The 121896-nt window shown below is 44.4% G+C and overlaps 1 protein-coding gene across 4 annotated transcripts; it reads right to left on the bottom strand.

Annotated features, from left to right (window-relative positions):
- Positions 1 to 2281: 2281 nt before the first annotated feature.
- On the bottom strand, positions 2282 to 80796 carry PELI1 (pellino E3 ubiquitin protein ligase 1). Of its 4 annotated transcripts, none has more exons than XM_083495250.1 (7): positions 80721 to 80796; positions 20222 to 20366; positions 18306 to 18435; positions 9696 to 9797; positions 6755 to 6952; positions 6450 to 6638; positions 2282 to 3778 (listed from the first exon to the last, which is right to left on the bottom strand). In XM_083495250.1, exons 2-7 carry the CDS (start codon positions 20290 to 20292, stop codon positions 3212 to 3214), a joined length of 1257 nt encoding a protein of 418 aa, XP_083351376.1. In that variant the 5' UTR covers positions 20293 to 20366; positions 80721 to 80796; the 3' UTR covers positions 2282 to 3211. The 4 variants fall into 4 exon arrangements, with proteins under 4 accessions (XP_083351376.1, XP_083351375.1, XP_083351374.1 ...); XM_083495249.1 differs by lacking the exon at positions 80721 to 80796 and adding an exon at positions 60515 to 60968; XM_083495248.1 differs by lacking the exon at positions 80721 to 80796 and adding an exon at positions 60637 to 60958.
- Positions 80797 to 121896: the final 41100 nt, after the last annotated feature.

Genomic DNA, 121896 nt, shown 5'->3' with positions numbered 1-121896 from the left:
GCCCTTTCCATATGAGCCCTTTCCAAACGCTTAGACTTTCAACTGACCCCAGTCTCTAAATCAGTGTTTCCTAAACTTGGGTTTCCAGCTGTTTTTGGACTACAATTCCCATAATCTCTGACCACTGGTCCTACTAACTAGGGATAATTGGAGTTGTGGTCCAAAAACAGCTGGAGATCCAAGTTTAGGAAACACTGATTTGGATAGTATTTAATCACAAATGAAGACGTACCAGTGTGGAACATGACTCTGCTTGGTTGTGTAGACTTCTCTGAAGGATTCTGCCTGCTTTTTAAAGGCTGTTTTTCTTCTAAAAACATTTCAATATGCATGTTTCATTGTTTTGATGGCAAATCGCATTAACTATAAAAGGAGAAGCAGGGTGCATGATTTCACACTTTGTGGTGCAAGATATATTCATTTCATCAATAGCTCAACCCCTGAATTGCTGTATCATCCAGATCCACCTGTGGCAAATATCATATATTTGAGCTACATTCAGCCAGGATTGTTATTAAGTTATCTGGTTGCCATTGGTAACTAGAATGTGTGCCCAGCTGTTAGGCACTGTATTTTTCGTTCTATAGGATGCACCCGACCATAGGACGCACCTAGTTTTAGAGGGGGAGAAGAAGAAAAAAAATCTCACCCTCTCTGCAAAGCGCCCCTTCAGCAAAGCGGGAGGAGAAACGGAGCCCCTTCCATTTCCCCTGAATTTTTGGAGGGGGAAAAGTGCGTCTTATAGAGAGAAAAATACGGTAAGTCAGAGCTCATCATTCACAGCACACCCCCTAGCCCTTTAGTTGGTAAAAAATCTAGTACTAACTGGACTTATAAGAATAGAGAAGAATGGAGTGGCTGGGAAACCCAGCCAGATGAGTGGGTTTAAATAAATTATTATTATTATTATTATTATTATTATTATTATTATTATTATTATTCCTGTTTTATTTTGCAAAGAGCTCTCCGCGGGCATCATTTTTGCCTTGATTACTCAGCCAGTTTAAGCCAATTTAGTGGTACTGCATTCTTGGAAGGTGCATTTGCTGCAGAGCCCTTAGGAGAAAACAACTGGGAAACTGCTTTTGCATTAGATTTATTAGACGATTTTGCAAGGCTGCTTATAGGTAGGCTCTACGAAGGGGAGTCAAGGGTAAAAAGGATTCTATGCAACTGTAGCCATGATTTTTCTCTGTGTCCCTTTGTGTTCCTTGAAAGTTAAACCATGGTGGGAAAATAAGTTCCCACATTTATTTATTGCTTTGGTTTGAATGTAATTCCAGTGCAGCTGTTTTTTACTCATTTTCTGAAGTCACAGAAATGTTTGAAAAAAACAGAAGTGGATTTTGACTTGTATTCACTGCAACTCTAAGTAAGTGCCCTGGTAGTGAAAGGGTTGACTCTTGCTCAGTGGCACTTTCCTCCCTGAAGGGAAGCTTGCTTGCTTAGTGCTGCATTGGATACAAGCCTAAAAGCTTATGTAGGCCAGCTCCTATTGGCTTGTTTTTGGGAAGGCTGGGGACTCTTGTGAACCTTCTGGCAAGGCTACTCACATGGTTTCTAGCCACATCTTAAATACTTTGAATGCAAATATATTGCAATGCAGAAATCTTATGTGTTATTCAGATAGGCCTTTGCTATTTGAATTCGTTTTACCAACCAGTACAGTGGTGCCTCGGGTTAAGAACTTAATTCGTTATGGAGGTCCGTTCCTAACCTGGAACTGTTCTTAACCTGAGGTACCACTTTAGCTAATGGGGCCTCCCGTTGCCGCGCGATTTCTGTTCTCATCCTGTAGCAAAGATCTTAACCCGAGGTACTACTTCTGGGTTAGCGGAGTCTGTAACCTGAAGCAACTGTAACCCGAGGTACCACTGTATTTATTGATACTGTAATTGTGTATGATGTATACTACCTTGCTATATTTTTGTGAATGTGTGGTTTATAAATATTGAAATACATGCATGCATACATACATACATATGCACAGAGATGAATTTGTATTGGAACATGGGAATAATCATCCCAGGTTATATTTTTCTTCCCATAAAATGCTGTAATACAGACACCTCAAGTAATTTCCATTTTAGGGAGGGAAAATGAATTGACTATGGCCTTTTGCAATGGTACAGTATGTATGAACATGTACAAAAATACATCTCCATGGTATCCTAATGTGCTCCAGTATCCGTTCCTAATCTAATGTACAGAGCCTGCCTAACTCACTTCCTGGCTCTCTTTTGTTTCTCCCAGTAGAGGAAGAAAACTGAACACCTTGTAAACCTTGGTGTTTTCTTTTTTATTTAAATAAGCATAAACCCTTCAGTGCTGCAAATGCAAAAAACAAGGCAACAAAAAACAAACCAAATACATAATATATAACATGGAGGGAGAAAAGAACTTCATTGAGGGCAAATTGCATATTCCAAGTATCAGGTAAATGTTATGTGACCAGTTCATTTTGTTACAGTTCTACCAGACAGAGAAAGAGAAAGAAAAAACAAGGATTTTCTCAAGTAATCCAACATGTAGTTAAGCACTTCAAAAAGCACATCAATTTAATTTGCTTTAGTTATGTTTTAAAACCTGCTGCTTTTCTACCAACTCAATATTGATTTAGTCTTTTACAAAATAAAGAAAGCTCATCTATCATCTTCCCATCTCCTACCCTTTCCTGATCCAGAACTAATCTACACATCCAGTCAATGGATGCAACACACAACTACCATGCTAATCTATCCAAGTCACCTAGGATAAGTTTTCATAGCAAAGATAAATAGAAAAAGGAGTTACTATACATGTTGCTCTATCTTACATGTTTGTATCCAAGCTGTAAACTCATATCCTTTTGAACTGATCACTTTCACCCCTCAATTATATACTTTTTAAAAAGACAAATTTTAGATATTAAAGGCATGTTATTCAAATCATTTACATTGAAGGCAAAGAATGTTATCTTTTCCATCTCAAAAATGATGGGCTAGGAACTACCTTCAGTCTGCTCCAGCTATCCACCACCAATCTTTCCTACATAACCAGCCTCATCCATTATCTACAGAGGAATTCACCACTTAAATAATAAGTATTCTTCATCTCAAAGTAAACTGTCAAAGCCCAGAGAATGAAATATAGTTGAATTTAAGACGGCAGTTCATTTGAAATTAGAATCTTTTAGCTTATGTATTTAAATGCAGTTCTCAGATAACACGAGTTAGTCAAGCGGTCCTTGGAAAATAAGTCTGATGTAGCCTTGTTCACCAGAAAGCTGATGTGCGCAGAACGGACAGGCTGCATGGAAAGTGTGGGTACCATGAGGAAGAGGTATTTGGGACCAATAGGCAGTTGTCTTTTCTGAGCACACATGTCCACATGGGCTGAATGCGTGAGTTGGAGGACCGGCATCCACATAAAATCCAGCTTCACATCCAAGCCAGAGCGGCACATAAGGGCCAACAGATCGACACATGGGGCATTCCCGGTCCTTCCCATCTCTCTCTTCTTTGTTCCCCCAGTTGTGGTAGCCATGGACGTGGCCACAGTTCAGGTAAACCCAGGGTTGCTTTTCATCTACAACGTCTTTCCTCTTCATACTAGGAAAGGCTAGTGTGTTAAAGCCCACAGGGCACTGAGGTCTAGCGGCATTTATTTCCTGTCTTAGAGCTTCCAAGTGCTTCACGGTGGGAGTGCGCGAAAGGCCTTCTGCAGTGCGCCACAGTAATGTTGCTCCACAGAGGTCAATCAACGAACCATCCTGAAGTTGGTTTGTTTCATTTTCAACCTGGAAGAGAACACAAATACAAATTTCACAAACGATGACTTAATACTTAATGACTTACTTAATATTTAAGGCTGAGGCATTTAATTTAAAACAGGCATAGGCAAACTTGGCCCTCCAGATGTTTTGGACTACAGTGGTACCTCAGGTTACAGACACTTCAGGTTACAGACACTTCAGGTTACAGACTCCGCTAACCCAGAAATAGTACCTCAGGTTAAGAACTTTAGGATGAGAACAGAAATCGCGCGGTGGTGGTGCAGCAGCAGCAGCGGGAAGCCCCATTAGCTAAAGTGGTGCCTCGGGTTAAGAACAGTTTCAGGTTAAGAACGGACCTCCAGAAGGAATTAAGTTCTTAACCCGAGGTACCACTGTACAACTCCCACCACCCCTAGCTAACGGGACCTGTGGTCAGGGATAATGGGAGTTGTAGTCCCAAAACATCTGGAGGGCCAAGTTTGCCTATGCCTCATTTAAAAAATAAAAAGGTAAGGAGACCAGAACACTGTAGCCACATCAGATAACTAGAAACACTGTTCCTTTGAACGGCTTTATAACCATCATTTTGCCAATGATGGCCAACTCAAATTACCAACTATTAACAATTGTTTAGTATCTGAGCCTGAAATAAAGTCACAGGGCTGGCCCCTATTCTAGATTAAAGTTCTTTTTGCCAAGATGATACACAAGAAGGGCTTTGAACTCCTGAAACACACAGTATAAACACTGGCTTTAACTAAGCACAGAAATAAAAGACTGGAGTTAGGAAAATGGAGTTTGTTCTATAACTGGCTACTTGAAGCAACTTCATAACAGAAGAAATAAAAAAATTCCTTCCAGTAGCACCTTAAAGACCAACTAAGTTAGTTCTTGGTATGAGCTTTTGTGTGCATGCACACTTCTTCAGATACACTGAAACAGAAGTTGCCAGATCCTTCTATATAGTGAGAAGGTGGGGAGGGGTATTACTCAGAAGGGTGGTGGGACTGGGAGATTGGCAGATAGCTGAGGTGAGCCTGTTGACGACTCTTAACGACTGCAATAGGTCTTACAGGAAAGGTCAAGGGGTGAGAAGGTGAAAAATGGCTTAGTCATGTATAATGAGATAAGAATCCAATGTCTTTGTTCAAACCAGGTCTCTCCATGGTTTTAAGTTTGGTAATGAGTTGCAATTCAGCAGCTTCTCTTTCCAGTCTATTTCTGAAATTCCTTTGTAGTAAAACAGCCACTTTGAGATCTTGTATAGAATGTCCTGGGAGATTGAAGTGTTCTCCTACTGGTTTCTCTGTTTTGTGATTCTTGATGTCAGATTTATGTCCGTTTATTCTTTGGCGTAAGGTTTGGCCTGTTTGTCCAATATAGAGCGCTGAAGGACACTGTTGGCATTTGATGGCATACACAATGTTAGACGATGAGCAATTAAATAGTCCCGAGATGGTATGTGTGATGTTGTTGGGGCCAGTAATGGTGTTGTCCGGGTGTATGTGGCAGCAAAGTTGGCATCTGGGTTTATTGCAGGCTCTGGTGCCAGTGTCCGTGTTAAGTCTGGTTGTAGTATTATTGTGGGTTAGGAGTTGTTTAAGATTGGGTGGCTGTCTGTAGGCAATGAAAGGTCTTCCTCCCAGAGCTTGAGAAAGAGAACTGTCATTGTCCAGGAGAGGTTGTAGGTCTCTGATGATGCCTTGCCTTTTCCTGGAAGCCCTATTGCAGTCGTTAAGAGTCGTCAACAGGCTCATCTCAGCTATCTGCCAATCTCCCAGTTCCACCACCCTTCTGAGTAATACCCCTCCCCACCTTCTCACTATATAGAAGGATCTGGCAACTTCTGTTTCAGTGTATCTGAAGAAGTGTGCATGCACACGAAAGCTCATACCAAGAACTAACTTAGTTGGTTTTTAAGGTGCTACTGGAAGGATTTTTTTTATTTTGACTATGGCAGACCAACACGGCTACCTACCTATAACAGAAGAAACAGTTTTGGTTTCAACAGTTCTTTATTGCAGAACAGCCCACAACTGTTTTGTTTTAAAACTGCATCTTGATTTTATGGATTTTAAAACTGCATCTTGATGGCTAAAACTGGTGGGCCTGCTCCGTTCTGTCAACGTTTCCACTGGGGCCTCTCTGGCCTCACCAAAAATGCCCCACCCCGGCCTGGAATTCTACGATGTTTCAGGCAACCGAGTCTAGTCACAATTTATAATTTCCCACAGTGCTTCCAGTATAGCATGAAGCATTTCTCTGTGGTGTTACTGGAAATTTAAAATGCATGATCACTGGCAATATATTTCTTATGAAAGATAACAGGTACCAATCTAGGTTTCTGCTTGCATTATATAGGATTGTATAAAGTTCCAAGCAGCAGGTACTGAAAAAGGAACTATATTCCAAATTTGAAAGATGGGAGGGAGAATGGGAGGGGGCCGACACTTGGAAAACAAGACAGTAATTACAAGAGTGTTTGCAAAGAATATCTTTTGTACCTCACCTTTCGTTTCACACAGAAAAGCAATAAATACAAGGTGCTCATACTAACATAGATCCTCATCCTGCAAATATCTAGTAGCGGATTAGATGCTCGTGGAAATAGGGCAATCTACTCCAAATGTAGCATGACACCTTCATGGACGCTCCTTACAGCTGTCTGGCAAACTTGCCATTTTCTCAGACTTACCATTTTCCCCCTCTGCTGAGCAGATCTTGTTTCCCGAAGACTGAACACATTCCCACAGACAGATATCTCCCTCCATACTCCGGGCTTGGAGTCTTCAGTGAATCCATTGCGCGGATGCATAACAAGAACACCATTTGTGGTTAACCCGTCCATTTGCCCATCCAAAGTCTTCCACTTGGCAGCTTTCTCCTAGGGGGAAAACATCAAGAAGACAGCTTTCATTCATTGGTTCTTTGCAGATCAGTTGAAAAGCACGCTAATATGTTAAAACCTGCATTGAGAAGCAGAAGGAAGCAACCCCTTACCCCTAGAAAGATGTTTTTGGAGGAGTCAAAGCCAGCGGCATATATTCTTGCTGTGAAAGGAGGATTTCGTTCACATATGATTCTGCAAGCAAACCTTGAGATAGTGCTCTGAACAGACTGAGTCTCTGAATTGCTCTGGCTTCCAGGAACAGTATCTGTCACTACGAAGTCTATAGGGCTCTCTGTTGATCGTCCAATCTGACAAAAACAAAATGGATAATAGATTTAGATACAAAGCACTCTAGTGAAAGTCAACAATTAATATTTCATCCCTGCCCTAGCTAAGTCTCAAGCATGCTACCCTGTCTCAATCATTTGACTTTTAGTGCTTTAGTACTGTAAGGCAGACTCAAAGAACAGCCCCTTGGGATCTTTGGAGCAATGGGAAATAATACTATCCATCTATTCCTTGAAGAAAGCATGCAGAAATTCCCAATGCAGGCATTCTAATATGGCTGAGAACTACTGCCAAAAACTGTAGGGGAGGTGCCCCCTGAAAAGAGTTCCACTTCAGCAGAAGAACTGACCTAAGACTGATATCTTGCATCAAAGTTATAGAACAGTAGTATGTATTCTCAAGTTCAAGATTTATTTTTTTTGTACTGGGTTGTGAATCCAAAGCTACATTCCAGCAGCAGTTCTTCAATTAATGCCCTTGCTGTGGTGAATCAGAGAGCACGTGTATTGTTCAGTCTGAGACCCTGGACACATCCCCGCCACGTGGTTGGGGAAATGGTAGCCTGAAATTAGGAATGTTCTTTCCACATGCATATGGTCAGAACACAGATAAGCTACTCAGTTCAACATGAACACAGATAGCCTCGCACCTTTTTTAATGGCTGAAAACAATGGGTTGCCAGCTGCTCTTGGCTGCAATCCAAGAATCCCCTATTAGGTAAAGCAAGCAACACTTTTCAGGTTTTATCAAAAGCTTCTCCAAAACCAAAACATTAATGCCCCTTAATGGGGGGGGGGGGGAATTGCAAGGAAGTAGCACCGAAGATTCTCCCCCAGCATAGCTGTTGAGTAGTTACTGAAATGGGTCCAAACGGGTTTTAATGTATCTATGTGGGCTTTATTGTTTTGTTTTGTTGGTTGGTTTGCTTGTTTGTAAGTCACTCTGGGTTGCCTTGGGCAATGAACAGGTTTAATAAATAAATAAAAATAAATTGTTTGAGCAGCTATTGGAACCAGCACATCTTAAATGTTGTGTTTTTTACCAACCCTCGGTCAAAGTGACAGCCTCATTTCTGTCAAACCCACCCTCATTTCGAAAGCACCAAAGATGGCACTTTTATTTGCCCTGTTTTGAAGTGATCAAGAGCCAACAGGTTCTGCATGTTGGTCCACACCCAAAGGATCACAGGCAAAGTGTTTTGACACCCTCAGCCCATCATGCCAAACAGCAACTGCAGACCTCTCCTGCTACTGTGATAACCTTTGGCCACTCACCTGGACTGTGTTCCTGGGCCAATTTATGCTATCTAAAGTATCAACATAGGGACAAAAGGAGCTCCTTTAGACTGAGTAAAAGCATTGGTCCACTTAGCTCAGTACTGTCTACACTGGGTGGCAGCGACTCTCCAGTTTCAGACAAATTTGAGACCTTCTGCAAGCCACTGAGAGGAAGCGCTTCAAGCAGCAATGCTTTTTACAAGGCTGCTGCTTTGTTTCAGGCTATGATATGTTGGAAGGCTTTCCAAAAGATTAAAGTTCCTACAGATAAAAATGGATTATGATGGGGTGAAGGCTGGACTAGAATTCATTGGTGAGCTCATTTTCTATCTGATTTTCTTGTAGGGGGTCATTTGAGGCATGCAACTGCCACTTGCAGGCTGAACTGGTAAATTCCACGGGGGAAGCTTTACCACTTTGATTCTTCAGACTGTTTATGGTGTGTTTCTTTTGTGTTCCCTGCTTGACATAAAAAATTCTCACCAGGATCAGGTATGTGGCTTGCCAGTGTATTTCATGAGAATGCATTGACAGCAGCTACTTAATTTTGTGGTCCTGTGACAGGCCAGGGCCTTCTCCGGACACCTCACAGCTCAGCTTTCCTCAACATGGTGTCTTTCAGATGTTTTGGACTACGGCTTCCATCATCCCAGATTATTGGCACACAACATCTGGAGGGCACCAGCTTGGGGAAATCTGGCACATTGGATAGAGGCTATTACCTATGAAGATTCATACCACAATAGGACAGTTTGAACCAACACAGTACTTTTTCCCCTCTCCCTGCCACAGCTATTTTTCTTGGATCTGAATTTAAAAGTGCCTGTAGTCCACATTATAACTTACAAAATCTGCAATATAAAAGTCCTAGGAAGGTAAGACAGAAGAGTAGTATATTTTGGGTGCCATTCTAGTAATAGAATATTAATAGAACTTTGAGCAAAAATCATTAAGTTTAATCCAGATCAGAAATCAGGGGAAAAAATCAAATCTGAAGAGCATTCTCTCTTTAGAAATAGTTCACTGTACCCAGCAAGACAGCTTTTCATTAACGTGTAGTGATTGTTTTCAGCTGAGACAAACTTCAAAATTTGCTTGTGAAGAAAGTTCCTTTATAGAAGGGGGGTGGAGGGTGATACACAAGAAAGGAAGAGAAAGATCAAATTACATGGCCCTAAAAAATGTTTACTCTGGCAGTCTGCGGAAAAGAAGAGAACAAAGCCCTGATCCCCTGGCTCCTTACAGGGACTTCCTTCCCATCTCCATTAGCCAAGAAACCCCCAAAGGTCTTTTCTAGTTTTACTTTTCTCAGGGTTGTTGAGTTGCTGATGTTATTAGCGTTAATGGCCCGGGCAAGCAAAATAAAAAACCTTATTTTTTCATCTTGCTGCAGCTGTAGCTGCTTCTTTCAACACGAGAACAAGTTCTGATGGCAACAGCAGTGTTAATCCCAGGGTGATCTGTAACTCAAGCATACTTTATATACCTGAAACATGTCTGTGTTGCTGTCATGTGTATATTCAACCACCACTGTTTGAACTCGAGATAAGGTGTAGGATATACTGTGCTGGTCCTTGTTGCTTATTGCCTGTGGAAAAGAAAAAGTGTATTTTTGATTATGATAAACCAGACAGATAAAATAGATTAGCAAGAGCAATTCTTCATCCTAACAAAGCACACTCCTGCTAGAATAAGGCTGGTTTTAAGGTAGAATTTTGAATGGTTAATAGTTAACATTTTAAATGTCTATTGTTTTAATACTGTGTGAACTACATAGAGGACTTTGTTGATAGGGCAATCAAAAAAACTCACACAGTTATGATTTTCAAAGTCTCACTATTTCAGATAAGTGTTTTACAGGTCACGTAATGAAACTGCAGTACTCCATCTCAACTTCCTAATGACCTAGGTTAGGAGAGAAGTACTTCAGTATATGATTTCAGCCTAACCAATATGATCATTTAACTTCCACTATTACTGCTAAAAGGTACATGGGTGGCGCTGTGGTCTAAACCACTGAGCCTCTTGGGCTTGCTGATCAGAAAGTCGCGGTTCGAATCCCCGTGACGGGGTGAGCTCCCATTGCTCTGTCCCAGCTCCTGCCAACCTAGCAGTTCGAAAGCACGTCAAAGTGCAAATAGATAATAGATATCGCTCCGGCAGGAAGGTAAACGTCGTTTCTGTGTGCTGCTCTGGCTCTCCAGAAACGGCTTAGTCATGCTGGCCACATGACCCGGAAGCTGGCTGCGACAAATGCCGGCTCCCTTGGCCTACAGAGCGAGATGAGCGCACAACCCCAGAGTAGTCTGCGACTGGACCTAATGGTCAGAGGTACCTTTACCTTTTTATTACTGCTATAACCTTCTGATATCTCAAGTTCTCAATATTTGGCCAAGAGCTCTGACATTAAATAATAAATAGTAATGTCACGACTTTCTTAATACATGCTAACTGCATACTTCTCTTTTAATTTCATGCTTATTACCAGCATTTTATCTCACTTACTCACACACATGCAGCCTGCCATGGCAGTGATTCTGCAATATCACCTGACCAATGATACGTCTCAGCATGACCATGACTCTTCTTCCTTTTGTCTGTAATGGAGGCAGCTGATATTTTGGAGCAACCATGGGAAGATGGCCCATACTGTATTCATTTGAACCAGGGCTGGAGAAGCAGAGGCCCCACAGATGTTGTGGGATTCCAATTCCTATCAGCTCCAGCCAGCACAGCCAAAGGTCAGGGGCTACAGGAGTTGTAGTCCATCAAGAGCTGGAGCCAAAATTTCCCACCTCTAATGCAAGCCTACTTTCATCGCTCCCCACACCTTTTGCCATTGCTGCTGCCATCCAGGAAGACTATGACACACCCCTCTCCTTACACCATGTATCAGAGAAGTGGGCTGGGCTCATGCTACATTAAATTGCTGTGCATGGCAGCATTCTGCTCCAGCACAGCCAAGCAAAACAAGCAGGAGGTTTGCTTTTACACTATAAGGGGTGGAAACACTCTGCTAACCTCAGAGAATTCATCTGCTTCAATGACAGTTAAATCATTATTGTTACTGATTGCTGTTATACTGATCATTGTGGCAGCAGCCTTCAGTCTCTTGATTATTTTTAGGCACTGTATTTTTAAAAATACTTTGATGCAATTTACCTGTTAATATCGCATGTGTTTTTGTGAGCTGCTTTGCATTTTCTCTTTTTAGTGAAAAAGCCAACATGTTAATAAATATTTTAAATAAATGAATGAAGGCAAGGGCTATTGGTGGAGAAAGTCCGCATGTACACTCCTCTGCACTATGCTTAACCTTTACTTTGGTTTTCTTGTAATCTTTGAAAACCAACCATTCAAAGAAAGGGTACAAATAGACAGTTCAAACAATGCAGTGCTTTAAAGTCACCTTAGCTCCACCATTCTGAGTATGTTAAGCACATTTCTTGGTTACTTTCTTAAAACAGAAATGAGCACAACCCTAAGTTAACTGAAGATGACACACAGATGAGAGTTCAGACGTACTCAACATCACATGCTATACCTCAACGTAGGTTTCAAGGAAGGAAACTAAGGCGCAAAATGAACACTCGAGCCCTTCAAGATCCCATTAAGCAGGATTGCTTCCCAACGATTCTTAAGGACCACCTGCTTTCAGAGTTCCCTATAACATCGAGGAACACTGGACCAAGCTAAAAACATCCTTTACTTCAGCCTGTGAACAAACTATTGGATACCAAACCAAGAAACACCAGGACTGGTTTGATGAGAAGGCCAGTGAGATTGAACACATTATTCACAAGAAAAGGAAGAGCTTTCAGATCTGGCAGAGAGATAGAAACTGTGCCACTAAGAAAAAAAACCTATGCCAATGCTGAGGCTGAGGTTCAAAGAAGAACCAGAGAACTAAAGAACACCTGGTGAATAAAAAAAAGCTCAAGAAATCCAGCACTTAGCCAGCACTCATGGTGCACAGAGTTTCTTTAAAGCCACAAAGACCATCTATGGGCCAATAAATCATGGCACATGTCCCCTATGCTCAGCAGATGATACCACACTTCTAAAAGATAAAAAAGCTATTGCACTGCTCTGGAAAGAACATTACCAACATCTCCTTAACTACAACTCCCCCGTAGCTGCTGAGGTCTTCCCATAAATTCCGCAAAAACATATTAGAGATGAGCTTGCAGTATCTCCAAATCTGGGAGAGTTGTGTACAGCTATTAAGCAAATGAGAAACAACAACGCCAGCAGACCTGATGGGATACCTGCCAAAGTCTTCAAATTTTACATATCACTTGGGAAGAAAGGCAAACTAATGCCAGTGCACTGAAAAAAGCAAAGATCACCAGTGTTGAAGCAATGATTCTTCAACATCAACTTCATTGGACTGGTCATATTGTTCGGATGCCTGATTATTGTCTCCCAAAGCAACTACTCTATTCCAATCTTAAAAATGGAAAGCGAAATACCGGTGGACAACAAAAGTGGTTTAAAGACTCTCTCAAGGCAAATCTTAAAAAAATGTAGTATAAACACAGACAACTGGGAAACACTGGCCTGCGAGTGCTCCAGTTGGAGAACAACCTTTACCAAAGGTGTCATGGACTTTGAAGACGCTCAAACTCAGGACAAAAGGGAGAAACATGCTAAGAGGAAGGCATGTTTGGCAAATCCTCACTGTGATCAACTCCCACCCAGAAACCTACGTCTCCACTGTGGAAGGGCGTGTGGATCCAGAATTGGCCTCTACAGTCACTTACGGACTCACTGTTAAGACCATGTTCATGACAATCTCACTCAGTTACCAGTGATAGAATAAGAAGAAAAAAGAGAGAATATAAGACCGTGAAATCTAACCATCCTGAAGGCCTTGTTCTTGATAGTTTCATAACCTGCTACCCCCTGATGTTGTTGGAGTCCCCCTTCCAGCAGTCACAGGCAACATGGTCAATAGTTAGGGATGATGGGAGTTGTAGCCTAGCCCCTCCACCCAAAAAAGGAGAGCGGCAGGTTCTGCATTCTCTGTTTTAATGAGTGCTGGTGAAGTACTGCAAGGTAAGTTCATTTTGAGCAACTATGGAATGAAATGCTGCTATACTCCCTGCACAAAACCCACCCACCTCCCCTAGCACAGCTTTGGAACACGAAGAACAGAGAAAACAGATTCATAAGAGTGCTCTACACATATTGCCTTTATTTTATTTCTAGACATTCCAGCTCTTTCTGGAGATGCTGTGGAGATACTTCCAGCACAGAGATATAAAGCATACATTCAGAAGCCAGCATTAGCAGCCTCCTGTTGAGTTCACTGAAAGCCTGAACTCAAAGAGATGCTAATTAGGTGCAGGTGTGTCACTTCACCACTATGAATTACAAACCTTTTTTTTAACTACATGACTGATCTATCCAACAAAACAGACCCAACTGGTCCCACTTACTGCTTCACAACAGATCACATGTTGCTATGGAACAAGCATATTAGTCATGCCTACTGTTAGCCATATGCTGGCCTAGACACCCTGAGTGATTAAGATCCTAAGGATGATTAAGTGTCACAAAGGATGAGACACAAATGGTGATGGCTGACTGAGCTTCCTCCCCCATCCTTCCAGCTATTGCCACTGGGGACATGGGGGAGAAAAGTGGGGTTTATCAAAACAGGCCTTTTTACTTAAATACCCTGTGGTGATTAGTAAGTCACTTGGACAAAATGGGAGACGCTAGAAAACAAAAGGAAATAGAAATTTATTCAATGCAGGTTGGAATAAATTAGCAAAGCACATTAAGCATGCTATTTGACAGCCTGGAATTGGTGAATATGATGGTAACTTGTTTTGCAAGATAATGCCTGGTTGTCTGTAACTGATCAGACACAGACCACTGTGAGATCTTCAAACTAGGGAGCATGAAAGACCCTTCCTCCTTCAAGGACTACATGTACAAAGCAATTCTGACTCTTCCCAGTTCATCTTTCACTCTGTATCTTAGTGAGCTCCTGCCATTTCAGCAGTCAGATCACAGTCAGCTTTCTAAGGAGAATACCAGCACTGTCTGTATCAGGGGTGGGTGGCCCTTTAGGTATTGCAAAACTCTGACTCCCATCAGACTTAACCAAGATTGGGGGGGATGGGAGTGGGAAGTCCCACAGTTTCCTCACTCCTGGTCTATATGCAAAGGAGCCACACTTGCTAAAAGGACCATCAAAGCTCCCTCACTCATGGAGGTTAGTAGGAGTGTCTGAGCAGTAGGGCTGGGTGATATATCATCCCTAACCAGTTTGAAGTTCACATTGTGATAATTGTTTCATAATATTTGAGCTGGCAATATATCGCAAATCACAATGTGTGTAAGGGCTAGGTGATATCTGGTTTTCAACATTGTGATAACTAACCAGCTAAACACCGCAACGTTATCAGCAGCTAAACCTCACAATATCACCTACTAAATATTGCAATCCAACACAATGTCTGAATTAAGGATGGAACCATACAGGGGCGAATAGGACAATGTCCTGGCAACTGCTACTACTTAAGGGTCCAAAATGGATAAGCAACAATATTATCAATCATCACTCAGTTTCATCAGCAGGCAAGCAAAAATGCATCCCAATAGGACTTTTGGTTTTGGGCTTGGCTACCAAATGGTGGTATTCAGGATAATCCAAAGTACGGCAATGAATCATAGTGAATACAAATAATCTGGGACTGCCAGACTGCCAGCAGGCCTGCTAGGAGGCAGAAGCAGCAGTGGCAGAAACAGTCTGCCGTGACCGCGGTACGTGTCAGCAGTAGCAGTGACAACCTGCAAGGCCTCGCGGTGGTGGCACAATCAGTGGTGGCGAGTCCTCGTGGAGGCGCCGGGAGGGGGCAGCAGTAGCAGTGGCATCCTGGAAGGCCTCGCAGCGGAGGAACAAGCAGTGGAGACTTGTGAGGCCTCACAGCGGCGCCGGGACCTGGCGGCAATAGCGGTGGCAGCCTGCTAGGCCTCGCGGCGGTGATAGAGACGGCAATGGTAATGGCAGCCTGCAAGGCCTCATGCAACACAAGTAGTGGGGCTTGCAAGGCCTCGCCATGATGGCAAGAAGTGGCAGCGGTCTGCAAGTCCTCCTGGGGCAGAGGGAGGTGGTGGCAGAAGCTGTGGCAGCCTCCCTTAGCAAGGCCTTGCAGGCCACCCCTGCTTCTGCTACTGTCTCCTGCCGCCTTCGGAGGCCTTGCAGGCCGCTACTACTGCCATCGCCATGGCAAGGCCTTGTAGGCCGTTGCCACTTTTGCCACAAGGCCTTGCAGGCCACCACTACTGCCGACACCACGACAAGGCCTCCCAGGCCGCAGCTTCTGCTGCCGACACCCACTGCCACAGCAAAGCTTCGCAGGCTGCTGATTATTGTACCACTGCTGCCAGGCTGCCACTGCTTCTCCCCCTCCCCCCCTGTCATGGTTGATTCTGCCACCACCAGGCTGCTGCCGCAAAGCAGACCTGCTGGCAGTCCGACAGGTGCAGATGATTTGTATTCTCTATGAGCACCGTACTTTGGAGTGTCCTGAACGCCCCATTTGGTAGCCAAGCCCCAAACCAAAAATCTCATTTAGATGCGTTTGTTGGCTTGCCCGCTGATGAAAGTGACTAGGAGGTGATTGATAATATCATCATTTATCCATTTTAGACTCTTTAGTAGCAGCAGTTGCCAGGACATTTGTCCTGTTTGCCTCTGCGTAGCTCCTTCTTATTTCAGATATTGTGATATATCGGTATATTTCCATGGTTAGCCAGTGATATATTGCAATATTGAAAACCAGTTATCGTCCAGCCCTACTGAGAAGGGTATTTTCTTTAGTGGTCCTCCTCTGGGTGCTCCCCTCCATCTAACTGTACTGCTCGTTTCAGCACCTCATTTCTGGAATGCTCTCCTGGCACCAATACAGTGGGAGTCTGCTAGACAAAGATGACGGTGACAACTACTACTACTACTTCTTTATTAGTACCCCTCCTATCTGACTGGGTTGCCCCAGCCACTCTGGGTGGCTTCCAGCATACTGTATATTAAAACATAGTAAAACATTAAACCTAAAAAGCTTGCCTATACAGGGCTGCCTTCAGATGTCTCCTAAAAGATATATGATTACTCGTCTCCTTGACATCTGATGGGAGGGCATTCCACAGGGAGGGCACCACTACCAAGAAGGTCCTCCATCTCGTTCCCTGTAGCTTTACTTCTCGCAGTGTGGGAACCGCCAGAAGGCCCTCCATGCCGGGTCTCAGTGTCCAGGCTGAAAGATGGGGGTGGAGATGCTCCTTCAGGTATACTGGGCCAAGGCCATTTAGGGCTTTAAAGGTCAGCACCAACAATCTGAATTGTGCTCAGAAACATACTGGGAGCCAGTGAAGATCCTTTAGGGCTGCTCCCAGTCACCAGTCTAGCTGTTGCATTGTGGATTAGTTTAACTTTCCAAGTCACCTTCAAAGCCCCACATAGAGTGCATCGCCACTCTGGTGAGGCAGTGCACAGGCAGGTAGGGTCTCACCTGTGTACCAGACGGAGCTGGTAAACAGCTGCCCTGGACACAGAATTAACCTGTGACTCCATGGACAGCTGTGAGTCCAGAATGACTCCCTGAAACAATATTTCTGTCTTGTTGGTATTCAACCTCAATCCGTTGGTGGCCATCACTACCCTTTGTGGAAATGAATTCCAGAGGTTAATTAATGTGCTGTGAAGGACATTCCTTTCCCTGATTCTTCCAGCTTTACTGGATGGCCCCAAGTTGCAGCATCTAAACAGAGAAAGATTCTCCCTATCCATTCTCTCCAAACCATGCATAATTTTATACACCTCCATCATATTTTCCCATCTTATTCACCTTTTTTCTAAACTAAAAAGCTTTCTTCACATGCAAATTGCTCCAATCTCTTGATCATTTTGGTTGTCCTTTTCTGCACTTGTGAGATCTTTTTTCAGGCTTGCTGACCAGAAATGAACACAGCGGTCCAAGTCGCAACAAATATTGATATAATGACATTTTGGTACTGGTACTTTTATTTCCTAGCCCTTTTCTTATTATCCCTAACACAGAATTTGCTTTTTCCACAGGTGCTGCTGTATGAGCTATAGTCTGATTAATTAATTAAATAAATAAATCATATTTCCCACTGGCTGATTATAAAAAGTCATATGCATTACAACATTTATTTTGTGGTGGTTAGCTGAGCTGCTTTCGCACCACAGTCCAACGGGGTGGGGGTGGGGGCTGCCCAGACAGGAGGGCCTAGGAAAACATGAGCAGCCAGGGAAGGGGAACTACAAGGGGCACAGAAGAGGGAGGGGAAGAGTTCCAGGGGTGGTTACAAGAATTCAAAATTCAGAAATTAAAAACGGTTAAAACAAACTACAGGCACAGAAACAGGGTGGGTCCTGAAAAAAACACATCTCAAGTGCCAAAGGCCAGAGACTGACCAAGCAAGCAAATAAACTACCTGCTAATATTGCCTTATCCTAACCTCAGTACCAGTTTAAACACTGACAGAACCCCTTCAAAATAGGTGCATTGTTGCATTTCCCATACAGTACCCACCACAAGTGTTACATGAATGGGGGAAATAGTGAGCAGAGTTGCTTGAGAAAATGTTTACTCTTAAGAGTGAACGTTTTCAAGAGGCAGAGGTTAAAGCTTTGGATTTTGGCCAGCTTCAGATTCAAATCTCTCCAGGAGTTTCAGACAGGAGCGTTTTCCCAGCACTGCCTGGAGATGCCAAGCATTGAACCCGGGACCTCTACCTCTGAAGCTCACGAGGTGGATCTTAGGACACTCCTGCTCTCAGCCCAACCAACTTTGGCAGGGTGGTTGCAAGGACCGAGTCCAGGATTCACATACATGGACACTTCCATGACTTCAGTGGAGAAGGACAGGATGCAAGTGTAAATAATATTATTGAAAATGTCTTCATTTCCATGAGCAAGATTAGCTTTTTCAGAAGAACTGGCTTTGCATTGGAATATTTCAGTGAACTTAATTATCAGAATTTGCTGCAAGTGCCGCTGCCATATAACGAAACAAGTGCTGGCCTTTGGAGACGAAAGCTCATTAGTCAAGCTTACCTTTGCTGCCTGAGGCGTACAGGCAATGTGCACAGTGCTAGGTTTCACCCCATTTGCTTTGGCTCTTTTAAATAAAGCAAATCTGCTTTTTCTTCTTCCTCGATCTCCATTTGGCAGAGAGCCATTGTACCTGTGGAAAAAGGGTGAATGAAGACATTACAGAGGGTAGTTGTGGATGGGTTGCCTCTGAAATAATTTGGACATGTTATCACAAACCTGTGGAATTAAAGATCTTTTTTTAAAAAAGTGTAGTTTTTTTTATTATAAAAAAGTTGTGCATCACTCAAGTAGATCTATGCCTTTATGGCTGAAATGAACTGATGTGGGCAAACAAACTGAAGCTTAATCCTGACATGGTGGTCACAGTCAGTAGAACTGACTCAGGTCTTGGGGTTTAACCTGTGTTGGAAGCGGCTACACTCCCCTTGAAAATGCAGGTGTGTAGTATGGGGGATTTTTCTGTATGTGGCCTTGACCCTGGTTGCCCAGGTGTTTGCCGAGGCCAGAAATGCCCTTGCCCAGTGAGACTTGGGCACCAACTGTGCGCGTTCCTGGAGATGCAGAGCTGGCCATGGCACTAGCTGCATTACATCTGGATTACTGCAATGTTCTATACATGGAGCTGCCTTTGAAGAGTCCATGGCCAAGTTGTTAAAATTGAGCATGTGCTTTTCAAACCTAAACAGTTGCAGTAGCTTCCAATTTTTTTCCAGGAACAATTCAAAGTGCCGGTGATTCCCTTTAAAATCCTTAATGGTTTAAGACTGGGATATCTGAAGGACCTCCTTCTCTCCTGTATAACATGATCACCATCAAAGGCCCTTGCAGTATACCTGGTTAGGACTAAAAAGAGGGGCTCCCCCCTCCCTGTGGCTGAAATTCCCTCCCAAGAAAGAACACCTTATCGTCTCTTTAATGGCATTCTGAAAGCTAGTAAAAACCTTCCTTTTTAAGAAGGCATTCGGTTTGTAACTGATTGTTTGCCAAATGAATGGGCAGTGGAAGCAGGGCTGGTGGAGATATCTTGGCTACTTAGAATCATAGAAAGGTAGAGTTGGAAGGGGTCACGAGGGTCATCTAGTCCAGCCCCCTGCAATGCAGGAATCCTTTGCCCAACATGGGGCTCGAACCCACGACCCGGAGATTAAGAGTCTCCTGCTCAACCCAAAATAAAAGCCTTTGTATATTTGGAATAATTTTTACTGCTGCTGTATTACTGATATTTGGCTGTTTAGTGCTATTTACCTACTGTTGCTTTAGTGCTTTAATTATTTTGTAACTGATTTTTAAATTGTTAATTTATAGTATGATTTTTTTTTTGTTACGACTACTTGTGCATTTGAATGATAGGGGTGCAAATGATTTAAATATATACATATAAAACACCCCTAGAGATAGTATTACAAGTCCACTGAGGTCCTTCTAAAAATCATTGCAGAAATGTAAAATTTATGTGAAACTGTCAACTCAGATACACTGAAGGGTAGCCTATAAGAACAGGTGCTTTCTCTTGCTAACAGGCCTGTTACTTATAGCCTAATGTACCATAAAGCAAATAGCTTCATAATAAATGACACAATACAGCCAACATTAAGCCCTATTGATTTCAGTGAGAAGCTTACATATATGTTAAATCTCTCCTGCTGGAACTGATGGAGCTTAGAAATGTTTAGTGGTGGTTGGATCATGTCCAAAGTCATGAACAACAGTAAGACCAGGAGGGCATATCCTACTAACCATGTCGTCCAACATTAGTATGATGGCTTTAGCTTGAAGTCAGGGTGCAAGAAGAAAATGGCAGTGGAAATAATCTTCACAGGTCCAGATTGCATTGCATATAGTGACAAGCAAAACTGCTTTTCTTCACAGAGTTAAATACATATTCACTGGGTCTCATTTTAATAAGAAATACTTACCCCAATACAATCAGTTCACCATATTTCACTGGTGCTTTTGACGGATGGTTTTCTTGATCAGGCGAAAACATGAGCCTAGTTAGTTCCTTTATCTCAAAGTCCACTTCTCTGATCAAGAACCTTGGCAAACCTTTTTCATTATTTCCTGAGGAGAGTGGAGAAGTTAAGACATAAATTGGAGTGGCTTAGGAGAAATTAGTTTCACCTATCAGTTTTGCCAAGCACTGCAAACTGACCAACAGTATATTGTTCACCTTCCAGGCCTACTTCATTCATTACAGGAGCTATAGGGTGACCTTTTTTCTTTGCTCAGCTTTTCTCTGTGGGTTGAAAACTAACTAGAGTCATGTACGGTGGTACCTCTGGTTGCGAACAAGATCCGTTCCGGAGGCCCGTTCGCAACGTGAAAAGCCCACAACCTGAAGCGCTGTATCTGTGCAGATACGCGGCATGATTTGGTGCTTGTGCACATGTGTGAAGCGCGATTTAGCACTACTGCACATGTGCGAGCGTCGAAACCCGGAAGTAACTTTCCGGTACTTCTGGGTCACTGCAGGACGCAACCTGAAGAAACGTAACATGAGTATGACTGTATTACAAAAAGAAATGACAACAACTAGCTTTCTTTCATCTGCTGTTGAGCCCACTTGTGCAAAAAGGATCCTGTATATTGCCCAAGCCTCCCATTCACAGGTTGCCTTAGATATCATTAATAATGATGACATTTGCCACACTTACAGAGAGACAGTGTGCTGTAGTGGTTACTGTGCTTTGCTAAGAATTGAGAGACTGGGGTTCAAATTCCGATTCAGATATTAAATTTACTGGGTGACCTTAGTCCTGCCACCATCTCTTAGCCTATCATACCCTAACCACATGGGGTTGTTGTGAGGATCAAATGGGGAGGTGGAAAACCATGAATGCCACTTTGAGCTCACTGCAGGAAAAGTGGGACAGAAATATAATTATAAATAAATGCTGTTAAGATACATGCTGGAGTAATCTTAACAACAGTGTCAGTAACATGATAGATAGATAGATAGATGATAGATAGATAGATAGATAGATAGATAGATAGACAGACAGACAGACAGACAGACAGACAGACAGATAGCTAGATGATAGATGGATAAAGGGGCATTCCCCCTCAGTCTTTTACGGCTACAGATCTCATCAGCCCCAGCCAGTATGGCTAGGTAGTCCACAAAGTAAAACCTACACCCACACCCACAATGTTTTAATCATAAGCATATTTATTCAGAAGTAGGTAACAGATTTATAACCAAAAATGGATATTGTATACACAATCACACTCTGCTATTCTATATTCAGCCTGGAATCACGGGCCTATGAGCCACATTACTCTCTCAGTTCCTCCCTATTCAAACCTGGGTGGAATCTGAATTGCCTTGGAGAGTTGGGGGCTCTAGAACTTTCCAGTCCAAAAGGCAGAAATGCCAAAAGACAGAAAAAACAGTGTGCCAAAATGAGAGAATGGATCTTGAAGCAGCAGCTGGGGAAGGGGAGTGGAGAGTTCCTTGAGACTCATTTTAGGCCTATTGTACTGGCAGCTGCTGAGGCTTTCCCCTGCCTGTGACCACTGATTCGTGCTTCTTTTTCTTCACCCCACCCCAAGTCAGGACAAGCAGCAATGGCTGAGAATACACTTGCCAAAACGCTCTGGCAGCTTTGGTGAATGGGTGTGTGGAATGTGGGCAAGGCAGTATGTGGACATCTGCGCCCCCTTAGCCCCTTGTGACAATGCCTACAGACTGCAAATATCAGGGTGAAAACAAGTTTTAAGTGGAAACCACAATATTCTGCTGACTTCTACAGGCAGCCACATCTGAAACGCAAGTTGGGTATGATAAAGGAAACTAGCTTGGAAGATGAAATGATATTTACATTATTATGTAGTCTAAGGGGCTTAAAGAAAATAATTACTTGAGGACCACTCTCACAATTAATGTTTAGAGATGCATTTTTAGCTATAGCCTCCTGCTTCTGAATGGTGCTAAAGGAATAGAAAGTAGAAGGTTCAGTTTTGAATTGAGTGCACATGTTACATTTGAAGCACAGAGGTGGAAAATACAGAAACCTATTTAAGAGCCACTTGTCAGAATAATCTCCATCTTACATAAAGTGATACAGGAAATGCACTTAACGTATAGAACTGGTACAGATCTAATGCTCCCTGATCACTAATAACCAATCAGTAAATGGGAACAAGGCATTGCATTCTTCCTCTTAACCATGATTTTTTGTGGTGGGGTGGGAACGAACAAATTATTCTACAGCCAGGATTTAGGAGTATCTTTATCATAGTTAGCACAGGTCGTGTGAGGAAGAGGGAAGGCACAAGAAAGATATGATCACCCAGCCACTCCTGTGGCATGCTAATGTTGAGTTTTATGTCTGCACTGCATAACATTTGGGGAGTGTTATTTCTGCGCTGGAGAGAGAACAATGCTTCTTTCAAAGGCTGCATTCAGATGTGGGATTTATTGCATTAGTATTACTGGATAGAATGCTAGTGCTTCTGTTCTGATTTCTAATGCTCCTTTTACACTATGGTGTATGTTGTGTTATGGGATGGTGGCTTTTTGGTCCATATACCACCATCTCACACTAAATTTTGAACAGAAGGAAAGAACTGCATGCTGGGATACTACCCCAAACTTTATCATGTGAAATTACAATCATTTGAAATCCAGTGATTTGACAGGGTTGAACTGGATTTTTTTCTGGAAGCAATTGACAGAGAAATAAGTGCTAAACTTCTGCTAGATTCTACAAGTGGCTTGTAGGTTATTTGATAGGTCACATAAAGCATGAAAAATAACAAGTATTAATCAATCAATCAATCAATCAATCAATCAATCAATCTCCTTTACTGGCATAGAAAGAGTGTGTTGTATATATGGATCAGAACACAATATGGGTAATAAAACATAGTAAGAGGTACGTTAGGATAAAACCGTCCGGACGTCGTGAGATACAAAAGTGGCTCTTAGGATCTATGGTGACAGAATTTCATGGCATCACTCAAAAATCTTGCCTCTTCCTTATGATGGTGTCAAGAGATGCTCCGGATGTGTGCTCTGAGTGCTCTGAATTCTTTCCCAAACCAGAGAGCAGCAAAGGGCTCCCTGGATTGTTTCTGCATCTTGAATTGTTGTTTTGAAAACTCATTTAGAGATCTTATTAGGATTTCAAATGTTTCAATAGCTTCTTGGGGGTTTACTGAGTTAATTATAGAAGCTCTGTATTCCAACATGGTCTCACTTTAGAACTGTTGGAGAAGTTTGTAAGGTGAGTCTGTGGTCCAAGGGCTCCTAAGCGCAACATCTTTGCTTGCATCAGGGAACAGAGGCAGAGGCACAAGCGTGGGACAGTCAAATTTGGTGGCCAAGGTCAAGGATGAATAATCGCTAGTGGTGTGGTCGCTCACGGCAAAGTTCATGGCTCAAGCTGAGTCACTTCCATTGACAGGGGGGTCCTGACGGGGGCACATGGGAAAGGGGGAGTTGATAGTTAAGATCACAGAGAGGCGACCACTCTCGATGTGGTCTACCACCTGAGCTGTTTCAAACTGACTTATCAGTGCTGAGGACCCTAAGATGTAGTCGAACACACTATTTCCTCGCCAGGAAACAAACGTGAACTCCCCTGGCAGGTCACCTGGTAATGAACCATTCAGGATCACCCTGTCAAAACACACACACACACACACACACACACACACACACACAACTTGGCAAGGCAAACTTCAGCATCATTTATAGGAATGTCTTTGGAATGTTGCAGGCCAGAGAGGAGCTCAGGCAGGGGGTCCTGGGTGTCAAAGCCCCGCTCTCTCGCAAGCTTGAAATTGTCATTAACCTCCCTTGTGTGGTAATTAGCAGATCAATGGTGGGGAATTTGGCCTCCAGTTTTTCCAAAATTAAAACGTAAGTATCAGGAAGATGGAATAAAGAACTGTCTGAATGCAGCCAAATAAATCTCAAACCACTGGCCAAGCAACTTCTTTTCTGAGGAAAAAGCTACACCTTGCCAACACACAGTCTCCCCTCCACACCCTTCAACAGGGTGCCTCCCATGCACCAAAGTTTGTGGATAAGTCTTTCCATATTGAGTTATCCTGATAGTGGTTATTCTTGAAGCACTTCAATGGCCACCTTAGTTATAACAACCATAGTTGTCCTAGGGGAGTTCAAAGTCACATTTTCAATTTTACAACTTTCCTAACAGGTTGTTTGGGCTAAGTGACTTGCCCAAGGTAAGCCCAGGGAGCTTCACAACTAAGCCAGGATTTGAATCTTGGCTTCCCAAATCCAAAACTCTAACACTCTTAACCATTGCTTTATGCTGTTTTAAAACTAGTAAAGTCAGCCATTTTTACTAGATGCAACAAAAGGAGGGGGTAGGAGGAAGATACAGCGTTGAAAAACCCAGTTTCTGGGAAGCTGCATTCCCTTCCCCCTTTCCTGCCTGATACAAAGCTATAGCTCTTCAAAACGGAATGTAAGGAGGTACACATTTGTAAAATAGTTATAAGTATATGCATGCAACTTTCTTGCACTAATCCTGAGCATGCACTTATTGTGCATGACAAATGTAGAGGATATTATTTAGTGAATTGGTTATCTTGTTTACTGGTGCTTTGGCTCCTTAAAAAGCTATTAAATGGTTTTAGAACATGTTTTGCTACTGGGCTTAACTCCACTCACATAATTCTATTTGACTGCATAAGAACTAAGCATGCAACATGCAAGGGTTTCACTTTGATAAGAGAGGTTGGCTTATGGAACTACACAACACTGGACACTATTAATTCCATTTCTTGAAAGTTTTAACTTTCAAAATTGTGCCAAGCATTTCTACTTCTTTGATTATCTGGTTCACATAACACTGCCCTGGAAAGTCCTTCTTCTTTTAAACTTTCTCTCCTCTTGTCCCCCCTCTCCTCTAACACACACACACACACACACACACACCCCCCTTTTGTTTAGAAGCATCCTGCATGTTCTCACCTCAGAAGCCTTTGTATGCATAGCTTTAAAGTTACATCCTCAATTCACCCAGTGCAGGCAAGGTTCAAAAAGATAGCAGCAGTAGGTGGAAGTGGAAGTATAACTTTGACACCAGTAGCACAAATTCACCCTCTCTTCCCTTTGGAAGCATACTAATTTGAAATCTTTAGAACCTAAAGAGTCTCCCATGGCCCACTTTTGTCAGCCAAAAACAATATGCCAAGGGGAAATTCAATCACATATCTATTTAAAGGAATTCCTAATTCCTAATGGACAACACTGAGTTTCCACGCTGTTGTTTTTTAAAAGTTGATAATTCAGTACCATTCTGCTGCTTAATTCAGAATCTGGCAGACTCTGAGCACACACATATGAGGGGGCAAGAAAAGAATGCAAAGCCTAGCATAGCAACAAGGCAGCCTGGAAGACTTGGCAGCTCCTTTGCAAGTGTGCTTGTTCTTCATTACAATTGTCAGCCTACACCACTTGGCCAAGCTCCCGAAGCAACAAGCAATGCACTGGGACTGAGGTTTCGCACTGCAATGGAAACAGGTGCTGGGGAACAACCCTCCCCCAAAACCTATGCAAAGGGCTGCCATAGCCAGTTCGTTACATTAAGGGTTGTTCCTGCTAAATCTGTTCAACCTTATTTGGGGAAATTCATGGACCTGAGAGAAATCTGTAACATCCAGGCTAACTGATCCAAGTGGTTACTCTATCACAATGGCCTACATGATCTGTTTATTAGCACATGGCCACCACTGCAGAGCATACAGGAATGCTGAGGTAGATGGAGCAAGAGGTTAACTCAAATAGAACTGCTGCACTTGTATTTAAAAATCAGTACCACGCTGATAACTCTGGTGAAGCAGGTTTCCTTTCTCTCTCATAGTGTCTGCAAAGTGCCACCTCATAAAACAGTTTCAAAAGTAGGGAATGGCCTGACAAATGGAGGGAATCTCTCTCTCGATGGAGCCTACATTAGGTCCATGCACTGAACAAAGTTTGCCCGACAATGTGTGCGCATGTCAAACCACTCACCAGGGATTCAAACACCAGCATGCAACTTTAGCCTGGTTTATATAGATTAACTTGCATTAGCTTATTCCACTGATACAAAAGAGGCACCTAAACAACATAAAGGGGCCCAGAAGCAAGTTGGAACCCTATCTTATCTTGCCCATCCTGGTCTGACATTGATTTGTCTTTTGCCATTGCTCCATGATCACTGCAGATGGTGACAGCAGTCACGATACTAAAAGACGCCTGCTCCTTGGGAGACAGGCAATGGCAAACCTAGACAGCATCTTAAAAAGCAGAGACATCATCTTGCCAACAAAGGTCCGTATAGTTAAAGCCATGGTTCTCCCAGTAGTGATGTATGGAAGTGAGAGCTGGACCATAAAGAAGGCTGATCGCCAAAGAATTGATGCTTTTGAATTCTGGTGCTGGAGGAGACTCTTGAGAGTCCCATGGACTACGAGATCAAACGTATCCATTCTTAAGGAAATCAGCCCTGAGTGCTCACTGGAAGGACAGATCGTGAAGCTGAGACTCCAATACTTTGGCCACCTCATGAGAAGAGAAGACTCCCTGGAAAAGACCCTGATGCTGGGAAAGATGGAGGGCACAAGGAGAAGGGGACGACAGAGGACAAGATGGTTGGACAGTGTTCTCGAAGCTACAAACATGAGTCTGACCCAACTGCGGGAGGCAGTGGAAGACAGGAGTGCCTGGCGTGCTCTGGTCCAGGGGGTCACGAAGAGTCGGACACGACTAAACGACTAAACAACAACAATTGCAAAGGAGGAAAGGAAGAAATGGAGCACACGTGTGAGCGAGTGCTACTGATTCCTCCTTTGCAGAGTTTGCAGCTTGAATCTCCCGACATAAATAGATGCCCCATGACTGACAGGTGGGCAGTCCCACTCCCCTGTCAAAGTGGCCTATGGAGGATTGGCCAGATCCTATTATTCACCCCTGCTTTAGAGGTTGAGGCCAAACACAAAACCTATATAAAGTCTATTAACCCGGGAACATTTTGCTGTTATGCAAAAGCAACAGATGATCCTACTCTGAGGAAATCACAACACCATCCTACGTATTATCTGTGATGTTCTCAGCTTCCCACACACAATCTCACAGAATTACATGTATCTTTTTGCACAAGGTGGCTATTTTAAAGTCTGCAGTGTGCTATTGCCATATACCTTTAACTGTGAGTGTGCCTCTGTGGCACTTCTACCTACATAGTTCCTTGCCGGGGGGGGGGGGGGGAGGTGCAGTTGGGCACAAATTTGCAGTTGGGTGGGAAGGAAGTGCAGATGGATCAACTGGGGTGGGGGAGAATGAGACACATTAGGTGTATGTGTTAAATGACAGGCAATGTCAGGGACAGTATGGACACAAATTACACAATGGCTGAATGTGCTCCATTTACATACTTAAACTGCCCAAACTATATTAACACACCTTATTTGGGGCTAGGGCCACCTCCACCCTCAGGCAGGGCATGCTTTGTCACCCATGCTAACACATTGCAATGGATGCAAAATTTCTGTTTCCACGGGCAATTGGGCCCTGCTTTTACTTTTGAGCACAACCCTTGCAGATTGTGCTGCAGCTGCTATAAATTGAGAGAAGGGAAAACCTTGCAGGCAATGAAGATTGGGCCTGTCTTGTGGTATTTTCCTAAATAGAGAGAACAAACACTGAATCTCAGTGTAAGAATTTAGCAACACCAGGGATGAAGATTGTAGCTTTTGGAGATTCTTTGCTGGCTAGGACAAGCACAAACCAGAGTCTGCGTTTGGCACAGCACAGGGATGTTTTCAATCGGGGGGGGGGTAGTTATCCTGCTTTCTATTCCTTTTTTTAAAGCCATGCGTATGCCCTAAAACCACAAACAACCAAACAATAATAATACCACATGGCACCAGGAGATGTTCTCCTTCCTCTGTGAGCTAACAGTAGTCAGTACTAAAAGTCTGTACTACAAGCGCTACTGACTGCAGTGTAAAACGAAGCATCTTAAGCAACCAGCCAAGTTGAGCTCAACAGGTAAACTTGGTGAAAACTGGAGAAGTCCAGTGCTTGAGAGGTACCAATTTTGGCCACACAATTCTCATCAGGCAGCAGGAATAGATATCAGGATGGGATGATCCAATGGACCTTCCACCATTGTGTCACTGAGTTAAGATTTACACCATTGCAAAGCCGTTGGATTGTTCTGTTAGTTACAGTATTGTAGATAAGAACTACTGGTTCCTATGGAGAAACCACCACTGACACAGACTGTAAGCAGGGAGCAAAACATGCGTTGTGTTCATTTGATTTGGGGGGAGGGCGTGTCTCACAGGGAATTTTGCAGCTGGAAAACCTGATTTCAAAACACCATGGCTCCTTGGCGGCCAGCCTGCCATCAGGGCATGAAGGCAGCAGCCTTCCTCTGCTTCATGGCCCCAGAGTCTGAACATCTGATTTAGCAAATCCCTGGCAAACTGGCATGGAAAAACATTCCTTTCTATCCCTTCCCTCAACATTTTGACATTACTTTCCAACTTACTCACTGAAAATACATACAGAATTGTCTGTAATCTAGAGACCAAAAGTGCAACTGAGATAGACATAAGTTATTAGAAGTATGTTTTGTTCCAATTAGTTTTATACATGATATGTCTACTTTTCAGAACTGTTGTACTTTCATTTTAATTCTTGTTCTAACCTCTCTTATTTCCACTATTGTTTATTGTTACTGTTATTAAAATCCCAATAAAGTACTTTTCAAGCGGCAGTTCGCTTTTAGCTCCATAAAGGTAACAGCCTGTTTCAACACTCCCCTTTTCCTGTCCCTCTCAAACACACAGTTACCCTGGGCAACCTTTGTGACATCTCACTCCCCAGGCCGAATGACCCTTCTGTGGCCCATCAGCACCATTTTGTAGTGCTAGCAGGTCTGCTCTTCCCTCAGCCAGCCAAGCTGGATTGCATAACTCAGCCCAGGAATTCATTTGCAGCTTGCATTCTCCCTTCATACCACAAATAACAAAAATCACAGCATTTATTAATTTCTATGTTTGTCATGTCTATAACACTATTTAAAACCACTATAACAGAGGCTCAGATTAGGAAAGTTTCACACAAGTCCAAATGGATGCCAGTGTGGCTAAATAGCCGTGTGAATGAAGCAATAAAAGAAGTCGTCCTGTGAAACAGGGGGAAATTGAAAAAGGATAATAAACTGGAGGGGGGGGGGTGTAAGTTGGATAATAATATGACCAAGTCAGGAATTTTAGGAGCATATCACTGAAGGTGAGGAATCAGTGAATATTCCTTTAAATATATGAAAAGCAGGAAATCAGTCAAGGAGGCAGGATTTTTAGAACGTAAAAGTCTGAATGAAGTATTGAAGGAGAACAGGGAGATGGCAGAGAAGCTAAATGAATCCCTTCCCTCAGCCTTCACTGTGGAAGTGTTTGGAATAGTTTGTGAACTATTTTTGGAAGCCGAATGTCTGGCGGGGCTTCCGCGGCTTCCAATTGGCTGCAGAAACTTCCTGCCGCCAATCAGAAGCTGTGCTTTAGTTTCTGAACGTTTTGGAAGTCGAACGGATTTCCAGAACGGTTTCTGTTCGACTTCCAAGGTACAACTGTACATGCATAGGCCAGTGTTTCCCAACCACTGTTCCGCGGCACACTAGTGTGCCACGAGATGTTGCCTGGTGTGCCGCGGGAAAAATTAAAAAATTCGAAAGATTTTTTTTTTTTAAAGTCAAATTTTCGATTGGGGCGCCGTCACTAGATGACCCCTGGGGTTCCCTCCCTCCCTCCCGCTCTGCGCCTCCCTCCTCCTCCACCAGCCAGTGTGGTGTAGTGGTTAAGAGCGGTAGTCACGTAATCTGGGAAACCGGGTTCGCGTCTCCGCTCCTCCACATGCAGCTGCTGGGTGACCTTGGGCCAGTCACACTTCTGTGAAGTCTCTCAGCCCCACTAACCTCACAGAGTGTTTGTTGTGGGGGAGGAAGGGAAAGGAGAATGTTAGCCGCTTTGAGACTCCTGAAGGGGAGTGAAAGGCGGGATATCAAATCCAAACTCTTCTTCTTCTTCTTCTTCCTCCGGGGAGGCCCTTCCTGGCTCTCGGCCAAGGCTTGGCGGCTGCCACTCACTCACTCGCTCGCCCACCCATCCCTCCATCCCTGCACCCGGCCTCTCCCCCTCCATCCCCGGCGCAGGGGCTGCCGGGATCCGTAGTCCCCTCGCCCTTGGGCTCCGCGCCCACGCGGGGTGCGCAAACTACGTTTCCCAGTGTGGCCTGGCGGGCTGGGCGTTTTGTTTGAAGCGCTCTTCTCCCGGCCATGGAATGAGCGCAGCGGCGGCAGCCGGGCGGGCAGGGGCTCTTCCGCGCAGACCCCGTGCAGCTTGCCTGCGCCCCCGCGGAGATCGGGCGGCAGGATGGAGCCCGGGGATCCCCGTGGAGGCGGAGCGGCAGAGGCGGAGGCTGCCCCCCAGGTAGGGCTGCGTCGGGGGTTTTTTATTTTTGCAATGCTGCATCCGCGCCGGAGGGGACGCATCGGACCGCGGGGAGACCCCTTGGCGGGTGTGCAAGGCAATGCATGCGTGCAGGCGTTGCATGGAGTGCAGTGCAATGCAATGGCAACGCGGCGCCCTGCATGCATGCATGCAACTTCCACCGGCGCTCCGGACTTGGCAGGTGAGGGGGGTCCCCAGTGGGCGGCAGAGAGAGCCGGGAGGGCGAAGGGGAGCTGGGGGGGAGCAGCGCTGCTCCCCGAGCCGAGCCCGGGGGGAAACTTCGGCGTCGTTGCGCTGGGTGTTGGAAGCGGAGGCTGGCGGGGGCCCCTCACCTGCAAAACCTGGTCGCCTCTCATATATTTCGTGCATTGCATTCATCGCCCGCTTTCTCCTCCAAGGAGCTCCCGGGGGCGCGCGTGGTTCTCCCCGTGTTATCCTCGCAACAACAGCCCTGCGAGGTGGGTCAGGCGAGTGGCCCAAGGGAGCACCCAGGGATTGTCCTGGCCAGGTGGGGTGATTTGAACCCTGCTCTCTGCCCGGTCTTCGTCCTCATTTAGCCCCCACATGTACATGACTGTGCATGACTGAGGTTTTCCCCCCTCGTCTTGGCTATGGTGTGAGTCTGTGCTGTTAATTAATGGGGTTCTGCCTTCGGAGAAGATGAGCCAGCCCTCAAGGAGGTGATTATGTAATTTGCTAGCAATTCATGTCCCTCCCGGCGTGACGCTGCGCGCTGACGTCACGGGGCTGTAATGGTGGTGTGCCTCGAGATTTTTTTCATGAAACAAGTGTGCCTTTGCCCAAAAAAGGTTGGGAAACACTGGCATAGGCTATACTAAACATCAATAGGGATGAGACTTGTTACACTGAAACTCCTGAGTCCCCAGTTTGAAGTTGGCACGTGCTGGTCACTAGCCACATGCACCGCTACCATACTTCAATGAACTTCCACTTAGAAAATGTCAGAAAAAGCTCTGTGTGTGCAGATATAGGCATGGAAAGCAAAAGGAACCCTCGCTGGCATGTATATCTCTATATGTACAATGAGTTTTTAACAGTGTTGTGTAGCGGTTAGAGTGCTGGACTAGGACCAGAGATACCACATTCAAATCCCCCTTCAGCCATTAAACTCATTGGGTGACCAACCACAATCTCTCAGGCTAACCTACCTCGCAGGGGCTGTTGTGAGGATAAATTAAGGAGTGCAAGAACCTTGAGCTCGTTGGAGAAAAAAGTAGGATATAAATGCAAAACATTTTATTTCTGGGATCGTGGTGCTAGTGTGTATATATGGGGGTGTATGCATACCCTTTTAAAGAAGGTTAAAACATTCATGGAAGATGGGTTTATCAGTAGCTATGGACACGGGTGGCGCTGTGGTCTAAACCACTGAGCCTAGGGTTTGCCAATCGGAAGGTCGGCAGTTCGAATCCCCTGGACTCAACTGTCAGGGCTCCTTTACCTTTATGGAGCTAAATGGCATTTCCGTGTGCTGCTCTGGTTTGCCAGAAGTGGCCACATGACCCGGAAGCTGTACGCCAGCTCCCTCGGCCAAGATGAGCGCCGCAACCCCAGAGTCATCCACAACTGGACGTAACGGTCAGGGGTCCCTTGACCTTTACCTTTTGAATGAAATTCATTTGAAATTCATTTGAATGAAAAGTGCCATAGAAATATAATAAACCCAATCAACCAGATCACTTCCCTAACTGTACCACAGGAATAAGTTATATTTCAACAGAATATGATATGACTACATAGTGCTAAAACAATTAAAAAAAAACCAACAACTTACATCCTGCCCAATTTTCAAAAGAAAGTCATGGCAGCTAACAAACCCAAACATGGTGCACTATTAACATATATTACAACCCCCACAGCCAAAAGCTAGATTTTAAAATCTGCCAGATTTTTATTCTGCCTTCTCTCTATACATGTGCAAATATGATTGTGGTTCTTGTGCTCCTGTCACCTAATTACCTGAAATTAGCCTTACAAATGAGGTATAACATTTATGGCAGTGACACAAGGGTTTCTGAGATGATTGTTAGCAGGGTTGATGACTGAAAATGACTCAATTGTTATTGCAACCCCCTCTAAGTAAAATCACTCAAAGCTCCAGTTCCAAAGAGTGTAGCCATCCCTGGTTAACATCTTAGAGACACACACACACACACACACACACACACACACACACTGCTATCCTGCCTCTGCTGTTAAAACCAAGCAAGCAATTTTATACTCCTCTGCCATTCTTCCTCAGTTTTTCCTATCCACTTATCTTGGCGCCTCCCCTTCTCTCAAACTCCACCCCCACAAAATACTGCCTATTTCAAAGGTAGGCATTCACTATCCTAGGTTTTTGAAATGCTATAAGGATTCAGTGGCAAAGTCATCAATTCTGTCGAGAAAGGGAAGTTACCAGAAACTGGGATAGAATATGAGACTCTTAATCTCAGGTTTGTGAGTCTGAGCCCCACGTTGGGCAAAAGATTCCTGCATTGCATTGCAGAGGGTTGGACTAGATGACCCTTGTGGTCCCTTCCAACTCTACAATTCTATGATTCTAAATAAGAGGCGGGTGCTTCAAATGCTGAGTACAAGGCTTGATCTGGAATGTAAGCTTCAAAGAGAGAAAAGAACCTGGTGTAATATCTGAATTACATCTCACGGGTTCTGCAACATGATGGTTCTCAATTTGCTTTGTTTCCCTGTGATCAATGTTTATTCATTTTTAAATTCCTTTGAAATAACCAGCCTAGACAAAGAACTGCAATATACTTCCCAATTCACCAGTAACAGCAGATCCTCTTACAAACATATTAAGAGCACCCTTTTCTAAAGTAATCAATTTTTAAAACATGCTTTCCCCCAAAAGCTACTGAATACTAACAAGCTTACAGTATGCAATCATTTCATTAGAAAATTGCTTCCCCCTGCTAGAAATCTCACTCATACATGAGAAATGAGATAGAAATCACGAAACCTAAATCCACTTAGAATCCATGGCCCAATTTTATTGATTTTGATGGGATTTACTTTTCAGAACATGCCAGGATTGTGTAGCCAACCACATACAAAACATTTTATTCTGGTAAAGACAAGAAAGGGGGGGGGGACACACACACATTAAACAGGTATCTGTTGTCAGGTCACCTTTTAGCTAATCTTACAATATATGTTTAAGCTATCCTTTGTGCATTCAAAAAAAAAAATCTTCCGGAGACAGAAACAAGATATTACAACAAAGAGACTTGGACTGAAACACTTACCAGCGAGCCTCGCTGTTCTTTGTGCTGTTTGCCCAGCCTCCTCCACACAGAGAGACATTCACAATATGCTGGCAGAAACAAGAGAGAGAAAGCCAACCTCTTCAAATTAAAGAGGGGAAAGGAAGAGAAGTGTGAATTCCACACAATCCACAGGTACACGGGCGGGCGGCTGGCTCCCAAGCTAGAGTGCGCCCGCCTGGCTCTCCCTGTTCTTTTACTCTGGTCACTGGAGTTATACACACCACTTGCAAAGGAGGCTGGGCCCAAGCTACGCAAAAGAGGTAAGCACTTGGCAGAAGCCCAATCCTATTGGCTGGAGGCAGAGCTAGCATCTTGCTTACCTTCCCAAAATGAATCTAGAAACTCCAAAAGGAAGAAAAGGAAGTGGAGGGAGGGTGTGGAATACACTCTTCTCCACCCGGAAAAGACATACTGAATTCCCAACAGCTTGTCAGGTTTGGAGGGAGGGAGACAGAGAGACTGTTCTATTTCCTCGTCAGCCTGTGTTACATAACTGTACCAATATATGGTACACTATGGGGCTTTTTTAAAATTAGCATTTACTAGACCAACTAGCTTCCTTCACCTCCCACATCATCGGTGACTTTCTCATGCAGGAGGTATTAGAACAGCAGCAGTTAGAAACGCCTCGAGCACAGGCAGTTTTGAAACAGAGCTACAACACAACTTCCAGCAAACAGGCACACGCTGTGGCCACCCACTTTTAGAGAGAAACACCTGACGTGAGGGTGCCACCCCTAAAGGCAATGTTTCTGAATACCTGTTGCAAGTGCTGTGCAGGTTTTCCCATGGGCATCTGGGTGGCCAATGTGAGAACAAGACACTGACTAGAAGGGCCATTGGCGGATCCAGCTGCCTCTCCTTACGCTTTATGTTCTTAGGGCAGGGATGGTCAGTACTGTATATGCAGACACACCACTCTCCAGTGTGAAGGTGAGCCCAGATTGGGGGGGGGGGAGGAAGTGTGCCTTTTTCCAGGGCCCTTCTGTGTTTCTCAGTTGTGCCCCTTGGTATCAAACCAGGAACACATTGAGCCAATCACTTTCAGAATTAGGAAGCCATCTCCAAGGATACTTGAAGTTGAAACTGCTTTCAGAGATTGGTAGTATGACATTTGGGCTACATCTTGCCCTATATCCAGATGCCCAGTTCTCAAAAATATGCAAGGCCTACATTTTAAGGTTTACGTATTTAAGACAAAATCATCACTTGGAACCAAGTTAGGAATCAGTGCTGACCTTGAAGCAAGTGCTCTATTTTGACCTAAGCAGCTTCTGTTTCACACAAGATTCACAAGACACCAGAGAAAAAGCACCGGTGAATTAGGCACACGGTAACCAAGGTAACAGCAAAATGTGGACTTGCTATAATCTGATTTGTCAAGGTCTGTCCCCCCCCCACAAAAAGTGGAGAAAAAAGCTACTAGAATCACAGAATTGTAGAGTTGGAAGGGATCCCAAGGGTCATCTAGTCCAACCCCCTGAAATGCAGGAATCTCAACATATGATAAACCAATACTGACCAGGAACCTTTCAGAGACTTCTGATGAAAACTCTGCTATCACCAGGTAGGAAGACGACAAAAAACTGATAAAAACTTCCATAGATCTGCTCTCAACTGCCGTCACCACCACAAACCCCTATATTTATAAAACAAATAGGAGTTTTACAACCATGACTCATGTTCACAAAAGGAAAGTTACCTGCAGCTTCAAATAGGCATACAACCCTACTCTCCATAGGACTTTGCCACATCATTCTTGGCTTGTTCCATCTTATCAGCATTTAATTTTCATGTGTTTGACAGAACAAAGAAATGCAGCCAAGTCTGACACCACCTTGAATGGTCTTGCACCAATGCACTAGACATGCTTGGAGCAGAGTAAACTTTCAAAGGTGTTCCTGTAAGTAAAATCACTCTAACACTCACATCAGTTATTTTTGCTTGAACTTCCAAATCAAATACATTCCAAAAGACTACAGACAATGACCGATTAACGCGCATCTGAATGACGTACGATTGTACATGCATGCAGCGCTGAACCCAAGTCACCCGAAAGAATCACTAAAAGGGGAGCCCTAACTGGGGTGGGGCTCCACTGACGTGTGCAGGGGCCAGGAACAGAACCCCCACACGAAACGGACACTGACTGTAGTAAGTTTCTAGTTCTCTTGCAAGCACCACATTCATTATACCCTGAGTGCTAGACTTGGGTGTCCGTGAGTGACTGTCTCCATATGAGACTTGTTTTTGGGGGGAGGGGGCAGCTTACAGAATTAAGTCTTAAAAGTTAAGGGCAGCAAGTTTTAGGTAAGCCTAAATTGTATTTTATTAGTCTTCATATATCCTTGCTGCTAATCCATAAAGCCCCATTCCTCTATTTGCTCTAATATTGCACCATTTGCAAGTAAGATAGCAAGCAGCCGCCAAAATGAAGTTTATGATTCTGATGATGCCGACTACCACCTGTGCCTGATAAATAAAATTTGTCTGATTAGAATACAAATTTCCATGATTTATGAAGTTTATTGTAAACAGCAATTTGATGTGACAAAATTTGGGCTTTTGGCTCCAGTTTCTGGGTTCTGGCTCACTAGTATATAAAACGTTTTTGCAGCCACTCACTATTCCATATTGTACTTTCATGTTTAAGATACTTGTGCATTATGAATACACTGCTCCAACCAGGATGTGTAGCCTGCAGCCCTCTGGACTACAACTTCCATCATCCCACGTGATTGACCATGCTGGCAGGGGCTGATGGGTGCTGGGAGCCCAAGAGCACCTGGAGAGCCACAGAGGAAGGTTTCATGTGGCGCTATCCGACTGCAGAGGTTAATGTCATGCAGTGAATGGCGTATTATGCAATGTGTGTGTTTTCTGTGATAGTCTTCTGAAACTTACATTCAAAAGCAATTTAGTTCTCTGTCAGGCTGAATCAGTGAGGTTTTTCAAAGGGACAATCTTGGTCCTGGCACCAGAAAATTGCCAGAGACCACCACACGTGACTGAGGCTTGCCAAATAAATGAATAAAGGAAGGTTTGGAACCAAACGTTTCACCTAGAGTCCTAGAACTGCAAAATGGCTGGAATAAATCAAAACAACTTGATCAGCACCAATGGCTGCCTTGTAAAACAGTGAGGAACCGAAAGAGCACATCTGGTAGGTATGTTTTTGTATTGCAACACTATTCTAATATGCTAACAAGTGTGGTGGCTGCTGGTTTGGTCCTCCGCAGTAGCGAGTAGGCCTGGGCAACATATCCATATATCACCCAGGACCAGCATTAGGGGCAGACTGTGACGACTGCTTCAATCAATGGTATATCGCTGGTGAAACCACCGCCTCCTGAGTCCCTCTGCTCCCAGGGCCCAGTGCACTGAGGGAAAAACAAGCAGCAGCCAACCCTGGAGGCAGAGGGACTCAGAAGCAGTGGAGGTTTCACCAGCAATATACTGTTGAGTGAAACTGCCATCGCCGTCTGCCCTCATACTGCTACAGAGGGAGAAACAAGCTGGATCGGCAAGGTGCAATACAGCTTGTTCCTCTCCCTGCTTCAACAAGGACCTCCCTGTCCCCAGTCCCTCCAGCTCACCAGTGGGACATGGGGCTCGCTCAGCCAGGGGGCAAGAAGGCTCCAAGAAGCCCTCCTACCCCCAGCTGAGCCTCACCAGTCCCACCTGCCTTGGGATGGGTGGGGGGAGGTGTGAATGGGCTGCTTCTTCCATCTCGGGGAAGGAAAGGCAGCCTGCTCGCTCCCCCACCCCAGATGAGGCAAGCTTATGAAGAGAGTGTTCGCATACCTGCCTCATCTGCTGCTGCTTTGACTTGGGCTCCTTTCCGACATTGTGATATACCACCATATTGTGGTGTTTAGTTGGTGGTACATTACGATGTTGGAAAGCAGTTATCGCCCAGCCCTGAGAAGAGCAACATTGAGACCAAGGAGCCCAGAGTGGCTGAAGCAACCTAGTTAGATGGACTGCAATGGAGGAATCTCAGCTAAAGCATTCATGACAGACAGCTATCCAACCTCTGCTTAAAAGGAAGGAAGGAGAGTCCACAACCTCCTGAGGGAGTCTTACTGTCAGAAAGCTTTTCCTGATGCACAAATAATAACATTCTTATTCTTATTCTTCATCATCATCATCATCATCATCATCTACAGCAGAAAGGTAGGTAGTCTTTAATACATGGTGTCCTTACCCTGGAATTGTTAACTGAAAGACAGCCTTCCAAAAGAAAAATGAAATCCATTTGAATATACAAATATTTCAAAACAAACCAATACTATTTTAACTCTCCGCCAAAGCTTTTCTACAACGGTACCTTGGTCCTTGAACGGCTTTGGAACCCAAACACCACAAACCCAGAAGTAAGTGTTCTGGTTTGCAAACTTTTTTCAGAAGCCAAACATGCTCCTGTTTGAGTGCCACACTCACACTGAGTGTTTTTAGTGCCACTTGCCACTTGTAAACGTCAGGGCAAGGTAAGAACAGCCCCTCCCCCCCCCGCTTGCGCCAACCGAGAATTCAAAGCTTCCCCTCGTCACCCTTTCGGCCACCCTCTGCCCTGCTTGCCGCGTTCAGTCAGGGCGAGGGAAAGGCTGCCCGGCGGTGTCGTGTCCCAGGCCAGCCCCGGCACTGAGTGAGGGAAGGCCAGGCTGGTCAGCAAGCATGCAGGCAAGGGATGTCGCTATCTCCCCCCAATGCTGCGTCCCTCCACCACCGCCACTGTAGCAGCAACCACCCCCGGCAACTCCTGCTGCCTCTGCCCCCCTCCGGTTCCGGATGTCACCTGCGGCTGCCGCTCCAGGTCCCGGTGATGGCAAGTGGCTCGGCCTCAGCCGTGACTGCTGCCACTTCCCCTCACAGGGCATGGGATGGCACAGGCAGGATGTAGGCGCTGCCGCTGCAGTACGAGTTCTTCACCGAGGAGAACGTGCCCAAGTGGCAGGGGCTGTTCATGCCAGCCCTGAAGAAGGTGAAGAAGGGCGCTGGGTGGGTGAGGGATCCAGAAGGGCTGGCTTGAGTGGGGGGAGAGCTGCTTGGGGGGGGTGGAGAACTTTTGCTTCCCTTTCCTCCCCCCTTTAAACTCTCCCCTCCCACGTCCAGTTAGCCACCTCCTTCCACACACGCACCCCGCATGCACTCCTCATCCCTCCAATGACAATGGGTAGATCACTGCCAGGTTTTGATACCGGGTAGATTGCAGTTTATTGCTTTCATTTTATGGATCAATGCTCTCGTTAGATAGTAAACTTCACGTTAAATTGCTGTTTTGGGGGTTGTTTTTAAAAGTCTTGAATGGATTAATCCATTTTGCATTACTTTCTATGGGAAAGTGTACCTTGGTTTTGGAACGCTTTGGTTTTGAAACAGACTTCCGGAACGGATTAAGTTTGAGAACCAAGGTACCACTGTATTCCTCAAGCATTTTTTGTAACGAGAGGTGGAAATTTAGATATCCATTAAGAATGCCAAAGTATCCAGGAATCTGACAAGAGGATCTTTCATGCACTGGCTATCTTCTTTCTTATTCTCTTCTAAAACCCTCAGTGCAAATCTGTTTCATTTGCTAGGAAGTTATGTTACAGGGTGTCCAGCAGAGAAGCTTAAAAACCTCCTTAAACCTATCATCTATGACCTAGCTAACTACAAAAACAGGCTGCTATGTTGCCTTCTCTGCTAACATCCTCTGCAATGCTGACCCACTGCTCAACAAGCCTAACCAGCATTACTTGAAAACAAATTATATGATCTGCAATACATAGTCAGGTACCAGTTCAGCAAGCTTCACTGTGCTATTCGTCTAATATGGAATGTCAACTTTGATCCCAGTTCTTATATTCCAATGGAGGCCACAGGTAACTAGGCATCTGCCTCTTGAGCTCCTATCAGTCCCTGATATGACACTTGTCTGGCTCCCTAGGATTTTACCTGCTGGGAATTTGATCCAGTAGGACCACCATTTTAAAACATCAGGGTTGAACTAAGCATGTAGTCCAGGTTAGGAGTGTAAATTAACAATTAACAATTTAATTTCATTACTAATAATTCAGTTTACAGTGGTACCTTGGTTTACGAACTTAATCCATTCCAGAAGCCCATTCTTAAACCAAAGCGTTCTTAAACCAAGGCGTGCTTTCCCATAGCAGCAGGGGAGTAAATTTACAAATAGAACACACTCAACAAGAAGCGAAACATGTTCTTATTCCAAGGCAAAGTTCACAAACCAAAACACCTACTTCTGGGTTTGCAGTGCTCTTAATCCAAGTTGTTCATAAACTAAGCTGTTCTTAAACCAAGGTACCACTGTATATCCCACCCTTTCTCCTAAAGGAGTCCAGGGCTACAAATGTATCAATAATACAATTTTTTCTACAAAGTATTCTAGAAACAGTTAAAAACACTCTAAGCTAGTGATCTCAAGGTTTATAGGCAAAGACAGGAAAAATCTACTTGTTTCTTTTATAGCTTTAACCTAACAAATATGAGATGTTAACACTATTTGGCTGTAAAAGGGTCAGTACAAAAGCAGCAAATTTATTCTTAAATGATAGCACACAAATTTTGCACCTCCAAGTGACCAAACCACAAGTTCATATTTTCAAGATCACTTGAGTTGGGACTAAAAGCAAAGAGAATAAGGACGCTAAAGAGTGTCCTGAGACCTCTGGGTATAGGGTGGTATATAAAATCAATCAAATAATCATAATCATAAGTATGCCTAGTTCTGTCTAAGCTTCCTACAATGGCCAGCGCCAGACTATTTTCACATTTGACCTTATGAGAGATTCTAAGAAACAACCTGCAACCACTTGCAGTGTAAATGATCCAATCAGCCCCCACAATTCTTACTCCACCATGCTTTCATCACCTACTCCTCCTTCAGCAACTGCCCAGGAGGCAAGGCCTACACACCACCTGCTTCAAGACTGCGCAGAAGCACCCAACTCTCACCCATTCCTGATGCCTGGTGAAAGGTCTGGGCCTCAGCTTCCCATCTCTGCTACTTGCACAACATATGAAATGGGATGGAGAATGGTGACAACTTCAAAAACTAAACGTACTCTCTAGAACTCTTATGCCAACACGTAATCTAGCGACTGGCCATAGAAATGACAAACTCTGGTTAGCTGAAAATGGAGACTCTTCTAATCTCCTCCTACCTGACCACATCACAGGAAAAAAGGAAAGGGGGAATGTAGGAGTCAGAGGCTCGTTCACACACCGCTAAACTATGGTTTAGTGTTACATCCAAACACAGCCACTGGGCAAGATTATACCAAGGCACAACAGGGAGTCTTAAATATTTAAGTAGAACTGTTATAAGTGAGTTGATATTGTCTCATTTTCTACAATAGTAATTCAGTCTGACAGAACCCTTACTAAGTGCTTCTCAGTTTTAATTGTACTTGTGATTTTCTCCTCCTTTGCAAATTTAGAATCTTTGGAACAGAGTGGTAAGAGAGGGTTAGATTACTGCCTCTGAAGACGGTTCAGAAACTTCAGCTAGTGCAGAATTCAGCGGCCAGGTTGCTCACTGGAGCCAGGCGGTTTGAGTATATTACACCGTCTGGCTCCGGTGTGGTCTGACTGCATTGGCTACCAATTAGTTTCCAGGCCCCATTCAAAGTGTTGGTTTTGACCTATATAGCCTTAAACAGCTCAGGACTGCAATACCTCAAGGACTTTCCATATGAACCTACCAGGACCCTGAGATCATCTTCTGAGGCCCTTCTTTGTGTGCCTCCTCCTCCTCGAGAGGTCCAGAGGGTGGCAACATAAGAACGAGCCTTTTCTGCAATGGCTCCCCATCTGAGGAATGCTCTGCCAGGGAAGTTCACCTGGCACCTTCATTATACACCTTTAGGCACCAGGCAAAAACATCCCTTTTTAATCAGGCCTTTGGTTGATTTGATTGACATCCTATGCCCTTTTAAAATGTGTTGGGGGGGTTATTGGGTTGCTGTTTTTATTTTGACTATTTTATGGTTTTATATTCTGATGTGATTCTGTGAACCGCCCTGAGACCTGCAGGTATATAAATTCAAGAAATAATAATAATAACAACAACCAGCAAATATCAATGGCCATGAATATGCAGAGGGCATTCATGCTGAAACGCATGCTAAGTAGCAAAGTCATAGACACCAATTCACTGTACTGTCAACATTCCACAAGGTCCACCAGCATGTTCTTGAGAGTTCTCCCAGCAACCATGAACATTAGAAATTTACTTTCAAAGAAGTAGTTTAGATTCTCTTGATATTGAATTACAGAGGCAATATACTGAGCTCCTTGGTACAAACCCAGTATCATTAAATTTCTAGGTTTCTTAAATACTGTATTTTTTGCTCTATAAGACTCACTTTTTCCCTCCTAAAAAGTAAGGGGAAATGTGTGTGCGTCTTATGGAGCGAATGCAGGCTGCGCAGCTATCCCAGAAGCCAGAACAGCAAGAGGGACTGCTGCTTTCACTGTGCAGCGATCCCTCTTGCTGTTCTGGCTTCTGGGATTCAGAATATTTTTTTTCTTGTTTTCCTCCTCCAAAAACTAGGTGCGTCTTGTGGTCTGGTGCGTCTTATAGAGCGAAAAATACAGTGCATTACAATACTATACCCCTATTCTGATGTTCATGTTATTCAGATGTATGCAAACATACGAGGGAGAGCAGAGGCAAGTACTAGCCAGGCTCCCCACCCTGGCACTCAACTTTCCACAGATCTCTTGTACTTCATGAGTTAACATGCGACACAGGGATCGTCCTCTACTCCATGGAGGTTCTCCACACTATTTAGGACAATGACTGTAACTAAAATGGTCTGAACAGGGTAAAAATGTCTGTATATTTTTGAGGTACATTTGCTTGCATTTCTTATTGGAGGCATAAGGTGAAGGTATTTGAACCTCTGTATAACTGAAGACTACAGTATTTCTGGAAGAGAGGAGAAATTGAGAGCAAGATATGACTTCCATGCCTCATTACAGTTACAAAATAGAGAGTGAGTTTCCTGCATGCAGGTACTGGTAGCCTAACAACAGCCATAATAATGGATTTCTAGTCTGCATTCTGAAGTGACACAAACATCACGATATATCACCAGCTAAATATCACAATATGTATATCTATGACGGCAGCAGCACCTGTACCTCCCCGTGGCAGGCGAGGGTGCGCCATGCTTCCCCACAGCAGCCAAGGCCCTTGAGGCTCCCTGCAGCAGTGGAGGGCCTTAAGGAGTAGTAGATTTAAAAAATATATTAAATAAACCTGAAGCGTATGTAATCCGAAGTACCACTGTAGACATGCATTTGCTTGAGCTGCTTACAAAAATAAAAACCACTTCCCATCATTCTCACATGGTACTCAACCTCCCATTTCAGCATGAGGCAGCCAGCTAAATCTTCTCCCATTCACCCCCCCCCGAAGGGCTGCCCCCCAAAGCCCTCATGCCACCAATCTCTCCGTTTTTATCAAAGGGAGGGCAAGCAAGAAGATAGTCTCCTTTAAATGTTTTTTTAAAACCTTCCTTTTTGATAAGGAGGAAAACTATTTAGGGGGAACCAACAAATAAACTCCAAAATGAAAATAAAAGCATAGGTCCAATACACCTAATTGCAAACCATATTGTGCAATTAAGGATTTCCAGGTTCTAGTAGCCAAGGAACCAGCAGCCAATAACCAGTACACAGCAGATTTCATTGAATTAGGCTGGGATATGCAGCAAGTTTGCCCAAATGCTTTCTACATCTCAAGCCCAGATTTTGAAAAATAATAATATTAGCTTTTATTAATACAAACCCCTTTTCTAGCTTTTATTGAAATTATACTGAAAGATGAACAAAGTACAGTATACACAGTGTTCTGAAATGGGCACAGAAACTTATTCCAATATGTGTTCCATGTTAGCACTACTGTCTATGCCAAGATTTGTTAAACACACATTTCAGGGGGGGGAAGTCGTCATAGAATGCCACACATTTTAGCTACCAAGGCCTGAAATACTGAGAACCATTTATTGGAAATATTGCTTAAAACAAACAAGAGACAAAATACTTCCAAAACAGTTTATTCTCTAAAACCACATCCAGCTTTCTGTCAGTCAGAGCTCACACTTTCATGAAAGCCATGAAAATCCTGAAAGTTTCAGATTTTGGAAGTAGATTTATTAGAATATTACAAGGCAGTCCTGAGATGACATATGTAATTAACACAGCGACATAAGACTTTATTTACACAGAATGAGATGGGAATGATGTGGCAAAATAGCCCGTACCACCACAGATGAGGCCTCCCAATTTTGAATACCACAAAAAAGCATGCAAGCAGAAAACTGGCATATCAAGAGTTGAGTCTGCTCTTCCCCTGCCCTGCTATTTCTTATGTGCAAGGAAATTTTATTTTATTTATTAAATTTCTATACCGCCCTTCACCAAAAGATCTCAAGGTGCTTCCTTGACATGCACAGCCAGCTTAGTCACCCCACTCCTCAGCTGGGAGGATGAGTCATCTTCTATGGTTCCCAGTTTTTTCCACTTTCCATTTGAATGCATTAAAAGACTAATCTTCCATCTGCATTCTGAAGTGACACAAACCCATTTTACCACCTCAACCTGCAACAAGCTTAGTCCTACTACATCCATCAGTCAACATGTTTCAAGTGATTTCTTTGCTGATTGTTGGAAGAGGCAGGAGCATAGCCAATGTCTCCCAATCACTTATGCAGATAAAACAAAAACGTAAAGAAAAGTAATTGGCATGCAGTCGCAGTTGAGGGAGAGCACGCAAGCCAGATTGGAAGTCACTGTGAACTGTGGCTGGACAAACCAGGAAGTGTTCTATTAAGCCAAGTGCACAAGGAGAGCAGGGGTGGGAGGCAGCTGCACAAGTACAACTCATCTCAGATCTTCCAGACCATGGGGTAGTTGTATTTTTTGGACACCTTAACCACCACCTTGAAGGGGAAATTTTGTCCTAAAAGGTAATATGGGGAAACCCAGCCAGATGGGCGGGGTATAAATAATAAATTATTGTTATTGTTGTTGTTGTTGTTGTTGTTGTTGTTGTTGTTGTTGTTAAAGCAAACAAACAGAAGTAACATGTTCCTGATTCTCCAAACCATGGATCAGGAGAGTAAGCATGTTGCATGGTTACATCTGAACTGACTCCTTGTGCTTCCAGGAGGCAAATAACCAGATACTAAGCAGGTTACAGTTGTAACCAACATTATATTTTTTTCTATATTTTCTATATTTACAGATGTACCTCTCCAGGATCTGAAAAAAGCCCTCAGATGTTTAATGGGCAAAGAAACCCAATGCATAAATCGTCATACCTGAAAGAAACACGCACAAAATATACTCAGTCTTGAAACAAAAACTGTCCTCCAAAGTTGTGGCAGGAATAGTCATTGATCTCCAGACTTTTGAAGGTTTCAATAGTCTTCAATAAAACAATGCAATAAGCAGAACTACCTGTTTAATTTTGTCATGTTGCTATGACTCAGGACAACTAGATACTCTGAATGATGTTTCACCACAGAGAAGGCAAGGCAGGTGCAGCCTTACTCATTTTCAGCCTACTTACCGTAGTCCCGAAAGCTTTTAGCAGCAATGTTATACTACCAATTAGTCTGTAATGAAAAAAATTAAGGCTAAAATCTAAAACAGCCTGGTGCTCTTCAGGAATTTTGGACTGCAATCCACATTATTCCCAGCCAGCATAGCCAATGGTCAGGGCTGAGGGGAGTTAAAGTCCAAAACATCTTGAATGCAACAGGATGGGGAAAGCTGTCCTAAAGCTTTTAAGCAAATAAAAAAAGACAAGTTAATTGGTAACTTAATGCAATACAGTGGTACCTCGGGTTAAGAACTTAATTTGTTCTGGAGGTCCGTTCTTAACCTGAAACTGTTCTTAACCCGAGGTACCATTTTAGCTAATGGGGCCTCCTGCTGCTGCCGCGTGATTTCTGTTCTCATCCTGAAGCAAAGTTCTTAACTCAGGTACTATTTCTGGGTTAGAGGAGTCTGTAACCTGAAGCGGATGTAACCCGAGGTACCACTGTAGTGTCTATTAGCAGAACAAAAAACCCATGTCCAATCCCTGTTCTACTCTCCATAAATTTTAGAGTTAATACAGTGGTACCTCAGGTTACAAACACCTTGGGTTACTTCGGAGCAATTAGCCCAGATGTCCTTTCTGGTATGATTCACATGGTGAAAGAGTAATGGTTTTTGGTAACCCTCTCTAGGTGAGGGTGTGTGACTTAGTTGAGTCTGACAGGACTGTTTACTCTATAGTCTTAACCAGTTCATGCATTTACTAGAGCTAAGCATGCTGATTATAGGAGGCTAATATTTATCTCACACTTTTGATGAATTAAAAGAGATAATGTGTGTGGTGAGGTTCAAAGACTATTTTATTGGATCATGCTGGAAGCTTGTGCTAGGGGAAGGATACTTTTTTTAAAAAAAGAACCCTCTCCACAAAAATCTTCTAAAACCATGATTATGAATAAATTTTGGAAATGCATCCATTCCTCATAATAAGTGCATTTTGACAGAATAATGATGAGCAGCTGCCTTGGCTCCAAACGTAGAGCAGGTTCTACAGAACCTTTTAACATCTTTTCAAAACATTAAGACCTTTCTTTTTAGAACAACCTTTGGGGCGGCAGAGTTAAGTTTACACTCAAGTTGCTTTTCTCCACTACCAACTTATAATCATACATACCTGAAGTTAGAACTGGGCCTTCACTTATATTACATCTGACCTGCTATTCTCTTTCCTAGTTTGGAGAGCTTCCTTGGTTTGAAACCTTACAAATAAACAACTCTCTGCAAACTTGGTTATCTCATCACAAGATCACTTGAATAAAGAAGCACCACATCTTAAAACAAGAGGCAGGTACAATCTTGACTGCAGTCCACAGTTCAACTGCTGGGAGGTTTCCAGTGGCTGCACTTTGCCCCAGAGCCTGAGGTTCCCTACTCCATTTTACAACTACCACAGCCATTACAATAGCCATTCTACTACCATCCCAACACTCCCCTCACCTGATGCAGACCCTGGTTGCTGCTATCCACAACAAAGCTGTTTCCTAGTTCTGCTGGATCCCTCAGTGGCTTTTGATACCATTGACCATGGTATCCTTCTGGACCATCTGATTCCGCTCCTTCCTGAACTGTGTCCAGAAAATGGTGTTGGGAGGTGATTGTTCAGACCCTTGAGCGCTCACTTGTGGGGTGCCTCAGAGCTGTCCTCTCCCCCATGCTTTTCAACATCGTTATGAACCCGCTGGGAGAGATTGGGTTGGGTGTTCATCAATATGTAGATGATACCCAGCTCTACCTCTCTTTTAAATCAGAACTAGTGAAGGCAGTGAATGTCCTGTGTGAGTGTCTGGAGGTGGTTGGAAGATGGATTGAGGTTGAATCCTGACAAAAAGTATTGTTTTGGGGGGATGGGGGCGAGTGGGTGTGGGGTACTCCCTGGTCCTGAATGGGGTAACTGTGCCTCTGAAGGACCATGTGTGCAGCCTGGGAGTCATTTTGGACTCACAGCTGTCCATGGAAGTGCAGGTCAATTCTGTGTCCAGAGCAGCTGTCTACCAGCTGCACCTGGTATGCTGGCTGAGACCCTACCTGCCTGCGGACTGTCTTGCCAGAGTGGTGCATGCTCTAGTTATCTCCCGCTTGGACTACTGCAATGCACTCTACATGGGGCTACCTTTGAAAGTGACTTTCAGCTTCAGAGTTCATCTACAAAATGGTACTATTCTCTGTGACAAGGTCTTTGCCCAGCTCCCAGATGAAAGTTTAGGGTTTGAAGTCAGAATCCCTAACTTGCAGGCACTCAAATGAGGATTTCTTTATAACTAGGTCATCCCAGTGGCTTATAGGGTACAGGCTGGCTCTGCCATCACCACTTGAGGATGTCAGTTGGTGACCAGCTTCCGTATTTTTTGCACCATAACACTCACTTTTTTCCTCCTAAAAAGTAAGGGGAAATGTCTGTGCGTGTTATGGAGGGAAGGCCTACGGGTGGCATGCCTACAGATTTTCCTCCTCTAAAAACTACGTACGTGTTATGGTCGGGTGCGTGTTATAGAGCGAAAAATACAGTAGATTATGGAGCATGAGAGATCACGGAAGCCTGAAGTCCACCCACATCCAAGTTTAACAATACATATTTTCCAGTCACTTATCTCCTCCACCTCTTTACAATCTAGTAATATGGCTAGGTTCAGATGCATTTTAAAATGTGTATTAGTAGTTTTATACTTAGCAATCTTGCAAGCACTTCAAAAAGTCTTGGTGCCACTGTGTGGCAACTGAATAAATCTGCCGCCTCTGCGTCCCCACCCGAACCCTGAGTAAGCAGCAGCTGGCCCCATGAAGTGCTGTTTCTCCAGCTGCGACACGAGTCAGAGAAAGCCTTGCATGGAAAGCAAGCACAACCCCTCTGCTCCCATGCCTTGGCTAGGCCAGCTGTGCACTTTGCACGTGCTCTGCCCTGGTGGAAGCACAAGCACCACCTTCCAGGAAGCAGCCAGCCGCAGCCCAGCCTGGGAACCTAGAGGCGGGCACCATGCCAGCCTGACACACTGGTGGGGCAGCTAACGGATCCTGCAGGAAGTGCTGCTACTGCTGCAAAGCCCGGGGCGTTTGCACTGGAGGAGAGGTTAAGCATTGCTGCTGCTGCTGCTGCTGCTGCTGCTGCTGCTGCTGCTGTTGACGCATCCTCTCAAACAGGCAGAAGGGAAGTGACAGGTCCCACCAGCTAGTTAACCCCTGCACGCCTGGTCTGTGTCTTGGCACCTCTTGGCAAGTTTTATTTCTGATGACGGTTGTACAAAATTTGATTTGGTCATATTAGTCCACTCTCAATGCCATTCAACAGAGAAATCATTTCATTTTGCAGAACTGAATGGAGAATGTTGAATAACCATAATTAGAAATAATGCAGCTACTGTTAATTTCACAGTTAAAACATGTAATTAGTTATCTATATGCTATTTTTGCCAGCACTGTGTATGCTGCACTAGAAAAATATATATATATTTCAGTGCATAGCAAATAATGTACGTAGCTTTTAAAATCAAGCTTCTAATCTAGTTTCTCATCTTCTTTTATGTGTGTGTGTTTAAAAAATGGATTGTGAATATATATTGGTAATGGATTGTGAAACCCCTAAGAAAGTGGGAGGGCGCTTAGTAGGAATTGTAGTGAGCCACGGTTATATTGTCTGTAACTCCTTGCTCCTGCCTGTGACTACCAAAGCAGTTTCAAATTCAGTTTTTCTTGGCAAAGAGCATGGATCACTATGCCATAGAAATATATATATGGCCTTGGGTATACGGTTGTCAAGAAAAATTTGCATAGGTCACCTTTTGAGGCATAGCTTGTTCATGGTTAATTACACAGCAGGAAAACACAATACAATAACATTGGTATTAACAATCAGTGTGATACTGGTCTGCCTTACTGGATTACTGAAGTGTGTGTGCTTTGAAGCCTCAAAGTATATGTTAAGGAGAGACAATATGCTAAGGAGTTTAACAATAGGAGCAGAGTGCTGCATCTATGTAGAAATGAAAGTGGTAATGCTCTAGAGAGCTACTACTTATGGGTCTTATTATAAAATGGATAATTTTTTACTTTAACATAATGTTACAACTGCTATGTTATAGTACTACCATACCGATGATAAAAGTAGATGTAATCAGCAGAATAGATATCAAAAGTAAGGTGAGAGAATGTTCCCTAAAAAATTAATTACATTACTAAATAAGAAAAAAGTCAATTCAGTGCCACAATTTTAGATATTCAAACGTAATTCACTACTGAGTCTTATACATCCTACAACCTCAGTTATTTTCTTTTTTGAACCAGACCAAAATAGTAAGAATGGAATGGATAAATTTCAACAGAACAAAAGATTATTAAACAATATATTCATATTGCCAGAAAAAATTTCATTTCTTTTATAATCCAGGCCAAACCAGAAGGAATGTGTAAAATTTTACAGAACAAAAAAAAATTAAATGAAATTTATATGTTTTGCAAGGAAAATTTGCATTTCAGCATTCTCTGGCAATACAGACACCATTTGTCTTTGAAGAACATTGCCAGCCATTCTGAACACACTTTCAGATGGCACACTTGTTCCTCAGATAGCCCAAAACTTAGCTGCAAGCACCTTCAACATTGGGAAGGATGCCTCATGTCTCTTCCACCATATCAAAGGGCATTTTTCAGTGTTCACTGTTGGCATATAGACACATAATCTTTTAGCTTTTTTTCTGCTTTTAATCCATCATCTGCCAGTGCCAGGTCCTTCCTCCACTTTTTTTTTTTTAAAAAAGCCAAAACTTTTTTTTTGTGGTGGAGCATGGTGAGTATTTGGCTCTGCAGAAGCAGCTCACAGACTTCCATGCAGCCTGTCATCATCTTGGGGCATCCTGTCCGACAGCCTCAGGAGCCTCCAAGAAATGCAGGCGTTCGGAGCGTTGGGTCACACAGAGGCTACAAATATGAGCTATCAAAGGGGGAAGAGGAGAACTGAGAGGAGTTCTAGGGTAGGGAGTGGGGCTGGAGGAGAAAATGGGGGGCATAACGAGGGGGGAGACACAGATGCCAATAGGGGGGGGATAGAAGAGGTTCAAACAGCAGAGCAGGGTGCTTTTCTTCTTTTACTCTGATGCAACTTGCAAGCCAACAAGCCTCTCAGGAGTATTTACCTCCTGCTTGGACTGAGGAGCTTCATATGCTAGGTTCATTAAGAAACCTGTGGGCTGCTTCTGCCCCCCAAGAAAAGCGCACACAACAAACACAGGGAGTCCCCCTCTTCTATTCTGAAGCAACTTGCAAGTCAAGCATGGGGGGGGGGAGTTCCCTCTTACTTGGCAAGAGAGCAAGAGAAGTTCCTTGGAAGCTCAGAAGGGAAACAGTTCACACACACACACACACAGAGAGAGAGAGAGAGAGAGAGAGAGAGAGAGAAGCAGCACAATCCCACAGAAGGCATGATGTTTGCTCAGCTTTTAACTAGTTCTCAAAGGCGATTTTTGCAGCAGCATAACCAAAAGAGGTTGTGATAACTGAAAGAGGCTGCAGTTCTTTGTGTAGCGATGGCAGGGAAGAGCTGACTGAGGCGGAGTTAGCAAGGGCTAACTTTTTGAATACCACACACACAATTTGAAATATATAGCAGGGTCATTTTTTAAAAAGTTATGGTTTGATTTAAAATGTGCTATCAGACAATACAGTATATCGATTTATAGCACAGCCCTAGACATATTAAGTTATTCCCTTCCCAGTTTACCCACTTGTGTGAAGGCAGGAGCAGAGCAGAAGGGCTTGAGCTGTGTGACCATAGAACTTACTAAACCTAAGTTTAGCATTACATGCAAACATAGCCTTACTGGCTACCTGAAACAAATAAAACTATAGGCTAGCCAAAAGTTTCACAGAACTAATTGTCTCAGCTTTTTAAACTGCCTGGGGAATAATTGCATCATGATGTTAAGATATTAATAACAAACAAACCTGACAAGTTTAATCAGAGCCTCTTAATTGTGATTTACACCATGAAGTAGCTCAATCCAAAGACACTCCTCTGAATGAAGGCGGCTATTTATTATTATTTCCATGCACCAGTATTGACTGGTGAAGCCTAAAATCCTCCATGAAAAGCAAGAATCAAAGGGAATTTAATAAAACTAGATGCAGAGTACAAAACTGAACAAAATCTGGTTTGGGAGCTTTCAGTACATGCAATACTCTAAATCAGGCACAAGTCCTGCAGAACACGAAGTACTTGCAGGCAGAGTCTGCCAAGAGCCAGGAATATAGCAGCTATGGCTTTGAGGAACAAAAGCAGAACTTGCTAATCATTTCCACTTGCTAATCATTCCCCCCCCCCACCGCCCTTTTAAAATACCCATCAAGGTGATCTCTGAAGGAAATATTAGAGTTAACTGGCAAAGCATGACTAAACGCTGCACATGGCTTGGCAGAGGACCAATATCTGCCATTTTAAATAGTAGCACAGGTTATGAAAAGCTGCTAAACCCCATCATGTAAGTTGCCTCATAGAAACAATATACTGTACAATGCCATTCAGCTGGCTTACTCAGGCAGCTGCCACATGAACTGTGCTACAGAGATCAGTGAGCTGAAACACCGCAAGAGCCAAAAGATTTAAAATGATTTAATAAGTACAACTCATCAAACTGACTCATAATTGAATGAATTATTATTTACGTGCTTCTCGTGATCTACATTTGTTTATACACAGCACCTTGTGAACACTGTAATGCACATGACCAAACCATGCTGCCGCCCTATAAAGTAGCGACAATCTTAATTTCTGATATACAGGCACAGTGCAGTTCGCCTCTGGTTAGGCAATCTGATACGCTAGCAAAAGAATGCACTTATTTCTCCCTATACAGATTCAAGGGGATCTGGTCTATGAAGAAGTCACAAAACTATGGACAAATGAAATTTTCACTTTAACAAGATAGGAAAATAAAATGCAAAGGTTTAGACTGCACGAAAACTAAAATAAATAGAAGTCAACAGCACACATAAGACGGCTAATTTTATGCTTGTTCCCCAAGTTTACTAGACAAGCTTTAAGCTATTTCCTTTTATCTCCTGGAATCAAACAAGTAACCACGGAAACTCTAACTACTAACTACATTTGTTTTTTTCTCATTCTGCAGAGGAAAACCTGCATGTACACAACAGCCAAAAAAGAGGGTGGAGCAAAGTTTACAGCAGATGGTGGGAAACTGAGGAACTGACATATTTTTAGAATTAGCAACATATCCCTGGTGGTACATTACAGAAGTGGAATGAGCTATGACTTTCTCTGAAAGGAATATATTTACATTATAGAAAGGCTACATATGTAATGAATTTCAGATTTTTTTGCTAATCACATACAAGCCATGTAGCTTAGCTCCATGCTATTTCAACTGTATGTTGTCCTTACCTACCAAATTGTTATCATTCACTTATACAGCAGTTCAAACAGTCACACCTAAATGCAATGGTTTGGCATTGAAGGTAGCCTGTGTGTTCCTGGATCTAAGAGAAACCAAGGGGCTGGGACATATTATTTGACTCACAACTGAACTTTAGAACAGACTCTGTTGTAAAGTTAGGTGACATCAGGCAATATGAAAGCTTGATTGCCGGCGTTTAACCTGTAACAGCTCATTTACAAATGTGAGCCATTGCTTGAGACTGCATGTAAGGAACAACTGCATCTGCAAGCTGCATGCAGAATCACCCATTGCACACTTTACCTCTGTAAACACTGATCTGAGTTTACTGTCGCCGTCTGGGACGTGGGAGAGAAGCCTCACCTCACCTGCCTGCGGATGGCAAAGTTGTAGGTGGCAAGGAAAGGCACTGCAAGAGGCAGTGGAAGACCTTTCTCCTTCCTCTTCCCACAATTACAACAGCATACTTGACCAGGCCCAGCCCTTGGCCCTTTCCTCCTCCTCCTACCCATCATTACATAATGCTGGTGACTTAAGTCTAATGTTCCCATATCTTCATTTGAATCTGATGCATATTCAGATCATAGGTGTTAAGAGTCAGATGCACACAAGGACTGATACAGTCCAACAAAAGCACCACATTTTCAGCTCACACTATAGTTTTCTTCCTGTCCACACCAGGAAGGAGGCTCTTGTGACCATGGAGGGATGAGAAAAGAAGCATGTTTTTGCATGAGTAGAATGTGTGCTTTTATTTAAAATGCATCTCTGGGTTATTTGTGGGGCATAGGAATTCATTCATTTCCCCCCACAAAATATAGTCCGTCCACCCCCAATGTCTGAGGGACAGTGGACTGGCCCCCTGCCGAAAAAGTTTGCTGACCCCTGTTCCAGCTAGTTCTTACTGATGTAATCAAATGAGCAAGGAGAAGATTCCCCAACGACACTATCTCAAGGCAATGGCAAGCGCTCATCTGTGAGCACTGCACATACATTTTGAGCTGACTGACTGCACAGGCCAATGGGAAAATGCTCTATCTTTCTTTCAAAGAAAGGACTTTTTCCCTTACTTCTGCAAGAATCCTGGAGTACACATGCCCATTTCTTTTCTTGCTATCACACCAACACCTTCCTTTGCTCCTAGGTGGCATAAGAGATAACCTTCTTCAATGAAGCTGTGGAAAGCCTAGTTCTGTTCTGTTTATTTTAAGAGAGGCACATGGCAGGAAAGTCCATTATGGTATAGTCCAAGGGCCTTAGATTTATTATCAATTTGGGTGATGGTCAACTATGACCAAGTTCTACTTTACCATGAAATAATAAACTGAAAAATGCCAATCACCAAATTGTTAACTCAAAAATTATTAATAATCTGCCTGATATTTTACTAGCCATTACACACACATACACACACACACACACACACACACTAATATGGCAAGCCCATGCCTATGCCTTATAATCTAGAAACCTAATATGCTAGGTTAGCACATATTTATGATGCCTAAAAACACATTAGAGAGATCTAGGACAGGGGTCAGCAAACTTTTTCAGGAGGGTCCACTGTCCCTCAGACCTTGTCGGGGGCCGGACCCACCGCCTGGGCAGCCTCCACGCCGCTGCTTCCTCTCGCTCAACCGCCTCAGTGGGAAGGAAGCCAATCAGAAGCCATGCCAGTGTCGCTGCCCACGGCTTTTGATAGGCTGCTGGAGCTTCCTGCAGCCAATCAGAAGCCAAGCCGTGCCGCGTCACGGAAGTCAGTCTCCGTGTGGTGAGGCCTCTGCACTGCACCTATTCAGCGCAGGGACTGACCGAGCGGGTGGCAGGGTCTGTAAGGTTTGCGGGCCAGATTAACAAGCCCGGTGGGCCCTATCAGGCCTTTGGGCCTTAGTTTGATGAGCTCTGATCTAGGACATCACTCCTGAGCTTTGTTCCAGGGTAAGAACCAGCGTTAGAAATTAGCCAGGCGCCAGTTGCAATTTGCAACCAACCATTTGTGACTGGATGGAAATGTCCAGGCGACACTATTGGTGCCTAGCATCTCCCCCTGCCTAGCTGCAGTAAGCTGGTCTGCCAGGCACAACAGAAGCAAATGATATGCCTCTTTTGCTGCTGCACTACCCCCACCAAACACCTGATTTCCCCATCACTGCAGCAGCAAAAGACATGTCTTTAGTGCAGCTGAAAAAGCCTCTTTTTCCTACCACTACTCCAATACTTTGGCCACCTCATGAGAAGAGAAGGGCAGGAAAAAAAATGTGCCTAGACATTTTGTTTTGCCACCCATAACCTAGGTCCCAGGAGCAGCATGGCTCCTACCATTCCTATGCCAGTTTCTAACACTGAAAGAAATACAACACAGATGAAATAATGCCAGTGTTGGATCTCTTGCATGTTTTGGTGTACAGACCTAAACACAGGTTGAGAGAAGCACAAAAGGAATCAGATTTTTAAATTTTCCTTCCTCCTTTCCTAATTACACAGAATCCAGAATTGTGTAGCTGGAGATCTGCCTCTCAATGGGAACCTACTGAGTCTGTCCTTTGATGTCTTCTAAAAATAGGAAATGCCTCAAAAGCTGCAGCAAGGACAAGCTAAAGGGAGTAGATCTTTGCATATTTTCATCCTCAGAACTATGATCAACAAACAGAGAATCAAGCAGAGGTACACAGTTCCTTTTTTGGTCACCTTTTAATCTACCGTTTTAAAGAAAGCAGGTCAGCAGAAGAGAATACATCTTCAAATATCTTCAAGGCCCATCACATAGAAGATGGAGCAAGCTTGTTTTCTTCTGCTCTGGAGGCCAGAACCTGAACCAACGGCTTTAAGTTACAAGAAAGGAGATTCCAACTAAACATCTGGAAGAACTTTCTGACTCCTTAAGAGACTCCCATTTCTTGATCATGCGAGGTTTTTAAGCAGATGGCCATCTGTCATGGATGCTTCAGTTAAGATTCCTGCATTACAGGGGGTTGGACTGCATGATCCACAGGATCATAGAATCATAGAGTTGGAATAGACCACAAGGGCCATCGAGTCCAACCCCCTGCCAAGCAGGAAACACCATTAGAGCACTTCTGACATATGGTTGACAAGCCTCTGCTTAAAGACCTCCAAAGTAGGAGACTCCACCACACTCCTTGGCAGCAAATTCCACTGTCAAACAGCTCTTACTGTCAGGAAGTTCTTCCTAACGTTTAGGTGGAATCTTCTTTCTTGTAGTTTGGATCCATTGCTCCGTGTCCGCTTCTCTGGAGCAGCAGAAAACAACCTTTCTCCCTCCTCTATGTGACATCCTTTTATATATTTGAACATGGCTATCATATCACCCCTTAACCTCCTCTTCTCCAGGCTAAACATGCCCAGCTCCCTTAGCCGTTCCTCATAAGGCATCGTTTCCAGGCCTTTGACCATTTTGGTTGCCCTCCTCTGGACACGTTCCAGTTTGTCAGTGTCCTTCTTGAATTGTGGTGCCCAGAACTGGACACAGTACTCCAGATGAGGTCTGACCAGAGCAGAATAGAGTGGCACTATTATATTCTGCTTTGTAGGATCAAGTCTACAATTCTGTGATTCAGTATTTGCCTGATTACAGAACTGATATGAAGGTGGATTCATCTGACTTCCTGCAAAAAGAGAAAACCTCCAATTCTACACCCTAGCTAGCATAATATCCATTTAAAATCGTACCAATCTAAATAGCAGAACATCTGTGTAGTAAACTACTGTAGTATGACTATCACATTCCTTTTTATATAGCAATGGGGGTTTTTAAGTGCTTTATCTCTGGTTGTGCTCAATTTCATCAACATTAATTGGTGGCATAATATATGAATTAAACATAGCCTCTATCTTATTTCTGAGAATGAAGCTGTATTAGACTTCCAATAGCTTTAGGAATTTAGGTCTGTATCATCAAGCTTATGAAAATAAATTATGTCATTTTGAAGATACTACTTTCCCTTCACAAGCTATACAGTTCTGCCACTGTATCTAAAGGCTGACATAAAATCTCTTTATATTTACCAGCTCTGGACACGCAAACTCACACTTTTCCTGACTTATGCTGTTGGAATTTAGTACAGGGAAACCAGAATTATTGCTGGGGCTGGGGAGTGAAGTGGGAACCCAACAGCATTTGAATTGAAGCAGCTTGGCATTTGTGCATCACAAGAAAAACTCTTGTGTTGAATCCATGTATTGTCCGCAACAAACATTTGCTTAGGCCTATGACTTTTCTTCATGCAGGTCAGGTTGCACTACACACCCACATCCGGTCCAATACATGCAACTGCAATCCTTCAAAATTGGAGCAAGGAGGAGGGTCCTGAAAGCCCTGCTAGATCAGACCAAAGGCCCATCTACTCCAACATTCTGTTTCTGCAATGGCAAATCAGATGCCTCTGAGAAGCCCACAACTAGGACATGAGGGCAATAATAGCACTCTTCTGCTGTTGCTCCTCAGCAACTAATCTTCTCAGTGACTAAGGCACTGCCTCTGATCCTGCAGACAAGTACCCATTGATAGTCTTATCCTCCATAAATTTGTCTAAACATTTTCTAAAGCTATCCTAGTTTGTAGCCATCACAACATTCTGTGGTAGCAAATTTCCATGGTTTAACTATGTGCTTTGTGAAAACTTCTTTTTGTCTGTCTTGCACTCCACAAAACTCAGATTCACATTGGGAAACCTAAGGTTTTCAGTATTAGGTTTTTTTTTGGGGGGGGGGGGGGAGAGAGACACAACGTCTCCCTAGGGACTTTCTGCATGCCACACAGGGTTTTATACACTTTTATCATAACCCCACTTTACGTGCCTTACTTCTAAGCTAAATAACACCAAACAGTGTCAGCTGTCCCTTTAGGCGAGTTGTTCCAGTTCCTGATCATTTTACTTGCCCTATTCATAACCTTTTCCAGCAGTTCTACTACATCCCTTTCAAGGCGTGGCAACCAACACCGTTCAGAGTATTCCAAGTGTGGACTCATAGATTTGCTCATTCTTTTCCTAATGATCTCTAATATATTGCCTTTTTCACAGCAGGCCCCCACTGAATCAACATTTCTTTTTCTTTTCTTTTAATTATGTACTTTAACACACCAAAAAGAAAAAACAAATATCCATCAACACAAAACAAAAAGAACATCAATACATTAACTAATAATCTCAAAACTTTAAATTAATGATGGTCTTTTTCTATAGACCCAACTTCCCATCTACTCCTTACTTCAATTTCTCATCAGTTACTCACTGACATAACAAATTATATTAAAATTTAGTAATCTTTAGTCTAACTTAAATTTTACATCATACTTGAAACTGCTACTGAAAATTAAACCACAATTATTATTTTTCAGATAAATTTTGAAGATAAATGATTGTTTTAGTTTGTTTTTTATTTTTATTTTTTCTGATTTTTTCACTGACTAATCCACCATAGCCTCCAAATCCCTTTCCTGTCCGGTCAGTCAGACAGACAAAGAGTGATCACCATTCAGACCAGGCATATCCACAGTAGGCTTAAAACAGTCATAATTGATTATATCTGAAGCTGAAGCATGTACAAGGAGCAAGTAAGACCACCTATAAAGCAAAATCAATATATTCTCCACCCTGGGAGTGGGGGGAGGGGGGAGAGACAAGTCAAGGCTACACATGCTGATCCTCTTTTCTACCTTTATTTGCCAGTTTAGATTTTTAAAAACTCTATTAAGAAGAAAAAACCCTGACCACACTGAGGTCTCTAAACCATTTCAACAAGTTTTCCAAGAATCTCTCACGTAAGCTCACAAATAACAAAACTTTTAAAAAACACCATTGAAGTGCACGGGTGGTAATAAAACCTGCTGACAGCTCAGACTTCAAAAGTGGTGCATTTGATCTTGTGCCTCAAACATAATACATTTTGAAACAAGGCACTTGGGTTCATTTGAAACTACTTCCGAGTCGATGTATGTAGTAGTTGGCCTTGGTGTATTCATAGTTTTTCCATATTCATCAGTCAATAATTCCAAAGATCAACAGCAATGCTGCATTTATTTAATAGGGCCAAAACCTCAGGAGCCCTTTTTAGTATCCCCGTATTAGTTTTCTTAAAATATGTTTTCTGAATATCAAACTGGGAACACAAGCATGAAAATATATCTTGTCAGTGGACCAGATGTTTAGGTAATACTGACAGTTTACAGGAAGTATCAATTTATATGAAAGATCTTAAACCCAAAGTATAGCATACAGGCAAAGACACCCTAGACTATAAGCAGCACATCTAATATAAACATCCAGCATGCTACTATACCTTTCATTATAATATGCTTTGTGAGATACAAAATAGAAAACAAGAAACTTAGCTTCACTCTCACTTCTGGCCACTCCACTTTCCTTCCCCCTTACAAGTTAAGCATAGAAAAAATTATTCCATTGCTGGACAGCTCAGATTCAGAAGAGATAAAATTGGAATTCAGCTGATAGAAAGCCAAGAAGAGGAATCACAATGATTGTACTGAAAAAGTCAGTTGACTCCCAGCCAAGATAAAACACTTCACAGAAAAGTACAATGTCATAAGCCAAGACTCATGGAACTATGTCATGCAGGTTTTTAAACGAAACAGTATAACACAGAACTTCAAATTAGTAGGAGCAGGTGTAAAAGATTTCTCTTTAAGAGATGACACACTGACAGATTGAACCAAATCATAACTAAAGCACAAAGATGACAACATCAAAACCCTCACCATCTCAAATCACTGTACTCCTCTTTTGATAAAAACAAATAAGAAATTAAACAACTCCTCCTCCTCCTCCTCTATTTTAGCCCTTTAAAGGAAACCGGAGAAGGAAAATAACTTTGCTACAAATACATCACACTAGGGTTAATTGAGACCGAGGACACAAGGCCAATTTTTAAAAGGAAACTTTAAAAGGATAAACACCACACCAAAAACTTGCGTTTCCTTTTAGAGGTGGGAATATAAGTAAGAACACAGGAGAAAAAAGCTTTTACACATTAGAACAAAGGAATACTACTTACTTTGTTCTGCCTTTTTTATTATTCAGCTAACGTCCAGGACTGCTGTACTCTAGTTAGTCCTGGGCAAACCCAGCTTTAGGAAACGCTTCGGGCTCCCTTAAAAAGGAGAGATTTCCCCTAGAAAAAGCTCCATGACAAAGGCATCCCTCCCCCCCCCCGCCACCCCAAAATAAAAGGACTACAACCACAGCCAGCTTTTTGCCAGAGGAAGAGGCAGAGGACGCCTGTGCAATTTCCCTTTCCAGGAGGACAAAGGACGGAGCCCGCAACCCTCCAGACAGCGACGCGAGAGGCGGAAAACAACCCAGGAACCCGCGCATGGACGCCTTCGGGGGGGGGGAAACACGAACGGATTCTTTTCTTCCTTTTACCGTTTTCTTGCTTTTACCGTTTAATTCTTCATAGAAACTGCTGCCTCCCCCCTTTTACACTTTCCTCGCGTCCCGGCCAAACCCGACAAATGGGGATGAGAAGCAAAACCCGGAAGGGAGCGCGAGGCGGGCGGCTCACCCAGGACGGGACCCTCGCGGACAGTTCTCCTCCTCCCGCTGGAAGCCCCTCGAAGCCCCGCAGCCGGAGACACGGCCGGGCGGGAAGCGCCGAGGCCCGAGCGGAGTCCGAAGGGGCCCGGGTCCCGCGAAGGGGGCGGAAGTCGCTGGCCTCCGCGGCCTGCGAGGAAGACGGCGAGGGCGGCGGGGCAGAAGCCGAGAGGAGCCTCCGGGGCAGCGAGCGGCACAACAAGAAGAAGCAGAAGCAGCAGCAGCAGCAGCAGCGGCCGCTCCGGCGCCCAGACACATATAGCCCAGGAAGCGGGCGGGGAGGCGGTGACCTCATAAGAACGCGCCGCCCCGCGGAGGATGACGGGAACTGTAGTCCTCCGGAGAGGGAGGCGCTCCTGAAACCAGGCCCCGTCCGCCAATATGGCGGCGCCCAGAGGCCTTGGACGGGTCTTTGTTTTGGTTTTTGAAGCCCCGCCTTCACTTGTTTGCTTATTTATTGCAAACAAGGTTTTAAATCATTCCAACAATTCAGATTAATAGCACAGTGAACCCGCAACTTGCGCGCCTTTAACTTGCGTGCATTCAGCTTTCGCACTTGGCTTTTTAAAAAGGGGGCGGGGGCGTCTAGGGAAAGACTTTGGCAAGCCCCCCCCCCCCGCTTCCCATCTGTTTGAATTATGCGCAAATTCGGCTTTAGGCGCGATCCCCGGAATGAGCGTTGCCGCCTTCGGTCCGGCAAAATAAGGAACATGGGGGGGGGGGGGGAATTGGGCGGCTAAAAATGACTTGACCCGGTGAGGAAAGAAATGTCTTCCAAGCAATCCATTATAATGGCCAGACTCATAGAGTAGACCCAAGGAAACGTACGGCTCTAAGTTAGCAACGCACATTCATTTCAATGACTCACATCCTCCCCCACCTGCTGAATTTCTACCTGTCAAAAGAATGGTAAATGTAGAAAACCAGCCAAAGAAAGAAAGAGGTGGAGATAGCAACAAATTCTGTTTCTTTTCCAAACAAAACTTTGCTTCTAACATCTCTTTCCACATACCTGCTAATGCCAATTCATTCTCTCTCTCTCTCTCTCTCTCTCTCTCTCTCTCTCTCACACACACACACGTGCATCACAGACATGTTCATCCAACCACTAGGGTTACATCTCTTCTTGTCATATATTTGAGACATTTTAAAATAATTCATCTGTTGCCCATAGGCATTCATAGAATCTTAGAATTGTAGAGTTGGAAGCGACCCTGAGGGTCATTTAGTCCAACCCCCTGGAATGCAGGAATTTTAACTAAAGCATTATTTAAAGCACTCTTACACCACTTTAACAGTCCCCCAAAGAATCTCTTATTCATAGATAGATAGATAGATAGATACACACACGCACGCCTATATATATCTATAATATCTATATATAATCATATATGTATATAATTTTCATATTTTTCATTTCAAATTAAACATATTTCATGACATACATTCAATGACTTCCCTCCCTACCCTTTCAAGGTTCTATCTACCATTCCTGCATATTTTAATATATCCATCTACTTCAGTTTTTACTGTATTTTTGGTTTCTATGGAAGCCGCCCAGAGTGGCTGGGGAGGCCCAGCCAGATGGGCGGGGTATAAATGATAAATTATTATTATTATTATTATTATTATTATTATTATTATTATTATATTCTCCTATCTTGCATCACTTTCAAATATGTTATGCTATTGAATTTACCTTAATACTGCCAACGTGTTCAACTGTGCACAATTATTTTCTACATACTCAATGAAAATTTTCCACTCCTCTTTAAATACCTGTTTTTCTTGTTCTCTTATTCTACTTGTTAGACCAGCTAACTCTGCATATTCTATCATCCTGAGTTGCCAATCCTCCTTGCTAGGGACCTCCCTCACCTATTTTGGGGCTAACAAAGTCCAAGCTACCATTGTAGCATACATAATTAGGTTTTTCTGACACCTAGGAACCTTTGTCTGGACAATTCCTAACACAAATGCCTCTGGTTTGGGGGGGGGGAGTTGTTTTTAAACATTTTCCCATCTCATTAAATATCATTTCCCAATATTCTTTAACTTTTTTGCATGTCCACCACATATGGAAAAAGGTCCTTCCATTTCTTTACATTTTCAACCCAAATCGGATTCCACTTTATACATCCTAGCCAATCTACTTGGAGTTAAAAACCATCTATGAATCATTTTAATGTAATTCTCTTTCAATGTGTGGCATGCCGTAAATTTCAAATCTTTTTTCCAAAGTTTCTCCCAGAGGTTTAGTTCTGTATTATACAATATATCCATTGCCTAGTGGGTCATTGAAGCTTTAACCAGCTCATCTTTTGTTTCACATTCCAATACAGTGGTACCTCAGGTTACATACGCTTCAGGTTACATACGCTTCAGGTTACAGACTCCGCTAACCCATAAATAGTACCTCGGGTTAAGAACTTTGCTTCAGGATGAGAACAGAAATCATGCTCTGGCAGCGCGGTGGCAGCAGGAGGCCCCATTAGCTAAAGTGGTGCTTCAGGTTAAGAACAGTTTTAGGTTAAGGATGGTCCTCCAGAACGAATTAAGTTCTTAACCCAAGGTACCACTGGAATAGTTTATACATTTTCGATGATAATGATGATAATTTTTCCTTATTCTGCACTAACTCTTTTTCAAATTTGTGAGCTTTGGTCCCAAAATCCATTTTTCTTATCTAATTTAAACCTATCATATGTTGATGATACTGTAACCAATCAGTAACTTGTCTCCTTATTTCTTTCGTTGGTTTCAATCTGGGTTCACTCCCTGAAAAGTCCACCACGTCTCTATAGGTCGCCCACCATCTACCTATATTGAGTCTCTTGATTATGATTGCTTCAGTTGGCAAGTTTTTGTATTTCTCCTAGACTCCATAAAAATTTCTCCTAATGGTTCATGAAACGCTTATAAATTTTAGCTTTCTCATACCAAAGGCATGTATGCCAGCTGAATTTCGTATTGTGGCCTTCCAAATCTAAAATGTGTGCATTTCCCAATACAATCCATTCCCTTAGCCAACACAAACAAGCTGCCTCATAATACAATTCTAGGTCTGGCTAGGCAAAGCCCCCTCTTTCTTTTGTATCTATCAAAATTTTATGTTTTGATAGATGTTATTCGAGGCTATTTCACCTGCCAGATGAATTTAGAAATATATTCTTTCCTTTCCTTGAAACAACTTAAGTTATTAACAATCGGGATGGACTGAACAATCGGGATTGACAACATTTTAAGGCAGGAAATTCATTTTAATGGCTGAGATTCTACCTAATAGGGAGAGTTTCATTCTTCCCCAAATCTCCATCTTTTTATTATCTTTCTACTGTTTAATGTTGAAATAAATTGAGATTTCTCATTGTCAGACAAATCCCTAGGTATTTCTTACCTATTTTTAAGCCACTTACCATTTCCAAAACCTTTTTCGACTGGTCGTCCATGTTTTTAACCAACATTTTAGTCTTTTCTGTGTTTCTTTTAAGGCCTTCCACTTCTTCTAATGCCTTGGGAACACACTCTGTTGGTTGTTCCAATGTTCATACCACATTGTCAGCAAATGCCTTTAATTTATATGATTGGCGCCCCACCTCTATACCTTTAATTTCCCTATTTTCCCTTATATTCTGTAACAATATTTCAAATGTCAAGATAAACAACAACAGGGATAAAGGGTAGGAGAAGGGCCAAAAACAGTTGGCCTTTCACAGGGCTGCCCCAAGATATTTTGGCACCTAAGAACAGACCCCAAGTTACTAATGCCCCTCCCTGCTAGGGAGGAAGGGAGGAGGGAATATCTACACATCAGGAACAAGGGGAAAAGAAAGATTGACATTGGGAACTGCTGCCCCAGGGAATCTTTCTGCCTGAGGTAGTTTCCTCCCCTTGTCTCATGGGTGGGCAACCCTGGTCTTTCAGCAAAGCCCATGGAATAGCCCTGCTTCCCTTCTCCCTCTCACATCTTGATGTCTGTTGCTAGGTGACTCAAGGACAGCAGGCCTCTGTGACAGAATTATATAAACTCTACTTCTATAGGAGCTCCAGATGATTATATGCTGATAATTTTAATGGTATCCCATATATCAAACAAGTAAGAGAAGGACCACAGCCATGTACATATGTCTTTGAGCCCAGGGCTGGTCTAGGACAGTTTGCTGTCTGGGAAGAAAGGACAAGATGGTATGTCCCTTAGTTCACATGTGGAAGTTAACTGGACCGGCAGTTTAACTTTGCTTCAACTCTTGTGATGAAACAACATCCTCTACTGCACTTAAAGACAGCAGGCCAGATGAAGGTAATCTGTATGGCATGTACAGCTCTGTCTTCCAAAACTTTGGCCTGACTTGTTCACTGCACTACCTTGCACCTGTCTGCTGCTTGAACAAACAGATGTCACAATGCAGGAATGGAAATGCCATGTGTCATGTGTGCAGACAACATATGTCATGTGTGCAGAGTACATGTACACTCACATGATGCCTGCTAGAGTGTGTGATCTAGTTTGCCTACTTCTCTGCCATCTTGGTCAGCCAGGTGCCTTTCAAAAAGGTGGTTCCTGTGACACTTTGGAATAAAGCGATTGCGACAGACAGACAGCCTGGCCAGGCTAGTCACCAGCAAGCAAGCATTGCCACCTCTAGGGCATCAGCCCTAGAAAATGTCTGAACAGTGGTTTTATGTAGACCAGGGCTGTGCAGTCTATTTTCTGTTCAGGGTCACATTTCCTTGGGGATAATACAACATGCCAAAGCTGTTCTAAAAAGCAAGTGAAAGCAACTCCTTTCTGACTGTAGTGTGCTGTATAAATATGCACACCTGCATGGCTGAAGCTGAGAGGATGGAACCCAACTCGTACAAATGGGATAAACTTATTTAAAAAGTTTTTTTAAAGAAATTAACCACATATATCAATTAATTTTGTTCTGAAATGAAATAGAATGAGGGAGAAATAAATAAATATAAAGAAGAAATGTTAAGCAAAGAAGGAACTCTGATGGAAAGGAAGAATTGGGTAACTTCAGGAGCACATAAAATGAGGCCAGAGGTGCATTTATTTAGTCCTATATTAAAATGCCAAGTTTTTTTCCAACTGAGACATCGAGATCAGTACCCAGATCTGCTTAACTGCAGCAATGTGACTATAACTTCACATGCCTTCAAATCATGTCCTGGAACCTGCGACCACCTGCAGCCCACCTGCAATGCAGACATTAAATAGCACACAAACACCAAGGAGCAGAACTATCACCGCCCCCAGCATTACTTTCTGAAATCTAACTCTACCATCACCATGTAAGAGCCAAACGACTGGAGGCTTCCCCCAATACAGAAAGGCTTAGACAACATTTGCAAATAACATCTACAATGCTGCTGTTCTGGATGTAAATGACAAATTCTTTCGAAATACAGTAATGAGCCTAAGGCACATGCTTCCTGGCATAAAGACTTGTTATTTTGTATGCACTTCAAGTATAAGCCCAACAATCTTGCAAACAGTCCATTCAGTACAGGACAACTCACAACGTAGCAGAAACATTTAAAAAAAACCAAAAACTTCTGCATGCTTAGAGGTAAGAAGAAACTACAAGAGCAAGCAATGTCTCTTGAGTGTAGAAGTTTTCTTCAAGAGAAAGTTGAGGAGGTGACAAATGATTTGAAGATGAAAAGGCGAGGTGGTGGTGATTTCTGTAAAATCAATAGTGCTGGATGTGAGCTCTCACAAATTGTGAATGATGAGGAGTGAATTCCGCAATCAGATCAAGCCCACAACTGGTTTTGAAGAAGTGGGCAATAGAGATGAAATTTGGTGACTTTATTTAGCTCCTTTATGTTGTGAGAAGCAAAGCAAATTCTTTTTTGCCCTGGGCCTCCAAACAGCAATACCAGCAAAATATAAAATTATTTTAAATTAAAAATAAAATATCAAATACATTAGCCGCTATGAAAAATATCTGATCACCAATGCAGGCAGAGCTGTCAGCGCTACATGTTCAAAGGAGATCTGTGTTTTCCTTTGCAGCAGCTGACAGGTTGCAGCTATATTCGGGAATTACAGAAGCAGTCAAAATATGTTAAGCCATAGCTTTTCCTGAAAAATTAAAGGGCATGTTTCTAGTCAAGCCAAGGGGTTTACTAGCACCAAGGGACATAGTCTGTCAATAACACTTTTTAACAGAGTTGAAAATGTTGTGAAAGAGGCGTCACTTCCCCTAGTGTCTGCTTTTTGTTTTTGTTCTTCCACCATCACTTCTGGACTAACAGGTTTTTCAGTTGTTTGCAATCATACAAAAGAGAGCTCATACCACAACCAGTGATCCAACTCTCATAAATACTTTCAATTTTCTGAAAAAAATGTCTCCAACCTTAGACTTGCAGGAGGAACTTTCCCAAGCAGGTCTGCCAGCACATTTACCCAGGGGTTTCTAGTCAGCCTTCTGTAATATACAGGAAACACAGAACTTGTGCTGAAGTAGTTGCTATAAGAAATAAATTACTTCTCGCCAAGGACTTTTGCCTGGGCTGCAATTAGAAAAATGGTCAGTTCAAAGTTGCTATTCATTTTTGTACCCTCCAAAACAGAGACCTGAGTAACAGACGCTGAGTTAGATCCAACTTAAGTCAACAGACCCATTGAAATCAATGTTCTTAACTTAGGGCTTATCCACACTTCCCTTTCCTCTGCACTTTCCAGGCACAGTCCATCCATTAAAGCTCCATATCCAAGCACTATTTTTCCTGCTCTGGAGTCTTCTCCATGAAAACCTGCTCTTTAAAGCTGAATCAGAGCAATTGCAATCCGTGGAAAACCTGAATTGCCATTTGTTCTGGAGCAAAAAGGGAGCGGGGGGGGGCACACTCGGAGCTTTAAAGTGCGGACCATGCCTTGAAAGAGCAGGGCAAATGGTAAGTATGGATGAGCCCTTCATCCTGCCCATTGATGCCAATGGCCTCTTCTGAGTATGACTTGGTTGGACCTGCAGGGCACCTGCGCTGCCACGTCCCTCCCATTATGCCCTTTGCCCTGAACTTAAATTGTTATTTTGCATTTCTAATTAGGGGGACACTTTCTGGATGAGTGCAAAAGGAAGTCCACCCACTTATTCTGCTGCTTCAGATGTTTTTTTCCTTTATTTTGTCATCTTAATAATGCATTTGGCCTTAAAAATGTATTTAGACGTTGTTTTGCCCGAAGGTTGTATGTAAGAGAGGCATGTTTGAATGGCCTTTGAGAAAGGCCAAGAATTATCCATGATGTGTCTTAATCATTTTGACTACTCTTAGCTTCCAGTTTTACCACAGTTGAATCTATTAGGAAATATGGGTGTGGGAATGATAGATGAATGCAGCTGGCATAGCCCTGTATTTTTGTGATCCTGTATTTTGTTTGGTCTCAGCTTTTTTCAAACATGGCGAGAAGCCTTTTTAACAGCTTGTTTCTTCATTTCCTGTGAGTCACAAATTCTGTCTTTAGGTTGTTGCATGACAAAGTTCCTGTTAATACTCACTGAGCATGCTTCTTTGTCATGGCTCATGTCAGGGCATGTGAACAAAACATGAATAAGATGTTTGTGAGTTATTGAAGGAGTGGGGGGGTTGCACATAGATGAAATCCAAGAGCGTAGCCATGTTGTAGTTTGTTGTTGTTATTTACTGTTTAGGGAGCACCGTTAATGCATATGGGTGCTTTATGGAATAATATAAACAAGAATGAAAAGGAGCTTACAGTCTCTGTTTTGACTGTGAGATAGATAGCCAACCGAAGGAGAAGAGGGATGAAGGTGAGCAAATGCATAGGCTGCTGGCCAAACCGAGGTGACACAAAGAAACATCTTAGGACTCAGCTTCATTGACAAAGAAAAAGCGCTTTATATGTGTTGTTTATGCATTCTAACAGTGTGACACCAGATGGTGTGTGGAGTTGCGTTTTTGCTGACCCGATTTCTCATACAAAGTTTGCAAAGCGTTTAACAGAAACACTTCTTTGATGTGTCGAGATCCAGCCTTTGTTTCAAGCAAGCTTGTTTTCTCCTGCTCCGGAGTGCAGGACCCAAGCAATGGATTCAAGTTACGAGAAAGGACATTCCGACTGAACACCAGGAAGAACAGAAGCTGCACTTCCTTTTGGGGGCGGCATCCCTGTACCCTGAGATCCCAGCGCGCCACTTGCAAAAGCAGCATGGACCTGGGCTTGCAGCGCGCCTGAACTGCTGCACACCCCCCTGCCACCCTCAAGGTGGAGGGTGCCCAGGAGGGAAGCAGTCACTCTGGTGGCCCCCCAACCCCCATGGCATGCCCCTGCAGACCGCCCCCCCCCCAGCACTAGCAGGACTTGCTATGCCTCTGAGGAAGAACTTTCTGATGGCAAGAGCTGTTTGGCAGGCGAACGGACTCCCTTAGGAGGTGGTGGACTCTCCTTCTTGGAGGTTTTTAAGCAGAGGTTGGATGACCATCTCTTGTGGATGCTTTAGCTGAGATTCCTGCATTCCAAGGGGTTGGACTAGATGACTCTAGGGTTCCCTTCCAGCACTACAATTCTGTGATTCTAAGGTGCTGCAGCATTCTGTAACCTTTCTTAGAGTGGTTTAACTGTCAATCCCCTTCCCACTCTGAAAAATGTAGTTCTGTGAAGGGAAAAGGGGTCTCCCAGCACCCCTTAATAAGCTACAGTTCCCAGGATTCTTTGGGGAAAGCCTGAAATGTATAATGTAGATTGGAGCCAGGAAGTATGTGATCAGGAAGCTAATAAGACATGGGTAGGCAACCTAAGGCCTGGGGGCCAGATCTGGCCCAATTGCCTTCTAAATCTGGCCCGCGGATGGTCCGGGAATCAGCATGTTTTTACATGAGTAGAATGTATCCTTTTATTTAAAATGCATCTCTGGGTTATTTGTGGGGCATAGGAATTTGATAATTTTTTCCCTCCAAAATATAGCCTGGCCCCCCACAAGGTCTGAGGGACAGTGGACCAGCCCCTGCTGAAAAAGTTTGCTGACCCCTGTAATAGGACTTATTTCTGATGCTTAGGATCAGGTTGTAAGACGAAGGCATCATTCAAAAATACAGTCATACCTCGGGTTGAAGTACCGTATTTTTTGCTCCATAAGACACACTTTCCCCCTCTTAAAATCTAAGGGGAAATGTCTGTGCGTCTTATGGAGCGAGTGTGTGGTCCCTGGGGCTGGGGGGGGGGACCCGGGCTTCCCCCGCCAGCCCTGACAAGCTCCTGAGCAGCTCTGGGGTAGCCAGTGAAGCCTCCACAGGGCAGCGGGATGAAGGCTTCCTGCTGCCCTTCAGAGGCTTTGCGGGCTACCCAAGAAGCCAGAACAGCTAGAGAGAGTGCTGCACAGCACTCCCTCTAGCTGTTTTAGCTTCTGCCTTCATCCCGCTGCCCTGTGGAGGCTTCGCACGGCTGTCCCTGGCTCTTGCTGGAGCGCAGCTCTGTCCCTTCCCCCACCCCCCACAAAAGCCAGGGATAGCCGCGCTCCCTTTAAAGAGCGCACAGCTCTTGCAGGAGGTGGGGGAAGGGACAGAGCGAGGCTCTCTCACTTCCCCCAGCTCCCGCAAAAGCCCCCAAGAGCCGCGCTCCCTTTCACGAGCTGCGCAGTGTGTGTGTGTGGTTCTTGGGGGCTTTTCCCCGAGGAGGGAGAAGGGCAGCCCACCACGGCTCATGAAAGGGAGCGCTGAGCAGAGCATTACATGCATACAGGCTCTGCTCAGCGCTCCCTTTAAATAATATTTTTTCCCCTTGAATTCCCCCACAAAAAAGTAGGTGCGCCTTATGGTCAGGTGTGCCTTATGGAGCGAAAAATACGGTAGCTTTGGGTTGAGTGACCCGGAAGTAATGGAACGCTCATGCATGTTGTGTGCATGCATGGAAGCGGCGAATCATGGCACACGCGGACGCAGGTTGCGTTCTGCTCTAGATGCGAATGGGGCTCTGGAACGGATCCCGTTCACATCCAGAGGTACCACTGTAGTCACATGCAGTTAACGCTAGCACTAGTTCACCTGTTCAGGAAACTGGGCCTAAAAAAACAACAGGTAATCAGAGCAGTTAAAACTGACCTCAGACTATTTTTAGGGGGACATGCAGAGAGCCTCCTCATTGTCACATTCAGCACACTTTTGTGCATATGGAGTAAGAGGATCTACACAAAAGTCTGCAAAATCCACCCAGTGCAAGCTGTGATTTGGGAAGGAGAAATTAAGACTGTTACCACAGACTTAGTCAAAATGTGTGTTTTTAAAATTTGCAGGGGAGATCACATTTCTCCAGACAGGATGATTAAAGGGTCAGAAGTTTTGGACAAGTTGTGCATTAGCATTTGTCATATGCTCATTGTTATAAGGCCAGTGAAAATTGCTAATATATTTCTATAATGTAGTGGATGTTTATACCATTGTACATCATTACCTAATTCATTGCACTCAAAGCATCTGTTAAATTTATTTATAATTTCATTCCATAACTGCTGAAAAGATAATGAGGAATCCAAGTGAAGTTTGGTTGAAAATGAAGGCAATGACAAAATCTCAGCTAAAGGTTAGGAGTTTTTGGATTCTGTATTGTCCTTGGTTAGCCAGGGTAGATTTTTTTCTTTAAATCTTTTGATATTGCATTGGTAAGAAGCTATTGCCTTGACTGTGATAGTCCACCTTGCATCTGTGCTTCCATTTTTGACAGGAATAGTTGTGAATTTAATTTCACTTCATTTTTTAAAAAATGATATTTATTCAGAATTTTAAAATTACAGGAAAAACCAAAAAGAAAAAGAAAGAGAAAAATAACAAAAGAAAAACAAACCACAATCGAACAGTACAAATGAGTAAAAATCAAAATAAAAAAATAACAACAAAACACGTAACAAAGCACAATAAAAAAAACAAGAATAAGCCACAGAAATTTAAAAACAAATCCAATATTCTCAAATTCTTAACTGTCATTACCTTCTTTCATTGACCTCCTCACTCCTCCCTTTTTTTGTATCCTAGTTATTAATTATTACAGCAAATCCTTTCCATTTTTCATAATATTCTGTCATTTCATTACCTTAGTCTATTTTAACCTTATCTTACTATAAAAAACCCTAAAACTTAAAACTTACATCTTATTTATACCAATTTCTCATAACCATAGCATATTCTTATATATTTCTTTTAACATTTTTTTAACTGGCGCATTAACCTGGTAATCTTATGTCCGAGGCCCTTAAGTCTCTTCCATGTCCCTTCCGCGGCTCTTCTTCATATTTATACCTGTACTTTACTTTGTCTCCTGCTCCTTTCACTCGTGGGAATTCCAGCCTGACAATGTTTTTAACCCTTCTCGACAAATCAGCCCCTTTTCCATAGTCCACACTAAACTCCATGTGGTGTTTAGAAACATGTTTCAAAGTCCCTCCAGAATTAAGAGCCCTCACTACCCCAAACATCTCGCGGCCCATTGCCAGACTTGGAAAGTCAAAACATCCCTGCATAGGGGGGTCTATCCAACCCCCCATTTCCAAACCAAACAAAACTTTATCTCTCCAAATCTGGCTTTTTCCAAGTTCATTTATCGAATCCAACAACTCATGCTCCTGCTGGGCCACAACTTCCTCCACCTCTGGCATCCGAGGTTTGGCAACATCTTCCCTCATCTGATCTGTCAGAGCACACTCCTGATTTGATTCCTGGGTGGGTTCTATATAGTTACTCACTACCTGTCCAAAGTTTCCGATCACAACAGTCATCAAGTCCGTCTTCTCATGTAGCTGATCCAATAGGGCACTTGTTTTACAGAGAGCATTTAATTTCACTTCAAGCTGGTTCCCAGAGCAGCACTACTTATGTATGCCATTTCTGATTTGTGTTTATTTGCCTGTAACAGAAGATTGCAAACTATCTCCAAGTCCCAAGAATCCTGGACTTGTTTGAGGTGAAGCAGGAGAAGTACAATGAAACAAAGTCTGTCCTGACTTCTGCCAGGAGCTCAACGACAGAAATTTACTCTTAACAATTACAATAAATAATTACTAAACGATCATCAATAAAAACAACAGCAAGTCACAATGCACAAAAACCCACAATACATACAAAGGAATGTATGGGACCCCCTGGGGTACAGTTAGATAGATAGATAGATAGATTCTTTATTGTCATTACACTAGTGCAACATTGCACCAGTGCAACGAAATTGGATGCCATCCCTTAAAAACAACAAAAGCAAAACAACAGCAACAACCAAACAAACCACCTTCCAACCACACCCACACCCACACCCATCAAACTCCCAGGTCTCACTATCGAGTTACAGCATTCAGCAAGGCCACAGCTCTTGGATAGAAACTATTTTTCAGTCTATTTGTCCTTGACTTGATGTTTCTATACCTCCTGCCAGAAGGCAGTAGTGCAAACAGACTGTATCCCGGGTGAGATGGATCCTGCAGGATGTTGTTTGCTTTCCTAAGGCAACGGGAACCGTACAGTTCTTCCAAAGGTGGGAGAGGGTGCCCAATAATCCTTTGGGCTGTGGTTATGACCTTCTGGAGCACCTTCCTCTCCCTAGCTGTACAACTGGAGAACCAAGCACAAATACAGTATGTAAGTATGCTCTCTATGGAGCCTCGGTAGAAGGACACCAGCAGTCTCTCACTCAGATTGTTCTTTTTTAAAAGTCTGAGGAAATAAATTCTCTGCTGGGCCTTCTTCACCAGAGCAGTGGTATTTGCGCTCCAAGTCATGCCCTGATCCATAGTCACTCCCAAAAACCTGAATTCCGCCACCCTCTCCACCCGTTCCCCGTTGATATACAAGGGCTGAATGTCTGCCTTTTTTTTCCTGTAATCCACCACCAATTCCTTGGTCTTGGCCGTATTAAGAGCCAGATTGTTCTCTCCGCACCAAACACAGAGCCGCTCCACCTCGTCCCGATAGGCGGACTCATCCCCTCCTGAAATGAGCCCTACCACCGTAGTGTCATCAGCAAACTTGATGATTTTGTTGCTGGAGTAGATGGCTGAACAGTCATACGTATAGAGAGCATAGAGCAGGGGACTCAACATGCAACCCTGTGGTGAGCCGGTGCTAAGGCTAAGGGCTGTGGACACATGTGACCCTACTCTAACCCTCTGAGAACGTTCTGACAAAAAATCCAAAACCCAGAGACAGGTGGAGTTGGGGAGTCCAATCGTCTCTAGCTTGGACACCAGTCTATGGGGGAGGATAGTGTTAAAAGCAGAGCTAAAATCCACAAACAGCAGCCTCACATAATTCCCCGGCTGCTCCAGATGGGACAGAGCAGCATGGAGAGTGGTGGTGATAGCGTCTTCTGTGGATCTATTTGCCCTGTATGCAAACTGGTAGTTGTCAAAAGTTGATGGAAGACAGGAAATAATATGACGACGCACCAGTTTCTCAAAACACTTCATGATGATTGGAGTCAGTGCAACTGGTCTGTAGTCATTCAAACTACTAATTGTGGATTTTTTAGGCAGAGGGACAATAGTTGACGACTTCAGGCAGGGTGGGACAATAGACTGGTGTAAGGACTTGTTGAAGATCTTAGTAAAGACCCTCGCCAGCTGATCCGCACAGCCCTTCAACACCTTTCCAGTGATGCCATCAGGTCCAGCCGCCTTCCTCGGATTCACCATCCTCAATACTTGTCTCACCTCGTGCTCCTCTACAGTGAATGAGGGGCCCCTATGGGCTGGTGGCTGTAATACCGGCGTCTCAGGTGGCTCCTTCTCAAAGCGAGCAAAGAAGAGGTTAAGCTCCTCCGCCAGCAAAGGGTCACCGTTGACAGCGCCAAGGTTAGGTTTGTAGTTGGTAATATCCAATGCAGTTGGAAGCAATGGTATAGTAGCACTGGCCATTTTAGCTCTTTTGTCACCAAACTCCAAACACCTTCACTGCTCCCCCTCCCGCCGAGGAATCTGGCTGTGCCAGGAGTGGAAGGAAGCAGCAGAGTGTCGCCTGGGGTCACTCTGAGTTGGCTTTACCATCTGCCTTCATTGCAGGAAGCAGCTGAACAGGGGGAAGGGGCACTACACCACCAGCAGCCCACCTTGCAGCTGTGCAGGCGGCACCAGTCCCTCTCGCTTGCCAAATGCAGCAAAGAGGTTATTTTTCTCAATTTGGATCAAAACTGGGTTTTTTTTCGGTGGGGGAATGCATCAAAATGTAGAGTTTCATAAGGAAGAATGGGATAAATACAGGATTGATATGGATTGTGACTAAAGTTGTGTGTATACCACTTCCCAAACCACTGGTGGGAGTGCACTGGATGCAGAATGAATGGGAGTGGGCAAGGCACACTGTCTAAGAAGTTCCTTTTGCTGCCGAGCTTCTACTCTCTCAAGACGCAGAAGCAGCTTCAAGTGAGTACACACTGGCATTCAGTGCAGGAAGCAGGTGCCATTTGGGGGATGTTGTACATACAGCTTTATCCCTGTATCATCCCTGTCCTACACTGTTTGTCAATCCAAAGCACATTCTGCCAAAACAATCAGTGGTGGACCTACATTTTTGGAGCCCTGAAGCTTGAACTGATACGGGGGCCTCTTCACAACCAGCAATTAGGTCTGAGTAACCACTGTTATCTTCTTCAATGAGGTTCCACAAAAAACCACCACATTATTTTATTTTTTAAATAGCTACTACACTTCAGATTTTGATTGAAATTGCTGTACTAGATTAGCTCACATGTCAAAGACACTGTTGTGAATAAAAATTTCCTATGCCTTATAGTTTTTGAGCTATGGAGGGATGGAAATTAGGGGAAATTAGGGAAATGCTACATACATGCATGATGCACTTTTTAAAGCAAATGTGGACAAAGTCACTTCTGGGGCGCTTCCAGGATTAGGGGTCCTGAAGTTTCGCCCCTGGGATCTGCCCCTGGAAACAATTATAACCCATTTTGTGCCAAGAATGCCCTTCTCCAGCACTTGCTGCACAGAGAGCACTTTCTCAGGGCATTTCCTATTGGGAGACACTTGCTGATGCTGCAGGGTTCTGCCACTCCCCTTCAACGTATTTGCCTTGCTTATGAATAAAACAAGCAAAAGAGGACATGTATTGAGATACATATATATGTGGCACTTACCCAGTTTGGGGTGGGTGCTGGTTGAGGCCTCTCGCCCTCCTGTGCCCTGGGGGGCAGGGGGTGAATTAATCTCCTTGGAGTCGGCCATTGGGCTTCTCTGTGGCTGGCCGTGATGGCTCCTGGGATTGCCTGCCAAATTTTGGATTTTGGCCCCACCAAGGCCTTGGAGGGGAGCAGAGCTTTGGTGGAGGAAGAACGGCTTTTCACTCCAATTGGCCACTGGAGAATAAAAGCTGGCTGTGCTGGGGACCGTCAGCCCAATCGGCAGAAGAGCATCAGCCCGCCCAGCCCACATGTTGCTGTTTAGTTGACTTGTATAATGACTTTGCTGTGGTTTACAAATAGTTACTGTATTTAGGGCTGAGAAGTAATTTGTCTGCAAACAAATAATAATAAAATGAATATTATTAAATCATCATACAACATCTGAAGGGAGCCTTGTATAGGAATGTTTAACATGTTAAATGTTTTATTAAGATTTTGCTGGAACCCGCCCATAGTGGCTGGGTCAACCCCGTCAGATGGGCAGGGTACAAATAAAACATTATTTAAAACGTTGTTGTTGTTGTTGGGCCCATTGGGGTTTTTTGCCTTCCGCATAGCAATCACCACAACTTGAGGCAGATAAGGCATTGAGTGCAATCCTGAGTCCAATTCTGGGTCTGGGGTGATGTGGGGCATCACCTCAACCTCATATAGGTGGGTTCCCAGGGTAGCCCAGTAAAGGGATTTGAATGGAAGTTTCTGTGTTGAAGCCAAACAGGGAACAGAAGGGCCATGGAACTCCCAGTCGCGGCCTGGGGAGGGTCAGCTTAGTTGATCTGTGTCTTTTTACTAAAAGACACACTTTTTTGTTGATTTTTAAACAAATACATATCCAGTAACCATTACACACTTATCCAGCAGTAAAGTTAATGGTGTTTGTTTTAAACATTGTCCCTAGACATACATTTACACATTCAACATTAAAACCTATTACTTAACGTATCCCTCCTAGTTGATCTGCACCCATAACCCAGCCATGACACCTGTCCTAACCTCAACCTTCCCCTGGGAAGGTGATATGTGATACATACCCAATGCCTAAGCCAAAGCTTACCTACATCTGTAATCAATAAAGCAGAGGCCAAATCTTAATCCCACAAAGTTGTCATTTCTGTTTATTCCATCTGTTATACCTCATGTCTTTGCCCACGGGGGTAGAGCACGCTGCAAGTGGTTCTGCAAATCAATACAGCAGCTGCTTTCTTTCAAAAAGACTGCAGAAGGATTTTTTTTTTTTTAAAGGAAGTGGAAATACTCAGCAAATGGAATGGAGTAGAGTAGACTCAGTTCCAGCACCTCTCAGGTGGATAACGTTCCCATTATAAGAGAACCAGGGAGGCGTTCATGGTGAGTTCTGGCACTGGAGAAGACCATTGTTTGAAAAGACCCTGTGTGTACAGTCATACCTCAAATTGAATGCGCTTCGGGTTGAGCGTGTCCGAGTTGCGCTCTGTGGCAAAACCCGGAAGTAACAGATGCACAGATGCTCAAAATCACATCACGCGCATGCGCAGTAGCAGCGAAATGCGACCCGCGCACACACAGATGCACCATCACGTCTTGCGTTCAATTCAGGATGTGAACGGGGCTCTGGAACGGATCCTGTTCGCATCCCGAAGTACCACTGTATGGACAACACTGAGAGTATCTATCTTTTTGGGTTATGTTAACGCTTGAAGGTGTGTACAATTGTGTACAAATCGCTACGTACTAAAATAACTGTGAGAAAACAGTCCCTGTGTATTTCAAAGGCTACGTGTGTACACAGCCTTGGATAGGCAACAATTTTCATGTTCTTCTGCCAAAAAGAAAACAAATTAAAGCAGTTTTTAAATTTCGCAATAGTGAATGATGGGGCAAATGAAGCCTCTTTTTCTGAAGTGTGCTCAGATGTGGATCCTGATCAGGGGCGCCGACTTATAAAAAATATTGGGGGGGCCCATACCGGGGTCCTGCCGCTGGTTCGCTCGGGTAGCCGGGAGAACGCAGTTCGAGGTGGCGGTGTTGGGGAGAGACCCTCGCTCAGGGCGCCACTAGACTTGGCGGCCGGCGGCCTATCTGGGGGGTTTTGGAGCGTATTTCGGCGGAGCGATTGGGGAGGAGGGGGCTTGTTGCCGGATTCTTCAGCTGAGCCGGAGATCCGCTGCTGGGGGTCCCTGGGCCGAGTTGTGAGCACGGCCTGCTGAAGGGAGATCCAGCCGATTGCGCGACGGGGACGGCCGGGGCTCTCCAGCTAGGGCGCGCGGCTGGCTGGCTGGCGAGGGAGCAGGTGGGGAGGAGGCGGGGGTCCTCACTCTCTTAGGAAACGCACCCGTGCGCCCGATTGCCACGAAGTCCGAAGGGTGCGTGTGTGGAATTAAAAAGCAAAAACGAGATACGGGCAGGGCAGGCAAAGAGTTTTCTGCAAGAGGATGGAGGGCAGGTTGAAGAGAAAATCACTCAGGATGAGACAGTCAAATCAGCCATGATAAAATGGGCTCAGGATATTGGGTATAACATCATGTTTGAGGACTGGGAAAGGTTATGGACCACCGGAATGAAATTCACGGCATGTAATGCCTTGAAGGAAAATATTATGAAAATGATTTATAGGTGGTACATGACCCCAGTCAAGCTTGCAAAAATATATCACCTGTCTGATAATAAATGTTGGAAATGTAAGGAGGCTGAAGGGACATTCTTTCACCTCTGGTGGACTTGTCCAAAAGTGAAGGCCTTCTGGGAAATGATCTATAATGAGTTAAAAAATGTATTTAAGTATACCTTTCCCAAGAAACCAGAGGCCTTCCTCTTGGGCAGTGTTGGCCAGAAAGTGTTAAAGAAGGGTAGAACTTTCTTTATGTATGCAACTACAGCAGCAAGAATACTTATCGCAAAATATTGGAAGACACAAGATTTGCCCACACTGGAAGAGTGGCAGACGCAATTGATGGACTACATGGAACTGGCTGAAATGACTGGCAGAATCCGAGATTTGGGAGAAGAAACAACGGAAGAGGACTGGAAAAAATTTAAGGACTATTTACAAAAACAATATAAGTTGTATGAATGTTAAAAATTTACACGATTCGGAAACTATAGCTTCAGCAATTAGATTTGGGAAACAGGAAATTATATTTTAAGTAAGAAAAGGTCAAAATCTAAGGTAATACTATGTTTAATTTAAGATATAAGTAACTGATGAAAAGTATGTTAAATTTAGAGGTATAGTATTTGAAAAGTACAAAATAAGGTACGAAACAAGGTAATAATTTGCTGATATCTTTATTATAAAGAATGCAGGGTAAGGGAGATGCGAGGAAGTCCAGTTAGTGATATAAAAAATGTGTTGAATGGTTGGTTTTCTTTTCTTCTTTTTCTTTTTTTCTTTTTCTTGTTCTTTTACTTTTTTCTTCAGTGTATGTTTCTAACTTTGTATTTGAAAACTTAATAAAATATTTATTTTAAAAAAAGAAGAGAAAATCCTTTCGCTTTTCTGGGGCGCAGGGAAGTCTCAGAGCCGGAGGTTGGGGAAGGGACCCCCTTTGCTCTGCCCTCTTCTCCCGTCTTAGATTCGCATGGGGGTCCCCGCCCGAGCTTGCCTGGCCACCGGGCCACACAAGGGCCGCGCTCTACGCGGCGCACCTTGCTAGCCGCGCAGCTGTCCTCCGCGGCTGCGGAGCGGCCCTGCGCCGGTGCCCAGCCTCTCTGGGCGCCCGCTGCGCTGCCAATGACAAGCGGGCGACGTCGCGGGCGGGGAAGGCGTCGCTTTCTTTCCCGATCCTTCATCCTCCCAGTCTTCCAGCCCTTTTTTGGGTTGGAAGCTCGTCTCGTTCGCCCTTCTCCTTTCTTCACCCTGCGCGCAATTTTCCTCCCTCGTCTCCCTCCCCATTTCTCCTTCCTTCCTTCCTTCCTTCCTGACGGGCTTGGGCTCGGGCTCAGGCTCGGGCTTTGGCTCGGGCTCGGGCTCGGGCAGCCACAGCGTCGGCGGCGCTGGCGATCGGCGGCGCGGGGGGATGGCCCTCCCGGGGGAGCCGGCGCTGCTCAATGGGGTTGCCAAGGAGACAGGCCGGCCGCCCCCCTCCCCCGGCCCGGCGCCCCCCGCCGCACCGGTGCCCGTTATTGAGCTGGTGCGCGCCGGGCGCCCTATAAAAGCCGCAGACGCGCCCACCGCCGCCCGAGATTATTGGGGGGGCTGAGCCCCCCCAAACGAATTTTTGAGGGGGCTCGGGCCCCCTCAAGCCCCATGGAGTCGGCGCCTATGATCCTGATTTGAATCAGAGAGTCTCCAAAGTACTTAGAGATGGGCTGTTTTCCCATCTGGCAAACTGACTTCTGAACAGAATATCCTGTGTTCTGTGCACACCCCAACACATATGTGTTCAGAGCCATTTTTATGTTGAAATCTGCCCCAAATCTTAAGAAGGTTATACCTTAAAGCAAACAGCTAAATAAGAAATGTGATAGAAAGCAGGAAGATTGCAATGGCATTTTGTTTAAGAAGTCACACACCCCCCCGCCAACAAACATACACATTAACGGGAGCTTAGAGAACTGATACATGGGAGAAACACTGCTCCACAATCATCTTTGATATTTAAACAAGAGTCAATTTCTGTTTCATGACAGGCACATTCTGTTCTGGCATCAGTGTCTAACTAGATTTTCTGAGTCATATATGCAGAATAAAATGACAAGTGGTGGCCTGTGTTGTTTTCTACAGAAAACATGTATTATTTCCCAGCATATATTTGAAACTGTTGAAGTCATTAAAACAGCCATGAGTTACAAATGTTTTTCTTTCTCTTTCTTTTTTAATGAGATGCTTCAGACATCATTATATGGTCACATGCTAATCCCAAGTCCTTGAACAATATGCAGATATGTGTTTAGGTATGCATGTACCGCATGCTTACCTGTTCACCAAGGATTCATACCTTAAATTGAACTGCATTTTGGCAATACCTTTTCAGTTCATGGTCACAGATCTGCTCTGCATGGTTCTTCTGTCCTCCACAGCCAGATTTGAAGGTAGAAGGTGTGAAGAGTTACTGTACTAGCAGAAGCAGGAAGTCTTCTTAGAAACAGGACATCTATCGAATACTGAATCATATTCATGAAGCATTAGAATGTGCCCCTGCCTGTTGTCATGTTTAGAAGTTGACTCCAGATGTCATAACTTTGTAGTAGTTTTAGGTGAGCCAGAATCTGGAACAGTTTTTTTGTTTGCTCAGTCTCTCCCCAGTGTATACCTGGACAGGAACCTGTCAAAGATTCTGGTAGACTTTCCCAGTCTATACTTCTGCTTGTTTCAGAGTTGTTTTAATCAATCCAATTCGTGACCACTGCCTTTTCTGTAATTTTTCCATGAAGCATTTGACACCTAGTACTAAAATAAGAATAATCTACAAACAGCTGCCACTGCTGCTATGTTTTATCACAGACTTACAGTACATGCCTGCCTGGATGATGGCACTGAAGATATGCAATGATATCATTGGGGGCTGACCAGCCACATTAAAATATGAATCCAGAAGTTAAAGGCAAACACTTTAAGGGAAGGGTAATCATTGTTGTCATATGAGCCGATATTTAAAATGTAAGTGGTGGCTGATGTAAGTTATAACTAGCTTCAATTAGCAAAGATGAAGCCCTTTAATTATAGTAATTACTGGGTAGACTTCCTACCTCTGCCAATGTATTCCAAACCCCATAGAAGGTTCACTGGTTCCATTAACAATTCAACTGAAAAACCCACTACAAATTATGCCAAATTTGGACTTCCGGGTTGGCGCGATCTGGAAATGGCGGATTCCCTCCGAGCTCCGGAGGGAATCGGCTCAGCGGTGGATGGGTCTTAGCCGTGCCGGCGACACGGGGACCCTTAAAAACCGCAGGCGCGGAAGCCTGCGGACCGAGGACTCGGCGGGTGCCTTAAGCGCCCCCCCTGATTCGCAATGAGCCTTTTTAAAGGCTACGGAGGGGATGCGGGGGACGGCGCGGCACTGAGAGTCGATCGCTACCGCCACTGAGCGAAGCCGCGAGCCATAACTGGAGAGCGCTGACTTCCTTCCTTGAAATTTGGACTGAAAAAAGGAACCCGTGAGTAATTTGGAACTGAACTTTAAAATCTTTACCTTTTGAATTTGAGACGACCGGGGGGTGTGCTAAAAGGAAGTCCCCACCCCCCCCCCTTGCAGACAATCTAGAGCAACGAAACAAGAGCTAAGCTGGAGCGCCCACCCTGTAAAGGGTGAGTTTCAAAAAGACAGCAACTTCCAAGATTTAGAAAAGCAAATTTGACTAGGAGATTGGAGTGTTGAAGGAGCCTTTGTTTTTTGGCAAATAACCCTCCCCCCCGGGCCCGGGAGCGATCTGCTTTGGAGCCTGTGTAGAGGAGCAGAGTTTGACAGCTGTCAAAGCTGTCAAATGGACTGTTAACACTGAAAAAATTGTTACTTAAGACCTCTCCGGATTAAAAGGAGTTACAATTGAACTAAAATCGTGGGAAACAAAGAAACAATAACAGGACAGAGGATTGTTGGAGGAAAGATCATCCAGCAACCAGATTCCCTCTAGGGGGAATTCTGTGGAATTACAATGGCTGTGGGTGGAAAGATACTGAGAGAAATCGAAAGGATGTTTTCACTGGTGGGAACCTTACAGGAGCAGACTACAGCTATGAGTAAACAGTTGATGACCTTGGATTTGGAAACAAGTAGTTCTGCTGAATGTAATGATGACCTGAGTGAGAAAGTACCCACAGCTGAATTTGAAATAATAAACAAAGAAGAGGAGAAGACAAAACAAGAAAGAGAACAAGTTATGTGGGAAAATACTAACCAGAAGCCGGCATCTGCAGAACACAAGCAAGGAGACTATTGGATTAAATCCAGTGTAAGTCTACGAAAGATACAGAAGACGAAAGTGGAGGCCCTGGGAGTTTATGGAATTCAGGAACTAGAAATAAAGAAGTACAATTGGGGCCTACACATAGACTTTAACTTTGACTATCATCAAGACTCAGACCTACTGGAGATTCCTCAGCAGTTGCCTTTAAATATGGGAAGAGACTATGGACTGATTGGACTGATTGTTAAAGAAATCTTTCGAGACCCGATGACAGACAAAAAGGACTACCAACAAAACCGGCGGAGAGGGACTGGAAAGGATTTGAGAGCCTCGGATGTGCGGAACCCAGGCTAAAAACTGTTATTTTAGACATGTCTTGGGAAAGGACGCAAAGCGGGGATGGGAGGGAGGGAAGCATTAAATTTAAACAACACTCAAGACCAGGGGGATTAGTAATAAGAAAATTATGTAAGAAAAAATGAGAAATCGAGGGAAGAGAACTGGGGTCCAACTTAGGGAAAATTTTATTTTTGTTTTTTATAAAAGGACTAATATTAAGACGGAGGAAATGCCAATTTGCTGATACAAATTTGGGAATAGGGATGCAAGGGAGGGGGTGGGGGGAAGTCAAGGACCAGGGTTAGAAAATAAGATTTTTGGGAATTATATATGTTTGTTGTTTTGTTTTGTTTGTAATTGTCTTGGTGTTATGTGTGTCGGTTTTGTCTATATAAAAAGTGAAAACCTAATAAAAATATTTAAAAAAAAAAAAACAAATTATGCCAAATTTGAGGAAATAATATCTACTGTTACCGTCTGCTTGCCCCAGCCCTTTTACTTTGTACTGCCTCTAAGAAACACTGCATTCATATACTAAAGACAAGTAGGTGGATGTGTAAATTATTGCAATCCATCTGAATGTAGATTTAATTATTTTCTTTGGAACCTGTTAGAGATGCAATTTATCACATGCTAATTAACAAACTTTAAAGATCTATAATGATCTAACCTTCTGAACCATATTTGTAGAAGCCTGAAGTAAAAAAGACCATTATGGTGGCAGAAAGGGAACAATGACTTTAGAAAGTGGTACAGAATATTCTGCTGTTACCTGTTTAGCAACATTCTCTGCTATTTTGCTTATATTGGGTGCAGTGAAAGCCAGTCCATTTGGTGGTATGAGGCAGGTGCATCAAAAAGATCCTAAGGTAATTGGGTGTGCGGGTGGCAAGGCACTTAAGCATAAGGTAGTGACTGAACTCCAGGTATTCAATACCCTTTTCACTCTGGTTTCTAACCCAGATTGAGGACTGAGCCATTCTTTATCATTCTGGTGGGCAGTACACCAGCAGCTAGAAAAGGGAGAACACATTCATATTGGTTCAGTGGACCCTTTCAGTCCACTGGCTTTTGATTCCACAAACTGTTAAATCCTTCTAGGTCACTTATCCTGGGTGGGGTAGATGTTCAAGCGATATCGGTCCTTGCTGGAAGGTAGCTGGTTCTGAGTGGCTACTCTTGAGTTACGAATGCCACACAGATTCCTCTTATCCCTATATTGTTTAACATGAAACCACTGGGGGAGGTTATTTGTCACTGCCCATCTTTCTCTTTCCAGGGAGGCGCTGGAAATCCTGGACCAGTTCCAGAGATTAACAATGGGTTGGATGAACACAGGAAAGTCCTAAGTCTTTTTACTCAGTAGGAAAGTGCTTCTGGTACTGTCTTTGCTTCCAGATAGCCAGGTAGTGCCTATGTCAGCTTGGCCATGGTGCACCAACCGCACCCTCTCCCAGAGAAGGCAGGTCTTCCCACTACACATCTACATTGGTTGGGTCCAGGCTGGATAAAGGTACGTACATGGGACTGTATTTGAAAAGAGTTAGGGAACTTCAGCTTTGGTCAAGCTCCTGTCCTCAAACACTACAACAGCAGCTTTTACTTGTAAGTAAGGAAGAGATATTTATTCAGGCAAATAGCAATATGGGCTCAGTAGCCAGCATAAAGTCCATAAGACAAGATTCCATGGTAAAAGGTGAACCTGAACGGAAGCTACAAAGATGCCCCAACAATTGTCATGCCTCTCCTGCTAAGGTTTTAAAGATGAGGTGGGGGTGAGCTCGCCCATGAATCTGTTGTATGCATACACATGCTCTCAGTAGGGATGGATGCATCTGAACCCACCTGTGAAGGTGGCACCTGGCTCTCTGCCTCCAGCTTTGCCACCACATCCTCATATTTAGTTGGCTCTCTCCCTTCTTAAAGAGGCTCTACACAGGAGGCACAGAGGAGAGAGACAACAGATCTTTCTTCCCTGACATTGAGAGACATTGAGACAGCCTCTCTTCTCCAACCCTGGGTTCCAGCTCCCCCCTGCCTCCCCCTCCTGCTCTGTCTGGAGCAACCAAACAATGCCAGATTCTGAAGGAACCAAAGGGCTTGTGACAGCTTTTGCAAAATGTAACAGCCAGCATTTTGAATGGGTGTGTGTCTGTATTGTATGTCAGATCACGTGACTCCAATATGCTACCATTTTCACTGGCCTCTGGACTAATTTGAAGCACAATTCAAAATGATGATTGTTAAAGTCCTACATAGTTTGGGGCCATGGATTTTATTGGGTCCCTCTTTTCCCACATTAATCTGCCCACTTCATCCGAGCCCCCTGTTCCATCAATAGTAGACAACTCATGGGTATGTTGGGCAAGGCCATTTCTGTTATGACAACCAGGCTATATAACTTTCTCCCTTGGAAGACAACCTATTGGATTCATGTTAAAATATCTGGATTGTGGTCACATTATAAAATAACTCCTAGAAATAGCAACGAAGAATCAAAGACAGTGTTGCCCTCACCATGATCTCTGCTGGGCTCTTAAGATGACAAGGAGCTAGGCAACCCCTGAGGGAAGCCCCAGAGGAGGAAGGCTCTGAGCCCGAGGATTGGGGGTGGGACACTGAGGAAAGGCCAGAGGGAGAGGGGGGGAGGAATAGTTGGATGCTGAAGAAGCAACAGGCTTTAGTGAGTAAGGAGAACCTGTGACAGGGAGCAGCTCAGACTCAGAGGGTGAAGCGCAGGAGTCTTACTCTGCTGCTGTGACAAGTTCCTCCCCCCCCCCCTTGTCTCCAAGGGCACACAGGGCAATGCATAGAGCTGGACAGAGATTGCAGGTGGGCCACCGTAGTTTGAGGCTGCTTGGGCAATGCCTGGTAGCAGAGGAGGACTTAGAGGCAGGGACCATCAGTCCTGGCAACTGCTGTATAGGGGCAAGTCCTATTGGGAGGTATTGCTGAGCTGTATGCTGCTTTCTTGAAGAAAGAATTAACTACAATGCTTAGCTCTGCGTCTGGTGTGCTGACCTGCATCTGACCCAGCTCTGATAACAAGTGAGTCTTCAGTGGAGAGGGGCATTTTCTCATTTTGCCTCAGGTGGCAAAAAGGGATGGGCTGCCCCTGACCACAACTCCCATCCTCCTGTGCTGGCTGGAGGTGATAGGAGTTGTAGTCCAAAATATCTGGGGGCAGCAGGTTGGGGAAGGCTGACACAGCTCTTGGAAACAATGTTATGAGTCTCCATGCACTCTGTGGCCAGGCAGGTGTAGTTCTTATAGAGAAGCCAGATTCAGTGGCATTCTCCTTGCGGCTGCAGTGAGTGCCCCAGTCAAAAGCATGTTACGCATTATGACCATCCTAGACAGTTGAATGATAATGGAAGGCGCCTAACAGATGGAGCCAATAATCTCTTGAAACTGAGGAGGCAATAAACCCTGCCTTTGGCCCTAAAGATTACTATTTCAAACCTTGCGAACTTTTGGTTTTCTAGTATGTGGACCTTATCTAAGGGCAAGGTTTCTTTCCCATGCTTGTCTCATCAGTCTCATCAGATGATCGACATACGTCAGAACCACTTCACACCTGATTCATTCTAATATAGAAAAGTGATTCAGAACCAGTCCTGAAGCTTCTCTGACCACAAGCTGCCAAACAGGTTTAGGTTTATATCTGTGCCATGGGCCACATTGAGCATTCCCAGGTAATGTTTGCATAGACAAATCACAGGGAGATGTACAATATATGAGCCTCAGGCACCATAACAACCCAGCTTCCTTCCTTCCTTCCTTCCTTCCTTCCTTCCTTCCTTCCTTCCTTTTGTTATATTTCTTAAATTTGTTACTTTTTTATCTTGCTCAGGGCAACCCAAAGCAACTTACAAACACCCCCCCCCCCCAATTAATACATTAAAACTAACAGTGGGGAAATGCATTAAAAAAATCTCACCTACTTCTAAAGGCCACAGATAGTTAAAGGCCAAGGGCCTGGTTAGTATAGAGAAAAGTTTTTGCCTGGCACCTAAAGATGAAGGTGCCATTCTTGTCTTGCCACCTCCAAGCCTCTCACGGAAGGGGCACACGAAGGAGGGCCTCAGATGATGATTGCAGGGTCCTGTCAGTTCATAGGGGGAGAGGTGGCCTTTGAGGTACTGTGGTTCTGAGATGTTGAATTGGGCCCAGATTGGTGGCAACCAAACTAATTGGCAACCAGCAGGTTTGGGACAGGATTGGTGTTATATGCGGAAACTGTCTCACCCTGGTGAGCAGTCTCACACCCTCCAACATTCCTCAGATTAAAATAAAGACTTTTGTCAATGCCCAGTGTTGAGGAACTGACCCTCCTCAGCCTCCCATTTTTGTGCCCCCCTCCAAGCATTTCCTATCAGAAGCACATACAGAAGCATTTAACCCTCCACCGTCCTGAGAAAACCCTTTAAGCCTGGGTTTATTTAATTTTAATCTTTGGTAGATTTACAAAAACAAAAAGGCACACCAAAAAAAATTATTATTTTTTTAAGGGACAAGATAGACATGGACACACAAAGCATTTTTTTAAATAATCAAGATTCCTTGCTCCCCTCCCCCTTTCTTCCTGGCCCTGCCCTCTGCCTTCCTGGAGGCTGGGCTTCCGTGGCAGCCGCCTCTCCCCCTCCCCCTCTCCGGCAGCCCCCACCTATATTATAGGATGTGTAGTGTATGTAGTTTGGATCCGTCACAATTGGTGTAAAGAGCAGTGGGATCCACTGCACCCCCTTTGTCCATTTTCACTCTCCACCTTTAGCTCAAATTTAGCTAGTGCATCCACAGTGCTTTGAAAACAAATTGTTGCAGTTCAGTGAGTACTGAGCATGATTGTTATGTGGTTACAATATCACAAGCTTCCGTGTGCCAGCTCACAGATGGCGTCATTCTAGCAGTGGTACACTGTGCATTTGGTGTCTTCACTTGGATGCGTGCTGCTGCATCCTGCCAATGCCACAGGAATGGAGCACAGGAAGTTTCAAAGGAGGGGGCTGCAAAAACTGCATGGAACTGGGAGGAAGGGCACACGGGGGTAGGAATCTGTTCTAGGTTTGAGTCTCTAGCAGACATGGAGTATATGCCAATCATTCTCATTGATTGGTGGCATTGTGAGAACCATTCCCCATCTTGAGAACTCTGTTATCAGCCTAAGGACCAATGGGGGACAGAGTTGCGTTTGGCCCTTTCCCCCTGATTGTCTCCTGGGAGGGAAGGCAAAGCATTTGGGTGGGAAGAACTGCAAAATTTAACTGCCAGCATAGTTCTGGTATTCAGGAGCTTATGACAGAGATGTGAGCTATTGCTCGTGGGTTTCTCTGGTGTACCTATGGATAGGGCTTTACTGCATAGTCAAACCAGTCGAGAGGTAATTAATTAGTTCTCATAACAGCCATCCCAGGCAAAATGTTAAGTTGTTTCATATTAATTACAAGAGAAGAATGAAGCTAAACTATGGGAAATTCAGTACAAAGGAAAGTAAACACTTTTTCACTTCATGCACAGTTAAACTATTGAAATCTCTCCCACAAGATGTAGAGATGGCCACTAGCTTTGGTTGCATATGCATGTTAAAAGAGGCACTAAGAAGGTCATTCTGTCAGCCCAAGCATTTTTGCTTTCTCAGCAAAATCATCTCCTGACCCTCCAGAGCAGACGGGGGGGGGGGACATGTGGGAGGAGGGGAGGGAGGAAGTCCCACTGCACCAACAGGTATTGTTGTGCTTCACCCAAAGAATTTTGGGAACTGTAGTTTGATAAGGCTGCTGAGAATTGCAGCTCTGTGAGGGGTAAACTACGGTTCCCAGGATTCTTAGGGTAAAGACATGTGTTTTAAATGTATGGTGTGTACACACCCTTAGGTGTTCTTAAAAGGGGATTAGACAAACCCATAGAGGATATGTAATTTTATATTGTAATTTTATGTTGCGAACCACTCTGCGATCTACGGATGCAGTATACAATTTTAATAAATAATAAAAATTAAAATATATGGTTAGCAATGGCTACTAATGCTGAAGGTGATATACCACCTCATCAGCCTGGGAAGGTAGCCCCTCTAGGATCTGATACTAAACCTCCACTGCTTTGTGGGATATATTTGGAAGAAGAAAGTGCTAAGGAGTAAACCCTTCACAAATCTGGAGTGAAGTCTCTAAGATGGTCAGATGGCATCTTGAAGACCACCTTCCAGCAACTTCCACAGCCCAGCTGGTGCCAAACATTTTGCTTTCCTTTCCTTTGGACCACATCAGTGTGGCCAAGAGAGGGGTCTTGTTGTCTGGGCAGCCCATGACCCCCATACACACTGTCCAGGGTTGCACCCCGGGGAAGTCATTTTGGTCCTGTTATGCTGTGGTTTTACTCCCACACATGTCCTTGTCTCTCAAGACAGACAGATGCCAACAGTACACTACCTCCAAAATCAAAGGCACCATGGCTATGAATGCCAGTCACTTGGGAGCAACAGCAGTAGAGTCTGTCCTCATATGTCCTGCTTGGGAGCTGTCCAGAAGGCTCTGACAACTATGGGAAGCAGCTTGTTAAGACTAGGCAGGCTTTGGTCTGATCTAGCAGGGCTCTTATATTATGGTATTCTAAGCTAAGTATAGAAGCAAGAAACTGCGCTAGCTGAATTTTCTAGGAATCAGAACCATTGACATTGGTTTGACTAATATTGGGTGGGTGGGTGGGTGGGAGGGAGGGAGGGAGGGAGATATACACGCTCTCTCTCTCATTTGGACCCAAGCTCTCCAAATGAATGAATGAATTACATGGCCTGGAGAAGATGATGCAAGCCGCTGCTTTGAATGCTTGCCCCTCTGATAATAGGGCACTGTCAATATACTGAGCTAGCCCATATATTGCTCTGTTTGTTTGCATCCTTCCCCCAAGGAGCTCAAAGAAACAACAAGTTCCGGAATGTTAGGCTGAGAGACAGAAACCCTGCCTTTCTGGGGCTTAGAGCCCTCAGGGAAAGTGGTAATGAATACCAGAGCCTTTACCAGTCTGGTCCAGCAGCAGGGCAAGGCAAGGCAAGGCAAAAAGGTCAGAAGAGGTCATGTCAGGACCAGATTCTGAGCAGCTCCCGCTGGACTCCACTGGCTGAGTGTGCTTCAGCACAGGATTAGGTCATCCGAAGTCTTAAAAAGTTCAAGCCCTTCCAGTCTCTCTTTCTCCCCCCCCCCCAAGAGCTGCTTGCAATATTTTGAAGTCCTGCAGCCTCGCCTGCAGCTGCATGCTCTTGTGTGTTGGTGGGGCAGGAGAAGCCACAGCAGAATCACACTGAATGTGATTGAATAGCCATGTGCTTAGGCCAGGGTGATGCAGAAAGGGGTGCGGAGAGCCAGCGTGGCATAGTGGTTAGAGTGCTGGACTAGGACCTGGGAAACCAGGGTTCAAATTCCCACTCAGCCAGGTGGCTCACTAGGTCAGTGTTTCCCAACCTTTTTTGGGCAAAGGCACACTTGTTTCATGAAAAAAATCTCGAGGCACACCACCATTACAGCCCCGTGACGTCAGCGCGCAGCGTCATGCCGGGAGGGACGCACGAAAGTGTAAGTTTCATTTTTTTTCCCTCCCCCTTGCCTTCCTTCTGTGCCAACCGCCAAAAAGCCAAGAAAAAAGCCAAGACTTTAGGGCAGCAGGTCGACACGGAAGAAGCTCCTACCTAAGGACAGGTGCGACGGCCGTGTCCTCTTCTGCCACACTTGGCAGCCCTGCCTCACGGTCATGACTCCCACCCTGATTTCTCCCCGCAGGTCGAGCGGCACAGGCAGCCCAATGTGTCCAGCCCAGACACAAGCACCGCTTCCCCACTCTAGATCCTGAATGCGACCAAGTGCTCTGGACTTCCGAGCAGGGTGGGAAAGAGGACTCGCATCTGGTAGCCTCCGGGCTCCTCGCCTGCTCGAGGGATGGCATTGCAGGCAAGCTGCCGGCCGTCGCCATCGCCGCCCCCTCATGCGAGTGGACCTGCCCGGAGTGGTGGGCCGGGGGAGGCTCGCTCTCTGTGGGGATGTGGCCCGCACGCGCGGCCCCGCTTCCTCCTGCCCAGGGCTGAGCTCCTTACCCACGATCTCGGTCTCGCGCACGCGGATCCCACTTATTCCGAAGCTCGCGCCACTAGCCGGGGCTCTCACACCGTGCCAGGGCGAGGCGGCGCGGCCCACTGACGTCATCGCGGCTCGCCGCCGCCCTCGACTTCCCTGTTCCCTCCCCTCCCTCGGGTCGCCGTGGTTACCGAGGACTGCAAGCTGCTCGGGCGAGCGTGGGGCATTAAGTGGGAGAAGGAAAATTAAAATTAAAACTCGCCTGAAGGCCGCCTCTCCGGATATCTTTCGAATTTTTTAATTTTTCCCGCGGCACACCAGGCAACGTCTCGCGGCACACTAGTGTGCCGCGGAACACCGGTTGGGAAACACTGCACTAGGTAACCTTGAGCTAGTCACTGGGGGAGAAGACCAATGTACACTACTTTGAGGTCCTTGGAGGAAAAGGTGGATAAAAATGCAATAAATAAATAAAGCAAATTTTCTGCTCTTGAGGCAAGTGGTGCATCATTTGAATGAGAGTTGTCCGCAGGCCAGCACTGGATCTGGAAGGCAGGGGAGAGTTTTAGAGCTGAACTAGAAATCTTAGGTATGTTTTCCATATAAGGGTTACTTCCAACTTGACTGCTACTGCAGTCAAACTGGATTACTAAACAAGAAGCAGACACACAATCAAACAACCAACTAACATGTGAAAGAGCGCAAAGACTTGTTTCACTTCACACAGATCTTCCATTCTTAAGTTTAGGAAGCTCAAAGCAGAAGTTCAGAGAAACAGGAGGTATGTGCAAAAGGTGATAGTTTATGTTGACTAAAGTTACAGCTTGCTGTATAATGTCCTTCCTTTCCAGGGGTGCCAACCTGAGTAAAACATTTTGTGGGGGCCCATGTAAGGCCCTAACTGCATAATCAATCACATGACACAGTGCACACACTCTACAGTAGTACCTTGGGTTACAGATGCTTCAGGTTACAGACTCCGCTAACCCAGAAGTAGTACCTTGGGTTAAGAACTTTGCTTCAGGATGAGAACAGAAATTGTGCTCCGGCGGCACGGCAGCAGCGGGAGGCCCCATTAGCTAAAGTGGTGCTTCAGGTTAAGAACAGTTTCAGGTTAAGAACCGACCTCCAGAACGAATTAAGTACTTAACCCGAGGTACCACTGTATTTGAATGGGAATATCCATCAACTTTGTGGGGGCCCAGCCCCCTCAAATATTTAAGCCCCCACAAATATTTCAAATATTTAAAAATATTTAAAATATTTAAGCTCCTAGGAGTTGGGGCCCCTAGGAGTTAACACAGTGCTTTTCAACCAGTGTGTCATGGCACCCTGGGGCAGGGGTGCCATGGGCAACACTGGCCTCTGTCCCTCTTTCCTCCCCTCCCTCCTCTGATGCCCTCTTGCACCTCTGCCTCCCAAAGGCTGGCACAGCATTTTGCTGCAGCAGCCTTGCCTACAAGCTCCTCAGGGAAATGGGGCCTCTGGGGCTAGCCAGGATGTGCTTCCCAGGCCCCTGTGGGGCAATGTGAGGAGGCACCTCTCTATGGGGGGGGGGGCAGCTCAAAGACCAGGGGTGGCAGCAGCGGCTGCCCAGAGGGCTCCCAGGGAGAGGGGAGAGGAAAGGCGGCTGAGGGAACACTCCACAGGGGAGGGTCTTTGAAAAAGGGTGAGGGGCTGCCAGCTCTGCAGGCAAGGGGGGACATAACTGGGCTCCTGAGCCCCACAGGGGAGCCTCAGGAAGAATGTAGTTGGTCAAGGGAGCTATAGACTCAAAAAGGTTGAAAACCTCTGTGTTAACAAATTGACCATGCCATTTATGAGAAGCAAAACAACAGAGTTTATTAATTGCTAAATTCAGTGACTGCCATAAAAATAAATTGCACCATCCTGAGGTAGGCAGACAAACTCCTCTTTTTGTGTACTGGTATCCAAATATATATACATATTTTGACACCGTCACACTATTTTTAGTTTCCTTTTGGATATGTTTAGAAAGAGCCCTTAACTGTTGCCATGCTGCCATGGAGACTGTATCCATGTGCACTGATATGTTTATAATCGTTTTAAACACTTTCAAGGGCAAAGTCAAGCAGCAACATTGTTTTAATGCTGCTTTAAAAACTATTATTACAATGTTTATTTGCTTCTGAGCTTCATATGGTCTTTGAATTTTGGTGATTTGAGGACTTTGCTAGTAGGTAATTGACTGAATGGCACGTCCAAAATAAATACCCCCCCCAACATCAGAGGCTCAGCTCCCTAAATACAAGTTATTTGAGTTCATTGATTTGTGTGAAGGCCCATTTAGCAATTCATGAAGTCAACAGAGACTCATATGCATTACTTTAGACATAAGGGTGCAGTTACTGGAACATCTAACAGTTTCAGCAATAGCTTCTTGCATCCAGCCTGCTATTCCAGAACTGCGCGCCTCGCTTGCTTATGCTTTACAGTGTTGAACCTGACTTGAGTTTCAGGCAACACTTTCTAAAAGTAGATATATCTTTGCCTCAAGATAGGTCAGTTCTCCCTAGCAAGTTATTTCTTCCTTTTACTATGCATGTCAAACAAAAAAAAGGAACAGACTTGCTTAAAATTAAGATTTGGACTCAGAATAACAATTTGGCATCTTACACAATCCTCAGATATATATTGGGTGTCCATCTCTCCCTATTCCCCCCTTTCCAATTCCTTCCGCGTGTTCAAAAATGATTCAGAATCTTTTTCAGTGTAAAAGGAACAGAGAATCAGAACATGTAGTTTATTTAAAAAAAATACTTTTAGAAGACACTCAGCAGTTATTGAGCTTGTACCCAAATATCTGGAAGTCTTTCCTGCATAACTTACGTGGTGGTAAGATCAGCATGGTGGCCCCTCTTGGTAGTTTCTGCGCCCCCAGAAGCTTTTGGAGAGGCAGTCTGCGGGGCAGCATCTACATTGCGGAAGTCCATCTCCACAGAGGTGTGTCTGGCATCTTCAATATGCTGTTTGCTAAAATGCGCCTCTTTACCCTGGCCTTTGAGGTGTGTAGTTTAAGGCCCAATCTGATTTTTGCCATTGTAATCTGTTTAGAACTGTTTTGAACATATTTTAAATCATTGTAACCCACTCTGATACCTTAAGGTAAAAAACAGGTTAAAAGCAATAATGTTATCCTTTATGGGTATAGAAGGCATAATATGCCATTATATCCCATAGTATGTGATTACAATGGAAGTGGTTGTGCAATGTCTGTCTGCAGAGTCGTTATCCTTCATCCTGTTACACACAACATATGGTTATGGAATTCAGTGAAACAAGGATGCAGTGAATGTTCCTTTTTTGTTGGATGGCTTTTAAAAGAATGAGACAAATTCACTTAGACTAGGCCTCACAGCAGCTGTTGGCCATGGAAGCTGAATTGGGCCTCCACAATTGGAGGCACTTTTATTTTATTTTATTTTATTTTTTTATATCTCTGACTATAAGGTAAAAAGATAAAGGAAGCCATTGCCTTCCTGTCTTACTTCAGTTGTAATATGCATACCTTGATGATTCAATAAAACAGGCACACTATAGTGAGTGAGCCGATTGCCACTTCCATGAAGGATGGCGGCACGTGTGGTATTAATATATTAACTTTGTACTATTTTGACATGCACACCTTTTTGTCAGCTTGGGAATTTCAAAATTCACTGTGTCAGATCTGGTTTCCAAATAAGACAGAGAGTATTCTGACAGCTGAAACAGTGATTGGATCCAAACTGATCTCAGCCCAGCTGTCATCTGGGGGCAGCCATTCCAGCCGGCTGCCTCAATGGGCAAGACAGGAAGCAGCCAGGTCACATTTCATCAGTTCTGATAGAGGTCCAGCTCCATCCAACACCTCTTGGCCCTGAACCGTGCCAGCTGCTCATTACGGGAACATCTGATTAGAAACTGGTACTGCTTGATTTTGATTTTCCTCTTCTCTTCCTGTCCATTTCCCCATGTGTCATGGTCTTTTTGGGTTTTCTTTTTTAGGATGGCAAGCTGTAGATAGGAACGGTCTTGTTTTGATTGTATGTAAATTGCTCTGGGAATATTTTAGGCTGAAGTGTTGGGTACACATGGTCAACATACTACAAGTCATGAACTTGGCTCAATTTTTTTTACTAAGGGAACTTTGATGTGCACATGGAGCCGAGACACTAAGAAGAGCTTCAGAGGCTGAGCTTACATGTTATTGTGGTTGTTGTAGTTCTTGAAAATGCATTCTAATGTAAGTTGAAGCTATGGAGTAGCTTCAGTCTTGCCTTGGGAAAGCAATCCAATAAATCACATGAAAACACTCGCAAGTATTATGCCAACTTTCATTATTTATTCATTTGTTGTCTGTCTGTCTGTCCGCCCCGTCCGCCCCCATAATTTGCGGAGGCTATCTGAATTAACAAAGGAATGGCAATTGCCTATAGCAATGAGTAGTTTTAGACATTCAAAGCATGTTAGCCTGATGTCTCATCTTGATTCTAATCCACATTTCAAAGTCTGCTTCCTTGATCAAGAAGCTTTCTAACAAATGTAGTACCGTATTTTTCGCTCTATAACACGCACCCGACCATAACACGCACGTAGTTTTTAGAGGAGGAAAATCCGTAGGCATGCCACCCGTAGGCATTCCCTCCATAACACGCACAGACATTTCCCCTTACTTTTTAGGAGGAAAAAAGTGAGTGTTATGGTGCAAAAAATACGGTACTTAACCTTACTAAAGGCATTGATTGCACAAATATGCATCAGTTCCATTAATTTAAATGTTACTTTATTAAATAAAAGGCAGTGATTAGCATTGATTAGCCATAAACATTAAGCTCCTTCCCTATTACTAAATATGTTTATTTCATAATTATTTCAGAATGTTACTATTTTATGAGGTACACAGTATAAGAGCAAAATGTCCTTAAGCTTTTAAAACTGACGCAATTTGGGGTCATATTTTGCCTGACACACATACTCCAGTAAATTATCACAAACTGTATATTACAGGACTAAGAAGAGGAATTGTGGCATTGCGTACCCTAGCCAGGTCACGTTTAACGTAACTTTACACATGACTAAAGAGGTGACCAACTGCAGGTATGTTGCCATATTAGCTAGAGCTGCATCCAGAAGGATGGGGCAGACCCCCCCCCCCTTGCAGGAGGGCACGTCATCCCAGGGATTGGAAAAGAATAGGCGAGGAGCTAGTCTGTTCTGATCTCTCTGGAGACCAGAGGTTTTACTTGCTCTCTGTTCTTGAAACCAAAGCTATTACTTTGGGGGACCCCCCCCAACCTAATGGGGTAGCAAGATCTGTTGGAGTGCCAATGCTATGAACCTTTCCATCTTGTGCACAGTCTGGATATATATGTGTGGGTACGTAAATAAACCATATACCATGGAGATAACCACACTCTCCAGTGACCTATATTCCAAGAAAACCAGATGTGAGGTATGTTTTGGCCACCCTGAAGTCTCTCACTGCTTGGAGATTGGAGTGTGTATGCCATTATGGTGAATAGCTATTTAGGGTTTTCTGAACAGATATTGCTCAATTGCAGGATCCTATTATGCTTTTGAAATTTTGTCACTTACTGTGACTTTAAAAACATTTAATGAGGAGGAGGTATTGTATAAGAACAGCTTTCTGATTGCTTTAGAAACGTGATAGATGCTGCTTTGCCACTGCCATGTGTTGCTATGGGATTTTTCAAGTGTGCAAGAATGCAATTGGCAGAGAGAGACAGAGACAGAGACAGAGACTGCTATTCCTGTGCTGTTAACTTACTGCAAAGTTACCAGGGTGAGTCATAACAGAATTCCACCTTGATTGGTTGAAGCTCAGCAGCAGGATCCCAGCTGGAGGTAATGGTGTTCAAGAATGACAAAGAAAAATGCCAGTGTCCCAAAAGAGAGTTTCAAGCACTTTATGACAAAAAAGTTTAATCCTACAGAATAATGGCTAGGAGTTGTGCTGTCAAAATTACACAGCAGATACATTGACATAGAGTGGCCTTATAGTCAGATACAAAACAGATTATCTGACAAAGTGTATATTACACACGAAAGCTCATGCCTTGAAAGCTTATATGTAGTTGATCTTTAAGGTGCCACTGGAATTATTAAAAAAATATTTTTTCATCTTTCATCTTGTTATTTATTATGACTATGACAGATCAACATGGCTATCCACCTGGTTTCTACCGAAAGTCATGCTGGAGGCCCGATGCAACCTCAGAGGCAAAGTCCAAGGCCTGTGAAGCCTGGGAAACTACTTCAGGTACAAACTGGAAGTCATGTTGGAGGTCTTGCGAGGCCTCAGACGAGCCTCCAAGGCCCTGGAAGCACCGCAGAGGTAACTTGACTTTACGTTACGTCATGGGTGCCATTGGGCACCCATAATCTGGGACCCAAGTCAGCACCCCTGATGCTCCCTAGCTGGTCAATATGAATCCTAATGCTGCTTCTTTCTAGTTTGCCTTTCTAGTTTGCCTGGATCCGAGGAAACAGTGGAGAGACAGAGTTTGCATTATGGACTAGGGCCTGGGTAAGAAAGGACAGGAAGGATGCACTGAAGGAAGTGCCACCTGCAAACACTGCAGTGCAGAGGTTCCCAGTTAGGGGTCCAGGGACCCCTGGGGGTCCACAGGATACACACAGAGGGTCTGCAGCACCATCTCTTGCTGGGGGACTCACTTATCTTGTCAATTGCTCAGTGAAAGCCTTCCACAGATCACCCAGTCTCTGCTTGCGACCAGTGCCTGCGAAAGGGTTGCTGGATGGCAAGGAGCTGGGATTGGGCACAAACCTCTGACAGTTTCTTAGGTCTCTTATGAGTGAAGGGGAGGGAGAGAGACAGAGACAGAGCACAAACTGTTTGCTCCATCATTTTTTTTTTTTTAATGTAAGGGATTCCTTCCCCTTATTTTCTGCTTTTAGCTGAAAATAACCTCTACAGTAATTGCTTTCAATGACTGTCAAGTTTAGAGGACTCTCCCACAGCTTGTAGGCAAGGTTTTAAGTGAATCTTGCCTTATGAGTTTAGGATTCATGTCTCGTTTCCAGCAGGGAAAATAGCTAAGCAAATAGCCGCAGTTCACCCTCTGATTATTTAATTCAGTGCAAAAGGCAGCCTGGGTGGATTTTGTTTTATTGTTTTCTATGGGAAGTTATGTGGCTACACATGGGGGTGGGAGGAAACAGAAACCTAATAAATTAAAAAGCTGGTTGTTCCTATTGGGTAATCAGCAAGAATAAAAACCTCACTCCAAATAAGTACTGTATTTAACTAATTAATATATTTAAGCCAGTGATGAAACTTTGGCACAGAAGGAAATAATAATAATAATAATAATAATAATAATAATAATAATAATAATAATAATATATTAATTCCTAAATACAATTACCAAAATACATTACTACTACTACTACTACTACTACTACTAAAACTTGGAGACAGAAGTGCATTGGCTGTCAAGCAATTCTTTGAGTTATGTGATGAAGTACAACTTTTTCTGACAGATTCAAAATTTCCATGTGATCAGTTGAACAACTTTGCATGGCTGTGTATATTAACCTACTTAGCAGACATTTTCACATACTTGATCACTCTCAACACAAGCCTTCAAGGTAGTGATGTGAGTATTTTTTACGTTGAAGATAAAATTGAGGCAGTGATTAAAAAATTATGGGCAAGCTGCGTAGGTGGTTGCCTCACTATCATCACAACACTGGAGGCCACTGGCATAGAATTGACACCAGAAGTAAAATATTACATCACTGAGCTCCTGTGTGATTTAGCAACTAGCTTCAGAGATTACTTCCCTGCACCAAATCCTGAAAACTCATGGATAAGGAATCCTTTTGATTCTCTATCTGCAGAAGAGCAAGATGCACTTGTTAACGTGACTTGTGATGAATCACTGAAATCCTTTTTCAGAGAATGTAGACTGGACCAATTTTGGGTTTTTGCGGATTATAAGAAGTTAGGTGTAAAAGCTTTGAAATGTCTAATTCCCTTTTGTTCCACATTTGTGGAATATTTGTGAACAAATATTTTCAACATTTTGTTATATGAAGAAATAGCATAGAAATCAGCTTGATGAACCAGTTTTGAGAATAAATGTAGGAAATATTGAACCAGATGTGTAAGAGATTGTGAAGGACAAAAAGAGGCATGATTCCTCCCATCACATTTAGGTTTCATGTGCTTTTAACATTTTGTTGGGAGCCACCCAGAGTGCCTGAGGCAACAGAGTCAGAAGGGTGGCATATATAAATAAATTGTGGTGGTGGTTGTGGTTTAGGAGCTGCTAGACATGTCATAATTTGTTCACTTGTACAATATGCATTAATAAAATCAAATTTGTCTTCCCTCCAACTAAATCTTTGTCATTTTTGCATGATAATATCACAAATTTTATGGTCTGTTTTTTTTTAGTATACCTAAAATCATTTGCTTATTAGGGATTACCTAATATTTTCTTCAAATATTGCTTTGCACTGGTAGCTACCATGGAGTTATCAAAATTTTCAAGAGTTCTGGATTGGCTTTTGAAAAATAAGTGATTGCGGCATTTGCCCATTCCTTGTGATTTTGTTTGTACAGGGGGGTGGAAATGGTTAATGTAGATTGACCAATGAGAAAGCTCAGAGGCGGAGCTTACCTGGTGTTGAGGCTCAGCCCAGGGGTTTTATCATGGGGAGAGAGAGGAGTCCGAGTCAGAGTCAGACAGTGAAAGTTGAATAGAGCGGTTGTGACAGATAGAGTGAGAGACAGGGATAGAACTGAGATAGAAGAGTGTGACAGTGTGAGATAGTGCCACATCTAGTTAAGGGCATGCACTTGAGAAACCGTTCTGAATATAGTTAAAACTAGTTTGTTCTTCAATAAACTTTAATCTTCTTGTTGACTTTACAACCTGACTGAGACTCAGTATTTAACCAGAAGAAACGTGGTTGGTGGCAGCAGAAGAATAAAGCAGTGGTGTACAGGTCAATAGTCCGTGAAATGACCGGGGGCTCTGTACGAACGCCACAGTGGTCCTCAGTAATTAGCTACAGTGGTGCCTCGCAAGACGAAATTAATCCGTTCCGCGAGTCTCTTCGTCTTGTGGTTTTTTCGTCTTGCGAAGCACGGCTATTAGCGGCTTAGCAGCTTAGCGGCTATTAATGGCTTAGCGGTTATTAACGGCTTAGCGGCTTTAAGAAAAAGGAAACAAACTTGCAAGAACTCGCAAGACGTTTCGTCTTGTGAAGCAAGCCCATAGGGAAATTTGTCTTGTGGAACGACTCAAAAAACGGAAAACTCTTTCGTCTTGCACGTTTTTCGTCTTGCGAGGCATTCGTCTTGCGAGGTACCACTGTAATTGGGAGCCACTGCTGTAATGGATTCTTTTCTCTGGAAAGAGGAAGCTAACAGGGATTCATTGCCTGGGGCCCCAGAAAACCTTGGAGATGTCTTCCATCTGCACTGTCCTGAGAATTCATAGAATCATAGAATCATATTGCAGTCAGCCAGCCATCTCTATGGACACTTAGAATAAGAGAACCACAGAACTGTAGAAGTTGGATCCCTGAGGGTCCTTGCCCTCTGCGATGCAGGAATCTCGACATGTGGTTCTACACAATATATTTGTCCACATGAATGTGTGCATGAGGATATCTGGGGCTACGCTTGCATGAATAAAGTATCTTCTGCGAACTATTCCCTGTGAGCTAGTCCTGAAGCTGAGAGACTTCCATCTGCACATATGTACCTTGTTGTGTATGTTGAAAAGATGCAATCCTATTCACTCCAGTTTTTGTTTAAAGTGCATGACTGCACATCTGTGCCTCCTGCAGATGCCAGGTGGATTATTCACCTTAAATTCCCACCATAATCAAGGCAAATACCTGACAAGTCAGCAGTTTGAACACACCCAGGTAGCAGCCCTTGCAGCCTAAAGTTGCCTTTCCTGTTCAGTAATCCCGAGTTGTAGAAAACACCAGTTTATTAATAGTCTGCTAGACAAAACAGAGGATCGCATGATTCTGCAGGTGGGTTGGATTCTCACAAGGTACATGGGGGGGGGGGGAGTGGTATCGCTCAGCTGCAGGCGGAACTGATGGAAATGTGCTGTAATTGTTACTTCAGATTAAGTGCTAGAGATCGCACCACTCAGCTTTCCCTGCCACCTCCAGTTTGTCGTGCCACACTCCAATTTGCATATTGGATGCAAGTCCTCCCACACATTTTCCAAAGAACTCCCTTTTATGATGCTGACATCTGAAGTTCTCTCTGCATCTATTAAGGACAAGGCAGGTACGTCTCATTAATGCTTGAGAGAGAAAACACATTCTAATTAATCAAACCACAAAACCCAGGCTGAATTCCTAACAAAGTCCATATTTTGATATAAAAAGACCAGCCCTTCCCACCTCCAGGCTGCCGTGGTGACTAGAGGAGGAGGATGCAGACAGCGGATCATTAAGAAAAGGAGAGCCCTACCTAAGGTCCATTTAGCCCAGCATCCTGTTCACCTACAGGAAGCTCATAAGTACTTCTGCCACTTGTGATTCCCAGTGACTGGTATTCAGAGGCACCGTTCTCCTGACACTGTGTCATGGACTGGCTGGATGCAAAGGAATGGTGGGAGGCACCAGCTGGGGACCCCCAGGAGAAGAAGGCTCAGAGCCAGGAGTGGTCAGAGGAAGAAGAGGGACCAATTGACTAGGCAGAGACAATGCAAAGCATGGCAAAGGGAGGCCTGCCTTGGTTGGCTTTGGCAAGAGCTTAACAGTGAAAGTTCCCAATTTCAGCCATGAAAATAGCACCGTAATTCATAAGTGGCACACATTTTCCCTGGTATGGAAATATGTGCTGTGGGTTTCCCTGCCCTTCTTCCATCTCGTTGTCTGCTGCTGGAATCAGCTCCACAAGAGGGGAGCTGCCACTCGGAAGGCCCCGCTTTCTGTTATTGGTGGCCTGAACACAGAGCAGGGGTGGGAGGATTGGTCCTTTAGGATGGCATTATCAGTGAAAATATATGCCCCATTAGTCAATATAAATCCATCAACTAATCAGATTAGATGGGAGGAGTTTGAAGTAGATTTCCCATCCTTAATTTCTACATACTAATGACATCACATGTTACTTAAATATACAAAAATAAAATTATTGGTTTTCTATGGTTTTAGATCCTTGATTATAAGAAAGCTGGTAACCCCAATTTTCCTATTTGAATGTAACAGGAAACTATAGTTGGATATTTCTAGGGCTGATCGCTCTTCACAGCAAAGGGAGGAGAGCAAAAGGCTAGTGAATATCTTGGCTTAATAAGCCACTATATAGTTTGAACTAGACCTTTGAGTCTGCAGTGGAGATAACACTTTGTTGCAGTGTTTTTTGCCTATCCTGTCCTGGCCAAGATGTTAAATTGCACTTTGCACTAGGGTTTTTCCAGTTGTACCTTTGCACAGAAATATTTTAGCTGCTCTGTGATATTTTATGCCCTTGCACATGAGTTAGGACTACCAGAAGATCTTCGCTTTCTTGCAACTGATTCTGTTATCATTCTCTTTATTTAAATGCAAAGAATGAATAAAGCAAGATTGCACACATGACAAAGGGTGAGAACAAAATGGTGGCTGTCTGCTTTTCAAGATTAGCATCCTCTCTCAATCTCCCCCACACATAACATGGAGGTGGGCGATGAGAGGACACCATTCGATTAACAATCGGAGACACAATGATAATTTCCCAGATTGCTTAGTCATTTATAAATGCTTATGCATAATGTGAGGTATATGTTTTGAATGAGTCATCCATGGATGCTGCTGAAATGGTAGCAAAAAGCAGCAGGGTTTCTAACAAAACTTAGATTCATCCCCCGAGTACCTAAATTAATTTGGCACATAGAAGGAGCTGGCAGTACTTAATGATTACATTATCTTTTAAAAGATGTGGTGCAGCAGTGAAAATAGATGACAATTAAGTATTAAAAGGTCAGCAAATGCTTGCTCTAGCTCCTTTCCTGTCTGATTAATGGCTTCATCATTTGTGTTACCTTCCAAAGCAATCAGTGGGCCAGCCGTGTTACATGGGTATCTTTTCACCCAGAGACAGGGTCAAGTGGGACCTGAAGAGCTTTTGCTGAAGAGCACCCTCTGAAGTTCAAATGCTGTCCTCTGAAGCAAAAACATACAGCAGATTTGCATACAGAAAACTATTGGCAGAACAAGCAGCATTTGGGTCAGCTATGGTTAAGAGACCACTAAGAGCAGACAATAATTTTCATTTCTGCATCAGCTCCCTGCCTTCAGGATCAGAGCTGCCAGGCTAGCCAGTCCTCCAGGCTGGAAGTATCCTTGATGAATGCCAGGTTGGTCTGGAGTAAGTCATCACTTATCCATTATTGGAGCTTCAATAACTACAAAACCCAAATCTGGGATCCCATTGAAACTGATGTCAAAGTTTGGCAAAAATTTTGCAGTGAAAACCCTGCATTTTAAGAAGCCCCACAAGTGGCTTCTTTTCTATTATTTTTGAAACCACCAGAAACTAAAAAACCTTCACCTCAAAAGAAACAAAATCACCAGAAATGCAAAAACCAATCAAAACGAATATAAAGGAAGCAAAACCACCAGCAACACAAAAAAGAACACACGCACACACTGAAATGAAGCAAAACCATCAGAAACACAAAAACTAAAACTAACATATAAGAACTAAAACTGATAGAAACCCGAAAACTATGAAAGCCCCTCCCCAGCAGAGGTGCTGCTTGTTTCCTTTGATGGTGCATTGTAGGATAGTAAAGTCTTCACCTCTCCTTCGCCATCGGACCATTTTCCATGCTTATCAAGCAATTGACAAATCCCCCCTTTAGGGATTACTGCTCATTCCTTGCATGGGCAGCAGCCTCAGTGGGATGTAAGGGAGGTTTCCCAATGTTTGTAGGGCTGCTACATGGGCCTCTCCCACTACAAAATTGCAAAGCTGAGCCCATTGCTTCTTCTGATGCAGCCTTTGGTTGCCAGGTGCTGCAGAGAGTAGTTCCACAGTGATCTGGAGGCAGAGGAAGCCCTCCCCAGTGCTGGGATTCTGCTCGGGTATTTCCCTGTCAGGAATGGCATCCCGATTCCTCTGGTAAAAACAGATTTTTTTCTTTTTACCAGATGAATCGGGATGCCATTCCTGACAGGAGAATCCCGGAATTAGCCAAACACGTGCAGCCCATTGTGTAAATAATGTATATAAACCAGATATTGTGGGGGAACTTTCATTCCTCGCTACTATGAGCTGAATAAAGAGCATGAAATCCACACTCGACTCTGAATACCGTATTTTTCGCTCTATTGGACGCAGTTTTTCCTCTCCAAAAATTGAGGGGAAATGTGTGTGCGTCCTATAGAGTGAATGCAGGCTTGTGCCATAGCCGCGCGCAACCCCTCTGGCAAGGAGAGGCTGCATGGGGCTAAAGGGGAAGGCAAAACAGTGAGCAGGATCCATCCTGCTCGCTGCCTTGCCTTCTTCCATAGCTGCGCGCAACCCCTCCGCAAGGAGAGGCTGCACGGGGCTATGGCTTCTTTAGCCCCACGCAGCTTCTCCCGGCAAGGAGAGGCTGCGCGGGGCTAAAGGGGAAGGCAAAACAGCGAGCGGGATGGATCCCGCTCGCTGCCTTGCCTTCTTCCATAGCTGCGCGCAACCCCTCTGGCAGGGAGAGGTTGTGTGCAGCCTGTACGCTGCTCTTTGGGGCTGGGGGGGGGAATATTTTTTTCCTAGATTTCCCCCCCTAAAAACTGGGTGCGCCCTATGGTCCGGTGCGCCCTATGGTGTGAAAAATACGGTATATTTCACTCTGGTTCAATGCATTGCAGCATTTGTCGCCTCTAGTGGCGGCTCTTGGTTTATATACTGATAAGGGAATGAATCTGAAGGCAGCCCAGTTTAGGGAAGTTTTTAATGTGTGACATTTTTAATGTATTTTTAATCTTTGTTGGAAGCCGCCCAGAGTGGCTGGAGAAACCCAGTCAGATGGGCAGGGTACAAATAATAAATAATAATAATAATAATAATAATAATAATAATAATAATAATAATTATATGGGTCATTACCACTGGCGTTGCTGTCTAACCATATGTTTTGTGTATGAGTGTCCTTCCCTTCTAGGACTCTGCTCCAGTGATTTGGCTGGTGTTCAGGCACCTGTTTATTTATTTATTTTTTAATATTTTTTAAAGATTTTAAACATTGAATTCACATATAACGCAATACAAAAAACAGCAGAAAAAAAACATATAAGAACATATAATAACATACACACCACAAAATCAAACATTCCACATCCATCTTTCCTTAAGCTTTTGGACTTCCTCACCTCTCCCATTTCTGCGTTCCCAGTTAAGAATTATGGACAGCAATTTATCACCTTATTTCAACACTTATTTTGTAATTTTCACAAATTATGTCCCCTACTTTACGCATTGTTGTCAAATAGTTAGACACTTAATTTAGACATAATGTTATTCCAAAGTTTATCTTATATCTCAAATCTTACTTATTCTCATGTTTCTTTCAACTAAGTTGCTGGTGCCATGTTGATTTCAGCCCTGCATCCTTCTTAGCATTCATACAATTTACAATGTTTTTGTAGGTAGTCCTTAAACTTTTTCCAGTCCTCTTCCACTGCCTCTTCTCCCAGGTCTCGGATTCTGCCAGTCATTTCTGCCAATTCCATGTAGTCTATGTTCAGGCACCTGTTTAAGGGCTGAGGTGTTATTCCACGCTGCTACTCCATCTGGAGAGACAGGATGACTCCTCCCCTCTGGAGAGGACGTTGCAAGTTGAAGACCCTGCCTGTCTCCAGTAGGGGGAGTCATCCCTATCAGTAATATCACCCCCACCCCAAAAAATCTGGAAACTGAAATTCACGGTAAGAAAAAGTTCCATTTTTTGTGTTCATATATCGCAATATTCACTAGGTGGTGCTAAAGTCACATTTTATTTCTCCTGAAAACATGCTCCCCCATCTTTGAAATGTCACAAAGAATCCTGAGAATTGTAGCATCAGTTTTCACTCCTCACAAGCAGTAAATGATCCTTTAAATCACACCATTAAGTAAATGACGCCATCAAGCAAAGGACACTTGACGAAGGCATCTTCAAACAGAGACTTTGTACCAATGATCATATTAATTCTCTTTTAATCAAAATGGCAAACTAGACCACTTTCCCAAATTGTTGTAAGAAGTGCGAAACACTATTAACTGTACATGTGTCATGTGATTATTAATCAACTGTTCACCATTATGGCCGGTATGGCAGAAGCCTATTTAGGGCAGCACTTCACTGGGTGCTGAGTCGAGGGGGAGGGCATCACAGGGCGTCACAACTATGACACAGTGCATGCACAAAGTGGAAGGCAAGGGGGGGGGGGAGGCACCAAAATTTGGCCTCGCACAAGGCACTGCTGAAATTTGAAAGACCAAAGTCTGCCCCTGCTTGTGGGACCAATAATAAGCACGGAAGGAGACCTCCACACCACAACCTCTTGTCAATTCAAGGGATCCAGGAATATTATATATTTTATTTAACACAATTTGTATACTGTTTAATTGTACAAACCTCCATGTGGTTTAAATAATATGAATGTATCAATAAAAGCCAGAAGTTAAAAACAAGTTAGTCTGATTCCCTCCCATATAAATAAAACCAGCAGTTAAATATATATATATTATGAAATAAAAGTACGTATTAAAATATATGCCCATGCTACATTCCTGGACAATCTTGCCTAAAGCAGCAAGTTTTTATCAGGAGCTGAAAACAATACAGTGGAGGTGACTGCCTCATATCAAGGGGCAGGGAGTTCCACAGGGCAGGTGCCGTCATGCTGAAAGATCAATTCCACACAAGTATGGAATGACATTATCAGGGTAGAGGCTAAAACTGTTCCCCTCCACTAATGACAAACCATTCTGAATTGCCTGCTCTCCCAGCTGGCACTGAGCAGCCCTGGGTCTGATCCAGGCCTAACTGCTGCCTCAGCCTGAAGCTCAAGCTGCGTGCCCCACCTTCTGCTGCCGCCGCCATGAGCGGGCAGACTGGGGACGCAGTGTTAACGCCACCATGCTCTAGGCGGCAGTGGCATCAAGCAGTTTAGATTGCGGTGCCTGTCTGCAATTTTATGCTCATTTATTCATAGTGGTTCTTCTTTCTGAGTAAACATTTTTATTACTCAAAACTTCAATCAACTTAGACTTTGAAAATGCTCTGATTTCAGCCTTTACAGGTTATTGTACAAATTTTGTTATTAAAAGGTATGGAATTTTGTGTATTTTACAAGTGAGGCAGCAGAGGGGGAAAGGAGAAGATGGAAGGCAGGAAAAGCAGTGACATGGACAGCCTTTCTTTTCTTTTCTTTTCTTTTCTTTTTAAAAATCCATTTATGGGCCACATCCTTTGATACATCTTGGTTTAACTACAAGAGCTTCATTCATCTGTTCTATTTTAGCAAATTCTATAAAAGCAATTGAAGTAATTGCATATATGAAAATGATTTCAAACCCAATACAGATGTAGATGGGGCCAGAAGACTTGTGGATGGCGCGCTACTGATGTGTGACAGGAGAGCTCTCCAAACAGTCGGTGCCACAGCATCACATGGAACAGATCTCCTGCTTGATTGGCACCTGTCTTTCTCAGAAGCAATGGAGGAGTGTGCCTTTGGATGGGAGGTCAAACCTTTGGAGCAGAGCTTTCCAAACTGTGTGTTGTGACACATTAGTGTGTCAGCAGCGTAGTGCATGTGTGTCACACGAACGCTCCCTGCACTCTTCCTGGGGCTGGAAAGGAGTAACTTTTAATCTCCAGTTTGCTTGTTAAATTGAATTACAGTGTTGTGAAATGTTGCATGTCTAAAAAGGGTGTCATCATGAAAAGTTTGGAAAGCTCTGTTTTGGAGAGTTACAGTACAGTGGTACCTCGGGTTGCGGGCAGGATCTGTTCTGAAGCTCTGGTCAGATCCCGAGGTTTCCATAACCAGAGGTGCCTGTTCTGTGCATGCGCGTGGCGTGATAAAGTGCCACTGCGCATGCTCATGCGGCGAAACCCAGAAATATACCAGTACTTCCGGGTTTGCCGCGTGCGTATCCCAAAGGATACGTAACCAGAGGGGCACGTAAGTAGAGGTATCACTGCACCTGCTGTGGCTGCAGAGGTGAAAAGGGGAGAGAGATGTTTTGTTGCAGCTGGGGCAGATGAAGGCGTCTGGCTGTACTGCTTCAGATGCACCATGGCGCTTCTTCTCTCTGTGCTTCTCCCAGCGGTGATTTCTCCTCTGGTCACTGCTATGGATGTCTCACCTGAGGGTCAGTCTCCATGGTCAATCCTGGATACCATGGGGGGGATTTCCAGTGCCTGGAGGCAGACAGTTATTCACCACTCCCCTCCCCCCATGTTCATGCTGGCAAGTAGGGAAGCCCATGCTAGGATTTCTGAACATAGTTTCCAGTTTATGTTTGATCTTCAAATTTCAAGTCCAGGAGAAAAATTTAGTTTCTTGGAAAATGTCATCTTTAATAGAGCAGGAATTGCTTGCCTGGGAATTAACTCTCTTCTATCTGCATCTCTAGAAGGGACACGGGTGGCGCTGTGAATTAAACCACAGAGCCTAGGACTTGCCGATCAGAAGGTCAGCGGTTCAAATCCCCATGACGGGGTGAGCTCCCGTTGCTCAGTCCCTGCTCCTGCCCACCTAGCAGTTCAAAAGCACGTCAAAGTGCAAGTAGATAAATAGGTACCGCTCCAGCGGGAAGGTAAACGGTGTTTCCGTGCGCTGCTCTGGTTCGCCAGAAGCGGCTTAGTCATGCTGGCCACATGACCCGGAAGCTGTACGCCGGCTCCCTCGGCCAATAAAGCGAGATGAACACCCCAACCCCAGAGTTGGTCACGACTGGACCTAATGGTCAGGGGTCCCTTTACTTTACTTATCTGCATCTCTAACAACTTTACTATGATTCCTCAAAGCCAAAAGAGCTTCTCTCCTTCTGTACCTTGGAAGTTCAAGGTGTTTTAATGAAATCTGAATCACATTTGCTCAGGGTTAAGTACCACTGAGTTTAATGATCTCAGTTTAAAGGGGGGGAGTATAAGTGCACGGCTTAGCAAGGTGAGAACCCAAGATGTGAGGCAGCTGAAATACAAATACATAAACTGAAAGAGTTGCTGAAACAGCAAAGCCATGGGTGCAGAGCAGTGGCGTAGCGTGGGGGGTGCAGGGGGGGCCGGCCGCACCGGGTGCAACATCGGGGGGGGGGCGCACTCGCACTCGCAGCTCTCTGCCCCTACCTGGCTCACTCACTCTCTCTCACTGCAGTGCTGGCTGTGCGAATCCGATCCAAGCCGCCGGGTCGCCGCCCACTGTGGAGGGGGTGGGTGCCAGGCGTGTGGTGCGGAGAGAGAGCGAGGGACTATCTGGGGGAGGGACAGTGCAGCGGCCGCCCAGCGCAGCGCTGAGCGCGGGAGAGAACCACACCAGACCAGACCAGGCAGCAGCAAGAAGAAGCTGGCAGGTTAGGGGTTAGGGGGCGCAAATTACTTGCCTTGCCCCGGGTGCTGACAACCCACGCTACGCCGCTGGTGCAGAGCAAGACTGTTTAATGCCAAATTAGACCTTTTTCTGGTATTCCTTGATTTCCTCTTTGTCTCCAGGTGGAGGTAGAGTTGACTATAGCAGAGATCATTCCCCCTGTGCACCTTTGTGGGAATTAAGAGCATCCCAAGTGCTGGTGTCAACTGTTCTAAAATGTCATTGCTGGGAAGCCTGAGGCACAGCATTCTGCGCTTAGGAGTTCTTCTGTCTTGGGAAAATTGCATGCTTTAGTCAGCCTTGAGTTGGTGATCTTTAGGAATGGATGGAAGATGCATCAGTTCAGCCTTGCTTCTGCTGGTCTGTTGGGAGTTTAAGTGCAATGGCTTTTAATAACTTTGTGGTTTTAACCTTTTAAAAAATGCTCATATGAATTATTTACATATGCGTGCACAGAGAGCATTGCGACTCTGTGTGTATTTTTAGGTATCTCTATTAATAACTTTAAATGGTTTCCCATGCTCTGGCAGTGCACCCCCTGCTCATTTTAATACATCTCCCTCTGTGTTGCCTTGTCTTTCTTGACAAGAGGACCCTGCACACCTTTTCTTGACATGAGGCATTAATAGGATTTCCCTTTTTCTTTTTCTGTATTGTGGCTCATGTAGGTCAACAAGATGGTTTCCTTGCTGAATTCTCTATCATATGCCTAAGCCTTCCCCAGGCATCTCTGAGAGGCTCCCTCGGTAGCATAAATGGACGTTTCAGTCACATTAAGTAGCACACTGCCTTTGCTCTTGCTTAGAGTACTTGGTGTTTTGCCACCTAGTTTGGCTTTAGAGCACAGCTAAATACACACAGTGTGGTTTCAAGCACTTGGGGGCTTATTCTGGAATTCTGCCTCGCTTTAGTTCATGTGCATTATATGGTACCAAGGTTAGACCTTTCATACTTTAAATGCCATCACACTACTGTAAAAAAGACACTTCCCCATTTGCCCAGATCTTGACCCAAAAAGCTAAGCGTAGATATACTTCCAACACACTGAATCTAAGGGTGCCCAATGATGCAGCAGCAGCTTCTTCTTTTAAAAAAAATGTTTATTGAGGTTTTCAATTAAATATTGACCAAACAAAGTGATTCCTTTTTAAACATTACTTGCACCTCCCCCCCCCTTACTCAGTCCCATTCCTCTGGTCTGGGATACAGGAGACAGATTTGGCAAAAAAAATTCAATTAAGTTTTCCATTTCACCACTGGCAGTTTCTGTTCTATGAAATCTGTCAAGGCCTATATGGATTATCTCAGGGAAAAGCAGGAGACTTCCCCTTCTCACAGACAATTGTGCACCACGAGCATGGGAAACCACTCCCAAAGAGACCACACAGCTTATCCTTTGTTAGGGACTGGCAGGATGAGGAAGACTGGTGGCTGCTCCCCGCCCAAGAACCAGCCCACTCAGAAGAAGAAGATTTAGACCCAGGACACTGGAGACAGGTTGAAAGAGGGAACCAGCTGGGAGGTGGTTGAAGCAGGAAGTGAACATGGGGATTCAGAAGAAAACCATTGCGTGCCCAGGCGCATTCCCCCACCTCCAGGAGTCAGACCTCGGGATCAAATGGGAGACACAACAACATCTTTGGAATTAAAATGGCTACAACTTTATTGAATTTCAGATGTAGAAAAACCTTGCCATAGGCATCAGGTGTGTATCCTTCTCAGCCCCCCGCTGGGGGTCTGAGGCAAGTCAGGGTCAAACAGGAAGATGGGACCACTGCAAAACGTGTGTTTACGCACCTGGCTCCCACGTTGCTGGGGAGAGTTTTATGGCCCACTTGTTGTGCTCTTGTGGACAGAGACTCCCCTCAAGACCCTTCTAATGGGGTACCCTGATATCGCCACACCATGAATGTGCTAAAGGTCTCAAAAGCGGCACAAGCTATGGAGCATCCTATGGGCATGGCTTTATCGAAGTACCAATGATCCTGGAACTTGAAACCCACCAACCAGAAGTCATCCAGGTGATCTGGAAGTAGGCAGAATGCAGATTCAATGCCACACTTTTCCAGGAGGACACCAGGGCCACACTCCTTAATCATTTTAATTGCATGATCCAGTGATGCATATTTAACTGAACACTTCTCCTGCGAGATGGCATTGTTTACTGAGCCACCTTTGGGGTAAGACAAGTTGTGAATCATGTGGAATTTGCCCGGGACCTTTTGGGGGACTTTTCCTAGAGGTGACAGTATAAATTTCTTAAAGGACAGGCATGGGAAAGGACCCGAAACCCCGTCAAGGTCGTGGCCTTTTGAATCAATGTGTGGCATTTCCCTCACTGACTTCTGGTTGGGTGGGTTAATCGGAATCGGAATACTTTCAGCAGGGACACAAAAACCATCACAAAATCCCTCCTCCAGGTATCTTGCTGCCTCCCTGTTGGGGTATGTGCACAAGAATGGTATCGTAGCTGCAAGAGAGACCGGAGAGAGGGCTAGAGAGAAAAGCAGGTTATTTTCGGGTGGCTCCTTCTGCTGTCTGGGAGCCCAAAGTTCCGGCCGTCACTCTAAAATCCTTCTTTCCATATGTGGGTCCTGAATTCCTGGAGCTGCAAAAAATTTTAAAAAGGTCCTGGCATGAAAACATTTTGAACGGGAGTGAGAACCGCTGCAATGCTCATCAGCCTTGAGGATGATATGCTGATAGTTAAATAGGTGCCATCCCCTATCTGGGTAAGCAGAAGATACGACTCCCGCATAAATGGAGAACCCAGTCATTCAATTGTGGAAGTTGCGTCTCATAGTTATCTTCTTTTCCTTCTTTTGCTGCTTGGCAGGTTTTGATTTTATACTACAAGATGAGGCCAGGGACAGCAAGGAAAACATGTCTATAAACTGCCCATTGAGGATGCGCTCAAATATTTTTTCGTGCAAGCAAATCCCAGGAGGCTGATCCGTACATTTGAAATTAGACTTTCCAATGGGTCCCCTGGAGTCTAAGCCCTCCTCAATGCAAGGGGCTAGGGTACCATTGCCACTCCTGTGCCTCTTCTTTCTCCTTCTCTTCTCCAAACTCTTCTTCTTCTTCTTCCTTCTCCAGACCCATTTTGGGAGTCCAGGCGATTTAGTTGTTGTGACCCATTAATCTTGTGGGGATGTTCAGGATAATAGGCAAGGAAATATTTGTTAAGTATTATCCATCCTTCACTCAAGCTAGTGACTAATCCAATCTGGCTTGCCCAGATGGATTATCTCTGGTGCCCCCTTTTCTGCCTCTTAAAATACAATAAAGGCCCCCAGGAGCCCCGCCTCCTCTGGTCTTAAGGCGAGCACTCCTCCTGGGGGCAACCAGTTCCCTTCGCCTCTCTGCTCTAAGCCTCTGCAGATCAGGAGAGGCCGAAGGGTTACTGGGCTCTGGAGGAGGCTCACCTGTGGCCACTGAGTCGTCAAGCCTCTCTGGGGCCAGAAGGGCTTCACCTGGGGCCAGCTCCTGATGCACTGCCACAGGTGCAGGCTCTTCAGCATCTAGGCCTTGCCCCAGTTCAGCCGGCCCTGGAGGCGGGGACTCCTGTGCAGGCTGGGATTCCTCTGTTTCATCCTCCGAATCGGAATCCCAGGCCATCACAAATAAGTTTGCTCAGAAGTTGTTCACAGTACATATCCTAGAAGGCAGGCTTTACTCTTCAGGTTACAAACATATAACGTGGCTTACATCCTGTCAGGGAACTGACATCAGAGACACGGGAGAAGGAGAGGGTCAGTGATGGTAGTAGTCGACTTGTTAACCAAAATGTGCCATTTCATCGCCTGTTCACATGCGGTGACGGCGGAAGAAACGGCACGGTTGTTTGTAGAACACATTTTCAGGCTGCATGGCGCCCCCTTGAGGGTTCTCTCAGACCGCGGAAAACAATTTACTTCCCGGTTCTGGAGGAAGCTCATGAGCCTACTGCAAGTCGAGGTCAGCTTCTCGACAGCGAGACACCCAGAAACCAATGGGCAAGCGGAAAGGGCAAACAGCGTACTCCAGCAATACTTGCGCTGCTACATAAGCGAGAGGCAGAATGATTGGGTAGAGAAACTAGCGTTAGCGGAATTTGCGTACAATAATGCTGAACATGTGTCCACGGGAATGAGTCCATTTTTGGCCAACTATGGGTGTCATCCCAGGGCATTCCCGGGGAATGAGGAACAGAGCTGGAGTGTGCCCGCAGCTGAACAGTTTGTGGAAGAAATGGAAGCGTTACATCGACAGCTCAAGATGAACCTAGAAAGGGCCAAAGCCAATTACAAGAAGCAAGCAGATAAACACCGCAGGGAAGGGGAAACCATAAGGGTGGGGGATCGAGTGTGGCTATCCACTCAAGGGTTACCCTTTAAGGGAGGGTGCAAGAAGTTGCAGCCTAGACGGCTGGGGCCATTTGAAGTTATACAACAGATAAACCCCGTGGCATTCAAGCTCAGGTTGCCCGACAAGATGAAAATACATCCCGTGTTCCACAGGTCCTTACTCTCACCACACAGAGAGGGGCGGGAATTCGAGGGGCGGGAGGTAGAAGTCATGCCACAACCACAGGTAGAAGAAAGGGAACACCAAAGTTCGGCCGCAGAGATAGTTGATTCAAGGTGGCGAGGTCGGCAAGTGGAGTACTTGGTGGCGTGGGAAGGAGAGCCCTGGTCGGAAAACACGTGGGTGCCCGCGGAGGCAGTTGGTGACGAGCATACGGTGGAAGTGTTCCACCGCCGGTTCCCGGATAAGCCCAAGCCCTTAGAGAGATTCTGGGAGGAACAATTCGGTACCACAGAGGAGGAAGAGAGTTTCGAAGGGTTTTCAGAATCCGAAGAAGAATCGGATTGGGAGGGACATCCCCTGGATGGGAACCTTAGCAGGTGGGAAGAAGTTTTCACACCCACAGATGAGGAGGACAGCTCATTCCGGGGTTTCCTTGGCTCGCCGACAAGAGAAGAGGCAATGATAGAGCCCACGCGTCGGAGGGGGAGTGAAGGGGGCCCTGGGAGGGAGGTGGATGTCAGGGAACTGACATCAGAGACACGGGAGAAGGAGAGGGTCTCTGATTCTGCTGGCGAAGGTCCCAGCACCAGGGGGAGACTCAGCTTGGGAGAAGGGGAAGGAAATAAGTGTAACACCAGGGATCCAGGAGAGCAATGGGACGAGGAGGTGGAGGGGCTCCAGGACTCTTCTCTGGAAGTCAGTGAGGAGAGCCCAGGCACCCCGCTACCCACGCCCACCCTGCGCAGGAGACTCCCGCGCAGTGAGAGGCGGAGACGATTGGGTGTCAAACAACTCTTATGTTGGCAGCGGTTTAAGAAACGCCCACAGACAGATTCTACAAGTGACTAAGGGCAGCCACGCGGAGATGGGCTGTGCAGTCCGAAGGGTTAACCCGGCAACCTAACGCCCAAACGGGGCAGGATTACGTACGAGTAACTCCCAACCACTACACATCCTTTGTAAGGATGGGCCTGAGAGCCAGCAGACAATAAAATGGATGAGACTTAACTGAGAGTTGAATCAAACAGAGCCAAAATGGTTGTGTGACTCTGCTTTTATAGAGGCACACTCACCTGCTGAGTCGCTTACAGCAGGAACAGAAAGTTACACACCCCTGTCTCTGTCCACTACAGGAAGTAAAGCATGTTATAATTGACAGTACTGATGTAACATATCCCACAAATCTGGTCCTCATAGTCATTATCTGAGGAGTCAGACCTACCTGAGGAATCCAGTGAATCCGAAGAGTCCCGTCTGGACTTAGGTCCTCTTCTCCTGGTTCTGTGGGATCTTTTTCTCTTGCGCTGTGACCTATGCGGTTCAGGCCTCAAAGAATAGCCTGATAGGTTACAGAGGAAAGGAGACCTACTATTGTGCCTAGCCATCCATGAATGGCGGTAGGGAGAACGTGATCTAGCCATGCAAGCCTTGGCCCATTTCAGATGCTGCTGCAGGCGGGCGACAGTTCTGTCCCTACTGTCCCTAGAGACTGAGCAGGATCAATATTCACTTGAAGAAGAGTAATCAGGGGAAAGGCGGAGGGAGGACTCACCCAGCGCCTGGAAGAAAGTGCAGGTCACTTGGTTGTGCAATGCTTTGCGGCCGTCAGGCTCCTAGAAGTGAGGAGATGCCCCACTGCCGAGTTCTTGCCTCCAGCTACTTGGGGGGGGGGTGATGTGCTTCCTCCCCACCGATAGTGCCCCATTCTTGATCTTTTTTGCCACCTGCACAGCTTGGCTGGGAGCTCCCCTTGCTGTGCCCTTACTCGTGTGGGGTGGAGAAAACAATTTCCTGGGTTCAGTTGTGCTGGCAGGTGGCATGCTGCCACTTTAGGGAGTGTGTGAGGTTGATATTGGGTTTCTCTTGGTTTCTTTGCTTTTATTATTATTATTATTATTATTATTATTATTATTATTATTATTATTGGCTAATTATATTATTACTGGACAGAACTGTACAGAACTAGGGAGTGATATAGCAAAGAGTTACAAGGAGAAACCACAGAGCCACAAAGGATAAGCATGCACTTAAGGAAAGCTGCAAAATAAAACAGAATGCTGTTACCACATGGATTATCCCACAATCAGGTTGCCAAGGGAGTTTGAGGCACCTTCGGTAGCCAACCTGGCCGCATGGGGAGAAACGCTGTCAGGATATACAGTACCGAGGCCGTGCCCAAGAGCCCTCTTTGGCTAATTATCATTCCATGAAGAATTAAATAGCTGAGAATTCATTGCGTGCAAACACTAACTTTAACTTACATTACTCAATTCATTCAGAATATATATGCAAAGGATTTTTAAAAGGTATTATTATTATTATTATTATTATTATTATTATTATTACTATTATTACTATTATTATTATTATTATTTCTTGTATTTATGACCACACATACACTCTCACACACAGCTATGAATGTGCATACACATACACAGCACATGCATACACATGCATGCACACATGTATGCATATATGCAAACCACATACCCACCATGCATGCCTGCATATACACATAAGCATATATAATAAACCATGACAATACGAACTGACGTACCAAAGGAGTCCAGCATCAGAGCTAGGAAAGAGCCTGGGTCATCTAGCCCAGCCCCCCAGCATGCAGGGATGTGCACCAGTCCTGTATGGGGACCCAAACCTGCACCCTTGGTATCATCAGCAACATGCTCAAACCAAATAACCATCTCCACCATCCATGCCTTAAATGCCCCACCTAAAAGTCTTTGCCCTCTCTGAGGACTGAATGCTAGTTCAAACATGGGGCAGTTAGCCCATTAATATGCCTTTTCTGGTACTAATAAAAAGTTATGGATTTTCAGAACCATTTTGACAATTAAGGCAGACCCAATTGCCAAATTATGGTGCTGAACACAGATTGTTTCCATTAAAAGTGCTATACTTACCCCCTCAACCAAGATCCAGCGATCTTGGTTGCCTGTCTGGGCACTCCTCCAAAAAGCAACAGCTGATTTTCAAGTTAAGGCCCAAGGTGGGAGCCCTATCTATTAGAGCTTTTGGCTACAGCTGCGGTAGGAGCTTGAAAGGCTAAGCCAATTCAGTGCCTTCAGCTCTTCTATAACTGGCTCTGGCGCACCACTTAGGCAGACTGCGTGTTCTGCTCGGAAAAGCCGGATGGAAAAAGGCTGATGATCCAGCAAAGATCCTTTCTCTGCGTCATCTTCTGATGATGTCCCTTGATGTTGGCTCTGGGGCCGACTGCACTACCAGCATCAGCTCTGGCCTCTTTTTAATGCTTCTGGAGCGGACTGGAGTGAAGTCTGCTCCAACACAGTCCGCTTCTCTTGCCCTACCCCCCCCCCCGGCTGCCGTGGACAGGCGGAGCAATGGCTGGTGGAACAGTGTGGCTTCAGGAGGATGGGGAAGCTGCGCACCCTGCTGCAAATGCCACTCACCGCTGGGCCCGGGGAGCAGCCATTCCAGGGCAGGGCTGGGTGCTAAGGGTCTTAGTTTGAGCACAGAATCTGAAAGAGAGGACAGGGGGAGCTGGACGCTGCTTCAGTTTCACAGCAGAGGGCCTTTTCGGTAGTGGTGCCCTCCCTGTGGAATGCCCTCCCACCAATTGTCAAAGAGAACAACAACTACCAGACTTTTAGAAGACATCTGAAGGCAGCCCTGTTTAGGGAAGCTTTTAATGTTTGATGTATTACAGTATTTTAATATTTTAATATTTTTTTGGAAGCCACCCAGAGTGGCTGGGGAAGCCCAGCCAGATGGGCGCGGTATAAATAATAAATAATAATAATAATAATAATTAGAGTGAGCTCTACTGCCCTCCTCACACCAAGATCACGAAGATCCTTGCACATTGCTGAGCCAGACAGTCCCAGAGAGGGTGTTTCTCCTTCTTGCTGTAACTTACGTCTGCTTGGGAAGAGTCCAGAGGGATGGGGCTAGACAGGGAGGGGCCAGATGCTAGTCCTAGCAACATCTTCACCCAGGACAGGCTGATTGTACTTTGAGTCTCGAGTCTTCCTTTTGACCCGTGGATGACCCTGCCTTCCTGACAGCCCCCTGACATCCTCTCCCATTGCAAGCCATGGGAACCTTGGTCAGGTTTCTGGTTTGGGTCAGGTCACTGGAACAGACTACTTGATCTCTTAGCATCTTGGAAGTGGATTTTCCTTCTCTCACCACCTGGTGCCAAGAAGCAGAGTGGCCACTGTAAAAAACCCCCAAAACCTATACATTTATCATTGGTTCACACAGAAGATGTTACACATTGAATGAACAGCACATGGTGGGGGGAGAAACTACTGAAACACAATTTGAATTGAAGATATTTATGGTGCTGGCAATCATCCAGTGTGTAACTCTAGCATTTATTTGTTCCTCTTCTGTTTTCTCCAGATATTTTCTCAGCCTTGTCAACTACATTCCGTCATCATTTTGAGAGTTTTGTTGGAGACGTACTTTGTATGCTGTTAAACAAGACATTCTTGTTTATGAAAGCTAGATGCTACCTTGTGTAAGCTGCTACATGCATTACTTATATCAATTAGGTAAAGTGGGTGTGCTTGTTTCCAGTCATTTGCAAAGTGTTGTTTTTCTTCTGATTCATGTTAAGCTGAAGCAGTCTTGTTTCTGCTGGTATGTTAATAAACAGGTATGTTATGTTATATATGCAGGTAGGTTAAGTCAGATATGGCCACCTGGCACACCATGTTCTAAAGTGCTTGGTCTGGGCCTCAGAACCTCATCCTCATCACAGGATCCCTTCCCCTGCCATCATGGATTCCCTGTTGTGCCTGAAGACTTCTTAATAAACAACCTAGTTACCTATAGTGATATTTTGCGGGGGAGGACAGTGACGGACTTTTTCATTTGATTTTCTAGCAACTCACTAGAAGGTCATAAAAACTAGGCAAGCTCTCCCCCCCCCCCAGGCAGCAAGTCTAATGGGGCTGTTTTGGGGCTTCCCACAGGCACTTGATTGGGCACTGTGGAAAACAGGGTTATGGTCTTTGTTTTCACTTGTGAGCAATTGTATCTAAGATCCTAGGAGATCTAGTGATTTAACAACGCCATCAGCTAGTTTCTCTGTTAAAAAGGGAGTGAACAAAAATGCCATTCTAGAGAAAAGGGTGAGTTTAGTGTGCAATCAAAACTTCTATAAGACCACCAAGCTATAAACTCTGAATAATGGCAACTTATGAAATCACATTTCTAATTTTGCTTCCTGGAAGCCCAGTTTAAGGAATGAGAGAGAAAATTGGCTACAGGCACAGACATCTTCCTAATGGGTGAGTCCGAGACATGACTCTGGCAAAGTTCCCTGGAGCTTCTGTGCTACTCAAATGTCTCAGCCCTCTATCTGAGCAGAAGTACCATCAAAAGAGGCTCCGAGTTTTGGCTTCATTCCATTAAAATCTGTGGATCACTTCCTTTTGTCATGAATGGGCCACAGACTAACTGGGAGAGGCTGAGGGCTCTATCTCTATATAAAAATATTACCCAGAAATACAGATTTGTATTTAGCATGGGTTAAAGAAAAAGATATCCCTTGACAGTGCCCATTTATTATGAAGAGCCACTGAGCCACTAATAGGAAACCATTACAGAATATGTCAAAAACAGCTAAACCCTCTCACCTGCGTGGAAGCAAGTTGGTATCTCACTAAGCTAAGTCTTGCCTTCATGTTTTGGTCCCTGACAACCTCAGTGCTGTTTGTGCTTTAGGATCCTAGTGCTCTGTTGTTATATCCGGAGATATGTTAATATCTGACAATTGTGTCAGTGCAGTCACTATTTTTGTCGTTCTTGTTTCAAGGCAGGAGCAAAATGCAGGACGGATTAATTTTCCGGGTTGTTACATGATATCAGTTCATTAGGAATTGGAATATAATGGATCACATGGGCCTAGCCTGGCAGTGCTACTCACTATACTATTAGGATGCATAGAGAGGTCACTGTTGCCGTCATATTGGGCACATTCATACTGTAGATCAACACAAATTTAAAGTTTAGGAGGGCGGCTATTGTGGTCCATGCGGCATAAACTGTGATTCCATTTTGCACCTGCCATACATAGAAGTTAATGTGGAAAATGAAAGTGAAGAGAAGCAACTATAGCACATTGATTAAAGCCCAAGTCAAGCATTTTCTTCTTAAGGAAAATTAGTTTGCAAGTCCATTGACTGCCCAGGCTACTGAAAATCCGCCTAAATGTAGAAGTGAAATAAATGTCAATTATGACTTAATAACTTTGTTCATTATTGGGCATGTCATATTACACCTCATTTCTGTCTCCCTAGATTCAAACGTTCATAATGAATATATGTATTTTAAAATCATACCAAAATCCGGATAAGCCAGAGGTCTGCTTTGCTATACTTCAGTAACCAAAGTATGTGAGGGTACAAAGCTCGGTGTGACATGAGGAGCACCTCAGAACTGGTCGGAGTGAGAAGCAGCAGGACACGCAAGGCTGCAATGCCTGGAAGAGGAAGCCGGCAAGAGTCCATATGGGGAATCTCTGGTTAGAACTGTCCTGCTATATTAATTCTCCAAGACTTCAGCAAGGACATTTTAACACACAATGACCATGATTCTTCACACAGGAGACTCAGTGTAATGTAGGGCTCAGCTGTGGTACTCCAAATGACTACAGCTCCAACCTTCCATGCTTCTGAGCCATGCTGGCTGGGCAGGGATGTAGCGTGGGGGTGCCAGGGGGGCTGGAGCCCCAGGCACACAATTTTTTAGGGGGTGTGAACCAAGTGCTTCCACACAGGTGACCCCAGGTTGTGGGTGCAATCGTCCACTCCCACTCTTGAGCCCCAGCATGTACTGTGCAGAGGGATGGGGATGCAGGCTATGGCTCAAGCTGGGACATGGGGCGGAGCTGACAGAGCAGGAAGGCTTCCCTTGGGTCCACTTCCTGGCCTTTTAAGCAGCCCTCACCTGAGGCCCTACCTACTTTTCCCTCGTCGGGTTTCCCACCCTCCCTCCCTTGGTTCAAGCTGATGGTTAAGGACTTTGCTGTGGCTACGGTGGTCACCGTTTCATGGGGCTGGGTAGGAATTTGTCCACTGGGCTAATTGGCTCCAACCCGGTGGTTTTGTCTACCTCATAGCAATTGTCACAACTGGTTGGGCATTGGGGTAATCCTTTGTCTTGGATGGAGGGTAGGTTGTAGTCTCTGCCTGCCCCTCCAAACGCTGGGGTATCGGGATCGGGGGGAGCCAGGGCCGAAGGCACTCCCCCAAATGGCAGTCCCTATTTGATGCAAGTCTTAGGAACCCCCTGCCTGGATTGACTCACGCGTCACTTCTGGTGGGCGGGCCAAAGTATTTTGATTGCCCCATGCCCAAGTCAAATCTCTTTCATCTGTATTCAATAAAGTTGTGGCCTCTTTTGATCCAAACCAGTCTATTTTGTCCTTTATTTGTCTGCAGGTTGGGGACGGGGGGAGCCAGATGCCTAGACCCGCAACCTAAGCTATTGTTCACATGATCACTTATCATGAGATGAAACTGAAGCGAGTCCTCTCATTTTGTCAAGGTTGTTGACATTCTTCCCTTTCACTTCAACCCTGTGATTCACCCCTTGAATGTGGTAACAAATCAAGGACTCAAAATACATTGAAGAGTGTTCTCTCAGCATAAAACAGACCCCCTGGCAATGTTGGAAACATTAACATTTTTGCAAGAAGGCAGTTCATTAGGACTGATGTACACATGTGTGCTATTCAGTTGTTTACATTTCTCAAGGAGAGATTTACATGTGTGAATGA

The sequence above is a fragment of the Podarcis liolepis genome (genome assembly GCF_965112155.1).
Source record: "Podarcis liolepis genome assembly, chromosome: 3".
Taxonomy (NCBI): Eukaryota; Metazoa; Chordata; class Lepidosauria; order Squamata; family Lacertidae; genus Podarcis; species Podarcis liolepis.
This window is presented reverse-complemented; position numbering and strand designations above follow the sequence as displayed.

Bases quoted from the DNA above. Each gene is read 5' to 3' on its own strand.
- PELI1 (XM_083495247.1), bottom strand. From the start codon at position 34,112: ATGTCTCTCTGTGTGGAGGAGGCTGGGCAAACAGCACAAAGAACAGCG. The intron at 18,436-20,221 runs GTAAGTATTTCT...CTTTTTCCACAG, and splicing joins GGTGAACTGATTGTATTGGG to GTACAATGGCTCTCTGCCAA. The intron at 9,798-18,305 runs GTAAGCTTGACT...TCTTTTCCACAG, and splicing joins GTACGCCTCAGGCAGCAAAG to GCAATAAGCAACAAGGACCA.